Source organism: Panulirus ornatus, chromosome 72, assembly GCF_036320965.1.
Source record: "Panulirus ornatus isolate Po-2019 chromosome 72, ASM3632096v1, whole genome shotgun sequence".
Lineage (NCBI taxonomy): Eukaryota > Metazoa > Arthropoda > Malacostraca > Decapoda > Palinuridae > Panulirus > Panulirus ornatus.
In genome coordinates, this window is record NC_092295.1 from 3,352,875 (window position 1) to 3,497,053 (window position 144,179).

Sequence of the window (144,179 nt, forward strand, 5' to 3'; positions counted from 1 at the left end):
TTTTCTGTATATGTCACTAAATGCTGACCTCTTATCATTTAAAATGAGAAATCTTAAGTATTTTTAACTAAAAACCTAACAAGTGTGTGAGGAGATGCTACATCATTCTTTCTTTTTCTTTCATACATGTTTCAAGCATTAGTGAGGCAGAGCCAGAAACAGACGAAGAAATGCCACATTGTCTCACATCCATTCTCTAGCTATCATGTAATGCACCAAAACACCAGTCCACAATCATGGTGTAGAGCACTACCCTATGATGTGTGTGAAGCAATGAAATGGTTCAACAACTAAATAAAAACTCACCTCCTGCAAAAGATTTATTTCTTTTGAAATGGGTCTTGGATGTTCTGACATATCAACTGTTGCTTCTGCATCTACCAATGGAGGTTTCAAAAACTCTGGAGGTGGAGAATTACATGAACTCGGTGACAGACTTTGGGAATGAATACTACATGATGAACTTTCAGACATATAGCCGCAAGAAGGACTATGGGATCTTCGGCTCCGAGAATGTGAGCGATGAGTGTGTGATTGATTCTTTGGACAGCTCCTTGATCGTCCATGTGATGAAGATCCATGTGAACTGAAAAAAATTAGACGTTCATATATATATTTGTACTTATATGCAAGTTTCATTAAACAGCCTGAAAATCCTTTTCTTTCTGTTAAACTTGCTCACTGTTTCCTGCATTAATGAGGTAGCAGCAGGAAAGGCTGAAAAAGGTCTCATTCGCTCATATTATTCTCTAGCTGTCACATGTAGAGCATAGAAACCATAGCCTGGAAATAATTATTTTAATTAGTTATCAGTGTTTCTCTTCTAAAGCACTTTTTTCTTTTAAGTGTCTAAATGGAGCCCAATGAGGTTTCTATTGGATTTACCAATGTTTTGCAGGTAAGTGGGAAATGTACAAGAAAAAGAGTCAGAAGGTCAAGAGGGAAATGCAGGAGTTGAAACAAAGAGCAAATGAGAGCTGGGGTGAGTGATTATCAACAAGCTTTTCAAAGAATAAGAAAATATCATATAAAGAGGTGAAGAGTGCAAGAAAAACATGAGCACAAATGAGAACATCAGTGAAGTGGGCAAATGGGAAAGTGGTAACATGCAGAGATGAAATGCAGAGAAGTAAGTACTGGCATTCTGTCCACAACATACAATCTCTACTTGTCATACGTAACACTTGACAACACTTGACTCATGCAGCTCATTCTTCATCACTAGATTTTCCTGTGGTGAGCACTATGCACTAGCCCTGCCTTTTGACAAATTGGTATAAGCAGTAGGTAGGAGCATTCGATAGAAGTAGTCATTAGAAACATTAGGTAGGAGCCTCTGCAAACACTGTGCCCTTTGCCAGTAGCCTGTTAAGGGTGAGGTACTAAAGGCTAAGAAGCAGCACTGGAGTTTAGTTGAGACTGCTGCTGTGGCCACCCCTTCAAGAGAGTTCCAGTTGGGACAGGTGTCAGAGATACAGAGAGATAAATATTTGAGTGGATGGGTCTTTCTTCCTGGTGCTACCTCGCTGGTGTTGGAAATGGTGATCAAGTATAATATTATATATAGCACATATACATTCAAGGAGTGCAAGCATTCACCGGAGACTGACAAAAGCCCCGAAATAATTACTTCATATCAATACTTCAATAAATCTATTTATTACATTCATTAACATACATTGTTTATCTCAATTGTCAATTCCTGGCTTTCCTGTTCAGACATACTGCAGTGAGAATCTTTTACCCACATATGTACATCTATATTATTACATAACGGCAAGAATCCCTTCTGCAGCCCCAAGACTGCACTACAATCAACAGCAGGAAAGGAATGGTTTCCTATGGAGAGACAGGTTCATTCCTGAGATTTTACTCCAATGATACATCCTTTCTATAGGTGACTTTTCACTGAGCATAACTACAACCAGGTGAAGTCAGGAACTACCAGTACATTTATAAATACACATACCTTTAGTTATCAATGGCAAAAGTACATCACTTACCTGGAATATCCAGATGTATCACCAACCATGTACGGTAGCAGCTGCTTTGCTGGAAAGTAACAAACTTTTAAAATCAAACATGAAGTGGAAAAAGGTAAGGTTCTAAGTCTAATAATGACAATATGACATATCTTTAAAATCATGATGCATGATATTGTGGATTATTCAAGATATGGAATCTATCCGTGATAAAATCTTTCTTCCATACTTTTTCACAGCTTCCAGTATTAGTGAGATAGTGCCAGAAACAGATGAAGAAAAGACTTCATTTTCTCACATACAATCTCTAGCTGTCATGTGTAATGCACCAAAACCACAGCTCACTATCCAAAGCCAGGTCCCACAGACCTTTCCATAATTTCCCCTACCTGCTTCATATACCTGGTTCAGCCCATTACTCCCTGTATGCCACACTGGTCTAATTCACTCTATCTCATCTGCGTATTTCACCCACCTACATGTTCGGACCTCGAGCACTGAAAATCTTATTCACTCCATCCTTCCTTCTTCAATTTGGTGTTCCCCTTCTTGTCCCTTCCACTTTCAACATTTATGTCCTTTTTGTCAATCTCTCCTCACTCTTTCACTCCAAATGTCCAAACCATTACAGCACACCCTCTTCAGCTCTCTCAACCATACTCCTCTTATTACAACTCCCTCTTACCCTATTATCATTTACTTGATCAACCCTTCTCACATCAACAGGTGTCCTTAAATATTTAATTTCCAACACATTCCCCCTCTTCCACACATTCTCATCTATGGCCATCTAACACCATCAGGACTACTATACCTACAAACACTCATTTTCACCTCCCCAGATTGTGATCTCTTTTTTCATGCATTTCTCAATGCTTCGAGAACCTTTTCCCCCTTACCCTATACCTTATCTTAGCTTCTGGGGTTCAATTCACTGCCATGTCCACTTCCAGGTATCTGTAACGCTTTACTTCCTCCAAGTCTTCTTTTTTCAAACTCACATACCAACTAAACTGTAACTTTGCACTACTTAACCTGAGGACTGCTTTTATCTATATTTACATTAAACTTTCTCCTTTCACACACTCTCTCATACTCATACACTTTTTCACACAGTTTCTCACTCGAATCAGCCACCAGCAAACAACGAATGACTTACTTCTTAGGTCCCCTCATACCCAAAAGTCTTCATACCTACCCTTCTCTTTAGAAAGAAGTAATAGGTAGGAACATTTTGGCAGAATTATTAGGTAGAAACATTAGGGAGAAGCAGTAGCTAGGAGTATTAGACAGAAGTAGTCATTAGGAACATTAGATTGAAGCCTCTGCAACACTGTGCTAGACTTGCCCTCTGCCAGTAGCCTGTTAAGGGTAAGGCCCTAAAGGCTAAAAAGCAGCACTGGAATTCTTTAGTTATGGAGACTCTGTTGCCATGGCCACCTCTATGAGGGAGTTCCAATTGGAACAGGCATCAGAGATACTGATAGACAGTTTGATCAAGTAATAAAAGGGAAAGAAAGAAGCGTGGTAATAAAAAAAATGTGGTTGATAAAGCTGGAGAGGGTGTGCTGAAATGGTTTGGACATATAGAGGAGAGGTTGAAAAAGAGGATACATGCATCAGAAGCGGAGGGAACAAGGGGAAGGGGAAGACCAAATTGGAGATGGAAGGATGCAGTGAAGATTTTGAGTGGCTGAGGCCTGAGCATGCAGGAGGCATGCATGGTACAGAGTAAATTGGAATGATGTGGTATACTAGGGTCAATGTGCTCTCAATGGACTGAACCAGGACATGTGAAGTGGCTGGATAAACTATGGAAATGTGTATGGGGCCTGGCTGTGAAGAGGAAGCAGTGGTTTAGGTACAATGCACATGACAGGAAATGGCTGATCAAGGAAAAGCCAGTTGACAGCAGCAAGCCAAGTTGTATATTTCTATTTGCATTCATGATTCCTACGAAATGAGCTCCAAGCAGCAGGTAGAAGGGGCAGTGACATCAGCCACATGGTAGATGATGACATGGTAGGCCTGTTAAACAAGTGAGTGGCTCCAAATATCTCAGGCTCATTCACAAAGAGTAAGCAAAGGCTGGTGCCACCTTACTAAATTATGAGGGTAGGATGACTCTGACCCATATATTCCCAGGGAATATATCTCAAGCTAGCCAGGCAGGCCACAGACCTGGGAAATTCTTATTACCATCCTCATACAATTATATAAGGATATTGAGATTGCTATAATTCCAACAAAACAGTTGGAGCCTAATTACTACTTGCATTTTCAGCCTTCACAGGGTTAACCCAACATAGCAAAGAATGGACTCATGAAATCACATAAATATGACAACAGCAAACCAAGCTTGACATGATATCAGCTATCAAACACTCCTACGATCCCATTTTGTTGTTCACAGAGGCACCATCAATATTTTTCTTTTACAACCCTCTCATTTTCTTTCAAGTTCCATTCAGTATATAAGTGGTCCCATTTATGAATGATCTCTTATTCAATTTTGTTCCATTCATTTTGAGATCTAACCTTTTTAGCTTCTACTGGAATTCTTGACTTAAAATTCACTTGACTATTAAAATGCTATTACATTCAGGTAACAGTTACTACATGACCTCCATGTAATACTGGCCAGCATCACTTACTGAAATCAACAATCGGTGAATGGATTTTTCCTTCATACTCTTCATACTGTTGTGCTGTTTTATCAAACTCAGCAAGTTGTTTGTTAACATATCCAAACTTTACGTCCTGTAAAATGGAGATATAATCACTGAGACACTTCATAAATAATCATGAAGTACCAGAATTTAAGATAAATTCCACAGTATGGCTATTTAATACTTGTATAGCCCAAAGGTGAGGTGCCTGAGGACTGGTAAAATACAGACTGTGCTCATATATAAAAGCAAAGAGGACAAGTGCAAATGCTTGAATTACATGTAAACAAGTCTGTTGAGTGTATAAGCAATGCCCAACAATGAGGTAGGTGTAAGGTGGGTCCATGGCAATTATAATGATGCAAATCAGTTTACCCCACCTAAAATAGTGTTGGTGTCTACCAATTTAGTTGACACCCTCTACGGAGAGATGTGGCAACATTGCTGTGCCAGCATACTACATGAGACCACCTGTGCAGCAGTGTAGATGTTGCAGGAGACAGGAATACCTTGTTGTGTTCTCTTATGTCCTGGATTTCTGTTGTAATTTTCCATGGTCATACCTCTACCACCTACTATGGTTAGGAATATTTTCCTTCCAAGTGATGAAACAGCTTCTGTAATTACACTTTACAAGGGAAATAAGCCACTTAAGGAAATTTCTAATATCACCAGTGTGAACTAGAGACCGTTACAATGATGGGTGAAGAAATTTGATAATAGTGGCATTACCAACATATCACTGAGCAGTCTAGGGTTTTTCCTTTTAATTCTTTTGAACTCAAGCATATATCTGCATCCACTTGACACTTAAGAACATTCAGAGACTGTGGAGATGCTTTTCTGGCCTTCCCAGGCCGTTTCACATGGCTCAGTGCAGTGGCGCCGCTGCTTTCATCAAATTTCTTCACCCATCATTATAATGATCTCAAGCTCACACTGGCAATATTGGAAATTTCCTGAAGTGGCTTATTACCACATAAAATTCAACTACAGAACTATTTTGCTACTTGTAAGGAGAGTATTTCCAACCATGATTGGTATTAGAGGTACGAAAAGGGTAAATCAATGAAGATTCATGAAAAAAAAGGAAACATAAGGCAATTCCCATCTCCTACAGCAGCTCACTTGAGGGCGCCAACTTCATTGGTAGACATGAACACTCCTTTAGGTGGGGTTAAGTGATTTGCATAAATATATTTGCCATGGACCCCCCTCATACCTACTGCATTGTCAGGTACTGTATGTATGTAACTAACTACCCTAGGAAATGGCAATAAAGTGAGAAAAAAAAATTGAGAAAAAGAGAGAAAAAATCTGGAGAAAGTGGAATGCTTTTGATGCCTAGGAGTAGATAAAACAGCAAGTGGAACAATAAGAGCTGAAGTGAGCTGTATGATGGGTGTAAGGAGAATTGATTGAACAAGAAATGATAGGGTAAGAAAGAGGTGCAGTAATAAAAGTGTATGTGGAACAGCTGAAGAAGTGCTCAAATAATCTGGACATAAGCAGAGGATGAGGGAGTAAAGGATGAATAAGAGAGCATAAGTCAGAAATAGAAGGAACAGGAAAAAGTGTGAAATCAAGGGGGAGGTGGATGAATGGAGTCAAAGATGCTTTTGATGCTTGAGGACTAAACATGCAGGAGGGTGTAAAGTATACAAGGTTTTATATAAAACAGATTGGAACAATGTAGTTTACAGGAAATAATGTGCTGCCAGTGGGTTGAACCACAGCATATGAAGCATTTGGGGGAAACCATGGAAAGGTCTCTGGTGCCTGGTTGTAGATAGGGGGCTTGGTTTCAGTGCATTATACATGAAAGCTAAAGAGTGGAAGTGAGAAAATGAGGCCATTTCTCCATCTGTTCCTAGCGCTACCTTGCTAATGTGGGAATTGGCGAACATGTATGAAAAAAATCATACTTGTTCACTGCTTCTGTGTTAACAAGGTAGCAACATGAAGAGACAAAGAAACAGCATCGTTCACTCACATCCACTCTCCAGCCATCACGTGAAATGCTCTAAAACCACGACTTCCTGTCCACAATCAGGCCCCTACGACCTTTCCATGGTTTCTTCTAGCTGCTACATACAGCCCACTTCAGTCAACTGAAAACACATTGCCCATTGTATACCGCATGTTTATAATATATAATGGGAAAATTCTCTCCCAATACTTCATAGAAACCAATGTTTATAATCTATTTCATTTCCATTCCTAATCAAATATTTAACTATTCTCATGAAATTATTTTTTTTTTGGATAACTTACAACTGTGTCAAAATTGCCTATTCTTCCCAAATAAATCATATCCTACCATGTATTTCCTGGTGTGTGCCTTGGAGATTAGGTGCGTGAACATTCTGGAAGATCGAATGCGTGTTACACTACTGTCTTGCTGACAAAGCTGGCAGGTGAAGGTCTCTTGTCCATTTACCACTTCCTTATAAACAAACTGCACACCTGCATCCATTTGGAATAATAAAAAAAAAAAAATTCTATGTAAGATGACTTAAATGTTATCAACTTGCATACTCAGCTTTCAGGAGACTATCAACATGAAAACAACCAACAAACACTACACAGCAAAATAGCCAACACAAAATGTCCATCATACATTATCCTAATGCCTTGCCACAAATTTCTCCCATTAACCCAAGTACACCATCAACACATGTTAGGAATATTTCATTACCATTGGTCCTGCAGAACAGTGGAGAAAAATAAAGAATAAAGAAGTTTAACAGCAATTTACTGAAAACAGGTAATCTTTACTATATTAAGATATAAGATATAAAGATGTAAAGAAGCAAAAATCTTTGAAAACTGATACAAAAAAAGTTATTCTTATCTAAACAAAAACTATGCATTATAAGGACAATACTGGAGGTATCCATTCTCCAGTCCATTAACTTTCTGCTGACTGATGGAGAGTTTTCCTGCATTACCATCAGCTGTAGGCCATTTATCCCCACACTAACACTATCCATGGGTATACCAGACCTAAACATCATAAAACACAAAAAGAGGAATAGGAGCACGGAGAGACTCACCCAGCCTCAGCGATGTCTGAACAGGAACTTAAGGTAGAAGGACCCATGTGGTTATACACAGATGAGAAACCTATTGAACAAATGAACTTCGAGAAGCATCAGGTCTAACAGAATCAAAAGATACTGTTCTAGGGTAAATGAAATCTCATACAGGCAATCCTCTATGTCAAACATACTATCATAACAAACTGGAATGACAGTAATCAAAACTGTAAGCCCAGATGAAATATATCTGAGGACAATGAAATAGGTGAAGAATTAAACCCCTGACTGCTCTTTCCAATAGGTCACTTGTTCTGGGGAAAGTTCTGGAGGAATGGAAGTCTGCTAATTTCCACCCACATTAATGAAAGATGTGTGGATCAGGTGTTTGCTTTGAAGAATGTATGTGAGAAATACTTAGAAAAGCAAATGGATTTGTATGTAGCATTTATGGATCTGGAGAAGGCATATGATAGAGTTGATAGAGATGCTCTGTGGAAGGTATTAAGAATATATGGTGTGGGAGGAAAGTTGTTAGAAGCAGTGAAAAGTTTTTATCGAGGATGTAAGGCATGTGTACGTGTAGGAAGAGAGGAAAGTGATTAGTTCTCAGTGAATGTAGGTTTGCGGCAGGGGTGTGTGATGTCTCCATGGTTGTTTAATTTGTTTATGGATGGGGTTGTTAGGGAGGTAAATGCAAGAGTTTTGGAAAGAGGGGCAAGTATGAAGTCTGTTGGGGATGAGAGAGCTTGGGAAGTGAGTCAGTTGTTGTTCGCTGATGATACAGCGCTGGTGGCTGATTCATGTGAGAAACTGCAGAAGCTGGTGACTGAGTTTGGTAAAGTGTGTGGAAGAAGAAAGTTAAGAGTAAATGTGAATAAGAGCAAGGTTATTAGGTACAGTAGGGTTGAGGGTCAAGTCAATTGGGAGGTGAGTTTGAATGGAGAAAAACTGGAGGAAGTGAAGTGTTTTAGATATCTGGGAGTGGATCTGGTGGCGGATGGAACCATGGAAGCGGAAGTGGATCATAGGGTGGGGGAGGGGGCGAAAATTCTGGGGGCCTTGAAGAATGTGTGGAAGTCGAGAACATTATCTCGGAAAGCAAAAATGGGTATGTTTGAAGGAATAGTGGTTCCAACAATGTTGTATGGTTGCGAGGCGTGGGCTATGGATAGAGTTGTGCGCAGGAGGATGGATGTGCTGGAAATGAGATGTTTGAGGACAATGTGTGGTGTGAGGTGGTTTGATCGAGTGAGTAACGTAAGGGTAAGAGAGATGTGTGGAAATAAAAAGAGCGTGGTTGAGAGAGCAGAAGAGGGTGTTTTGAAGTGGTTTGGGCACATGGAGAGAATGAGTGAGGAAAGATTGACCAAGAGGATATATGTGTCGGAGGTGGAGGGAACGAGGAGAAGAGGGAGACCAAATTGGAGGTGGAAAGATGGAGTGAAAAAGATTTTGTGTGATCGGGGCCTGAATATGCAGGAGGGTGAAAGGAGGGCAAGGAATAGAGTGAATTGGAGCGATGTGGTATACCGGGGTTGACGTGCTGTCTGTGGATTGAATCAAGGCATGTGAAGCATAATGAAAAAGAGCAATTGATATCATACATCAGATTTATAAAATCATTCAATAAGTTCCATATCAAATGCTACTAACTAGCATGATTTTTTTATGACTGCTCATGTCTGACGAATCTGCTTGATTTATCATAGAATATAACATGCATAATGAAAAAGAGCAATTGATATCATACATCAGATCTATAAAATCATTCAATAAGTTCCATATCAAATGCTACTAACAAAAGTTATGCCACATGGTATATATAGGGTTGTGCTTCAGTGGTTAGAATGAATATTTGTTTTAGAAAAAATAAAAATCTACTATGCAATGGTACATATGTTCCCTCTCCTACTCTGAAAGTTTTATGCTGTGTATGCTGTTTTCATTGACAATATCATCCCATATCTAACTGTCAAGAGCAACTCTAAAATCTACAATTTAATTGTGCTGATAATGAACAACATTGCATGTAGTGCTGAAAGCTACCTCAAAAGCAATCTGTCAGTGACCACTTGTACCAAACTTTTTAAATTCAACACTTTTAACAAGATCCTCCTCTGTAGCTAGAACAATTCTATGATGTTCTCATCATGATCAAGTTTCTCAAATAAGTGGATAAGGGTAACATCATGCAAACTGAGGAAGAGGCAGCACTCAGAGCTACTGGAAAGTCCTTGATGCTGGTGCGTTAAAACATCCACAATTTTCTGCTAACTGAACATATAGTCTTTTGTATACCTTTGGCATTTTTGTAGGTGTCTAAACTAGTCTTCCTGTTATTTTCTTTCAAAGCTTATCTTACATTCAAACACAAATGAAGTCATTATTACTCATGGCTAAGACATTTTTCATCATTGGATTAACATGATCTTTAAAACAAGCAAAATACCATTTTCTACTTTACTTCCCCTACAGAGTGTACCTGGAATTACAAACTCAACAAAATCTCTGTTCTTGATATCTGACCAGTATTCAGAAATACTGAGGAGCCTTCCTAAACCTCATAGAACGAAAAGTTGAATAATCTATTACTGGACTAAACAAAGTATTCCTGTTGGCACGTAAATAAAGAAAATTAAAAGCCTTACCAAGTATGGTATGTGAAGAAGAATCAATCTCCTCCTCAAGTGAACCTTCTGTAAAGACTCCTCGTGGCTCATTATGAGGTCGACGTTGTATGATGCCAGTAAGGTCTGGGTCCTTTGGATTTAGAATTCTTTGTCGAATCTACCAAAAAAGTTTAAGACACGATATAATTTTTCATTTGTTTTTAGTGACCCAAAAAACTGGCCGCCTCCCCCATATATTCTTAAAGGTGATACACAGCTTAAGGTTTATTGTGGATACAAGCATATGATGCTCTCAGGGTAAAATCATCATATTTTGGGTCATCAGGATTGGTGTTTCTACAGCTGAGAGCTCCAGCAAATCTTAAGAGACGGATGTTCTATCTTTACTCTTCCTGACTGCCACCTTATTTTTGTAGTTTCGATTATGGGCACTGTATTTCTTCCAACCATGCTTCAAGATGGTTGGTTCTTTCCTTTCTAAGCAGGAGAAAGCCCAAATTCTCACTTGGAAGCAAGAAAATGTGGGAACACGAGATTTACAGGTTCACTGGGTGCTCATAACATACAATCAGGTGGTTAAATCCTGCCAATGCCTTGCCTCAATCAGAAAATCAAGACCCTATGGACCCAAAATAATGGACCTAGAATCCTTCAGGAATGTTGCCAGTTCTATGCCCACACATCTTCAGATAGAAATAAAAGCCAAAGGAAAAATGACAAAGTACTACAATGTGTGACAATGCCTTTGAAAAAATATGGGGAGGCAGACAAGGCTTTCCATGGACACTATACATTATTGGGTACATAAACTATAAAAAGTAAGAGAGAACTGAGCCATGACCACCTAGTATATAACAGCACATTATGGTTGAGGTCACCATTAGTGTTATAAGAATCTTAAGCTATAAATGCAAAGGAAAGGAAAAGGGTGGATGTACTGAATGAGATGATCAAGTAAGTAATGGCGGGTAAAAGAGAGGAATAGCAATAAGAGAGGATGGCTGATATAGCTGAAGAGGGTGTGCTGAAATAATTTGGACATATGGAAAGAAAGAGTGATGTGTGGTTGACAAAGAAGATATATGTCAGAAGATTTTGAGTAACTGGAGTCTAGACAAGCAAGAGGGAGAAAGGTGTGCACATGATAGAATGAAACAAAGGGATGTGGTATGCAGGAGGTGGCATGCTGTCCGTAGACTGATCTAGGGCACCTGAAGAAGCCAGACAAAACCATGGAAAAGGTCTGTGGGACCTGGTTGTGGATAGGGAGCCATGGTTTCGGTATATTACACATGACAGCTCATGTATGGATGTAAGCAAATGTGGTCTTTCTTCGTCTGTTTTCTGATGCTACTGCTGATGCAAGACACGGCAATCAGGTGAGGGAAAAGAAGCGAATGTATATGTTTTTTCTTTTCCTTCATGCATTTGTGCTGTTTCCTGTGGGCTGAGGTGACATCAGGAAAGGATGAAAGTGAGCAAGTATGAATATCTACATGTGTATGTACATGTACATGTATGGAGGATCATGACTGTGAACATCACATCATCACTTCCCCAATCATAAATATCAAATCCTGAAAGATGAAAAAAACCTGTTTCAAGCAAAAGAACTCTTGGAGTTTCAGATGCAATAAGTGAAGTGCATCTGGATAAGGAATTCATGTTCATACAGATTTAGATGGTATAATAGGAAAATTCTTCATAACACAATGTTACTAGTAATCAATTAGTAAGAGTGTATTTCCTTAATATTCCTCTTGAGCCTTTCAAACTCGCTCTATAACTTGTAAGCTGCTGTTTAATATGTATCATTTTGACAATCTACCTATATATCTACCGAGGTCTCTGACACCCATTCCTTGTCAAGTGGCATCACCAAATATTACAAAATATTCAGTAATCAAAGCCTCTCTCCCCTTCCAGGGGCATATGAACTCACCATAGTAAGACATCTGGTTCATCTTTTTATCTACAAATATAGCTCACACTCTTGTGTACGTCCTTCCTGCTGATTCTGTGTGGTGTGCCATACTTTTTTGGTATGTGTGTGTGTGTGTGTGTGTGTGTGTGTGTGTGTGTGTGTGTGTGTGTGTGTGTGTGTGTGTCGTGTGATTCTCACTTGCCTTTTATCTTACCCTTCTGAGCAGTTTATTATCTCCCTATGTTTTCTTGTGTAGACTGCCATTCCAGCTTACCTTCATGTGTGGTCCGCTATTTTCGTGAGCGATGAAAGGGTCAAAGTACGTCAAGTCCTTGGAGCAGATCTGGAAAAAAATATGGTCTGAACCAGGGCATGTGAAACAAGGGGAGATTGTATAATTGTGGACAGGATGCTAACAGTCTTTATCATTCAGTATATAAATCTGTACAACAAACATGTCAAGATTTGGACATTAAAATTTCAAGTCAAGAGAAAAAAACCTGTTATTGATGTTAAACATACAAAAAAAATGTCACAATTCATATCAGTTTCGTATGGTTCTTTGACTTCCTACTGGGATGCAGTTTTATATCTTACACTCAAATTATTCTCTGGCCTGCTACTTTAACCTTTTTCATGGTGGTGAAACCAGCCAAAGCATTCTGTCATTAAGGAGGCACCAGGCATTTTCTATCGGTGATATTTCAATTTTGAACAATAACAAGGACGACCACTGCAACATTTTAGCTACGTCATAAAACTGTAGATAAATAACCAAACTGTTTAAGTTCTTGTTATCTTAGTAAAATTTTTGACTCGTGCAAAGCTATGGGTATTCCTCTGAACAAATACTGGGAGACAATACAACTTGCTCATAATTTTTCCAGAATTAACTGAATAACATTAACATATTATGCAATATGGTTACATGAACATACCTGACAACGGATAACAAGACGAGTAACATTCTGGTTATCCAGGTACTCAACTTCATAGCGATTTCCTTGAACTGAGTTGAACAATACATCTGGTGATAAACAGAATGATTAAAAGGATCATAAATATATGTCTGATATCAAATAACATTCTGTTTTTATACCTGTTTGTCATCTCCCACAGACAAAAGAATAGCCCAGTTTACTCACATTCAATGTATAATGCACTAAAACCATAGCCTCCTATCCACAGATAAGCCCAACAGACCTTGACTTCTCTTTTTTTTATTAATACATAATCACCATTTCTCACATTAGCAAGGTAGCCTTAAGAACAGAGGACTGAGCCTTAAAGGGAATATCCTCACTTGGCCCCCTTTTCTGTTCCTTCTTGTGGAAAATTAAAAACGAGAATGAATGAGAGGCTAAGATAGTTGGATATATAATGAAATTAAATGGACGAGGGATAGTGAAAATGATGATACTTTAGTAAAACTGATGGCATGAAGGAAGACACAACCAAGAGGAAAATGGAAACATTTATTGAATGAAGTCCTGAAGACATGGAGTATTTCCATTCAGCCCAATAAAAAATAATCACAGACCATGTGCAGTGGAGGCATACTGTGCATAAGCATAAATAAATAAATGCAAGTGTAACCTGACCACACATCTCTTGTGTAAAATGAGGAAAGTTAAAGAAAAAACTGAAAATGTGTATTTACATAAAAAAACTAACTCATTCTTACCGATGACTTCTTGCAGAGTGTAAAAATTATCAAAAGTATCATCAACTGTCCAGAAGTCCTTGTAACGAATATGTTTTTCCATTATCTCTTCTGCTTCTACCTGCAAATAGTGAAAATATTCCAAACCTTCTGTATATTTTTGTAAGAATATATTAAAATTAACTATGTAATAGCAAGAATAATGCAGTACTAAAGATATATGGGTCAGAGGTGGAGGGGACAAAAAGAAGCGGGAAACCAAATTGGAGGTGGAAGGCTGGAGTGAAAAAGATTTTCAGTGAACAGGGCCTCAACATGCAGGAGGGTAAAAGGCATGCACAGAATAGAGTGAACTGGAATGATGTGGTATAATGGGGTTGACGTGTTGTCAACGGACTGATCCATGGTTTACTCTGGAAGTTTCACATGCTCTAGTTGAGTCCGTTGACTGCATGTCGACCCCAGTATACCACACAACCTTCCAGTTCACTCTATCCCTTGCATGCCTTTCATCCTCCTGCATATTCAGGCCCTGGATCGCTGAAAATCAAAAATTTTTTGCTTCATTCTTCCACCTCCAATTAGGTCAACCTATACTCTTTGTTCCCTCAACTTCTGACACACATATCCTCTTTGATAACATTCTACAAGATCATCTGAATCACCCAAGGTATGTGGCAGACTATCTGTATGCTAAGGGTTTTCTATAACAATAACAATAGTAACTTACTCGCTTCATACTCCTTTTACTAACATGATGTCTTCCTGGAGCCATTATTCAATCTGAAAAAGATGAATAATTTTACTTCCTAAGGTACCTTCAGTTCCACACAATGGTTTTAACAGCTAGAGCTTACCACGAGTTTAGTAATACATAGAGCAACCAAAAGTTTTATGTGATACTTCAATCTTGAGTTTAGTAATACATAGAGCAACCAAAAGTTTTATGTGATACTTCAATCTTAAGTTTTGAATAAGAGAACATAATAATACTAGAAACTTGGTTAAACTATGTCACATTAAAGAACAGTCATTCATTGACACATGCATAAAGAAAAGAACAATATAAGACCAAAAACAGCTTCACAAACTGATAATTATCTTAAATAAAATTTTTTTGCACTAATAGTAGCAAGCGTCTCAACAAACTCGCTTCAAAACAGTGATACAGATATAAGATATACTCTATGGTGCATATATCATAGAGCAATCCTTTATAAACACTGCATATAAAAAAATGTAAGATAATAAAGACGCAACAAAAGTTAATAAATCATCGACAGCATTTAGGGACTACCAGCAGTATGCATCAAAAACAAACTTTAATGGTGATGCTGTTATGGGATTTACTTTCCCTTTTTCATATTTTCACAGTTCCCTACGTTTGAGAGGTGACACTGTCATGTAATGCACTAAAATTATTTCCTTAAAAGAATGATGACACTAGATATAGCATCACAAAATGCTGCTATCATAGGCATTCGCTTCCTAAAATCATAAGAAATTGTTCTAACAGATTATTTGGAATCATCTGGGTGTTCATTATAAACTAAACTGTTACATTATTATAATCATTACTAAATTTTTCCCTAGGGGCAAAAGGGATTCACAAATTGATGTGGCATGTGCACCAATGTGGCATTGTAATGATTTAAGAAAAAAATCGTAAATTTTTACCCCCCCACAATATATGAGTACATCACATGCACAAAATGACCGCATATAAAAAATCAAAACATTTTATAACTAACTGGGAAAAGTAAGTCAAATTTCAATGGCTACTAACCCACTTTTCCACTATTATCATAAGGCATCTACACGTAAACTGAAGTGTTATGCTACAGCCTAATTAAGTATATCAGCTTACTTATTGTATATATAACCTTTACATGAATTTCTTTCATTTTGTAACATGAAACAGAAATCTGAAGATCTTATTTTGGTCCACATTATGATCAACCTTTCGCAAGTAAAATACGTCATTTAAAGCAATAAAGATTTTTTATATCAAGGAAAATGTAGAATAAATCAATACAACAGGATGCCATACAGTTGTAAAACATATGACCCGACAAGCATTCACCTTGAAATCAAAGTTATACCAGAAATATACCAATATTATATTCGTCAAGGAAAATGTATGGCGAAAGCGGAAAATCTCACGTCACATCCAACATCAACCTTAAATTCACTTCAAGTTCAGTAAATTCAGCCATCAGCTCCGCTGGGAAGCTGTATTCATAATGTGTACTTAATTCTTTTAATCAGAAGCCATCATAACTATACACAGGAGATGAGGACAATGTAGCCGACATATTTCAAAATGTGAAACTAAACATTAATATAAGTCCCTCTGCCCCTGGGTGAAGTCTATAGTCTTAATAAGTTCTCTTAATGATTAATAATTACCTTTACTATTAATCTTATCGATTTTCTTAATCAGTCAAGCCATAACTGGATCGTTGATCTATTACTCGTATGATCTAGTCAGTCGTCCACATCAGCCTCCCTAAGTCAGGTATTATGTACACTAATAACACTTTAATATAAATTCATATCATACATATATGGTGGCCTATAAACTAAAACTTTACTAAAAGTCAAAATAATTTCCATTAAACTTGAAAATCCTGAACTTTTGAGGTAAGTGAAGGAGACTATGAAGACCTAACCCAAGTTCACAATGATATTTTACACAAAAATATTCAGTTTCCATTTAACAATGGACGTCACTAGGACATGATATACATTCATCTTCCACATGACACTCATGCACAAGAGTAACACTTGACGAAATGACATTTAGTAATGAAATAACGAGACAAACCTGGTGGAGTGGTTTGTTTACGTCTGACCGCCGAGCTGGTCCACCTGATGATGATAACCAGACCAGAAACACCTGAGCGAGCCTCCCGCCCTCACCAACGACACAGGCGCCCCTGGCGGTCTGATGCCCAACTATAATCCTAAGTCGTCTATAGATAAGTTTAGGTATGTATGTATGTATGTATGTATGTATGTATCTATTTATCTATCTATCTAATCTATATATATATATATATATATATATATATATATATATATATATATATATATATATATATATATATTAAGTATAAATATGTACATGTGTATATATGAATGCCTATATATAGACATTATGTACACTAATAACACTTTAATATATATATAGGTATTATGTACACTAATAACACTTTAATATAGATTCATATCATACATCTGAAGCGGGGGTTAGCGATGCTCTTTCCAGTGTGGCGGGGTAGCAACAGGAAAGGATGTGGGCAGGCAAGTGTGAATGTGTAAGTGTGTATATATTTATGTCTCTATTATGTATATATTAATATGTATATGTACGTATATCTGCGTATATGGGCGTTTGTATACATGTGTATGAGTGGATGTTTCCAAGTGCTACCTCGCTGTCGCGGGAAACAGCGATTGTGTTTTGTATGTGTGTGTGTGTGTGTGTGTGTGTGTCTTTATCATTATGTATTTATCATACTTAACTGCCGTCTCCCGCGTTGGCGAGGTAGCGCAAGGAAACACCAGGAATGGCCTAATCCACCCACATACACATGTATATACATAAACGCCCACACACGCACATGTACATACATATACATTTCAACGTATACATAGACAGACATATACATATATAAACATGTACATATTCATACTTGCTGCCTTCATTAGGGCTTCAGCTGCCCGTGCTGTCTTAAATAACATAAAAAGAAAAACAAAATGTTCTTTGCTCTCTTCTTACTCTGCTGCATGAGGGAACCCACCCTATTATTCCTACTTGTTGACCTATCTTTTCAGTCAACCTCAAATGGGGTTCAAGCTTTCTTGCAGTTCCAGAACAAATTTACTCATCCTTCTCTTTGATCTATGCTGAAGCTGAAACTGCCACAGAAGTGTAGACGATTGGTGATGCATGAACCCCTTTCTCTACAGCCATTTTGTTTCTTAGAATGTTTTTCTTTACAAGTAGTCATTCAATTGCTCTCTTATTATTTATGCCAGTATTTTATATACTGCATTTGTTAGAGAGTGGCATGTAGTTCAATGCAGTTTCCAATTCCCCCTTCTTAAATAAAGGAACATTTGCCCTCTACCACTTCTTTGGGACTGCACCTTCCATTAATGACTCATTGAACAACATTTCTATGATCTAGCAAGTGCCTTTTATAAATCTTTTCAGCACATATGGGAAGACCTCATCAGAACCATGGGCTTTACATGGTCAGGTTGTTTTCACAGTCTAATCATGTCACTCCTGTTAACATATGTTCCAAGACTTCCTCCCCTTACCACCATAGTAATGTTGGTGCATTGTTATACTCTACTGGTAAAACACTTTTGAACTTACTCAACTTCACATATTTCTTTGTCATCCTCAAGAATTTTTCTCACGTCCCTTTGCATGATTAGTTGTTCTTACACCAATAGTTTGTTTCTGATGAATTTGTGTAAAAGTTTTGGATTGACTTTTGCATTTTTTTTTTTCAAATTCTTTCTGCTTCTCCTTCCTTATGTTACAGTACCCATTCCTTGCTCTCCTGGATAATTTATATATTGACTGGCTGCAGTGTCTTTTATATCTATGATATGGTCCTGTGTTGAAGACTTTGGAGTTTAGTTAGTTATATATATGACTAAAGAATTCAAATCATATTTGTGAAACATGACTTTTTATTTCACAAACCAGGATAACGCCTTTGGAAAATTTAATAATTTTGTCTCTATTTATCATTTAGAACACTCAGCAGTCAATGTGTTTACAGGCTTTTACTGTCTTCTATCAACCCAATAGGGAAATAAAAGAATCTAAGATTATTTACAAGTATATTTGATAATCATCATTCATTCAATAAATAATACAGCATAGGCTTATCATTTATTGCCAGTGATATAACAATTTGAGAAATGAAATTTCAAAAGAAAGGCATATAATAATGACCATATAAAAAAATGATCATTTCAGATACAAAACTGTCTTTGAAAGTTAAATCAGTAATAGTGCATACTTGTATGATACAAGGAATATTTGAAAGACATGAGCAATTATCATCCTTGTACAAGTCATATAACATTAGTTTAACAACGTTTTATGTTTAAAATGTTATATACATAACATATCAAAGATCAGACTTAGAAATGACGGACAGGATTTGAAGAAAACTGGACATATACATTACAACAAGTATTGTTATCATAGTTTGGTAAAGAGGATACACTAAAATTGACTGAAAGTCTGAAAGGATAAATTGACAGATCATGACTTGATAAGAGAATCTAAAATATTTGGGAGGGTTAGACAAAGATGACAGGAATGATTACTGATACATAAGCCGTCGAAAAGTAAGAGCTTACTGCTTCACTAAAGGTTATGATTTATTAGAATATGATTCCACAGTAGTGGCAAAATTTGAAGCAAAAACAACTTAGTAGAAACAATCTACCCAGCCTTCCCTTTTGTCTAAGACATAGCTCACTTCCTATTACAAAGCAAAGGGACCTGTTACACATGAACTCCTTTTCCTAAAACAGTACAGTTTCTCACTTAGGTAATTTCTGCTTTGTTGAAAGTAATCCATTTGCTTTTTAGTAATACCTTCCAGAACCTTACACAACATCCTCGTTAGTGAGGAGGTTCTTGGTCTCCTTCCTTAAAGATAGTATAATGTTTGCCTTTTTCCATTCCCTTGAGACTCTGTCTCTCTCTGGTGATACTCTGAACATTACTTCACATGGTTGTAGTTTATTAAGACATCTTCAATATGTATGGTGAAATATCATCAGATATGAGCCTTGTAAGGGTCTAGTCTTTTCAATATTGTTAACATCATTAAAAGATCTATCAATGATATCCAGAATATTTCCCTTTTCCATCTCTCTGGTGATAAGGCTACTATGTCCTTCTCTGTGAAAACTCTTTAGAACTTGTTATATAGTTACTCATCCTCCACAATTTTTCCCTATGAATCCCTTAGCCTAATTAGCACTTTCTTATCTGACAAATGACTCCTGCTGAATTTATGGAAAAGTTTTGGATTTTCTCCTGTTTTGTTCGTAATATTTTTTTTCAGAGTTTCTTTGTTCCTTCTTTATCATCCTGCCATATTCATTCTTTGCTCTCATACTTTGCAAAAGCCAGCTGTGTGTGTGATTACTATTTGTGTGTTATAGGGGTACAGGCAACACAAGTGTAACCCCATCTCTTTAACTTTGTATATATTTACCATGTCTTGCTACAGTCTATGCACACACACCCTCTCTTTCCCTTAACTATACCTGTGTGTGTGTGTGAACATAAGGATGTATGTGAGTGAACTGAAAGGCTGTATGCACTTTATCTATCCCATAGAAGATGATATGAATTTTAAGATACAGAGATAAACAGAATTAACCAATTCTTGAACAAAATGAGATTCAGGGGTGACGTGTTGTTGTTGTAGCCATAGCTGTGCTTATTTACAAAGCTCCTGACCCTTAGGTATATGGCAACATCTACAAGTCATTCCCAGAGATCTACTATAGAGGACTTACTTAAGAGCTGATGGAGTTGGATGAAGGTAGGGCTACAGGGCTACTGGCTATTAAATGTAATTTGGTGTGAGGGGTTATTTGGCAGTACAGGAAGAGCTGGAGAAGGATGCCTTCAAATGATGTTTTTGTCATTCACAGCAAAGAAATATGCCTTCTAATACAAGAGGTACAAATGACACTCATCCTCTCATGTCTTCAACATATGTTAGACCATGATGAAGGTATAAATGGCCTACTCCGTGGGGATAGGTGACAACTATAAAAATTCTTATATGGCTCTACTGTCATACATGATAACACTTCAAGATGAGTTGGAAAAACATAACCAAGCAGCATACAAATAGACTGATAAATAAGCAAGTGAAGTACAGTGGTTGAAAATGTTTCTATAGTCAAACAGTGATTCAATGTAGAACAATGGAAACAGATTACGGATCTAATGAGGAGAATACGACAAACATAAAATCACAAGCATGAATGACACTTACATCAGATAAGGAAAACAACAATAAGTATTCCCCTTAAAGATATAAAGCAAAAATCACAAATAGGTGTATTCCCCTTACATATACAAAGCAAAAATCACAAGTAGCTAATAATCATTTCCTATTTTTAGTATATATATTCTGATCAACAAAACACTAGCACTTGCAGTTTCTATCACAGTGTAAGAAAATATTTTAGAAAAAGCTTAAAAATTTGTACATTAATAAGGCTGAAATGTTGCATGTTGTATCAATACTGCAACCAGACTTTAAGCACCATATATCACAAATTTGACAAAATGGTGAGTTTTGAAGGCTGTAAAATTGTTTCTCTCCAAGGTGGTGTCCTGGGAGCTTTGACAGAATCTCAAAGTTTTCTGAGGGTTAGAACCTCTAAACCAATGCCTTTTGGTTGGGTAAGTGCTTCCCACCTTTCATTAACCACCTATGAAGTAGCTATAGCCTAAAGCTTGGTCTAGGTCTGTTCTTCTGCCATTAAGTAGCCTTCATTTGGCAATGACAATATCCTTCTGGCTGACTCAGTGGTCATGCTGCTTGCATTATACTTCCTGGATTACGGATAGCACCATGCTGGGGGGTACCACTGGTTTTCAAAAAACTAAGAAAAGGTAAGGTAGGGGACAGCAAAATGGAAAATTACTTGCAGGACACAGTACTGGAGGCAAACAGTTTTTCATTCTTCAAAACTCATCTTTCTCTCCAGGGTCTGTTTGTTCCACAAGCTTGAAAAGCAAACCAACATCCCTGCTGTATTCCACTTATTACATTCGACCATTCTGATACTTGACCATTAATTACCCTTCTATAACCACTCAACCAATCTTTTAGCTATTGAAGTATATTCCCATCTAAACAATATGACTTAACATTTGCAAGTAATCTTTGATGTAGGTGTTTATCTAATGCTTTCAGAAAATCTAAATATATGATATCAAGCATTTTACTTTCATCATTAAAGTTGATTATGTCATAACAGAAATTAAGCATATTTGTCAAACATGAAGGATCTAATTGAAAACAATGCTGAGAATCAGTGATTACAAGATGACCCTTTAAACAATTTACAATCTTGTTTCAAATGATAGTTTCCTTAAGTTTATCAACTAAGGACCTTAATCTAATTGTGTAATAACCAGACAGTTTACCAACTATGGAACTTGATTACCATTACTGAATACCAATGTTACATTTAGCAGAATTCCAATCCTCTGGAGATTTTCTTAAAGCAAGCAACTTTTTTAAACCAGCAGTAAAGGGCTTAACTATATCACTTTGGGCTTCTTTCATTGTCCTCAAATAATGCTTATTTGGGCCTGCCATTTTCTTTACTTCCATTCCATCTAATGATAATAGTTTATCTTGAACAAATGTCAAAATGTTGTAGAATGATATCCTGTCCTAACAGTGGGACTGGATTTGGGACAATCAGTAATACATGCAAAGAGAGAGACAACAACTTGCGATCATTGCCATCATTTCATTATCTTGAACCACCAAGTTCATTCTTCCATTATTAATGGACTAATTGACTAGAAAATGACTCTCTTGCTTCCAAGCATATTATTCATTAAGGATTCTTCTACTGTTTTCAGCAATACCTGGTATATGCTTCAAACTAATATTTACTTTGATGTATATTCTATAGTTTTTCATGATAAATCTAAGAAGCTTCATGATTCTTTCCGATCTCTTTGCACTTCTTGTGGGTTATTTTCTTTAGAGAGGAGGAAAATGCCACCTTCCATCAAAGTAAGTGGTAAAACTTTAAAGAATATATTAATAAATATACAGAATACTTACAACTAGTTCACTTTACATATGTACTCAACACCTTAAGCAAATTAGAGAGAATATGCATCTATGGTAAAAGCTACAAAAAGGGAAGATGTCTGTGTTGTCTGAGATCTGAGAATTATAAGGCAGGCAGCATGACCAGTGTGTCAACCAGAGATAATGACATCACCAAAGAATGGAGGTCACTACCTGGCTAAGACCCAGACAGACCTGCAGGCCACACTCACTAATTAGGTGTGAGACATTTAGCTCACCAGAAGGCAGAAGGTTAGATGTTTCTAACCTCAGGATCTCAAAGATTCTTGTACAGCTTATACGACAAACTGGCCTTATAAAAGACAAAAGTACAGTCTTTAAAATCTGTACACCTTTAAGATGTGATAACTCTGAATAATATTCTTTACAACCAGAGAACCTTTAAATTACAATGCTACTATATTTGATATGATTACTGTAATAAAATGAGGCTGTGCTGCACAAAGTTTGTTGAGGAAATATTCCACAAAGAATATACTGCAAAATTTGTGACAATGGGTGTCAGAATTATTTCTGGTATGTTATCAAATAGAGATGTAAAAACACTATTTTGGATAATCCTTTAGTTTTGAGAATACATCAAAATCATACAGATATAACCAAACAAACAATTCTAAGTACAAAATCATGAGTTTTTTTTCATTTTGGTTACCACTTTAAGTGTAGGACTTAACATGAAATAATGTATGACGTGAGCCTCAAGGAATGTGTTTATCACTTAACTGTGTATGGATTTAGGAAGAGAATATCATGAGATTTTGTACACACAGCTTACTAAAACTGACAAATTCAATGCAAGCTTTCTACAAGCAGATGGCACGAAAAGCATGAAAAAGATAATTGCAATTTCAATGCATTGATACATAATATATATCTTAGATAATCCTAAGAGATTTCGAACACACACACCAATAAAACTGACAAATTTCATGCATGCCTTCTACAAGCATAAGGCAAGAAAAGAACACAAAAGATAGATATGATTACCAATGCACTGACGCATAACAATGTCTTAGATAATCCTATGAGTTGTGGATGACAGACTGGGCTGAATGTAAGCCAATCTCCTACATAGCCAGACTTTCAAATTGTAAGAAATATAACAATTATCATAAAAGGACTGTCATGAATCCTCTATTTGTGAGACCTTGAAAGTTACAAGCTTGCCAGTGGTTTCAATTCTCATAATGCAGCAATATTATCATACAATCATTTCGAACAGGAGTTTGTTGCATATGCATCAGACACGATGTAACTCTGACACAGGCATATTCAAAGTCTGTTCTAAATGACAAATATGTATCTGGCCGTGGTACTCTTGCCGTTTTATGAGGCAAATGTTAATTTGGTGAGACCAATTTCTTTTTTATATTCAACAGCATCTCTTAATTTTCTATATCTCTTGAAATATTCAGTATATTCATCTAATTACCTATATCATAAATGTAATTCAACATTGTATTATTCAACAATCATCCTAGTATAGTTTGTATTATACTAATAAAAATTATATATATATATATAAAGAGTAAGTAACGTAAGGGTAAGAGAGATGTGTGGAAATAAAAAGAGCGTGGTTGAGAGAGCAGAAGAGGGTGTTTTGAAATGGTTTGGGCACATGGAGAGAATGAGTGAGGAAAGATTGACCAAGAGGATATATGTGTCGGTGGTGGAGGGAACGAGGAGAAGAGGGAGACCAAATTGGAGGTGGAAAGATGGAGTGAAAAAGATTTTGTGTGATCGGGGCCTGAACATGCAGGAGGGTGAAAGGAGGGCTAGGAATAGAGTGAATTGGAGCGATGTGGTATACCGGGGTTGACGTGCTGTCAGTGGATTGAATCGGGGCATGTGAAGCGTCTGGGGTAAACCATGGAAAGCTGTGTAGGTATGTATATTTGCGTGTGTGGACGTATGTATATACATGTGTATGGGGGTGGGTTGGGCCATTTCTTTCGTCTGTTTCCTTGCGCTACCTCGCAAACGCGGGAGACAGCGAAAAAAAAAAAATATATATATATATATATATAAAGTATTCAATAATCTTTTGAAATATGCATGTGAAATGCTTATGTAATAAAAAGCAAACTGTCATTATAAAAGCTTTTTTTGAACTCTTTTGAGAATTATTACCTTTTAATAACATAGTTTTTAAAAGAGGAATATCGTGCAATTCAAAACACCCCAACTAGATGAGAAAAACTCAATAAAGACCCTACACAAAGGAAGTTTTGGCATTTTACGGCATGTTTATATTCAAAGCAAAGGACTAGCTAAAACTTTCTCATTGTAGTAATTCTCAGACTACATTCAGTAAAAATCGACCAACCAGATGTTTTCTGAATCTAACTTAAAAAGGACGAATAGAAAAAGGGCTGTTTTTTCGTAACCATTACCTGGAAGACCCCATGACATATAAAAATTATGTGCTGTCTTACTGAAACAAAATTGTCAGGAAATGTTTAACTGTAGATTGTATGAAAAAAAATATAAAATCACTATTACAGTCTTTATGAGAATTAAATGCACTTGAAGAAAACATGTCTTATCAAGTAAGGGCACACACTACAATCTATGTGCTTAATGGAATCTAATGGTCATTAAAATACAAGTTGACAACCCTTGCTGGGGTGGTGAGGGAGGTAAATGCAAGAGTCTTGGAGAGAGAGGTGCGAGTCTGTAGTCTGTGGATGACAAGAGGGCCTCGGAAGTGTCATTTGTCATTTGTCGATGATACAGCTCTTGCAGCAGATTCGAGTGAGAAACTGCAGAAGTGGGTGACTGAGTCTCGAAGTGTGTGTAGGAGAAAGGTGGGAGTGAATGCAAATAAAAGCAAAGTTATTAGGTGGTTCAGTAGGGTTGAGGAAAAAGTTAGTAGGGATGAAAGTAAGATGCAGAAAAATTGGAGGAAGTGAAGTGTTTTAGACATCTTGGAGTGGACATGGCAGTCAATGGAACCATTGAGGCAGAAGTGAGTCATAAGGTGGGGGAGGGGACAAGGCTCTGGGAGCAATGAAGAATATGTGGAGAGAGTAAGTTATCTGAGAGGGTTAACATGAGTATGCTTGAGGGATTAATAGTCCCAACAATTTGTATGGTTGCAAGGGATGGGCTATAGAGAGAGTTGTGCAGAGGGTGAATGTGTTGGGAAAGGTTCAAAGCCAGCAAGTGAACATACTAAGTGAAAATAAGGGTATTATGAGGATGAGATTGTAATGACAAAGATATGGTAAACACAAAATGATTATAATTCAATGAAGATAAGGATATTCTGAAAATGAGGGTGTAGTAAAGAGGAGAATAATGAACACAAAATAAACCTTGCTTATTGAAGATAAAAAGTATCATGAACATGAGGGCGTAGTGAACACAAAATGAATCTAGTCAAGTGAAGATTAGGGTACTGTGAAGAGTGCATTTAACATTATATGAATCCAGCTTAGTAAATATAAAGTACTGTGAACACAGTGGAGTATAATTAACCTTAGTGAACTTAATTTTGTAAAGATAAAGTTACAGTGATGATGAAGGTGTAGCAGAGAAACGTATAGTGAACACAAAATGATTAAAACTAGGTTTAAGGCTTGCCTGTAGTTGGCCCAGCTTAGTTAAAGATATGGGTACTGTGAAGACAATATAAAATGTAAGATAAGAATGTTGCGAAGATAAGGGGTAGTAGAGATGAAGGTGTAGTAAAGATAAACGTAAAGTAAATGAGTTTGTAGTGAACATGGATGTGCAATGATGATAAGAGTTGGGTGAAGATAATGTAGTGAAGTTGAGGATATACTGAAGTAGTAGTTTAGTTAAGATGATGGTGTAATAAAGATGGTCTTTTTTACCCTGACCCCTAGAATGATCCAAACTGGGTTCAAGGCCAACCAAAGAAGCAAATAATAATAACTAATAATAATAATAATTATAAAAAAAAAATACATGACACTTCAATGCCTATTATCTAAGCTTCAGAGTAACAAGGCATAATAATATTAAAACATGACTAACAATGATAATAATAAGCATAACTTATGTTACAATAATATATATATAAATATCTTTTCTTTTTTCTTTCATACTATTCGCCATTTCCCGCGTTAGCGAGGTAGCGTTAAGAACAGAGGACTGGGCCTTTGGGGGAATATCCTCACTTGGCCCCCTTCTCTGTTCCTTCTTTTGGAAAATTAAAAAAACGAGAGGGGAGGATTTGCAGCCCCCATGCTCCCTCCCCTTTTAGTTGCCTTCTACGTCAAGCAGGGAATACGTGGGAAGTATTCTTTCTCCTCTCTCTCTCTCTCTCTCTCTCTCTCTCTCTATATATATATATATATATATATATATATATATATATGTTCACTACTGAGTTTGGTAAAGTGTGTGGAAGAAGAAAGTTAAGAGTAAATGTGAATAAGAGCAAGGTTATTAGGTACAGTAGGGTTGAGGGTCAAGTCAATTGGGAGGTAAGTTTGAATGGAGCAAAATTGGAGGAAGTAAAGTGTTTTAGATATCTGGGAGTGGATATGGCAGCGGATGGAACCATGGAAGCGGAAGTGGATCATAGGGTGGGGAAGGGGGCGAAAATCCTGGGAGCCTTGAAGAATGTGTGGAAGTCGAGAACATTATCTCGGAAAGCAAAAATGGGTATGTTTGAAGGAATAGTGGTTCCAACAATGTTGTATGGTTGCGAGACGTGGGCTATGGATAGATTTGTGCGCGGGAGGATGGATGTGCTGGAAATGAGATGTTTGAGGACAATGTGTGGTGTGAGGTGGTTTGATTGAGTAAGTAACGTAAGGGTAAGAGAGATGTGTGGAAATAAAAAGAGCGTGGTTGAGAGAGCAGAAGAGGGTGTTTTAAAATGGTTTAGGCACATGGAGAGAATGAGGAGGAAAGATTGACCAAGAGGATATATGTGTCGGAGGTGGAGGGAACGAGGAGAAGTGGGAGACCAAATTGGAGGTGGAAAGATGGAGTGAAAAAGATTTTGTGTGATCAGGGCCTGAACACGCAGGAGGGTGAAAGGAGGGCGAGGAATAGAGTGAATTGGATCGATGTGGTATACCGGGGTTGACGTGCTGTCAGTGGATTGAATCAGGGCATGTGAAGCGTCTGGGGTAAACCATGGAAAGCTGTGTAGGTATGTATATTTGCGTGTGTGGACGTATGTATATACATGTGTATGGGTGTGGGTTGGGCCATTTCTTTCGTCTGTTTCCTTGCGCTACCTCACAAACGCGGGAGACAGCGACAAAGCAAAAAAAATAAATAAAAATATATATATATATATATATATATATATATATGTATATATATATATATATATATATATATATATATATATATATATATATATATATATATATATATTCATACTTTTATAAATAACTGGCTTAGCAAAAAAATCTTGCACAAGTTTAAAGTATCTTACAATGTAAAATGGCATTCTGAAAATATTACAGTATAACATGGTAGCACAGTATACTCCATGATGTAAATAGTGATAAAGTCATGTGGTAATCAGACAACATGTACACACACTCCCACTGTTTCATGTGAAGACGAGTTTCTAAATATGTAATTTTTTTGCATACAAGCATACGTCTGTTAACCATAATTTGTTTCTTCAGAAGTCAGCCACTTGCACTATAACACTAAAGCACAAGCTCTATCATTAAGACTTAAGTAACTACCATGCTCTATAATCATAAAAGAAGCAGGAAGGTCATAGGGTGAACTGATAACTTTACATGCATATTAATTTCCATTAAGGTAAACAATTACAATAACTGACCTCATGTGAATTCTGAATGTTTCAAATGCAAATTTATACTAATAATAAGAATGTCACTACACCACAGGAGCATTTTCTCATAAGTAGCTAATATTTTGATAGATAAAAACAAAATGTGGTATTTCTTAAAATAAAGTCAGTAACCTAAAACTTGAATTATATAGAATATATAATGAGACATGCTACATCTAAACTGCCTATCTAAAGCACTAGGAGCATTAATATTTCATTCTGTTATATGAGGGGGATTGTAAAATACATCTTGAAGATTACAGTTTTTACATAAATTCATCATATTAGGCCTAAATTTGTATGATATGATTACACAGTACATTTGGACAGGTATACATATTTCCAAAAAATTGAGTTCACAGTGTAACAAAACTATGAAACGTGTATGACAAAACAGACACTGCACAAAACGAAATAAAATACTATTCAAGTAATGAACATATTACAGAAAATATCAACAAATACTGAAAAGACAATAACACCTTTATCATACTTCAGTAACGATAATGAAAACTGCCATGTCATATACGAATCTACAACTTAAGTAATATCTCAATCTTGGCCAATTTCTTTTCTTTCAAAGTTGTGAAATGAAACAAATCAAATAACAAAATACTTTACAACAAGGGAAATGTAAAGTGTATACAACAGATACTTAAGAATAAACGGAAACAATGAAGTATGTGAAACGTCTTAAGTAGTACATATCAATTCAACTTTTAAAAATTTTCCACATCTCGTTACATAAAGAAATATATAGACACAGTGCATAAACTACCTGATCTATCCTAAGTTTACTCTACATAACCTAACCTTCCCTCTTTACAGCAGCCTAGTTTGTAAACCATCCACCCCCAAGCCTAACAGACCATTCCGCATGACTGGAATCGGATGCACTGCAGGAGTTAGTATGATTATAGGGCACAGATTCCTCACTAAGCTTAAATAGTTGGGAAGGCAGATACGGTGGGGGATTGAAAAAGGAATCTGAATTTGAATTTAAAAGTACCCAATTCAGCCAAAAACCATGAGTCTCAGAAGTGTAGCAGTTGATACTATGAATTACCCATGTAACAGGCCCAGGTTTGATTTCCAGATGGGGTTGCTAGCTTACAGCCAAACCAGAATTACCTCCCCTCTGTGGCTGGTTGATGAAAAAGTTTAAACTTTAATCCTTATATGCATATGAATTCTTTTACAGATTTTTGTGTTTGGTTGATGATGTGACATATTAATATGCAAAGTAAAGTGTTTAGAGCTACAGATATTTCCAAAGAGCAAGCCAGGGTGGAATGATCTCTGACAACATGCAATGTAAATGTTTTAAATATGAGGATGGAGTGGAGATAGTTGTACAGTTAAATATAACAGACAGAAAAAAGACTTTGTTAATTTCAAGTAATGTGCTATCAAATATAGAGTAAAGGAAATATATAGAAAAAATTCTCTTACTTAAGTTAGTGCATGACTAAGAGGCTGCACTTACAGTACCCCTGATTCATTGCACAAAAAGAATGCTGCTCAAGAAAGCAAAAACATTTTTGTTACATAGGTGAAGTGGCCAGATGTTCTGCTATATTTACAATACAAGTAATATAATCAGTTGCACATTTTTTTTTTTGGCAACCCACTGTCTCTGACTAAAATATGAAAAAACTGTATAAAACTGCAGAAAATTGCAAAGATGTAAAACCCACTGCCGTTCTTCATTTTCAGTCACTGTTACATACGCTCTCTACTTTCTTTGAAGTTCTTAATACACATGCAAATCAAGCTTTCTATCAAAAGGATGCTTCACTAATATATAAGAACCAACAGATTCCATCATGTCAAATGAGTGTCAATTTCACATAATTCTTTTATAAAATCAAACAGAGATGACCTAAGGATATACAGTATGTCTCATCATTCTGTCAAAGCAAACTAGACTCATTTAACAAAACATAACCTTATCCCAAACTTAAATTCATCACCAAATATATGAAATTCATGCAACTCTGTATCATCTTATCCTTTGACATGCCTGAACAATTTTCTACCTTCATCCACAACTATGCTACACAAAAAGCTGTTTTGGTGATGATGCCCACTAAAAAGGTAAGGCCAAATCTGAGTTGATCAGCCTGTGGAAATTCCTTCTCTGTCTCATAACTCCTAGAAAGCCTTGATAAGCATTTTTCCATGTTAAACTGCACAAAGGATGGGCCCTAATGTCATGGTGGGTGAAGAGGATGAAATACTGTTGGATAAACACTATTTCAAGAGTAAAAAGATAATTTTGACCCCTTTCATCAAAAGTTTTCTGATGCTCAGTGAGACCTGTACAGAGGTGAAAGAAATTTTTGTCCTCTGCAAGCCTCACTAGACTCAGCCTTCTACATTTAACAACCAACCTCCCACATCTAACTTCTATCCATTCATATTCTGTAACCAACCATGTACATTCTTTGATCAGCTTTCCATACCCTGAAGTTTGCTATCAAATGCACTGAAATTACAGCCTTCACTTTTATAGGAAAAGAAAGGTTATCAGTTAGGAAGAAAGTTATCAATGTAACCAATATCCAATTCTAATTACTAATTAGAAGGACGTGACTGCAATGACTTCAGTGTAGAAAATGTTAAAATCTTGGTATATTTCCAATATGCTTATGCATTATTAGATGCACTGTCCACATACATATGTGACTAAAGGTAATATATTTTGCCATATAGTGAAAAAATACATGATTACAAGTAAAATATTCTGTAGCATATACTGATTAAACTTAAAACATATATAATACAAGAGTGTAAAACCACAAGTGTTATTACCACCAAGGTTTGCCTTTATGCATTCTCCAACACAACTCTATTAAAACACACATACTAGCCACTGAATACAGACATACAAATCAGCAATATCAAATTCTTCAAGCAACCTAGCATGGTAAGAATACTCAAGCTTGTTCCACATTCAAAGGCTGATCATGCCAAATCTGATTCTCTGACATAATCAGGTACATGTATATACTCAGTGTCAACAAAACAACCTATGCTTATTAATTGTTGTATGCATTTTATAGAAAAGAAATTATTCAATATATATGTTGCCAGTAACCAAAGTAACCTTGAAAGTAGCTCTCAGAAGTATCTTTTTTGAGGCTGAGTGATTATTCAATTCTCTGAAGGAAGAGTGGTTCTTGAAATTAGGGCTACTGCATCATTGTTAATTTTCTACCAACTTTTGATATTATCACTGATAGTACCTGGGGTATTCTAATAAAAAAAGGCTAATCCACGCGAATACTGGAAATGTTGCAACCTAAAAGGAATCTCTCCCCATTTAATATTATGCTAAGGCTTTAATATATATATATTTTTTTCATACACATTCGTCATTTCCCGCATTAGCAAGGTAGCACCAAGAACAGAGGACTGAGCCTTAGAGGGAATATCGCCACTTGGCCCCCTTCTCTGTTCCTTCTTTTGGAAGATCAAAAAATGGAAGGGGAGGATTTCCAACCCCCGCTCCCTCCCCTTTTAATCACCTTCTATCACACGCAGGGAATACGTGGGAAATATTCCCAGCATGTTGCAAAAGGTGACCAAAAAGGGGAGGGAATGGGAGGCTGGAAATCCTCCCCTCCAGTTTTTACTCTTCCAAAAGAAAAAACCGAAAAGGGGGCTAAGTGAGGATTTTTCCTCTCAGGCTCAGTCCTCTGTTCTTAACGCTACCTCGCTAATTCAGAAAATGGCAAATACTTATGAAAAAATAAAAGTATATATAAACACACACAAACATACATATACATGTGTGTGTGTGTGTGTGTGTATTTATTTCTACATATAAACATAAGCTCAGTAAACTTAATTTTATTCAATATAATAAGTATGCAATAAATGTTAATGTCTCACTTGAATTTAAAGAATCCTTAAGTAACTACTCTCAATACTTGTTTCTAAGCACCATAATAAAGAAAGCAATACAAAATTAACCTCTCCACAATGCTATCTACTGCTGGTAAGAGATCACATATCTTTGGTTGCCCATGCATGAAGTAATATGAGAAAAGTAACTTCTGTTCTTTTACCCACTAGTGGTTCATCTGTTTTTACGTTTAGTTGGTCTGTGGCATATTCTCAAGTTTTACACAACCTTTCGAAAACTGCTTCCACCTAATATTCAATAATTTGTTTCTCCTACAGCTCTACCTTTAACTGTGTTTCCAGCTTTCTATATAATTTTCCTATGTGTGCATCTGGTAAAGTAGCCCTCATTCTTCTTATATACTCTTTTTAACATAAGCAACTGGTACATTCAAATGAAAGCTAAACCACTAAGCAGATGCATGCAACAAATGCTCTGAGATATGCTGCTCAATCTTTGACATGTGAAGGTTCTAGGCTTCAACAAGTGCAGTGTTTGGGGATAATTATGGATGAACCAATTTGCACTCTTGAATGAGGGAATGGGTGTACAGCACATGATATAAATATGTAAATAATATTCAAACTTTAATCAATTATCACCTTAAATACTAAGAAGCTAACAAATGCAAATATCATACACTTTATTCTTATATTAATAAATATAAGATGAATGCATTTTCTATACTAGAGGCAGCAAGTGTATCACAGCAAATCTGAAAATCCTCCAGGTCATGGCAGGTATGTTTCAAAAGTTTGTTTCACACCCTGAGATACTGACTGTAATAACTATAACTAAAGGACTTGCGGGTATGATAAATGCTTCCCTTCCCTAAAGCATGGATAAACAACCCTTTATACTCTCACTCTCAAGTTCATTGTCTTCAACTGTGTCAATGCGAATATCTAATGATCTGAAAACCTATGGATTAATATAACAGTGAAAGTGTATTCAAGTTAGTATCACTACGTATTTACAATCTTGGCTTGTAGATTACTACCGCGAGTAGAATTATATTTGTCCTTTGGTGAACTTTCCATAGATTGTGTATCCCTGCAAACTTATAATTCAGATTTGCAAACATTCCTTTCTCTTCCTAACTGAATGTTATGCCAAACAATAGATGTATTATTTTGTGATCAATACATGCTCTCCTACATAATAGGGATTTATTTCAATCACAGATTTGCAAAGAACAAACATTGTCTGATGAAATTATAGCCAAATTTCTCTTAAAGATTTTCTGTCATAACTAATTGCACCCTTGTGTTATGTTTCATGGCCCACAGCATGATAAAGGAAAGAAAAATTTTGAATGGATAATTCAATCATCAATTCTAGAAATCATCCTGTTTGCAAGATCAAGCTTTTCAGCCTTGTAAGCATGGCATCCAGGTCAAACAGTTAAGAGGCTGTGTGTACTGTCATTTATAATGGCAATGACTGCAAATCCTATCAAAATAATGAATCCCTTCTATGCAAATCCTATCAGAATAATGAATCCCTTCTATCCTATCAAGTCTGTGACCTCAAGTTATCTGTTACAAAAAGTTACAAATTGAAAGACAGGCACGTATAAACATTTTCTATCTAATTGAGATTTGTGATCCTATTCCCATTTACAGTAAAGTGACATTGTGCACATAACCGATCTGTGTAAAGCCAAATGACAAATAGTTTTTGCAGAAATGAGGTCCCCAGCTAATTGCCTCAGGTTAGTAAAAAAAAAAAAAAAAAAAAAAAAAAAAAAAAAAAAAAAAAGAAGTTTGTACACCTTAAGGAATTCATAAAAAAAAAATTCCAAATCTGAAGAGCGAGTCCAATACTTGACCTAGCTCTCTCAAAACTGGGAAATTTCCATCTTGTCAAGACTTTGATCCACTTGTAATTATCATCGATTCACCTTCTTGATCATTGTCAACAATCAGCAGTCTAACTGCTTTATGAATTAGACATTTAGAAAAAGTTTTATATACCTAATATGATGAATAAGAAAGTAGAAGTTATATTACAGATCTGAAGCAGGATCAAGCTTAAAATATAAATCTGCCAATGTTACTAACGGCAGGTTGCTCCAGATAGCTAAACTGACAACCTTTGAAATGCATCCCACTCATGGAAACCAAACGGCTTTCATGTGCAAGGTCAGGTAACTTGGGCTTATGAAAGATAACTGCTCATTTCACAAGGTGAATGATCCACATCATAATTTTCCTTCAGATGTCATTTAGATGAACAGTGAAATTCAACCCATAAGGGCATTTAGTCATAACAGAGTGTTTAGTGAAGATGAGATACTAAGAGCAAACTTCAATAGGACTACTCAGGGATACAGCCACACCAAGATTCAAGTCTCTATGACTGATGCTTGTACGAACACATCAAAGGTTGATGGACAACAGCCTGATGAACATTTGAAGGGTTTAAGGATACAGATCAGCTAAATAAATAACAATTATGCCAATACTTCTAAATTTTCAGTAGGATGTAGGGCACCGGCTTGTTCAGATTCAAGATTACAATGGGAGTACAGGTCACAGTAAATGGGACAGTGGTTACTTACAACTCCACCCCAACCCCAGCCACAAGGAATAGCCAAGTGATTCAGTCCCTGTCGCACAACTCCCCAGTTACCTGCGATACAAAAACACAAAATCATTAGTAAATCCATCACATGAGAATAAAAAAAAGAAATCTAGGATAGGAAGAACAATGGAAGACTATTTTTTTACACAAACAACAGAAGAGGTTCAAGCATTCAAAAATGGCCTCTTCTGACGTACCTCTAGCCCTATTCTTTTCATGGTCCGTCTCTTTGCACTGTACCTTCAGCTATACTACCTTAAATAACCTTCACCATTCTATCACTTACCATATGTTCATTTTAAAGTTTTCTGTCCATGTATCTTTATCAAATTCTTCGTGTCACACACATATGGAATGTCTTCATTCTGTCTATCCTCCTATTCCAAACACCAAACCAGAAATTCTTAACATGCTTTTTTGCCCTGCTTTTTGTAATGACTTCTGATAACTGGTGATGCATCCCTTGAAAAACTGCTTACTATCATCATCATCCAGCTGATTTAGAAACCTGAAGGGTGTTATCAGGTCCATCCTCTCTCTACTCAACGATGGAAGGTTTTATAATCCTCAGCCTCAAATTATAGCCCCGTTCAGATGGCAGATTTGTAGCCCTTAGCCTCTCATTATAGCTCATTCCTCTCAATTCAGGTACCATCCTAACTGCTCTTCTTTGTACACTCTCAATCAGATATGTTAGAAGTGAATAGCTTGAGGACATTGTATTGCGTTGAGGGTATATCAAGTAAGTTATGGATAAGTGAGACGTGGTCATAAGAAAAGAGTGTGCTGAAATGGCCTGGACACATGGAAAGAATAAGTGAGGAGGGACTGATAAAGAGGATAAACATATCAGAAGCAGAAGGAACAAGGAGAAGGGGAAGCTGAAGATGGTGCACCTACATACCTCACATGTGCACACATTTTCTAGCTTCCAGGTGAGAATTTGGGCTTTCTACTCTTTAGACAGGTAAGAGCCAACAATCTTAAGGAACATATGGAAAATATACAGTGCCCAGAAGCACAATTCCCACAGTGAAGTGGCAGCCTGGACGAGTAAATAAAATTTTCTTTTCCTCTCCATAGCCTGAGGCACACTGAAGCATATTGCTGGTGCTCACACCATTAGACACAGTAGTGTGAGAGACCAGATATATGATGATTTCACCCTGAAAGCATCATACGTTTGTACCTATGATAAACCTTAGCTGTATATCACCTTCGAAAATATATGGGGGCTGGACAATGTTTTTTGCTAACACCATAGTTGTCTTCTATATGCATTTAACATAAAGGTGGTTTCATTTGCTGTAAATCTGTCTACATCATCAACTAAATCAGATGGCTTACTACATGATAGGTTGGCAGGTGGCAAGACTGCAGAGAAGATGTTGCAAAACTGAAAGTACCATGTACATTCCTGTATACTATCTGCAAAACTGAAAGTACCTTGTACACTCCTGTATACAGCGGGTACAGGTACAGATGCACTAAGAAGTCATAACTTTTCACCATTAGAATATATCACTTTTGAGTCCTAATCTGAGGAGATAAAATGTCTTGAGACTATATGCACTCAAAAGCTATTCATATTCAACAAGCACAGGGCCCTAAGACTTAATTAATCTGATTACTTAAGAGGACCTGACAATGAGGTAAGCATACACTGGGCAAAGTAAAATTCTTTGAAACAACTTCCTATTCTAATTCATGAAATCTACAGCCCTATTCAGTGATGATACATATAAAGTAAAAAAGCATATGATTCCTTATCATTCTACATTCTTTCTCAATTACTGATACTTATCATTATTGCTCTACATCTCTACAGCACTGATTCAAGAGTGAATCCCTTCATATGATTCATTATTCACTAGCTTGCATGGCTAGTGTCATTCAGTTACTCACTTGCAAGCTCCCATTCATTCTTGAACTCCTTTCCAGTTATTTTTTTTCAGTCTCGAGCATTATGGTATACACTAACCTGTATAAACTGTTCTGGTATAAGGATTCAACCATATGTTGTCACAACAAGACCCCTCACCATTCTTGGCAGCTACACTAGTAAAATCATCAGCTGGCACAATGCTGCTATAAGATGCTTCTCTTAATACATCAAAAGCTGAAACATAAGTATATATAGATCATTAATGTACATACAGGTTATAAGTTCTTTTGGTGTGCAATTAATATTTTTAGCCCACATTGTGCACAATGAATATAAGCACCATTACTTTTTTTTTTTTTTTTACAGATTAAGACTTAACCATTCCTAGTTCAGGAAAAAACATTACTATACTTACCTTACCAGCCATTCTTAAGTAAGGGTATTGAAAACACATTTCTTACCAGATGGGCCAATCCTAGGCTTGGTTGGTCTGGGCAAGTCCCTATTATAGGCATGTGATACCCACTCTGGTCACTAGCAGGTTACTGAGCCCTCAAGGCAGCTCCAATGACTCATCCTTTGGCCTACAATCTATGACCAGCCAACAAAGACCACAATGTATGCAGATTTCAGCTTAAAATCAAGTTTCTATACTGATGATATTGCACCCTTCTATCAACAGCAGACTGATGTTCACAACACAGAAAGGGTTATAGTTCACGAAGTATATGTATGTATATATGTATGCCCTTTGACTAAACGTATATATATTTTTTTCATACATGCTCGCCATTTCCCACATGAGTGAGGTAGAATTGAGAATAAATGACTGAGCCTTAGAAGGAAAATTCTCATTTGGGTATTTGCTCTGTTCCCTTTTTTGGAAAGTAACAAAGTAAGCGAGGATTTCCAGCCACCCACTCCCGCCATTCTTAGCTGCCCTCTACGACATGCAGGGAACATGTGAGCACCATTCTTTCTCCCCTATCCCCAGGGATATTCATATACATACAGATCTATATATCATTCTCAATGATAGGACTAGATTGCATGAATCATTTCTTCACTATTACTTTCTTAAGAGTTCCAAGAATCATTTTCCCTTTAAAAATTCAATGTATATCAAACAATTTTTTTCTAACTACTTAATATATAACCTAAATGGTTAATTTCTGATCCTTCAATTGCGTGAAATTTCAAATTCTATATCAATAACTCGCTGAGCCCTACATCTATTGTCTGAAGTACTTGCAAGACATTTATCAGTTACTACTATCCAGGGGCATAAGTATACATACAAATAATTATCTAATAAACTGGGTAATCTCCAATTTAACAACTCACCAGCATCATCTGGGTGCATGCCAAAGTCTCCAAAGAGAATGACATTCTTCTCACTTATCAATTTTTCTTTCAATGCGGTAACTAGAGGTGCAAGCTGAGATGTCTCTGTGATCGATCTTGTTTCTTCTGTTTTATTTGGTTCATCGCCTGCTGTGTCATCATTGGTACTTCTAGTTTTTATCTTATTTCTCTTATTTCTATTTTCAAGATGCATTGCATTAATGTGAAGACTCACCACAACAAAGTCAAATTCATAGCTCTGTAAGATAAAGTTAAGGAACACACTGAAAACCCTTGCAACATATGTGAAAATGGCAAATCTATGTATATTTGTGTGTGGGAGGATTTTTTTTCTTTTTAAAGGTGTTACCATTTTGGAAACATTTTTCCTTCCACATATGTTAATATGCATAAGCATATATGGAAGGAAAATATGCTTTCGGATATAACATGTTGACAGTATTTTGCTGAGTGGACCTGATTAGGTGTAAGGAAGAGTGGTAATGGGAGAGCGGTGGCATGGTTGAGACATCCACTTGGGGAGAAGTTAGGCTTCAGGCGAGATGTGTGGACCAAGTGTTTGCTTAGAAGAAACTAGTGCAAGAAATAATTGGAGACAGAGTGCGTGAACAGTAAGTGGCATTTATAGATCTGAAGAAAGTTTATGACTGGGCTGAGAAAAGAGGCTTTATGGAGGGCACAACAATATATGGACTAAATGTAAAGTTACTAATTGCAGCGAGTTTTCACTGGGAAAATATGGCATGTGTCCAAGTAGGAAGGGAAGATGGTGAATGGTTTGCAATAAAGGTGGGGTCTGTCTCTCAAATTTGTACTGTTTGTTCCTATGGTTGTTTCATCTGTTCGCAGACAAGGTGATAAGGAAGGTTAATGCAGGGGTTTTAGAATGAATGATGGGTCGGTATGTTGAGGGTGGGGAGGCAATAGTCAGATGCTGTTTGACTATGATATGGATTTGTTGCCAGACTCCAGAAGCTGATGACAGATTAAAAGAGTGTAATAGGAGATAGCTGAGTTTACATAAACAAAAGTATATCTATGAGTAGTAGAGGGTGGGGGAGATGAGATACAGGTTGGTTTGAGTATCAGTCTGAAAGGGGAGGACCTGGAGGAAGTGGGGTGCTTTAGGTATACTGAAGATAATGTAGCAGCAGATAGAAAAAATCAGGTATGAAATAAGGTGCAAGGTTGAAAAGGGGCTGGATGCATAATAGAGAATGTGGATGAAGTGATCAATGTCATTTAGGAAAATTGATAGTAGTCCTATCAGCACTGTAGGTATACGAGTCTTGGGTCTTGAATGTAATTCCAATCTTAGGTCAGGTTGTCTATTGCAACTCCTCTTATATCTAAAACAGGAGAATCATACAACAGAAGTAACAAATTGGTTCTAGGGGCAAAGAAATCCACTTGAGATATAACTCCCATAAAGAGGATCTAACCGAATCCCACAGTCTCTATCAAATTCTCTATGGGCATGTGTCTGACCTCAATATGGCATCTGCAATATAACTTAGTTCAATATATCTTATTATACATTACTTGATTGCTGTTTACCATGCCAGTGAGGTAAAGCCAGGAAACAAGACAAAGAAAGACCCAACCACTCATATACACACATATACATACACGTGCATAAATGTACATATCAACATATAAATTTTTTTTTTTTTTTTTTTATACTTTGTCGCTGTCTCCCGCGTTTGCGAGGTAGCGCAAGGAAACAGACGAAAGAAATGGCCCAACCCCCCCCCCATACACATGTACATACACACGTCCACACACGCAAATATACATACCTACACAGCTTTCCATGGTTTACCCCAGACGCTTCACATGCCTTGATTCAATCCACTGACAGCACGTCAAACCCTGTATACCACATCGCTCCAATTCACTCTATTCCTTGCCCTCCTTTCACCCTCCTGCATGTTCAGGCCCCGATCACACAAAATCTTTTTCACTCCATCTTTCCACCTCCAATTTGGTCTCCCTCTTCTCCTCGTTCCCTCCACCTCCGACACATATATCCTCTTGGTCAATCTTTCCTCACTCATTCTCTCCATGTGCCCAAACCATTTCAAAACACCCTCTTCTGCTCTCTCAACCACGCTCTTTTTATTTCCACACATCTCTCTTACCCTTACGTTACTTACTCGATCAAACCACCTCACACCACACATTGTCCTCAAACATCTCATTTCCAGCACATCCATCCTCCTGCGCACAACTCTATCCATAGCCCACGCCTCGCAACCATACAACATTGTTGGAACCACTATTCCTTCAAACATACCCATTTTTGCTTTCCGAGATAATGTTCTCGACTTCCACACATTTTTCAAGGCTCCCAAAATTTTCGCCCCCTCCCCCACCCTATGATCCACTTCCGCTTCCATGGTTCCATCCGCTGACAGATCCACTCCCAGATATCTAAAACACTTCACTTCCTCCAGTTTTTCTCCATTCAAACTCACCTCCCAATTGACTTGACCCTCAACCCTACTGTACCTAATAACCTTGCTCTTATTCACATTTACTCTTAACTTGTGAATAAGAGCAAGGTTATAAATACACATAAATATACATATCTTGTGGAGGCTAAGGTGAAGATTAGTATGGGTTTTCAGAAAAGAGGAGTGAATGTTGGGGTGAAGAAGGTGGTGAGAGTAAGTGAGCTTGGGAAGGAGACCTGTGTGGGGAAGTACCAGGAGAGACTGTGTACAGAATGGAAAAAGGTGAGAACAATGGAAGTAAGGGGAGTGGGGGAGGAATGGGATGTATTTAGGGAATCAGTGATGGATTGCGCAAAAGATGCTTGTGGCATGAGAAGAGTGGGAGGTGGGCTGTTTAGAAAGGGTAGTGAGTGGTGGGATGATGAAGTAAGAGTATTAGTGAAAGAGAAGAGAGAGGCATTTGGACGATTTTTGCAGGGAAAAAATGCAATTGAGTGGGAGAAGTATAAAAGAAAGAGACAGGAGGTCAAGAGAAAGGTGCAAGAGGTGAAAAAAAGGGCAAATGAGAGTTGGGGTGAGAGACTATCAGTAAATTTTAGGGAGAATAAAAAGATGTTCTGGAAGGAGGTAAATAGGGTGCGTAAGACAAGGGAGCAAATGGGAACTTCAGTGAAGGGCGTAAATGGGGAGGTGATAACAAGTAGCGGTGATGTGAGAAGGAGATGGAATGAGTATTTTGAAGGTTTGTTGAATGTGTCTGATGACAGAGTGGCAGATATAGGGTGTTTTGGTCGAGGTGGTGTGCAAAGTGAGAGGGTTAGGGAAAATGATTTGGTAAACAGAGAAGAGGTAGTAAAAGCTTTGCGGAAGATGAAAGCCGGCAAGGCAGCAGGTTTGGATGGTATTGCAGTGGAATTTATTAAGAAAGGGGGTGACTGTATTGTTGACTGGTTGGTAAGGTTATTTAATGTATGTATGACTCATGGTGAGGTGCCTGAGGATTGGCGGAATGCGTGCGTAGTGCCATTGTACAAAGGCAAAGGGGATAAGAGTGAGTGCTCAAATTACAGAGGTATAAGTTTGTTGAGTATTCCTGGGAAATTATATGGGAGGGTATTGATTGAGAGGGTGAAGGCATGTACAGAGCATCAGATTGGGGAAGAGCAGTGCGGTTTCAGAAGTGGTAGAGGATGTGTGGACCAGGTGTTTGCTTTGAAGAATGTATGTGAGAAATACTTAGAAAAGCAAATGGATTTGTATGTAGCATTTATGGATCTGGAGAAGGCATATGATAGAGTTGATAGAGATGCTCTGTGGAAGGTATTAAGAATATATGGTGTGGGAGGCAAGTTGTTAGAAGCAGTGAAAAGTTTTTATCGAGGATGTAAGGCATGTGTACGTGTAGGAAGAGAGGAAAGTGATTGGTTCTCAGTGAATGTAGGTTTGCGGCAGGGGTGTGTGATGTCTCCATGGTTGTTTAATTTGTTTATGGATGGGGTTGTAAGGGAGGTAAATGCAAGAGTCCTGGAAAGAGGGGCAAGTATGAAGTCTGTTGGGGATGAGAGAGCTTGGGAAGTGAGTCAGTTGTTGTTCGCTGATGATACAGCGCTGGTGGCTGATTCATGTGAGAAACTGCAGAAGCTGGTGACTGAGTTTGGTAAAGTGTGTGGAAGAAGAAAGTTGAGAGTAAATGTGAATAAGAGCAAGGTTATTAGGTACAGTAGGGGTGAGGGTCAAGTCAATTGGGAGGTGAGTTTGAATGGAGAAAAACTGGAGGAAGTGAAGTGTTTTAGATATCTGGGAGTGGATCTGTCAGCGGATGGAACCATGGAAGCGGAAGTGGATCATAGGGTGGGGGAGGGGGCGAAAATTTTGGGAGCCTTGAAAAATGTGTGGAAGTCGAGAACATTATCTCGGAAAGCAAAAATGGGTATGTTTGAGGGAATAGTGGTTCCAACAATGTTGTATGGTTGCGAGGCGTGGGCTATGGATAGAGATGTGCGCAGGAGGATGGATGTGCTGGAAATGAGATGTTTGAGGACAATGTGTGGTGTGAGGTGGTTTGATCGAGTAAGTAACGTAAGGGTAAGAGAGATGTGTGGAAATAAAAAGAGCGTGGTTGAGAGAGCAGAAGAGGGTGTTTTGAAATGGTTTGGGCACATGGAGAGAATGAGTGAGGAGAGATTGACCAAGAGGATATATGTGTCGGAGGTGGAGGGAACGAGGAGAAGAGGGAGACCAAATTGGAGGTGGAAAGATGGAGTGAAAAGGATTTTGTGTGATCGGGGCCTGAACATGCAGGAGGGTGAAAGGAGGGCAAGAAATAGAGTGAATTGGAGTCATGTGGTATACAGGGGTTGACGTGCTGTCAGTGGATTGAAGCAAGGCATGTGAAGCGTCTGGGGTAAACCATGGAAGGCTGTGTAGGTATGTATAATTGCGTGTGTGGACGTGTGTATGTACATGTGTATGGGGGGGGGGGGTTGGGCCATTTCTTTCGTCTGTTTCCTTGCGCTACCTCGCAAACGCGGGAGACAGCGACAAAGTATAAAAAAAAAAAAAAAAAAAAAAAAAAAAAAAAATATACATATATACAGATGTACATTTTCTTACTTGCTCACATTCATCCATTCCTGGGGCCACCCCACCCCACAGGAAATAGCATCGCTAACCCCTGCGTCAGTGGGGTACTGCCAGGAAACATACGAAGAAAGGCCACATGTGCTCACACTCATTCTCTAGCTGTCACATGTAATTCACTGAAACAACAGCTCCCTATCCACATCCACGCCCCAGAGACCTTTCCATGGTTTACTGGATATTTCACATGCCTTGGTTCAGTCCACTGACAGCTATATAATATCAAATCTATGAAATTAGGGCTCCATGAGTGTAGGACTGTCTCGCTGCACTGTCCAATTAAATACTAAATGATTAACAATACTGTTTTATACATACTGAAATGAGGAGTCATCCTTCATAGAATAACTCACCTTAAAGTATCCAAGGTATGGTTTCTTGGTAGAGGATTTACATGTCTTGCTGTTGTTATTACCATGGACATCCAGCAGAGTTGCAGAAGAGAGGTGAAGACCATGGCTCACATTATACATGAAGGCAGCATATTCAGCACCCTGTAAAGTAATGGGCACTGATATGATGAGTTACAAATCTGTACATCTATATGACTAATAAAATGAATTCCTTGGTATTGTGGAGGTTATACTAAATAGGGTCGCAGATGCAGAAATCAGAACATATCATCTTTTACTAAAACTTACTTTTTGTTAGGGTAGGGAAGAAATGGCACATCTACAGTAGCCTCTTGCACCAAGGATGTTCAATACAGTTTAGGACAAATCACTAAACTTTAAAGAGCAGCCAATTTGAGAAGCAAAATCTCAAAAACTTTTATCAAAGGATAAAGATATATCTGAGTGCTGGCATTCTAATCTAAGGTCATACCACTGACTCCCACTGCCTCCTCCTTGAAAATCTGAGAAACACGAGTTGGTATTTGTGGCAGAGAGATCCATCTTAAGGTTTAATCTGAAAGACAGGATCCAACTGAAAATGGTTATTTCCACTCTCAACTCAGACAACACAGTCCTTGACCTGAAAGGACATCTGCCCAAACACTAAGTCCTGAGAAGGAAAAAGTGCTTGAATAATCTGTTTCCTCAAGGATAATAAAGCAAGAGTATGATCTCTAATTGTTCCAAGAGGCAGAAATCTCTATTTTTAAAACATTGTACAACTGTGGTGCAGTCAGTTATGAACTGTTGTGAATCAGAAACTTGACATCTTAGCCTAGTTTCAAATTGTTTAGAAAAAGCAGCAGCTAAGGAACAAACACTTCTGAATTCTAACACCTATCAGTGGGTCCACGAGGGTTCTCTAAGCCAAGGGTCTCTCTAAATTTTCCTTGTTGGACCACAATTCTTGAGTTCTGCTAAGAAATATTTCTCTATACACTTCTTTTGTTCACCAACTTGGCTGCTGGAAGGCTACATTAACCTGTTCAGGAGCACTAGTTAGTCCAGATCAAAGAGAAATTCTGATAAGGAAAAATCAATATTTCTCTGCATTTAGGATGAAATCTGCTTTCTGGATACATTAATGACCATACAACTTTGCCTGGCACACTGAAACTGCTATTATCAGACACAACCAATTTTAACGGTGAAGAAAGGTGAAACTCACATGGTAAAAGGTTGGTGCTACAGTCTGTCAAAAATGCATAACTCTAAACTGGCAAATTTCTCTGCCTACCTAAAAAGTCAAGAATATCCTCATCATAGGACAAATCAAAATATACCAAAATAAAAACTTCTTTGCAATCCAGACTTACTGTCCATACGTCTTTCTCAAGAATACAGCAGACAGTTTTCATTAACATCATTCTGAATCTTTGTTGTCTGGGTTTACTACACACTGCCTGCTCGAGGTTACATAAGTTAAAAGTCACCTTTGGCAAGGTTGTATCACTGTGAGTATTTCATTTAAGAACTTTTCACTCCAAAGGAATCTACATTTCCCTAATATGGGAGGTAGCACAGATTGGGCTGCAATAGCCTTAAGAAAGAACATGGGTAACACTAGGACTGTCTCATAAAAATTGGTTCAAGGGTAAATGTGAACGAATAACTGTTTTGTGTGCCTGTTTAAATGAAAGACCAGGAAAAATTCTTTTCTCCTTTGAACAACTCTATCATCACAGAAGGTACATATATAATCAGGAACCAGTACTCAAGGTGCGAGGATGGATAAATAAAAGCACATGCTTCTCTATAGAATATGAGGAGGATGGGAGTCACAAGGAAGAGTCCACCGAGGCACCTTATTTTTTTAGGTGTAAACCAAGGAATATAAAGTATCTGGGGTACATCATGTCAAGGACTGTGAGGCCTAGTTGTAGATGGGGAGCTGTGGCTTCAGTGCATTACACATGACAGCTAGAGAATGGATGTGTGCAAATAAGGCTTTCCTTCGTATGTTCTTGACACTACCTTACTGACAGGAAATGGCAATCAAGGATGAAAAATAATTTGGTTTGCAATCTATATTCTATATATGAGAAAATGAGAATTCAGGCAAAATTCATTCTTAGCTTTCAAAAATGGCTAACTATAATCATACCTGGTGCATATGACCTGCAGGTTCTTCTGACACCTGCCATCTCCACTCTCCCTTAGGGCCTCCCCATTCACGCACACGCCTTAAGCTGCTCTGATTTAGTTCAGAGCATATCTGCAGAAATAATAAAGCACTGATAATTTTCTCACTGAATTATATGAAATCATTTGTAGAATTGGAGTAGCTAATCATAAGAACAAGTTTTCAGGATCAAAACAAGATCCCTCTCAAGCAAGATTGGACCAGAAAAAAGTGGAAGAAGTGAGGTGTCAGCAAAAGTCTTTCTACCCCTACCACATTAATCACTGACTCTCTGATCGTTTCCACCATCACAAACAGCCTAATTAGGCTGGTACTATTGGCAAATGGGAACTCCTACGGCATCATTGGTAAAGTGGAGGGAAAAAGGACACTACACTGTATTTGTGTGAGAAAAAGAGATGCTCTCATACTTCCTTTAGGTAAGAGAGCTTTGCCCCATGAATCACATAATTGCAACAATTCCTGACTAAGGTGAAAGCTTTGTGGGAAATGAAGGATAAGCAGGTATTTGAAGACTGAAATGCTTATTTCTTTTTCCAATCTGGCTGAAAAAACTGGAGTGAGTAAGCATAAGATGGGTTAGAGACAGTATTAAGGGAAAAGGTATACATGTAATTATGAAAGTACATCCAACAAAAAACCAACCTTATATTTTTGTGTCAGACTATATGACACAATGGATGAATGGTTTTGACAAATATTTTAGGGTCTTGCTTACAATTGGTAGCCCTGCTTTCCTTATGAATACTTCAGCTAGCTTCACTATCATGAAGTTATCATACTTTCCATGCAACATCTTTTTAATTAATATGTTCATCTTACCTTTTCCAGAACATCCTTACTGCCAACCTCCTGAATGGCCAAAAGGCTAAATCCATTTTCCAATATAGTCCGACACACAACCTCCAGCACCCCAGGGTTACAGATCTGCAAAATATTGTAAGTTCATGCATGATATTGTTTGTATGAAGGATTCAAACCAAAACACATATCATGTAAACTGACTTTATTCACATTCAGTGCAAATTATATTTCATACCTATCCTTTCTTACACATATCTTAACCCTTTAATTTTTTTTTGCATGCGCTAAGTTTGAATGTAATAATATTAGTCACGCTCTTACCTTACAGCCTATAATCATTTAATGTCTTGTATGGCTTACATGTTAGGCAACTTCAGCAGTGAAGTTTAAAGCCAAAACTCAAAAATTTGAGGATGGACAGCTAAAGCACCAAACAGTAAAAAGACCCAATTTAAAGTATACTCTGCACAAAACCAAGTAAAACAATTAATGAAAATTCAACTCATGACACCTTTCAACAATGATAGTTAAAGAAAATATAAAAGATTCCTCAGAGGAAAGCATTTTCCCACATCTACTCAAATGGATGATGACTAACCTTGTCCTTAGTTAGCTGCTGTAAATTCCAAGTAGCAATCCTGATTGCAGGCTGACCATGGTGATAACCATTAAATACTTCTCTAATAATGGGTCGCTCCGACCTAAAAATCAATATAAATTGAAACCTTTTTAAATCATTTCATTTTTTTATTGTCAAGTCCTTGAAAACCTGTGAAAAAAGATATTTACCCAGAGGGTTGTCTATCAGTTATGGGCAAGGTATGCTCAGGACCTCAGGCTAAATATTTTACTGCTATAACACATTATCATTAATGTTGAGTTAGTTATGGGGATGTGTGAAAGAGCTTATGTAAGCTATAGAATGATGTAGGTGAAAACGAAAGTGGATTGCACGAGTTGGGTGATTTACTTGTGCTTAAGCACCTGGACACAAGAAGCATGACAATGAGAGGCATGTGTTTTGGCAGCAGCTGAGTGTGTGTCAGCAGTTTTGATGCAAGAGACTGGGTGCTAAAGATGTGTGATTTATATGTGAAGGTAAGTAATGTGACAGTTGGTGGTATAATTGTGGAGGTGTGGGATTTACAGTAAGGTGAGTGGAAATGCTGATCAGCTTGCTAAGTTGTAAAAGAATTACTGATTGGGAATATACCTAGTAAAAAAAAAAGGACAAACAAGTATACGTGAGTGAGTACGAAAGATCGTGAGCAAGCATTACTGCATTACATACCAATTGATAGGTATGCAAAAGACTCTTGGATGAGAGGCATATGATTTGGCAGCAGCTGAGTGAGTGTGTCAGCAGTTTTGATACGAGATACTGGGCACTAATGAACTGTGATTTATATGCCTAAATGAGTAATGTGGCAGTTGGTGGTATAATTGCAGATGTATGAAATGCTAATTAGCTTAAGTTGTGTGTGTAGAAAAAGAGCTATTGACTGGGAATAACTTGTTAAATAAGGACAAACAAGTATACGTGAGCGAGTACAAAATATGGTAAGGAGGCATTACTTCGTTACACACCAACTGATAGGCAAGCAAGAGAGAGAGGCTTGATATGAATGTGTTAAGAGGAGCAGCTTGTGTGATATCTAATCACTGCCTGATGGAGGAAAGGGTGAAGACTTGCAGAGGTTTTCAAAAAAGAGGAAATAATATGGGTGAGAAGAGGGTGGTGAAAATAAGTGAGCTAGGAAGAGAACATTGTGAAGAAATACCATGAGCGATTGAGAGAAGATGTAGGTAGTAGTTGGTAAACAGCCACCAACTAAGGAGGTATATTACCAGTCCTACTTGCCTGGGTATTGGAAGGGTAAGTGACAGCTGTATAATGAACCAGCACTTCTGTGGTTATCAGGATGCACTCCCCACTTCCCTGTCCAATGTAGCAGTCTTTTCTGTTATGCCTCACCTGCACTTGGACTACTGGCATTTTGTCCATAAATATATATTATCTCCTTATCACACATAACACTTGACAATACTTAACTCACGCAGCTCATTCGTCACAAATCTAGACTTTCTTGAAGTGGGTGTTATGTGTTAGAACTACCTTTTGGCAAAATGATTGGTGATATAGACAGAAGTAATAGGTAGGAACAATAGGCATTAATATCAGGTAGAACATTAAATATAAGTAGTAGGTAGGAACATTTAGCTGAGAGGCACAGGTAGAAATAGTAGAATGGAACATTAGGTAATAACATTATGTAGACACGAGAAGTCGGTAAGAACTTTAGGTTAGAGCTTCTGGAAACACTGCATTAGAGCTGCCCTTTGCTAGTGGCCAATTAAAGGTGAGGCACTAAAAAATAAGAAGTAGCAATGGAGTTCACCAGTTATGGAGACTAAAAAAAAAAGCCAGGAAACATACAAGAAAAGGCCACATCCACTCACTCATTCTCTTGCTGTCATGTGTATTACACCAAAACTACACGGTTCACCCCAAATGCTTTACATGCCCTGGTTCAGTCCACTGACAGCACGTAGACCCCAGTATACCACATCATTCCAATTCACTCTATTCTGTGCAAGCCTTTCATCCTCCTGCATGCTCAGGCCCTAATCACTCAATATCTTTTTCACTCCAAAAGAAGGAACAAAGAAACTAGCCAAGTGAGGAGTTTTTTCTCAAGGCTCAGTCATCAGTGCCTGGCACTTTCCTACTCGCATGGGAAATTGGTAACATGTATGAAAGAAAAGAGTTTGTGATAATGTTTAATGACTACTAATATGAAGTCGTAATGGCAAAACATAACAACGATGGGTATAACACTGCACGTATTGACTGCTAATTTTAAGCTTTACTTGAACTATTCTGTTGTGCAGTGGGAAGAGACATACAACTCGCAGTTACATCAACATATAAGAAAATAATACATCGCAAATTTACAGAAATAATAACTAGGTCAATAATATCTTTGCTACATCAATGGAGAAGAATAAAAATATTTATACAAATAGAAGGGCAGTTAATGAAGAAAGGAAGGTAAGATCTTAAACTAACCTTAAAGACAAAAGCTCAAATATATCAGCACTGAAATCAACAGATATTCTTGGATCTGCTGTATCTTTGGGATCTAGAATCAGTCTTCCTGGGGAATTTCCATCATTGTTCAAAGGAGCAGAATGAGTTCGTCGATGACCTACAATGAAAAACATAATCAAAACCAATAATAAAAATAAATTTCAAACAACTTCTCTGAGAAAAATATTCTGAAGACAAACAAAAAGAAATTCAATCTGAATTCCATACTGTGAATATAAGAGTTTGATAACTGTACCACTCTGATCTCTACTTCATAATGAATACCAAAGGAACTTCACATGAATCAGAATCTAATTATAACGCATCATAATGAATACCAAAGGAACTTCACATGTATCAGAATCTAATTATAACGCAACAAAAAGCAAACATCTGGAGTCCTGACCATTAGGTCCTGTCCCCCTGCCTACTAGAACTACTATCAATGAGCTTTATTAATGATCAATCTATTTTTCTAAATGCAACTGCAAGTAGTGTTAGATAACAGCATGGTAGTGCAGACGGTATATATATCCCAGTCTTTGTAATGCACAGTGTTAAAAAAAAAGTTAGAATGCTCGTTCTCCATCAGAATTACTTTCGGTATGGAAAATTTTAGGTTTCACAAATATGGTACCTGAATTCAATTCAAGCTAACAACCAAGGAGGTATATCATAAGTAATCTGCCTGGGTACCTTCCTGTAATTATCTATTTGTATGGTAGGGGGACAGAGTTCTACACTCACAGTGCCATATCTCATGAACTTTCTGTGCCATCAAGTAGCTTTTTAAACTTGTAAACTGCCAAAATCTGCTGTCTCGGTGATTAGCTTATTCCAACCATCCACTAACACTAAACCAATACTTTTCAGCATCCTTCCCAATAATTTTTTTTTACCCAGCTTTTTGTTGAGCATGTGTATGAGAAGGGAAAAAGGAGGGTTAGTCATTCCAAGTGAAGTAGGGTCTTTGGCAGGGGTGAGTGAAAATCCACGTCCGAGAGTAGAATATAAGCTACAGTATGTGGAAGAATACTTGAAAGAAATGTCATTACTTAAATGATGAAGATTCTCCATTAACTATGATGGAATTAAACCAATCAATGCACCTTTAACTTATAAACTCAGTAATATACACACACAGAAATCCAAACCCACATCAGGAAGAATAACTAGCTGTAAATCAATAGCTGTAAGTAAATGAGAGCAAGGAATGAAACATGGATGAGCATAAGTATCAAAACTGATCATAATCAACTGAAAAAAACCCTACCTGGAATTTTCACGTCAAGGTTGCGTTGATAAACCCTGCTATAGCTTGCAACTGAGATGACATCACTTATGGGTGGTGAGGCAGGTGGAACATTATTCACTGTCAAATACACCTTGAGAATACTTAGGACACGAGCAGAGATTCCTCTTACTTTCACCAGCTCTTCAATACTCTTGAATGGGCCTTTTCTTTCTCTGAGATAAGGAAAAGTATGATACATACCTTCTGTAAAATAACTAGAAGGCCATTTATGTAAATAATGTACTATGTTAATGTACATACTGTATACATACATGTACCTCACTCATTCTCTCCAAATGCCAATATCCCTACAGAAAAACCATGATCAAGGGTCAATCATTCCTAAGCAGCTGATGACTATTCAGAATACTCTGAAGCAAAGTTGACTTCTTACAGCATTGACAGGAACACTAAAATACATTCATCAACATGGCAGTGATGGAGGTTGTGAGTAAATAAGGCAATTTCTTCATTTGTTCCTGGTGTTACTTCACTGCTGCAGAATCAGCCAAGCCCAAACTGAACTCAGCTCCATATCTGGACAATAATGGTCTTGCTTGGCCTTACTTAGTGTATTTAGTCTACATTCCAACCTCATTTTATATTGTTCTGAGTTTTTCCTCAACTGTAAGTTTTTCTATATTTCTGTTTCCATATGTTGTATTTAGATTGAATTACCTACCATGGCAAGAGTAATTTTAGTCACTAAAATTCAAAAACCCTAGATAAGCTGATTCTTTTTTCAAAAATTAGTTTCAAACCCAAGAAGGGATTATTAGCTCTGAGCAAATATAATGTAAACTTACCTGTACTCTACAATATTTGCTGCCATTTCTTGATTCATACCACGGACATTCATAAGTTCAAAGATAGAAGCAGCATTGACATTGATGGCATGTACTGGTGATCCGCGTAAGCTACGCCCACTATGAGACTGAGAATGTGAACGCTGGGATCTTCCTGATTCACAGCTCGGAAGGGAGTCGACACTTTGTGTGCGAGAAGAGGAACGACTGGAATTGTATTTCTTCATAAATTTGCATCCTATCTATACTCAAAACAACACTGCCATAACAAGTAATGTTAAGCAGAAGAAATAGTAGTCAAGAATATAGCTATGAAAGTTAGATAACAGAATGAAATGTTGAACAAACATATGAACCCAAAGCAATCCCAACATGGCTTTTCTTGCAATACAGAAAAGAAGCCAAAGAATAATCACCAACATACAAAATGACAACGCATCCCTTTACATTCCAAAAATTTCTTACATTCTAAAGGAAGTTACTTAATGATGATGATGAGTCTGTGATTTTATCAAAATACAATAAGGTAAGACAAAAAAGTAAAGGAATAACTATGAAGAAGTTCATCTCTGGAAATGATCATACTAATATGATCATGAAAATGAAATAATCATACCATAGGACATTGGAAAATTTGAGAAGTAATTACTATTAAATCAAAATGATTTTTGTTAAACATCACAAAAAGTACGTTATGTGAAATTTGTCACAACAATTATATTACGTGAACCTCATCAAAACAAATGTGCTGTGTGAAACTTGTGAAAACAAGTGTGTTATGTGAATCTCATCACAAGGAACTTATTCTGTAGCAAGCGACTTATTCAAAACAAAAGTCAGGAGTTTACATCTATTTTTTGTCTTTTTCTTTGTCCCTGGAGAAACTTTCTTGGGTGCCCTTTCATTTACTTTCATTGTTTTGTGCTGATGGCATATCTTCAACTCTTAGGGCAATATGCTGTCTCTCTTAATGAAACATTTCTTAAGAAAACAGGAAATATTAAATCTAAATTTAATGTCTGAAACAGGTGTTGCAAGCAAGCTTTGTTCAGCTCTACCAAAGGTTTTGTAAACAGCAAAAAGTTATTTGAATACTTACCTAGGGGATCTTTTCTTCACAGTTATGTCACATTTAAATGTCTGTAGTTTAGCAGCTCCAACACCAGATACAAGTGCCAAGTCTTCCACACGACGGAAACCCCCAATAGCTGTGCGATATTCAACTATGTTTCTTGCAACTGTACGTGTTACTCCCGGTAGAGTCATCAATTCCTCCTCAGCAGCAATATTGATGTTCAACAAATTCAGCTGTTAATAAAAATTGGCAATGAACTGAGAAAAAGTTTGTTATTAAGCTGGAAACACTCACTCACCTGATCCTCAGGTAGTTTATTTTTTTAATTTTAACCAAGACTGCATAGACAACCAAATGCCCTAATCAAGACCATTTCATTATACTTTATATTAAGGGTTCCCAGAGTTGTCATTGCAGACCCCCAGGAGTTGATGGAACTGTGCAGGGGGTCAATTGTGGTCAATAAAAATCCAGAACAAAAAGTGTATCCCTAAAAGTTTAAACGATTAATCGTATATAAAAAGTGAAGGAAAAACAGAACATGTTTCTTTTATTCATGTATTAGGATGGAAAATCATGACCAAATAATTATGATGAGAATAAAGGACATGTCTGGAAAGAGATCACTGAGTCATGTCCTAAAGCAGATGGCCATTAAGATTCAAGACTCATCCATAAACAAATTAAACAACCCTCATATAATGTGAAAATCCTTTATGGTACCTTACTCTGAATCCTAAAAGAATTTTTAAGAAATCCTAAATGAATCTTTAAGAAAGTGTTTGGTGGCAGGCTGCATCATCATTGAAAGAGGATGTGTATGCTGTAATAAAAGAAACTGCAACTATCCAAATATTCATATTCCCTATCTTATATGACCAGCAATGAAAACTTTTCAGCAGCACACTTTGTCAGGATTCACCTAGAGACTAGACTTACACGATTCATAATACAGTATTTTCCCTGCTTTTGTTTATCATCTAATAAGCTGTCTTCTTTTCAATGGCAAGAATCTATATACTACAGAATCTGCTTTGAGAAAGTGCAGAAATTCAAGTATTTACCTTGGCATCATAATCAAGCATGTTAAATGCAGCAGACAAATCTTTAGCTTTACGTCCTCTACTAAATTTGTTGCTAACCCAGGAGGAACTTGAAGAACGTCGACGAAATAACTTGCGACTAGATGATTTCTGTGTGTCTCTCTCTGGTTGTGACTGATAATCTCCATTTTCAGTTGCTATAATGAAGCAGTTCATTAACTACAAAGAAGTTTATCTTTATTCTTTTAAGCTAGAATAACACTAATATCATTATAAGAATCTCAGAATGCCAAAGTTTGAGCAACTCTAATCAAAGGACAACAACATTTAGAAATATCTGCTAGAGTTCATAAAGTTGGTTTAACAATAGTAAATCTTTACCATTTGATATTTGATACTATACATCTCTTTTAGCTGTTCTCAAACCATAGTTTTCCCTTCCCTTTCTTACCTATATGCTCATCAACACCGTCACTGATGGGAGGAGGCAGTTCCCCACTTGTGCACTGGCCCATCCTGCCTCTAATGGAGTCTTTCTTTTTCTACCATTGGCATATATAAGGAACAAAGAAAAGTCAACTGCTTCCTTTTTTCAGAAACTGGGGAAAAGAAATATAAGTCCATATCAGCTTCATACTAATATGGAATTAAGAAGCACAGTATTCATAATGCACTGTATGAAATAATATGTGAACCTTTACAAGGACCATTTGAATACAAATGCTTCTTATAGTATTGTAATATCGCTTTTCTGTTTGGTTTTTGCAGTCCTTTAACATCTAATTTTCAGCACAGAGGCTATCATTAAATTCTACTTCTTGATATTAAAAAACCATAACTGGAGAGGCAAAGATTTTTACCGAGTATGCTCTCCCATTTTGGGTGGTTCTAGCTCTGTATCCTTTCTTGACAGAGTTGAGTTGAAAGCGGTCTGACTCATAAACTGTCACAGGATAACTTCCAAACTTGACCCCCTTGCCTTAAGCTGCTATGTTTGTTCACTTTCCCTTTTCTATTGGTATTACTTTGGGTTTTGATCCCAAGAGCTGGCTGCTTGTGTGCCCCCACCTTTAGCTGGACCACGCAATACTCAGCAAGCTGCTGCATTACATGACTACTGTGTGACCACTGGCAACCCAAGGATGGGATGCTTTGGTACCTGCTTTTTTCCCTACATGTCAAAGTTTTGGAACCCTCTACCTTGTCGTATCTTTCCTAACACTTATGACCTGGCACATTTCAAAAGATAAGTCATTCATGTCCTCAAAAATTCATAAATACCTTCTCTTGTCTTTTCTTTTTCTGCTTCATAATTCTTTCTTTGTTTCAATTAAGACCCAGCCTAGATGTGGACTCATGTCTGTGGCTGGAGCCTTAAACATAAAAATAAAGTTAATATATTCAACCATATCCTCCATCCATGTCTAATGTACTAGAATGAAGAAAGACTTCTGAACTATTGGAGTACCTCACAATTCTCTATATTACACACTAATACCATTCATCAGACAAACCCAGTATCTCTCTCAAAACCTCCACCCTGACACATAAGATGCCTCCATTACATTCAACAATCAATCCCACAGCATACTTCTAACATCTATCAGTTTACTAAATGCATTTAACCAATTCTCAAGTCTACCTTTTCACCATTCTTCTTGCGTCTACCTTTTCACCAATGTAATTACCTGTTTGTACTGATGGAGAGTTTTACACTTGCAGGGCTCCATTTCTAGTACCTATCTATCTCTATCTTTGAAGCCTGGTGTGGCCACAGCAAGAGTCTTCACTTATCCCTATTCTTACATGCCTCACATACATCATTCCACCACCATTTCTCTCCCTCCAGTACTCTTCCACTTTATTTCATGTCACAGATGGTCTTCCTCTCCCACTAAGCCCTTAATTGTACTATTATACACTCTCCCTGTAAACTACCTGTCTTGCATTCTTTCCATATGTTTAATATGGTTATAGGCCCCCATGGTAATCTCAAACATTGTCAACTATTAAATAATAAATCTCCAGTAAGCACTACTTAGCAATAATAATGCAACGACAGTATTCTTGTATTCTCTTGTATCCGTAATGTCTCTTTTCTTTTTTTTTAACCCCTATATATATATATATATATATATATATATATATATATATGTTCCCTGGGGATAGGGGAGAAAGAATACTTCCCACGTATTCCCTGCGTGTCATAGAAGGCGACTAAAAGGGAAGGGAACGGGGGGCTGGAAATCCTCCCCTCTCGTTTTTTTTTTTTTTTTTTCCAAAAGAAGGAACAGAGAAGAGGGCCAGGTGAGGATATTCCCTCAAAGGCCCAGTCCTCTGTTCTTAACGCTACCTCGCTATCGCGGGAAATAGTGAATAGTATGAAAAAAAAAAATATATATATATATATATATATTTTTTTTTTTTTTTTTTTTTTTATACTTTGTCGCTGTCTCCCGCGTTTGCGAGGTAGCGCAAGGAAACAGACGAAAGAAATGGCCCCCCCCCATACACATGTACATACACACGTCCACACACGCAAATATACATACCTACACAGCTTTCCATGGTTTACCCCAGACGCTTCACATGCCTTGCTTCAATCCACTGACAGCACGTCAACCCCTGTATACCACATGACTCCAATTCACTCTATTTCTTGCCCTCCTTTCACCCTCCTGCATGTTCAGGCCCCGATCACACAAAATCCTTTTCACTCCATCTTTCCACCTCCAATTTGGTCTCCCTCTTCTCCTCGTTCCCTCCACCTCCGACACATATATCCTCTTGGTCAATCTCTCCTCACTCATTCTCTCCATGTGCCCAAACCATTTCAAAACACCCTCTTCTGCTCTCTCAACCACGCTCTTTTTATTTCCACACATCTCTCTTACCCTTACGTTACTTACTCGATCAAACCACCTCACACCACACATTGTCCTCAAACATCTCATTTCCAGCACATCCATCCTCCTGCGCACATCTCTATCCATAGCCCACGCCTCGCAACCATACAACATTGTTGGAACCACTATTCCCTCAAACATACCCATTTTTGCTTTCCGAGATAATGTTCTCGACTTCCACACATTTTTCAAGGCTCCCAAAATTTTCGCCCCCTCCCCCACCCTATGATCCACTTCCGCTTCCATGGTTCCATCCGCTGACAGATCCACTCCCAGATATCTAAAACACTTCACTTCCTCCAGTTTTTCTCCATTCAAACTCACCTCCCAATTGACTTGACCCTCACCCCTACTGTACCTAATAACCTTGCTCTTATTCACATTTACTCTCAACTTTCTTCTTCCACACACTTTACCAAACTCAGTCACCAGCTTCTGCAGTTTCTCACATGAATCAGCCACCAGCGCCGTATCATCAGCGAACAACAACTGACTCACTTCCCAAGCTCTCTCATACACAAACACAAAAGTTGGAAAATTTTGGTTCAGGTATCAACATCTACACCAAATCTGTAATATTTCCATCTCTAGTCCCAGGAAGGCATCTCAACACATGTCCTGTGAAGGTATTCAGTACCCATGTATACCCTTCCCACACCCCAACCCAGAACTCTGCCTTGGAACTCTGAGTGGTGAAGTTACCCAAGCATTCTATGTATACAATTGGAGTGGTTGAAGGGTTAATGTTTTTTGTGATATTACAATAAGAAAAGATAAAATTATATTTTACTAGAATGGGATGGTTCTTTTCCTTTTCCATTGTAGGCTCCATTCAAGGGCAAAAATCCACATCATGGCTGGGCCTTAATTGAAATATAGCAAGGATTATGAAAGGAAAATAGAACAGACAAGGGAAAGCATTTACAAAATTTTGGAGAAAGTGAAAAACTTGATTTTCAAAATGTGCCAGGTAATAGTTATTGGGAAAGGCATTTGAAGGTAAGAGTGTTCCAAAGCTTTGAGGTGCGGTGAAAGAAACTTTATCAAAAGAGCCTACCTACTGGCATATACTTATTTCCATTCATTACTTGCATCTTAAGCAAAACTTAATTTAATTAAGAATCAAAGAAGAATCTTAACGTAGGACATGTTGGAGGATACAGGACTGATATCAACTCACCTGTTATTAGGATAACCCAAATATCTGGAATAGCAGAAACTGTGAAAATTCTTGATTGCAAGGAGGAATGTGTTAATCCATGTTCCAAGTCCATTTGGTGGGCTTTCTATCATCCTTCCATTTTCAGTTTAAACATTTTTTGGAGTACCTGTTAGAAACAAGCTATTGAATAAAAGCATGCTTGATCCCACTGAAATAATTAAGTCTGTTTATCAAAATGTTCCATGAACCAACTGAAAAGTCAGACAATAATAAGATAGTGACTATCAGACCACACTATGGAAAATGATGCTGGTTGCTGATCCTCAACGGATTCTGATAACCTCTAAACCACCAATGGATAGTAGCATCTGCTGCATGACACCTCATCCCAGCAGGGATTACATTTGCCAAGTCCAAAATAAAATAAACATTAGAGGTATGCAAGATAGCAATGTATCCTGTTTCACTGTTGTTAGATGACAAAAAAAGAGAAAACAAAATCATCTCAAAACATATTATAATCTAAGCCTAACAACGAATCTGTTGGTACACTTTCTTAATTAGGAAACTATTTACTAAAACATTTACAGGTTAACCTCACTCAAAATGCAGTCGTGTATTGATTACCTTATGCCTCAGTTTTAGTTACTAATTACCTGTGAACAATGTCATCCAAATCAAAAACTTAAATAAGTGTTACGTAACACTGAATGTGGACTTGATGAAACAGCAACACTCTGGTCATATAATCACTTTGCAGTACTAAGATTAAAGTGTACAAGATTTAAAGAAGATTGCAGCAATCGAAGTATATCCAACACACAAGGGAAAAGTATGCTGTGAAGCTGGAAAAGAGGTAATTGTGATGTGTGTGCATACTGTACACATTTCTCAATGATCTTCAAATGTTTTTGACTACTACATATATTTCCGAGATCCTCTTTGCTAATAATCACTAAATATTTCTAAACTCCACAGTCAATCACAATTGCAGTTACAATACCTTATGAGCCACATTAAAAATTTAATGTGGCTGCTTCTGATCTTATAGCTCAAAGTCTGACTTGTGAACTGAGAGGTTTTCAAACATATTTTGTAATCAGGAAGAGGAGAGTTATTTTGTAAGCTTGAATTGGAACATAATTATTTGTTTTGTGTAACAGAATAAGTTACTGCTGGTGTTGATAAATTTTCCCCCGTATGTTATGGCATGTCAAAAGTATGTAGGAATTAATGAGAATAGTTATGGGAACATTATAAAAATCAATTATGGGCTTGCAAACCTGTAACTCTTCAGATGACTTACAATGTTATTGGTATTGCAAGAACTTAAAAAATATTTTATATTGACAATCTATTGACTTAAATGTTTTGTGGTGAACAACTCTATTGCTCTTGATTAATTATTTGACCTTGACACCAGTTCATAATGACCTCACTATAGGTATAGATACTGGTAATGTACAGGTTAATATATGGCCAGAGACAAATTCCATGACTGAAAATCACTTGACCTATGACCTGCAAACAAAGTCACAATACCGACATTTCAATTCATGAGACACCTTCGTATATAGTATGCACATATTCTATATATCTCGCTGTGATATCTTCAATAGTAAGAATCACAGTCTGCAAAAATATTCCTTAAAAGTTAAAAGTACAATTATACGAGGTTGGCCTTAAAAGCCAAGGTTACAGTGTGGGAAAGTGTAGATGAGATGCACAGAGATATGGCTCAGATGTGATTGCATGACAGGAAGATGAAGCACAAGAAGCTCTACAAAAATCAATGTCTTCCTTTGGGGCAAGGAAAACATCTTAATAAAAAGAGGAGCAGATCTTGCAAAATATACAAAGGTCCCATTTGAAAATTTGTTACTTAAATGCCAAGAGTCATAGTCTTATATCCTGCACTGCCATGAATATCCTTTAACATTCCTTCCATATGATACTAAAATGCCTACACTTACTGTGGAAGTGGTAATGGGGAGACAGTGAACACATATGAACATATTTTCCCAGCTGGTGAAATACAAATCAAATAGTACTTTACAGTGATATAAGCAAGGTATGCATAATAAGTACACAAATACCTCAAATTAAGGTGAAATACTTTATAATCAAAAAAGAATTTTTAGATATAAAGAGTATATAAAAAATTTTGTTTTTCCAGTGTCAAAAATCAAAGCAAAGTGTCTTAAGCTGATAAATTGTACCTCATTCTAAGATGTTAATCTGAAATGTCGCACCTCTCGGCATTGTAACTTGTGCCTCCTGGTACTTGGTACTTTAAAAGAATTTTAATATGCTAAAATATCCCCATATTACTATATAAATACAATTAAACCTTAACCATTCAATATATCAATTCTTTGATTAAAAAGAGGGTTCCATTTCTAGGTAGCTTCCCTTTGATCAATTTTGCATAGAGTGATCCACATTTTCCCACTAACTTTCACCATATAATTGGAGACACAAACTGTCTTCATTGATAGCTTGATTTGAAAGTAAAAGTGCATTATAAAGTTTGGATGTTGTTTTGTTTACATTTTGTGAAATCTATGCTCAATGAAGCCTGGATATTGTTGCAACAATTTGATTTTTCCATGTTTGTTAAAGTTGTCTTAACTTTGTGATTTTCTTGATTTTCTAAAGTATATTGGATCATATTTCATAATTCTGACTTTCCATATCTTTAAAGTGCTGTATACCAGTCTTCCTTAAATTGAGGAATATGTGTACTGTGCACTGTATTGCCAAAAACAATGATAAAGATATCTATTGAGCATTGCCATACAGCACTTTACTTACCAGAAGTTGTGAAGGAAATACTGTAAAGGGCATAGTAGAAGGTCTAAGCAATATCTCTTTGGCTTTATAGCACTACATTCTACTTAGAATTTACTTTCTATCTACATTATATTGGAAAAAGTAACATTTACACCTGCACATTTGCTTTCAATTATAAAAAAGACTATCGGAGTGCAGTGCTCCAGTGCTCCATTATCTAACGGCAGTATATATCATTATACCTTACAGTAGCTATGCAGATCACATTAACAGACTGAACCACACTCAATTCACATCATCAGCTTACTTTGCATATGGAAATCTTCATCTTAAGACAGTGGGGAAGGCCATGATTTCACTGCTGGTCACAGGATGTGGAAGGGTAGCTGCTACTCTTCGAGGGTTGGTTGCATGACATATCAGACTTGTTACAAAACATGGAAGGCTTCTCATAATGTGCATTAAAGACTGGTCACAAGAGGTGGAAGTTGGGTCACAAGGCATGGGGGGATAACCAAGATCTGGAAGGCTGTGGATCCACTGATGGAGATATCAAAGACTGGTATATATGGAAAAATACAGATGTCTTTTGTTGCTTCCCTACCTCAACTAAATAAACTTAATAACTTCATTCTCTGAGTATAAAATTCTCATGAAAGTTCTCTATTTAACTGTTTGTTTACCCACAGCAATTACCATGTCATGTAACCCAGATCTATGACCAACTACATTTTACACAGTACATCATGCTGATCCATCTTTTCCATTCCTTCTTCCTGCATTGTCAAGTAGGCTATTTGTTCTGCGATCTGGTCATTCTGCAAATAGTGGTCGGGCTGTAGTCCTCACGATGCAGACACTCCACCTCCTTCAGAGGAATACTTACAATTAACTGCTAATTCATGATACACCCAAAGGTAAATCAACAACACCCACAACCACATGACCACTTATACTAAATAGAGACACTATTGATTTACTATGTTCCACTGCATTTAGTATATACAGTATAAAGTACTATAACTATAAAGATCCTTATTGTGATGAATTGCATTCACCTAACTGCAATAGTTTCTTGTTTGGATGGACATCTCCATCTCCAGATGATGATTAGAAAGAACATGATCTGACTGCAACTCATGGCAGGTCATATTTTTGGTAGTCTGATTATGGAATGCAGCAGGCTGGTCACAAGATATGGATGACTGGTCAAATTTGAATAACTTGACACAGCACTCTGATGGCTGGTCATAAAACATGGAAAGATGGTCATATGATGTATAAGATGATGACTTCAATGATGATGAAAGCATAGGTTGACAAAACATAGGGATATCTTTTTTCCTTTCTGATCATGGCTAACTAAGCCCTAGTGAACTCTGTAGATTTTCTTTGCTTAACATATCACTTGGCTTATGTGATATTTCATTAGAATGGCCAACAGTATAAAGGGGCCTAAGAATATAGTGGATCACTAACTCAAATAGTGATCTACAGTTCCCTTGGCTGTTTCTCTGGTGAAGTTTGGTATGCTGTCTCTCACTAAAGAAATTTGTCCATAAAAAGTCAACCATTTGCTTTCAATTATACCTTTTCCACACTCGTTAGTGAGACAGGTCTGTAATTCAATGTCTGTTCCTGGTCTCCATTTTTATATATAGGTATGAAATTTGCCCTTTTGCATTCCCTTAGCACTATGCCTCTCCCTGCTCTTGAACAGTAATTCAAGCTGTTTCTCAAGAGTATCTACATACCTCTTTTGCAAACATAATGAAATTTCTTCCAGACCACGAGCTTTGTTTGGGTCTATTTCTTTTAACACTATTAATATCTTTTCCAGATATCCTGATGACTTCCACAATCTCCTCCCCATTCCATCTCACTAGTGTGAAGGTTACAATGTCTTCCACAGTAAAAACACTTTTTAACTGCTGCCACCCATGTACCGATTCATTCACCTCTCCTTTTTTCTTTTCAATTTGTTCATGCTGTTATTTACGTAAATCATGAACAACAGAATGTCAAGATATGCAATGCAAGAAAGTGCTATGTATTATAATGCATAAATGATGATAAATAATGATATAAAGCATTTTTGACGCGTTTATGAGTTGGAAACATGGCACTGCTGTGTTCATTTCAATCCGGCACTTTCATTAATGTACATGCACTTTACAATTTGTTCATTGTCATGTATGTGCTATGTATCATGGTGCATAAATAGATATATAAAATCATAATTTACAGGTACTATGCTTTTGACACATGCTTAAGATTTATTATCATGGTGCTGGTTTGGTGTCCCTTTAAGCCCACCTAACAAATGTTTTTGCCAATTACCATTAGTTCATCAGTATGAGTAAAGATTAAGAAAGCTGATACACTTGAGGGAGTTAATGGTATCACCCGTTCAACATCTCACTAGGTTTTCCTTTCCAACCTTCAAGATTCACATTTTGAAAAAGTTTAACATATGTATTCCTTTTGATTTCAAAGAATGTAAAAACAATGACTTTAATAGATATATTGTCCACTACTTTCGCTAATAATGTACAAAACGTTTCCAGACATTATAGCAAAAAGAGCTAAAAAAATTCAGGAGTAAGGCCTTAGCACCAACTGAGCATGTTTATAATTTCTTTTTTTACCTCCATCAAAAACTGAATTTGATTCTTTGCATCTATGCACTGAGGACAGCATGGTGGGAAGCTGCATAACCATGCCATGCACTGGCAACATCACACAATTTGCACTGCCAGCGCACTGATGTTTATGGAGTTCCAAACATAAGCCCATTAAAAAAAAAAAGATCGTGCATGTTATTAAAAAAAAATGGCATAAAACAAATGTGTAAATCAAGAAGGCCTTGTAATATGTTTTCCTCAAATGGTAAATCAATGTGATTCACTGATAATTTCTACTTAACAGCAAAACTAAAAAAAAAAGAAAATTAAAATTAACAGCCGCCACATCAGCCAGATGCTGTACTGTCCAGGTCAAGTGGAATTTGGCAATTCTACCTTATATCATCTTTGACAAACTTCTCCTGCCTCATTTTGGTTAGCTTTCAAAGCTGGAGGAGTCACTGTCCAAAAAATTATTTAGCACATGATTCGAAGACAGATAACCATCATTATCATATGACTTGGGATCACCTGCATCTGCATCTCAATTTTCTTAAAAACATATGAAAATGTGCTATCATTAGCATGGCTGGAGAAAAGACTGATTTTGGGGAGACATTATTGCGCACTACCACCACCCAGACCCAGGCTCAGTGCAAGACCATGTAAAAGCATCACTCAGCTCACATAAATGTCCGTCTGGAGATATTAAGGGTTTAGTACAGTATTATAAAAGAGTTTTTGTCTAAAACAATGAAGCCATGACCTAATGTATACCAAGCAATTGTTAATAAATCCTAAGGAGCTAAACCCACAAAAGTGACAGCGAAAGCAGGTTCATGAAAGTTAATACCCGAGCAAACCCCTATCATCCACTCCTGAATTATACTAAAACATCTGATGGTTAGGTTAGAAGTTCAGTTTGTTTGAATATGAACAGCAACATGACTACTTTACTCTGGAAGACAAGTCCACTAACATAACAATCAGCAAACTGTGTAAATAATGGGCTTATAATTTGTCTTAATAAATATGCAAAAGTTTATTTGGCTGTACCTCATCACAGTGTCCTGCTTTTGTTCATATTAACTCTCAACCTTCTCCTTTCATACACTCCCCATACTCTGGCTACTTCTGGAGTCTCCCAGCAGAGCCATGTCATCTGCAAACAGCAAGGAGTTCACCTGAGGTGCAGCAGGGTGGTGAAACAGGGATATTTATGTAAATTTGAATAGGGAAGGACTTGAAGAGAGTAGAATACTTTAGGTACTTAGGAGAGGATGCCGAGGTGGATGGAACTCTACACGATTGTTATAGGATAGGATTTTAAGGTAGGACCTTTAACAACTAGAATTTTAAGTCTCCACAAAGTGTGTAAATCTTTGATTTAAAAGGAAATCAACAGTTTTGAGTTTAAGGAATTAAAATATATGAATATCTGCCAACTAAAACAGGTGGTGGTCTACAGTATCCCAAAGTAATTTGTGAATGTCCCCACACTATGTTGATGCATTCCACTGAATGCTGCCATACATCGTAATTTACATGTGAATCCGACTAAATCCAAATTTTGTTAAGCGAGTTTAGATGTCAATAAGTATTGGGATTGTCTTACCGTATAATGGAATCTGTCCCGTACACACTAAATTCACTCATCGCTTACCTTTCAAACCAAATGATGTATGGCACTGTCCAGTCAAGTACAACTTTTTATGGATGATATTTATCTATCAATAGTACTCGTGTGTCATCTGTAGCACTCGCACAGGTATTATTCATATATCTAATGGCATTCTATATAATTTTATCAAATTTCACCTCTTCCTCACAACCTTACCAGTAGCGACTTATCTAATATCAGAAGATATGTAATGACAGAGAAAATGGATAATCCCACTCAATTTCTAACGGCAACAAAAGTTCTATACGAGTAGAACAGAGATTATAAAGCTATAAAAATGTTTTTCCAAAAAGATAAATTACCTGCATCCCTCCAGAGTATTGTCCACACATCCCCCAACCCCCAAACCATTTTCTGAGATGCCATTCCATACATACAGTAACATTGTATGAGTTCAGTATATTACATGGTCAGTTTCATGATGATGATTAACTCTTGCCTTTAGCATTGGAGCAAGCAAATGATTAATGAGATGTAGACAATTTTCTTTTCCTTTACATATCATGTAAAATTTACAGCTGTGGCCTTTAACATTATACTTTTACTCTCGTTATCCTTATCAAAGATATCACCTTAATATGGCTCATGGTAACATAACCACCTCAATCACTAGCAGGTGAGACCTACACAGAATAAAGCCTTAGAGAAATTAAAAATCCAACTGCCTCTGGAAGTGACACGAGGTGAAGACAATGTGTGATGATGATGACCAGTGTTGACCCTGAGATCTGTCACTTTAATAACCTAACTCTTAATTAATACCTAATGGCCCAATCTTGGTGGGAGATGGGCTATTTTCCCCTCCCTTATTGATAACATTTTCCATCATCTTAAACAAGTGATGATAGTCTTGTGTCAAAGGCTAATCTAACAACTTAGAAAGTTATCAATGTTTTCACCTGGGTTTGCTTGTTTTGCTGAAGACATTCATAATTGTAATATATTTATATAGGAAAATTATAAAAAAGTATGATAATCGACTTATAATCAAGTGTAAAAGCAGCTCATAAAAATTTGATTTTGATACTAGTCCCATTTACCATTGGAGTTGTGTTATAAGATGATTTATCTATAATTGATTTTCTTCATATGAAAATGCTATCATATGTTCATCGTTTTCTTGCAATATAGAATTCGAAGACAATTAATGATAAAAACCACCAAAACTAAAATCTATTATGTAGTTCTCAAGAAAATCCATATTATCTACAAGGATTCATGACATTATGAATGCTAGAAGCCTCGTTTGGTGCGTTCTTCTTCATTTTCAAAATCTATCATATTCAAATACTTTTGCGGTAAATACTTATTCTTTTACTATCACATAGATACTGAAAGATACTCTTGATGATTCAAGAGTTGAACCAAGGTAGTTAAAGGAAGGAAGAAGGTTTAAAAGATACTTTCTTTAACAAGGGGATGAGGATTTCTTAAACTAAAAGAATAAGCCTAAGTAATTCATATATAACATTTATAATAAATATAACCAAAGTGATAAGTAAAATTATAACAAGGTGACCAATCGCGTCTTATTACTCTCACCCCTACGAACCATAACAAATGGTCGTTAGGCTGGTTTAATCACCAGCTAAATGTCCGCAAATATCATTAGCTATTAGCTCTTTTCTGCGGTTATTCTTTCATACAACAGTGGCTGGATAATCTTCATTTTGAGAGCAAATTTATCAAATATAACGGTTATATATTAGCTCCGGTATAGATCCAGTACTAGTCATGAATTTGCGTGGTGTAGCGATCAGCGTCGCTGATCATGGCTGGGTTCGATTCCTCCACCACCTCCATATCAGCCTTTAACGTCTTATAAATTCTCTATCACATCTTTCTAACTCTCCCTATGGCCGCCATGAGAGATATTTAAGAATATCATCCACGTTTCATATATAATTTCGGTTCCTGATATCGTGTTCTGAATTTTATTCCTTCTTTTATACGACCTTGTAACCCGTCGGGTCAGGAAGACATAGACCTAATGAACTCTAAAGACTTTAAAATTCTTTAATTAGTTTCTTATACAAACTACTTTTGTCAGCAGCGATGGCTAGGATTAGTTCTGCTGTAGGAGGAGAGATAATGTATTGCTGTAGTCTCGTTAGAGATGGCCAATACAGCAGTTAGTCCTCTGGGCAAAAATGGTCATTTGATGTCCGTTAATTTCCTTACAAGACCTACAAGAAAGACGAATATTCGATTTAATTCTACTTTGCTTTATTTATGAATTCGTAATTAAAGCTGTTTGTGCTTGTTCTCCCAGTTTAACCTTCTCTATGGCCATGTTCTCATTCAAACAGCTGGAGACACTCTGGTATCCAATACAAAACTGCCACCCAAAAGTCGTGGTGTGCTGAACAAGCAGTTATACAATAACCATCAATTTGATTGTTGGGTAGTTATGTGTCCCCCTTTTATAAACAAATGGTTTTTCTCCAGCGCGCTTGGGAAGTGCATGTACGTAGATGTAAAAAAAAATATTGCATAAATAAGAGTATGCAGAAATAGGGCAAGTCATAATATATCTATATTAGCAAACAAAAACATGGGATTTATTATTTTAAAATATATGTTTAAGTGTTGCGTGTATTAGGCTGGCGGGCAAGCAAAACCTAATGGAAACCTAATGGACGCCAGGCACACAACAGCTGTGGTCTGTCTTCAGATACTGCGCATGGCTGCACTAATACGGCAAACATTCCTGGACACTGATCATGGAGGAAAAGGTTTTTGGTGTTCTACGAAATGATAAATTGTACCTCAAAGGAAAGGACGTCTCTTATTATCCATCCATTCTCATATAAACACGCCATTTTTAAGACAGTAAATCACCCTCCCCCATTTTCTTTCGTCGAATGGGTCACCCTAAACTCTCGTCTCTATGTTAACATTCAACTCGGTTATTTTAGCAGGTCACTAAGCGACCGGCAGAAGGACCTGGTCAGGACTCCTGTATCCATCATCAAACAAACAAACACGAGTATTTATATAATCATTTCTTATCAACATACAAACTTCACTAATTCAGTACTTGTTGCTAACATGAACAACCTGACATGACTCACTGATTCTCTGATAACGTAGCACATTTCAGCAACTCACTGGCTGATGCTGAAGTACAAACGTGAGTTAAATTAACTCACTCGTTTCTACTTGGTATATTTAACCTTCAGTAACTTATGATTTCAGACGACACAATTATCAGTAACTTGTATAGTTTGTTTCAGTCACACTGCTTGCTACCTACACACACACACACACACTTCAGGAACCTCACAGCTGAAATACACAACTTTACAACCATTTCTGACTTGCTGATCCTCCAAAGTGACTTTGTTGTCACAAGAGATTATAAAGATACATGTTTACCTCCTTCCTGGAAGCACTCACTGGTTGTGAGCCATTATATTACACTAACATGATAATTTATCAGATCACAACACACCAAACAAGTCAGTCAGTTCCTTATTAAACGATAAATACAACTCAGAAGTAAGTGTTCTCATCACTTGTATACTATAACTTATCAGTTTGTCTTATCATGTCTTATCTTATCTCCTCAACACCAGTCAATGTGAACCACATTCACCCCGGCTCAACACTCCTCCTCCGCCAACATATTCTTTATCATCTCAAAATTGTTGTTATATATATATATATATATATATATATATATATATATATATATATATATATATATATATATATCGTGACAAGGAAGAATAGTTCCCACCTTCAACCATGACTCCCACCATGGCCTCCACCACCTCCAACCATGGTTTCCACCTCCCACCACCTCCAACCATGGCTCCCACCACCTCCAACCATGGTTTCCACCTCCAACCATGGTTTCCACCTCCAACCATGGCTCCCACCACCTCCAACCATGGTTTCCACCTCCAACCATGACTCCCACCACCTCCAATCATGGTTTCCACCTCCAACCATGACTCCCACCACCTCCAACCATGGTTTCCACCTCCAACCATGGTTTCCACCTCCAACCATGACTCCCACCACCTCCAACCATGGTTTCCACCTCCAACCATGACTCCCACCACCTCCAACCATGGTTTCCACCTCCAACCATGGTTTCCACCTCCAACCATGACTCCCACCACCTCCAACCATGGTTTCCACCTCCAACCATGGTTTCCACCTCCAACCATGACTCCCACCACCTCCAACCATGGTTTCCACCTCCAACCATGGCCTCCACCACCTCCAATCATGGTGAACAAGCCACCACTTGTCTCATTATGATGGCCGAGCCAGAGAATGTGCGAGCTACGTTATCAGTTCACGGTCCAAGTTTTCATGTCTCTCTTTTAATGATCTACATTTATTTATGAAATAGGTAAACTACAAATAAATAGGTAAAAGAGGCAATGGAAATCATATTAAAAGTATTTCAACTACCATGTTACTGTGTGTGGGAGAATATACCTCAAAATGTTAGGTTGTAAATGTTGAGGAAAAATCATGTCATTCATAAGGAAAAGATAAACTGTCAGGAGACGTAATATCAAAGCAGATATACCACACACATATATATATACTCGAGTAGAGTCTCATTTTAAAGCCAAAATTTTAAGTAAATAAATTAAAGTCGACTATAGATGGGGAGTCATTTTGTTTAAGTTGAAATTCATGTATGAATGGAAGGCTTATGATGATGAACGTGTGAAATACAATAACCTTATTATTAAGTTTTTGTGGAAGAAGCTGTGGTATTCATCGTTCCACATCTAAGTACAAAATAATTAATTCCTAAATCTTGTGTACTAATCATATCTCGCCTGATATTGTGTGTTGCTTAATTGCCTTGTTTAGTTTGAAGAAAAGACTTAAATTGATCATCAGGGAAACACTATTCCCATCCACTCGGTTTCCACTGACATATATTTCACCATTTCAAAATCAAAGTGTAGCCACTTGTTACTCCTCTCCTGTGTTAGCACATTTTGATTTTCAGTTAATGCTTAAGCTATGCAGAAATCTCTCGTCTCTTAATATGGTTAGTTAAGCTTTAAGCCTAACAACAGTCAGGGTTCATTATATAGAAAACCGTCAGCGTAATTTACATCCCACAATTGAAATATGTTTCCACCATTTTCTTCAAGTGTTGAAGATAATTGTAGGATGACCACGTCCACACCCAAGTGTACATGTGACACATGGCGGCTCTTCAATACAAAATGTTCACCTACCTTAGATTCTCTTTCTGGTGAACAGTTCTCACTCTGCTCTACATCTTCTGTCACTCGTAGTTTGAAGTTGTATGTAGTTGTTGAGTCCATGTTGTGGAGAGGATGGGTTCAGCACGTCTACACTACAACCAGATACTGTGTGTAATGACCCTTGACCCGTGCAGGTCACTCCTGTGTGAGCAGGTCATCCACACACACACACACACACACAGTTGCCACTTTCTAAATTTTCCCGTTTGAAGTTTTAAGTTGAGTATTTCTCTTTCCCTTAAATTGTTTTCTACAATACCGTAGGTAAAACAGTTTACTGTATAAGTATATATATATTGTGCAAACTCCACAGAAAAAAAAGGAAATGAAATTAAAAATGTACAAAGAAAAATGTTGTCTGCTGTTAGGGCGAGCTGGTTCCAACTGGATCCTGCCACTTATCAAATTTCTAACTATATATGACCTTAATTACTGTTGTTTACCTGACGGAGGTAATATGAAGTAGAAAAATACTAGTAAATGTGAGTCATTGGAAGGGAATAAGTAAGAAAGATGCCGTTGGGGCTATATTTCAGTAGAGACGAGACAGAGTACCAGCTATCTGGTCTTTTCTAACATGAATAACGTTAACATCAGAACTGGTAATTACTCATTCTTAGGTCATGTCTGGTCGGGTGTATTTTATCGTTGGTTATATTTCTAGGTTTGACTTCCCTACAAGCGATTTAGTCTTAATGTTGTGTATTGGTGGTATAATTACTTTCCACTGGTAAGCTATTCCATATTTGGTTTCTTACGTAATTTCAAACAGTAATACTTGCAAATTAGGGGTACCGTAACATTGTGTTATATACAAACTTGTCATATTTGTGGAAAATAAGACAATAAGAGTATAAACAATATAAGAATATGCTAATATTTAAGGTTGTTGAGAAATAGCCGATACAAAGTTATAGCCACCATGACCAGAGTTCTGCCGTATTAGGTAGACGCTGTCTTCCTTCATATTCATGAGGTCTAGTTTGGTGAGACAGAGGTACATGAAATTTGTAGATGAGAATAACCAGCGACTGGAAGTAAATTTGCCGATGGTGCAAAAATAGGTGCTGTCATTGACTCATAAAATTTCAGTATAGTTGCAGAGGGACTTAACAATACATTATCAGAATGGGAGGGTATATGGAAAATGGAATTCAACATAGATAGATGCATAACACTAAGTGTGAGTAAAGACAGGAACACTACTGGTAAAACAGAATGCAATAGAAACTTAAGATACTGGTGAGCAAGGATCTTAAGCCGCGGCAACAATGTATTAGTGTGTAATAAGGTTAACAGAATACAAGGCTTTATTAATAGGACCGTCAGCAATAAAACTCCTAGAGTATTATTGCAACTTTATCTTGCATAAGCGAGCTCACACTTGGATTATGCAGTACAGTTTTGGGCTCCATGTTATGCAGTTGATTGATATAGGATGTTTGAGTACAAAGGTAAATGACAAAAATGATTCCTGGAATTAGAAACCTCACTTGAGAAGGTTAAAAAGACTGAATTTACACTCACTTAAGAGGAGGAGGGCTAGAGGGGATATGATTTTTTTAAATGGGTTGAAGGCATTAGTAAAGTTCTTTGAATGGCACCATTGGAGAGGACAAGAAATAATGGATTTAAATTAGAAAGAAATAGCAGATGTCATAAAGTACAGTAGTGGAAGCCAGGTCTTTAGGTAGCTTTGATTGAAGGTTGGATGTGTTTACGGGTTCAGACAGTTGGTTGTAGGGTGAAGACTCAGGACCTGCCTAGCATGGGCTAACAGGCCTCTTCCAGTGTCCTTACACTTTGTAATATTTCCAAGTCAGAAGGGCAGTGGTCCCCTGGGTGGCTGCTGTCTTCAACCTGCTGATGTGAGACTGATGCACGATATGTCGTCTTCTCTTCCGAAGGCTATACAAGTGACTCACCCAACCACAGTGTAAAAGTGTCATTTCATCTTTTTTATATATAAAAAGTTTTATATACTTCAAGTTGTATCTGCTTGTTACTTCTCATCAGTCCTTAATCTACTTCTCATCAGTCCTTAATCAATGGTTATTTCCAAGGACAAAGATATAGACGTTTTTGTAAAAGGAAAGAGAGCAGTACTTATATCGAGATTGTAAGTGTCAGGTCATATTAGAATAATACTTCGATGGCCAGTCTGCCATAGTGTGTACCTTATGTCTGGATTATACTTTGAATTTTGTTATCATTTTCAATATATTATTTGTTGACTGTATCCCTACATTCACTGCACTTCCTTCTGGCTTTCAGTTACCTTCCTCTCATACACTACCATCCATTTCCTCTTGATTCATCTTCTTGCCTGCCAACACTTTTACCTCTCCATTCTTCCTCACATCAAACCTGTGAAATGGTCAGTCTTTGAAAAATCCTCTCACAACTCTAGTATGTAGCATGGCCTTTCTCAATCTTTCATCCATTGCCACATTATCAAATCAAAAGCCTTTTACTCTTCCATCATACCTTCTCCCTGTATATCTATGAATCATCTTGTGCTGAAAGAAGGTGGTTTCTATGAATAAACCTCCTTCAGCACAAATATCCTTAAGACAACTTCCATTCTCATTTCCTCAAAGCACTCACCATTTACCATCTATCACCAATTTCATTACATCCCACTTTCACATTCATATCATCCAATACGACCACGTTTCTCTCATTCTCAAAACCATTTGTAGGGTCATTCAAATTTCTCCAGAAAAGCATCATTTCACCCCTACCTTGTACAGTCTTCATATTTACAGGTGCATTTTCACATAACAGCAAGTAGTGCCACACACTAACCGAAGCAATCTCATATGTATTCCATTCTCTTTCTCCTTGCTCCCTACTTGTCACAAAATTGCTGTAACTCAATAAGACTGTTCATCATTTTTCTATGAACAATTAGCAGCATGAACACATCTTTGCACAAAATATATAAAGGAACTAAAAAATGAGGTTAATCACTTTCTAGTTGCTTTCACTGGGAACTGGTGCACCTTTTCATGTTTATTCATGAATTGTTTGTTATCACACTCAATATCTGATGAACAAGCATTAAAACTACCGCATATGAGGCGATATAACTTTTGAGGATAACATCCGACACAATCCCGTGTTACCACAGTTTTAATCATGATGGAAAAAATAAAAATAAATAACTTCAACATTGACTTACGATTCAGATCTTTTTATTAATCAACCAGGTTTTGCTCTTCATAAACTTTGCTATAAATATTAGTCTTCAGGTCCTTTCAACATAAAATATTTTTAATATAATTAACAAATATGCTATGCAAATTTTACAAGATATATCTATATGTGGTTAGTAAATCATGTCCATTACCTGTTTATTTAAGAAATTTACAAATATCTGTACAAGTACACAAATACAACTGACTTCTCTCCAAGGTCATTTTAACTTTGAACACCTACCAATCTCAGAGAGAGAGAATATCAGCAGGAATTTTATTGGTTCATACACAGTGAAAGTACAGTAAAAACCTCTCATTAAATGACACCCCTTTAAATTTAAACCCAAGGTCAGGCACTTGGGTAATATGGGAGTGGCAGGAAAGAAAGGAATGACTCTCGGTTACTGACTTATTATATTACAGAGGCATTTGGAACACAGCAGGCACTATCATCCTCACTAACAAATTCCTGTAAATAACAATAATATACAATCTTATAAATTGAATAATATACAGTATAGAAAAATTCAAATCCTTTTCAGCCCACCATAAAAATAGGAATATCATGCATTGTGAGCAAGATGTTGGTCTCCTCTATGCACTTGTCTCACTGTAACAGCGGTCTGCAACTGGCACATTTGAGGTGTGGGCTGTTCAGATTTATCTTTGACTGCATCATGTCTTAAGGCAGTAAGGGAGAAGACTCCCAGGCTGTAAGTGCCAGGGGTAGTGATGAGAACACGTACAAGAACTTTACTATGCCCCCAAGGTACTAGGGACACCTTTCGTATAGTTCCTCCAACATACAGCAGCTGAGTACTAGCCTGCGGGGAGTACACGTGGTTGCTCACACTCCCATTGCTGAAAGAATCATTATGTACACTTTAGATTCACTGTATTAAACACAACTACTTTCTCCCCTTAACTCACTCTCACTACTACACGCTCACTACCATACTCTCTCTCTCACACAAAACATGAATTGCAAGAGTACAAAACTAAATCTTTTCTTGAAAATCAGGCACATGAGTTCTTCAGCAACAGTATATGAAATCCCTTTTGTTCTTTCATAAACTGAAACTATCTGTCCTGTCCCTTTTAGCCAAAAAGCTACCCGACATAATTCAAATATCTTTTACAGTATTTGGGGGATGTGGAGTCATGATCATGAAAAGGAATTCTATTAAATGAATGACATTGTCTACATACTATAAACAATACTTAAATATCTTACCTGCTAGGACAACTATCTGAGCAGAGACTAAGGAATGTAGTAAGATGGCAAGCACTGCAGTTGTGGAGGAGGAGCTCAAACTCAAGGCTGCATAATCTGCATAAGAATTGCAATTATCAGCCTATAATCTGAGACATCGGAGATCTAAAAAGCTATTCATGTTAAATACAATACTTCCAATGATTGAAATGTGACAGCCAACTGGAACTGTAAGTTTCTTCAATTGTTTCCTGTATTTAACAAGAACAATGTTCTTATATCACCGTAATGTTACAAAATATTTTATGTTTCTTCTCCAGTTATGCTCTCCTCTCCTATGACATCAAATATTAAAGTAATTCCTCTTTTTTTTATATTCCCCTCATCTCTAACCTGTTTCATGTCTCAAGGATATGAATGACTGAAACTGTGAGAACAATAAGCAAATTATAGTCTCAAGAGCTAAATTCTCACCCATACACCCTTAAGTAGCCTTCTTCAATTACAATCTCAACAGCTACCTTCAAAGTTTTAAAAATACTTCATGACCTCAAACTTATTTTTATATGGATATAAATAAAAATCCAACATTTAAAAATTGTACAAATAAAACCCAACAACAAAATTGTACAGTTACAACATTAATGATATATAGCAATTCAGGCCAGGTAAAAGTCAAGTTAATGATATAATACAGGACAAGAAATGATTTCATACCAATCATCATTGTTGGTGCAGTCATTAACATGCATGTCATGCATACAAAGTTACCCCAAAGGAAACATGTTAATGACCAAAGTGATAAGGGGGAACATTTATTATACAATTATTTTAGCAGGATTATATAAAAGGATGGAAGTCCACTCCCATCTTGGCCTTGTTTATAAGGAAGAAATTACATAATTGCACCCAATTTTCTCTTTATGTAATCCTAAGGTAACTGATGACAATCAAAAAGCTTATTTCCAAAGAAAAGACACAATTACTATTCTCCCCACTCATGCCAGCCAATCTTTCATACATTAATTTTTCTTGTGGGTAGTATACTATTTCTAATTAGAATTTATATTGCTCACACCTACTGCTGTGCCTGTGTTCATACACAAAGCTCGTCAATGAAAGAATATCTTCAATAACCTACCCATCAGTGTCAGCTACTCTCCATCACTCACTGTTAGTGTGCACATATGCTATTCATCACCAGCAATGCTGAATTTCTTTAATAATAATAATAATAAAAAAAATACTTTGAAAAATGGCAAGAAGCAAGAAACATTTCCCCTTCTAATCAGGAGATGTAAGATGTGTCAATCATTTAAGTAGACCCTACAACCAATATGACCATTTCAAAGTTAAATATTAGGGGGGAGAATAAAAGAACAAAGACAGTTGTTTCTCACTAATGTGGACAATTCTTTATGACAGAAAGGGCCAGCTTATACCAGACCTCAAAATGATGCTAGAGAAAGGGTCACCTTATACCAGACCTCAAAATGATGCTAGACCATCTTTTACAGCATCATAATAATAATACTTTATCACAATCATTATCAACACTTCAGGATGGAATGTACATTGGTAAATTTCAATTCTTTCACACACTATTTTCTCAGGCATAGACAGATACACATGGGTGATGTCCTGTAAATGGATTGAACCAGGGCATATGATGACATTGAGGGAAACCAAGGAAAAGGTCTGTGGGACCTGGATGTGGTTACGACATCTGTGACTTTAGTGCATCACACATGACATCGTATGAATGTGAAAGGATAAAGTCTTTTCCTCACCTGTTCCTGGTGCTACCTCACTAACACAGGAACTGATGAATGAGTATGAAAAACTATTTACTCACCTGTTTGCCACAAAATCATGCTCCATGGAATCAGGGAAATGAGCAGAGACTTTGACTAAGTGTTTCTGCTTGGACGGTGGTGGAAGAGGAGACTGTAGTAGTTGAGGAGAGGTTTCTGGAATGATTCTAACAGGAGGTTTTTCCTCTTCTCCAGCCTGGCTTAGAGGGGAGCACGGGATCACTACAGTGTTACCAAGACTCTGCATATTAATACTATGTTGGCCCCATATTTCATGCCCACCTCGTTCTCCCTGTTATAAGAAATAGAAAAAAATATCACGTAAAGATTGCAAAACATAAAACAGGTACATCAACTTGAATATAACAAAAAATACTTTATGCAATTTGTATATCACGGCCATCTTAATCAATTTATTCATACTGTACTTTTATCTCAGTTGATCTAGTGATACACTGGCACACCTTACAATCCAATTCTCTCCCAACAGACATACACCCAGATGAAAGTACACTCCTTAAACATTTTTGAGTGACAATTTCCTGTCTGTATTCTGAACATCACTCATCTGTACACCACTACAAATACAGATTCAACATATCACAGGCTCAAGATGTAACTTTTATTATGAAGGCAATGACTATTTACTCCTTACTGTCCTGTGCTCATCTCATGTAGTCAAACCCATCACCACACTTCTTGATGTGTGGTCATACCCAGTAGATGTGACCAGCCTCCTATGCACTGTGGGAGCTCAACTGAAGGGGCTCCTTCAGCACGAAAGTAGATAAGTAAATATAAATACATTTTTAGGACATAACTGGACTATGCCTACATGTGGTTGTGCCTACAGTGAAAAGACACTATTACTGATGTTATGTCATCATCACTGGATAAAAAAAAAAGTAAAAAAAAAGTAAAATATCATAAAACAAGAACTCATTCAAACGGAGTGCCCATGATGTAACTACCACAATGACAACATTTACAGTTCAATGCCATGCACTCTTCACTATTGCACACATATATCACTAACTTTATGACCTATGGTCCTGCCTGGTGAACAAAAGCTGACTTCCTGAGTGCTACAGGAGCCTTATTAAGACAAATGGGAATCTTACAGCAAAGGAGCAAGTAAAAGTGTAAACATATGTATATGTGATTGCCACCCCCCCCAAAAGAAAAGCCACATCCATTCACACTCAGTCTCCAGCTGTCATGTGTAATGCACCATTACCACAGCTCCCTATCCACATCCAGGCCCCAAAGACCTTTCAATGGTTTACCAGATGTTTCACATGCCTTGGATCAGTCTACTGACAGCATGTTGATCCCAGTACACCACATCATTGCAGTTCACTCTATTCTGGGAATGCCTTTCACCCTCCTGTATGTTCAGGCCCCAATCACTCAAAATCTTTTCCACTCCATCCCTGGGGGTAATACTAATCCACTCTCCTCCACAAAGCCTTATCTACAATCATGCCTCTACCAAATAACATTGTTGGGACTACTATTCCTTTAAACATTCCCATTATTGCCCAACCAGATAATTTTCTTTCTCCACACATTCTTCAGCACTTCCAGAGACTTCGTTCCCTCCCTACCCTATGACTCACTTCTGCCTCCTGGTTCCTTTCACTGCCATGTCCACTTCCAGGTATCTAAAACATTCAAAGGTAAGCCACACATAAAATCGAATGGTGTTTTGTGAAACTGCTTACATAATCATTATCTATTACTCAGTGCATTAGGATTACTGTCTATTAAAGTGCAGAGGTGTGTTGTTATCATAAAATGACACACATACATACATGCATGAATTACATAACCTAAGCATGTTGGTGGTTGGGCACTGAGGTGGTGACATAATCTGTTAAGTCTGCAGTGATAACACAGATAATGCATCATCAGAGAGCAAGCAAACTTTAAGAGTCTGTACCATATCAAATATGGTACATTTGATTTTTCTTTTTCTACTTTTCTTGGTATTTCCTAATAAATGATAATTCTTTTTAAATCTCCTGAGAAACCCTCTTAATGGGACATCCCTAATTTTGGGGGGCTTTGTAGTTTAAGGGTTACAGAAGGAGCAAAGTACACTTTGGCACCAAACATGCACTACACTCTTTATAAAAAAAAAAAAAAAAAAAAAAAAAAAAAAAAAAAAAAAAAAAACCTGAATTACCAATGCCAAAAGCAGCACAAAACACCAAGAACAGGATTTTTCAACAATAAACATCAGCTTCTTAGACATTACCTTCCATAAAAGTGTGACAACCATGTCTAAAGTGTTTGCATCATTTATATGTTTTGCATCTTGCTGGGCTCGAGTCGGTGGTGCAGGAATATGATCTGCAGTTGGGTTTGGAGGAGGTGGGTCAGCAAGAAGGTGTAGCAGACTTATGCGTTCTCTCAGTGAAAATCGCCACCATGACTTGAGTGGAACCTTGGAAAAGACAAGCCTTCTCATTACAATTTTTTTTTTCTTTTTTAGAGAAAGCTGCCACATAAACACCAACATAAAACTGCATTTTGCTGTAAATCATTTTAATAAACATGATTACACTTTAAAATATCCAGTCTGGTATTTCAAACTTCACCAACTCCCATAATCTGGCATTTGCAAGGGTACTGTTGCTCAGTGAAATGGTGCTTGCATGCCAAATTCACTGCTGTCTTGATGCAACCAATGCATAGCCACATTCCACTATCGCTCCATGGAGAACTATTATCTATCCACATATCTGACACCAGTTTCCTCAAGGAAATTCCCATCAAGAAGGTGGTCATGGCAGAAGTCTCCACTTATCCCTGTCCTTCTAAGCCTCTCTTGCATGCATCATTTGATTTCATGTGTTCTATCATCATTTCTCTCCATTCAGTACTCTTCCAGTCTATTTCCCCAAGTCACAGGAGGTATTCCACAAATAAAAACCTTTTTAATTATACTATCATACACTCTCCTTGTAAAATACTCCATGTCTTGCTCCCAAGCATGAGGGGAGTTGTGATTATTCTGCAAGCACATCCAAACTAGCTCACACAATGGATGAAATGTAAAACCTTCCTCTTGTCTCTCTTGTGGGAAAAACCTAACTGAAAAAAAAAAGATGACATTCATGTTTACTAACCCTACATCTCAACTGGGCCAGATGCCACTCCCAGAGGTTTGGCATGTAATAACCTAATGCTACCTAGTCTTTTTGAATTTTGAGGCTGGGTACAATTTTTAATCAAGAAAGTGATTTAAAGAACAATACAGATTATCATCCAACCCCAGGACTTTTACAAGTATTTTGCAGCTCCAAGGCTGCACTCTATTCAGGAGCAGGGAGATACTCCTCTGGAGTGGGAAGGTCCTTGACAAGAATTTGCTCTTTTCTAGTCAATGACAATAATAAAGCCTTCTTGAAGCGACCTTTCTCATAGAATAACCACAACTAGGTGAAGTGCAGTACCATAAGAGTAAACATAAAGTATTTGAAATTTCCAATTATTCAAAATAATTAAATTTCTGTTTTACCAAATTCATTCTCTGAAATGAACATGAGTGATAAGACAATTTTATTATTTTACACTCTTTTACCCAAGTGCCTGCAGGTAAACTTACTTGGTAACTGCCAAAAAGAAGCTGTGAGAAGATAAGCCCTCTATTTTCCGAATTCTGATACTGAATGCACTTCACACACAGATGACATGACTCTCCTGATCTCAGCACTTGACCTTTATGAAAAGAGTAAGGAGTGTTATACTTTTGCAAAATGCCAATTATAAAAATAGTCTATTAGAGGCTCTGAAACCGATATATTTATATAAATATATATATACAGCTGGACAAGCCAATTTTGTCAGAGGCCACTAACCCTTTTCCCTTTCTACTTACACACTTACTCTGCCAATAAAGAAATGCTACATTCAGTAACTTTTCATCTACCCTATGTACTTGTAGCATCTCATTCTCCGACACATCATACACACTCTTTGTCAACCTCTCTCTATGTCCAAACCATGTCTCCACACCCTTTCCAGCTTTCTCATACATACCCTTCTCACTATATCACCTCTCTCCTAACCAATCACTTCTTATTTAATCAACCCTCCTCACACCACATATTGTTTCACCTCAGAAAACAGCATCAAGAACAAAGGAACAACAACCTTTTTTGCTCACAAGCTGTTCTTCCCTTGGCAACTCATAGATACTCCTCTTACTACTACACCTCTCTCTCTCAAACTATCATTCCTTATTCAATCAACTCTAACCACAGCACATTTTGTCCACAAGATAATTCATTTCCAGTACATGCATCCAATTCTTTATGTCTTTGACTATAGCCTATGCCTCCCATCTGTACAGAAACTACAAATTTCTGGCACATTCATCCAGTTCTTTTTATCTTTGTCTACGATCTATACCTCGCATCCATACAACACTATGGAACTACAATATCATCAAACATTATATTAATATTATTATACTCTGTCACTGCCTCTCACGTTAGTGAGGTAGCGCAAAGAAACAGACGAAAGAATGGCCCAACACACCCACATACACATGTATATACATACATGCCCATATACATACCTATACATTTCAATGTATACATACATATACAATACAGACATATATATATATACATATATACATATTCATACTTGCTGCCTTTATTTATTCCTGTCGCCAAGCCGCCACACATGAAATAGCACCCCCACCTTGAGGTAGCTTACACACAATGACCTCAGTATTCAGTCACAGGTGATACACGTAAAGAAAAGTGTCCCTAGTCATATACATATGCAATCATTAAGATGACAACAGGTAGAGTTTATGTGCTCCTGGTACCATATCATGAGTAAAAATGACAATGTAAGAGACCTGAAGTATCATCCAGAATCTGAAAAAAAAAAAAAAAAAAAAAAAAAGATAATCCTCAGACTGTTAATAAGTAACATCCTCTGGCAATGGATTCTGATGACATGTTCATCAGAAGGTCATCAATAGCAATAGCCTCTACCTGTGACCTTACTATCAGGTGGCATATAAAGCACATTCAAAGCAACAGGAGCTTTCAAGATTCTGGATGAAGTACTGGCTACACTGTTAATATTTTCTGACAAGCTTTACTAAAAATGGTCTAGGTACCTTCACATTGACTTACTTGGAATATGATTTTGTTGCAAGCCTCAAAAGAAAAATATGATTTCTTCAGTACAGAGGTCTTCTTAAGAAACAAAAGTTAATATGTAGACATAAACAATGAACAGAGTTATGAACAAAGAAATCTGGTCAATACATATGAATGAAAAGTCTAATAGCGTGTATAAGTAAAGGGTAGTTCAGGTGATATGCACAAGACCATGGCTATACCTAAAATGAGAAAAACCTTACAAGGCTGGGATAAGGCTGCTAAAATCACCTATGCAGGTGTATGGATGCGAAATAATAGGTGAATGGATGCCAAATATGTAATATTCTTTGTCTCTTGTCACTTACATTATTTCCTCCAAAACTAACCTTGCAAATTGCAGTGAGGTACAACAGCCCACTTTTTACTGTTGCCACTCAATCCAACAACAGTATAAGAACCACAGCTGCTGTCTATCTGCAAATAAAGAGGGTAAGCACATATAGATTTTTTTTTTTCACTTTTTTAACAAGTCAATGGGCCTTTTTCCTATGCATTCAAATGTGTGCGACCAGCCTAACTCATGGCCCCAAGTTGATCTGGGTAGGGTAGAAGGCGACTAAAAGGGGAGGGAACAGGGGGCTGGAAATCTTCCCCCCCCCTTTTTTTTTTTTATTTTTCCAAAAGAAGGAACAGAGAAGGGGGCCAGGTGAGGATACTCCCTCAAAGGCTCAATCCTCTGTTTTTAATGCTACCTCGCTAACACGGGAAATGGCGAATAGTATGAAAACAAGAAAGAAAAGTTTACTAAAATCCCTTTTCAGTTTGGGTTGTTGCTTACCCCTCCCCACAGACAACCCCACATAAATAAGAAGTGACAGCTGGAATAAAGCACTGACTCCTGCTTTATGAAGCTTAAAGTACACTTGACTGTGAGAACAAATTTAAAGGTAAACAGCAATGAGATGTTGCTCTTCAGGTTTAATTGATCTGTTATCAACAAACAGGGCCAACAAAACTTGTAATATCTTGAAGAAATGTTAATTTTGTTGTGGAACTGAGCAATGGAAGCACTGATGCAGATTAAATTAATCATGTGGATGAAGATAATGAGGTAGGGTCCCAATGTGCCATCATCAGAGATTGGTCATATCCTTTTGCATGTTTGTTACAGGAGAGTTTCCTATATGCTATTGTCTCTCAAAACAATGCAATAGGTTAGAGAGAGAGAGAGAGAGAGAGAGAGAGAGAGAGAGAGAGAGAGAGAGAGAGAGAGAGAGAGAGAGAGAGAGAGAGAGAATCAGGAGGAGGAGAAAAAGTTTTCTCTGTATGGATACCTGCACATGATACATGATGATTAGACAACATCCCAGTTAATGGAGCAATTAAAAGATGCATAACAACCAGAGTAAAACAAAATATCAGGGCATATAAAACTTGTCCCTGGGGACGGGAGAAAGAATACTTCCCACGTATTCACAGAGTGTCGGCAAAGGTGACTAAAAGGGGTGGGAGCAGGGACCTGGAAATCCCCTCCCACCCTTGTTTTACTTTTCCAAAAGAAGGAACAGAGAAGGGGGTCAAGTGACAATATTCCCTTTAAGGTTCAGTCCTCTGTTTTTAACACTACCTCGCTAATGCAGGAAATGGTGAATATGAATGAAAAAAGAACAAATACAAGTACAAACATTCCCTGGTAAACTCTTTAGATGCTATATATCATAACAGCTTATATCAATTCCCAAATCTTCTATGTTACCACAAACAATAGCTTTTTCAAAATATTTCAATCACAAGAATGATTCTGCAACCACAGCCTATAAATGCTTGGTGGCAGGGAGCAACAATATTCTTATTCACTTAAGATGTGCAATGACTGCTACTCACTAGCTCTGCCTTTTGTCAAATTCTCATAATAGGTAATTGCAAGTAGGTAAAGCTGCCTTTCTATACAAACCTAATGATCCTGACCAATTGTAGTGTTCATCTCCAGCCTTGCCGTATGGGCATCATTGCTAATCGGACTCACACATGCCCATCTTATCTCTACACATCTAGTCCCCTCATACACTCTGAGCACCTTGACCTTTACCCTTCAACTTCTACCATCACTCACTGTACTCTATTCTTACCTCAGAGCTGTTGAGCGCTTCTATAACAAGATTAGAAGTGTAGCTGTATATTCCATTGTTTTCTTGCTGATGCCCAATAGATTCCTGAAGGTTCTGACTTACTCTAGATGTCACCTTCAAACTCAGGCTCCTTTCTACATAAATACTGCTGAAGTGTCGCAAAAGTCGATACCTGAAATTTTTAAGCCCTGTTTAAGACTAAAATGCTGACAGCACTGAAAAAAAAAAAACTAACTAAATGACTCAGAGGGTCTAACTTATGTCAACATGAAAGCTGTGCTAAGGCTGGAAAGGTTAATACTGAATGCAGTCCAAAGTTTGTACAGCGTCCATAAAAACCAGTCTGCTCCCTATACATTTTAGATGGCTAAGGTTTATTTTGAGTACAGGCACATGAAATGCTCATGGTAAAATCATTGTACATCCACCTCTAGCTATCCTGAAAGGAAGTCCTTTCTTTACTCTTCCAGGCACCCCATTTCATTTTGGGAATTTCACTTCTGAGCACTGTCTGAGGAAGAGAAACCCGTAATTCTTGCCTGGAAGCAAGAAAAAGTGATTTCAAATGAAATTTGTAGGTGCACAAGGACCTCAGAACACACGATCAGATGGCTGCTACCTGTAAGGCCTCATCAGTGCTTCACTTTAGTCAGAAGAGATCCTGTAGAACCAAAGAAATTAGAAAGAAAGCCTTAGGAACCTCGCAAGGTGAAAGGAGACTTGACAAAGTACTAAATCTAAAGTGTGACATCACCTTTCCAAATTTAGGATAGGTGGGCAAGGTTTCTTGGGGACACTGAAATTTTGGCTATTGATGATTGACTTGATTAACTTTGCAAAGCAACAACACAATAAGCACTTCCAGCCTAAACTTTCTAGACAAACAATAACCAACATGGAGAAGAGATGTACAAGGTGACAGAAAACAAATGCACATAAAAAAATTCTGACAAAGTGCATCCCTACCAAATCCCTTATGTCCACCAACTATAACTGTGAATCAAAGGACATATGCAGGTGTTTTACACAATCATAATAAAGAAAAAATGCTTATAAATCCTTCATTTAAATCTTGAGTTATGCACATACCTGCTCTTTCCTGATGAAGATGGAGTTTCATAGTAGAAAAGCAGTTCCACATCAAATGCCCCTGGTGACATGGGTGCATGTAACCATAGTTTTGCCTGTATCGTCTCACCAGGATTTAATACACCATTCTGTAATGTTAATGTCTCGGTTCTACAAGTGATCTTGCCATCTACTGTCTCAGATTCTGAGAGGGCAATTATATTTTCACTTGACAATGGCACTTCTTTTATTTCCATGTACACATGATTAGGGTCGGACACAGCCAGCTTGAGCACATTTATTGGGCATGGTCCAATATTTGTTATCAATGCATCTCTACAACAGAGTTCACCACAACTGAGAATTTGAGGCAAATCATGAAAGGTCACACTTAACCTCGACATTGGTGGCACAACAGTTATTTCTAATCTTTTATCACTTGCATACACGACACTGCACTTTTCTGTGGAGGTATTATTCAGTCTTGGTCCCTTAACTTCAATGATCTGTTGACCTTCAATAATCACAACTGTTGCTGACCCTGAATGGGTCCCTGAGTTTATGTCAGGTGTAAGGGAAAGTTTATACGTAATCCCTTTTATCAATAATTTACCTATACATACGGGATTCAACTCTAATCTAACCCTTTCCTGAGCACCAGCAGCAAGAGTGAACTCAGAGCAAGAAGAGTCCAAAACAGGAGTATCAGAAGCTCCAAGATTACTGGTTGGTTCAAAAGTAAAAAATAATCGGACATGACTGATCGTTAAACTTACTGCTAGAGGATTATTCATAACCACTTCAACTAACACAGGTTCATTCACTGGTACAACAGGACTCTGTGTATTTGGAGTGTCACTAGTGAGCAGCTGCAAGTTTGGGCGAAATACCATAGTGGAGACATGACTTGCCCCAACCAATTCTCGCTCTAGAGCAAACCATCGGTCATTAATTGATGAATCAGTGTCTAATGATACATGAGATGCTGCGGTCCATTCACAGTTTGTTGGAGGATCCTGAGGAGCTCCCAGCAAGACCCTAGTCCCCTGGGAGTCGATCAAGGGAAGTGGAAGACAAGGGAGACCAGTTGATGAATCCCATTCTTGCTGCACATACTGATGGAAAGTATTGATAAACTCTCTAACATATGTCATCTGCTGAGATGGGGACTGCTGACTTGATGCATCCTGCTTTAGTCTCTGATCCACCAAACAGTTGTAAGCTTCCAAGCCTTCAGTAAGCTGCTTGAGGTGGTGCGCCTGCTTGCCCAAGGTAAAGTGAATGTGGTCTTCTGCAAGGACCCAACCTCTGGTAGCATAAACCTGTAAAGAACTATTATCATATACACTTCCCTTACTACAAGCCCCATTTAAAATATAATCATCTTCAAAACTGAGAGATATTAAGACAAAACCAGTTTTGATTATGTTCTAATGTATGACATTATGCTGAAAAACATTTCATATAAGTCCTTTATCATTAAGATGACTAACAATTAAGAAATGCAATTATTTTCAAAACATATTTGTTTCAAAAGTGATTTAACAAAATCAATAGACTATGGCAATTCTGACCATAATTGTTCAACGAAAGTGGTTAAACTAATCATTCACAGAGAGCAAACATTATCAGATCTTTATATTAACTGTTTTCTTTCGTATCTCATCACCACTTCCCATGGAAGTGCCAGGAAGTTGAGAATAAAAAGGTTCAATTGCTTGCATCCATTCTCCAGCAAATATCAACAACTTCAGAGGGGATAAAAAAAAAAAAAAAGAGGAACACATGGGAATACTAAAGATGGAGGCAAATGGACAAGCGAAAAAAGAAAAAGATGAGGTGAATGATAACAGGGTGTCCTTCTAAGACACAAAGTTGATATGAGGGTAGTATTCACTTTCCTATCCTCAGGAATAAATGAAAAGGAGCTCAAGTTACTACAGGAGTACTCCCTGGCATATGCAAGATGAGTGGTACTTTTAGAAGCGTTTCTATCACAAACAAATCTGATTTCTATGGGTTTTCATGACTAATTATAGCTTCAAAAATCACTGGAAATTGAGGGTGTAAATTTTTTAAAGGCATTCATAACATTTCCACACAGACAGACCAATGTATGGAAAAATTCAGACAGTAGTACCATTTACAATACATGTGATGCCGCTACCAGCATCTATGGTTTTATTTTCTACCTCACAGTTGAGGCAGCTGATTCAAGGATTTTATCTATAAATGCATTAAGTACAGAAGAAAAAAAAAAAAAAAAAAAAAAAAAAAAAAAAAAAAAAGCCAGCTTGTATATGAAATGGCCACAGCAAATGGGTTCAAAACAGTCTACAGATGGGAACTAGTTCAAAAACTTAATTAATCTATTATAAGACAGAACATATTTAGGTTTAATTTCTGTGCATATCATAACCTTTCTATCATCTTTTTTATACTGTACTTAACTTCTTTCCAATTTAGAGGTAATGCATGGACCAAACGAGCAATGGCCTTGTACACACGCATCCAATCTATATCCAATGCATGAAAACCAGAGACTACAATCCTCAGCAGACCCCTTGTGACCACTCTATGGCTTACATTGAACACTTCATATGCCTTAGTTCAGCCCATTAATAGCACCTCACCCCATACACTTCCGTTAAACTATCTTTCCTGACAGGTGGGCTACCCTTAGAACTTAATATTTTAATAACTTATGCTATGAATATGAAAGCAAGAAAAAATAAAGCCCGTACAGAAAATAGGTCCAATTTAATCTAGTTTCAATGGAAGCAATAAACACAGAAATTTCTATGGCTAAACAAAAATTCTGGTAATCATAATACAATGGAAAAATTCACCTCTTACCTGAAATGCCTGTTTATATGCTCGTAATGAATGGGATCGCTGCCCAGCTTTACTGAACCTATGTCCAGCTAGAGTCATGTGGAAGGCATATTTTCTTGGCAGTGGTCTCTGAGAATTGATAAAGCAGTGAGCTGCTTGTTCTAACATAAGGGCAGACAGTAAGTCACTCTCTTCTGATGTTAGCTTGATAAACATCATGGCAGCTTCACCATATTCTCCACAATGCTTCAGCACCTCTGAGCTAAGTAATGTTGCTCGTATGGCAAAATTATAAACCTGATGAAAAACTGAGGGCATTATTTCCTTTCTAAACATGAAAAAAATCATTAAAATCTATATTATAAATTAGAAGTGTTACTGTCAACAAAGACATGCTATCAAACCTTTAGTTAATTCTCTGTCATAAAAGATTATAAAAAGGTGATCAAGTGTAAGAAAACAAGATAAATATAAAATATACATTTTGCCTTTATCGTCAAAATGCAGTTGAGTTTTTCTTCAAGGGCAAGATAATGTAACATAAAGAGTATTATGACTAAAGTACATGGTTAAGTGTACATCATTTCTACATCCTTGCACCTAACCTATCTATCTAGTGATGCCTGTTCCCTTTGGGAAATGCCTTAAGGGGGTGGCCACAGCAACAGTCTCCATAAATTGAACTCCAATGCAGCTTCTTAGCCTTTTGTGGCTCACAATTAACAAGTCACTTGCTAAAGGCAACACTAATGCATTGTTTTCAGAAGTTCCTACCTAATGTTCCGCTTCTACGTAATGTGTCTACTTAATTTTCCAACCTACTACTAATGTTTCTTCCCACTACTTTTACTAAATGTTTTCTACCTCTCCAACGTTCCTGCCTACTACTTCAATCTATTGTTGTCAGGTGTTGAGTGTTACAAAAAGAGATAGTATGTTTGTGGACAAAATACCACCAGTCCACATGTAAATGAGGCAGACAGAAAAGACAGCTACCTGTTCCAGTCGGGGCTTGTCATTGTCAACCACTGATCTGTTGGCTCAGTAAGCAGCCATCACCAAACCTAATAATACCTAGGCAGGTTTTACCAGTAATATACCTCCCTGGTAAGTGGCAGCCTACTAATCACTATCTACATCTAACCTACAACAACCACATCAAGCTCTATCAAAATCAGTTGTAACTCTATTATGAGAAAAAAATGGTAGCATAATGTTATCATATTACAGTTTATCATAACTGAACATGATTTAAGCCTTATGTCAGATTTTGTATCTCATTTCCTCCCTCTCTCCTTCCCCCTTTCAATATCCCCCTCTCTGCATGAGGTGTGTATTATGAACTAGTCTTACCTCATGCTAAGATTTTGTCAAAGGTACTTGTGAGCACTATCAACTATAACTACTTTCTTCTTTGTATATGTGCAGTTTTTCTGTTGTATAAGTACGAGATCATTATGTTTATACAACTTTTACAATGGCAAGAACTCATAAACTTACCTTGCAAACAGTGAGGTAGGTCTGCAAACTGTTTTCTAAGTAACGTTTGGGATAATCTGAGCTGTTCTGCATGAAAGCAGCAAGAGCAGCCATTTCCTGTGCACCAGCAAAATACAACCATGCTTGATCACTCTTGAAGTCATTCTTTGCTGTGTGATAGAAACTATATGCAATTTCATAGAGACCAAACATGAAGCACAAGTCTGCAAGCCTTCTTGTTTGAAGTTCAGTAGCTTCGGGACTGTAAATAACAGAGTTGGTGGCACTGCCTGGGCTCTTGTTCCCAACTAGCCAACGTCGCGTGGCACTTAAGAGAGACTTGGACCGTGATCTGTTTGTCACCACCTCATTCAAATATCTTATCTGCCTCTCAACATGAGGAATCAGGGATCTTACACAAAATTCATGAATGAAGATACGTATACGGTCAACATCAGATGATGTCAAGCAGCCACCATGATGATGACCTGAACTAGTTGGTAAACTAGGTCTATTAACCATTACAGGCACATCAGCCGATATCTCTACTCCAGGCAAAATATCAAATGTTCCATTTTTTTCATCTATTGGAGGTATTGATGGAGATAAAGGATGTATTGGCTCACAACAGTCAGTAGTATCCCCTTCAGTAACTCGAGATGGAAGACCACTAACATCCTCACGTGGAGTCCCAGTACCACTACTGGCCTCTGAACTACTACCACCACTGCTGCAAATGTAATCATATATCATTAGGCAAATCGTTAACTTTAGAGACAAATAAACATACAATGCTACCTACGTGTTACTGAACATCCATGACTTATGCTATCCCTACATTCATTGAATGTGGGTTATTGAATTACACAGCACTTGCACTGATGCCACATGATAAATGATCATGATGACAAGTGTATAATGTAAAAAATGCTTAAGTGTTCATACCACACAATCAGCATCAATCATGAATTACGTAAAATGATACACCTTTAGATTTCTCTTTAAAAGAGAAACATGTCAGTCACCTGAACTAATAGCTCTATTTGGAACCAAATGCATTCAAGAGAAAAATCTTAAAAGCCAGATTTGTTCAAACATGCAGACAAAATACATAAGTCTCAGAAATAGTTAAAAAACAGAAAATGTTCGAGAGATGGGGTCTCACACATGAAAAACTCCCTCCCCACATGGTACAATTTAAGAGAATAATACCCTTTAATTAAATAAATCATGGAATAATGGATTATGATACCCTGTATTCAATACAAGAGACTTCAATGTAATGAGAGTTCCATTTTCACAGTTTTCTAATCCATGATCTTCAAATCTTTAAAAAAAAAAAAAAAAAAAAAAAAAAAAAAAAAAAAAAATCTTTGAAGCAACTGAAACTTTTAAGATTAGACAACCAAATCAAAACTCTTTATCAAATATGCAGGTTTTGAAAACAGAAAAACTTTTCCCTCCAAGGCAGCATCCCATGATATTCCCCAGAATATCCTAAAAAAAAAAAAAAAAAAAAAAAAAAAAAAAAAAAAAAAGCTTCCAATCCTCAGCGCTTCTGATGAGAAAGCACTGGCTCTCCCTTTCCCAATCCATTGCCAAGCATCCAACCAAGGCAGCAAATGTTCACTCATTTCAGGCCCACCTTCAGCTACCTAGAGACCCCCACAAATATGACACCATTGACCTACTCACTCCTGGCTGCCCAGCAACTCATAATTTCCAGTTCATTGGTGTCAATCAAAACAAGTCATAGTTCATGAACAGAAAGTTTTTCAGAGTGGGATGGGAAGGCATTATAGGGCAAGATAACTAGGACAAAAAAGTTCACTGGTCACTGTCTCAGTTTAAAAAAAAAAAAAAAAAAAAAAAAAAAAAAAAAAAAAAATTCATTTTTCTAAACCAACATATCTCTAGAGCCTCTGACATCTACCTTGCAAGCAAGAAAGCATACCCATATGAAAAATTACAACTTCAGAAGAAAATGTTCATGTTTGACTTACCCAATAAGCAAAAATAAATACCTTCAATGGAGATTCGAGGTCCTGTGAAATCTGTTTCTCCTAAAAGAAAAATACCTTAAGAACTACACATGATAGATCCACAATGTCTAATAATGCTGAGAGGAGTCCCTAAGTTCAAGGATGCACAGAGAAATAGGACCCTTGATAATCTATGATTAAGTCCAAAAGATTTTTAAGTGATTTAACTGGGCAATTAAGACTGGATGCTCTTTAACTGTAATTTTCTGAGAAGATACCACTAGGCATATTCCTAATTTCAACAGTTTTTGTTGTTTTGAAACCAGACAAACACAATTCCAACCTGCACCCTCCCATTACCTTAAGTGGCCAATCATTCCCACTCAAAATACCAACTATCCAAGGCTTTCCATACAACATACATGACATTCATTCCCTGCACCACAAACATCAACACAAGAACAAAATACTCTTTAAAGACCCTTAAAAAATAAACATTAACGGCCATCACATCTGTGAAATGAAAACCCTCTCCCACCTCAGTATGACTGGCATTTAGTTCTTTGTAATAGTACTAAAAACTATGTATATCTGATTACTTACGGATCACAAGATGCCCGTTGAATGAGGAACTGACTCCAAGGATCTGGTAGGTGCACATCTGTTTGGTCAATGTGACGAGAATTGATCTGCAACAAATGACAGTTGCTACTTCCATATGAGGTTGTCATCTGTTCAAAGATCTGTTCTGACCTGGGAAATTAAAAAAAAAAATGTATATACATATATATATATATATATATATATATATATATATATATATATATATATATATATAATATATTTAGTTCATAAATATGATCCAATAGAGGCAAAGCAAGATCAAATGTATGTTTGACTATCTAGCTATATTTCTGATGCACATTCCCTCCGGAAGCTCCCATCAAAGGGGAGATATGCAAAAGAGGCTTCATGTATCCCTGTACTCACATGCCTCTCTTGCATACACCATTCCATGCATTCTTCCACTATTTCTCTACCTCTGCCCTATTTGCCCATGTCACAGGTGGTCTTCCACTCACACTGACCCATTAAATTGTACCATCATACACACTCCTTGTAAACTCCCAGTCTTGCATTCTTTTCAATTCCCAAACCACCTCAAAGTATTACATTTCACCCATTCTACCTACCACTCTAGCGATTCACCCCCTTTGCATTCCCTGCCATACCACATCTCTCATACATCCTTTCTTTATGTGATCCATTCCAATGAATTGGACTCTGACTTAATGAGAACAGAAAGAGTCAGATATCTGCATTTCCTCCTTTATTACTTACTTTGTAAGCATTTCCTACTTTACTACTTACTTTACGCACTTCCTACTTTACTATTACTTTTGTAAATGTTTCTTACTTTACTACTTACTTTGTAAGATCTCCAGCAGTAACATCATGGATGAGGAGATAGAATTTGAGAATATTGGGAGAAAACCACTTAGGGAAACGGGCTGGTGTCTGATGTAGCTGCTGGTGTAGGTACTGAGAAAGTCGAGTGAGTTGGTCCACTGGATTATCACTAGTTGATGCTACTACCTGTGAATAATAATAATAATTAGATATAAACAACAGATATGACTGCAATCTCACCATGGGAAAAGTACATCACTAATCATTATAATTATCTAATTGCTTTTGACTAGATGTTGAGAAAAATATAATTTTCATGCACATATGGAAATCACTCAATTGTGCATTTTTACATCGTTTCGTTTTCTACACAAAAATTCAGGGCACCTGTTTTCTACACTTACAGCAACAGTGCAATGTATACTTCTCTTGATGCCCTTTTCAGCTTTAAGTTTCCTTAATGCAGTACAACTATTACCATCCTAGCATAAAAAATTCAAATATTTGCTAGAGAATTTATTTTACCACTATAGCCATCAAGGAAAGATACCCTTTAGGAAAAAATTTAATGAGGAATAATCTCACAAAAACATTACTTCTAACAGCTTGTGAAAAAGTGACTTGTGCTTGGTCTTGGCATTTTCATATTTTGCATTTTCTATTTCATTATATCTTCAGCTTCCATTAAACAAGGGTAAACTTCTCTTGACCAAATGTTTATCATTCTTAAAAATAATTTCTACAGTCACTTCACGGATGATCTCTGAAAATTTTTTCAGTGAAACAAATACATTCATAATGGTCACCATGGATATTGTATAAAATAATTTTTTCATCCTGCTTGCACTTAAAGTTTACATAACCAAAAAATTTATTAAGTCTAATACTTAAAAGAGTGATGGCTTGGGACATACTGGCAGGCCAATACCAAATGGAAAATAATAACAACTTAAAAATTCCAAGTGGAGTGGCATCTCTAAAGAAAGTAATCAATGCCGACTGACTGAGCCAAGGAACATAAGAAGTCAGGGTAAGCCAGGGAACAGCCTGTGTGGCTTGGCTGTGAATAGTAAGTCAAGTTTTGGTTCATTATACATGACAACTAAAAAGTGAATGAGTGCAACTGATGCTAATGTTGACCTTTTCCTGAAGTACCTCAGGGAAGAAAAAACTGTTTGAAAAAGAGTATATCAACATTATCATCAATATGATTAGCATATTGTGTGTGTGTATATATATATATATATATATATATATATATATATATATATATATATACTGGCATTATCATCATCCATGAATATATCAACTATCAAAAGAAATAAAGTCATTTCATACTTATGCTACAGTGTACCAGATATGCATACTTACCACAATGCATGCAATATAATGCTTAGTAAATTCATGGTCTGAAGGATACTGAACTTGAAGAAATGTATCACGCCAAGCCTCAAACCATGGAGTTGTTGGTTGTAACTCTAACTCAAGTGCTTCACGAGTTCCAGATGCACCCACTGTCCTAAATGGAAGTATAGTACCTCTTATTAATACCAAACCTTGCGAGAACATTATTCAATTGTATAACCCAAGAACCTTTTTATGAGGCTCCTTCAACTTCAAGTAGCAAGGAAAAGATAGAATCCTTTGGAGTGGTAAGTTTTTCGGCAAGACTGTACTCCTTTTAGTCCACTGGCAATGATACAATCTTGCCAAAGGTGACAGTGTAACCATGTGCAGGCAGATTCCAGTAATACCAAAACAGTAATATAGTGGCATTTGTCATTTTACACCATTATTACCATGGTAATGGAATATAAAGTAAGCTTATAACTATTTACCAATAAATACTTGAATATATAAGAAAGAAAACTTCCCATGCATTCCCTTTATGTCATGGGAGGTGACTAAAGAGGGCAGGAGCAGAAGGCTGGAAACCCTCCCCTCCAATGCATTTTTTCCTAAAAGATAGAAGAAAAGGAGGAGCCAAGCAAGGAGTACCCATCCTCCTCAAATGCTCATCTGGGGTGTCTGAATATGTGTGGATGTAACCAAGTTGAGAAGAAAGAAGAGATAAGTAGCATGTCTGAGAGGAAACTGAATTTTCCAGCCCTGAGCAAAACAAAGCCAAAGTGGAGAAGAGGAGAAAGGTTTAGTATTGTCTGAAGGGTAAAGTCAAGGGTTAGTGTATGAGCAAAAGCTAAGGAAGGGGTAGCACTGCTGGAGGAGTTGTAGGATTGTGTGACAGTATGTACAGAAGCGAGCCCTGGACTGATGGGGGTAAAAATGAAAGGGGATTCATGAACACTTCTCACAAATATCATATAGTATCACTTAGCTTGTCATTATTACATTAATGAATTACCTAAACACAGAAAAGACAAATAAATCACTATGTGGGTGGCAGAAGTCAGCTGACTGAGTCACTGTTTATGCAGAGGGTTTCAGCCAACCACTGCTTTAGGGGGCAGCACCTATAGGGCCCCGAAGCCATTTCCTAGTTGGAGGAGGGTATGCATACCATGCATGATGTACAACCTGTTTTTTTGACATCTGTGAACTCAAGTCCCATTTCATAGTAAAGGTGAATGCTGGATATTGCAACTCTAGTCATTATTCATGGTCAAAGGTTTAATTCCACATGGATCACATTGCCAGCCTCCTGCTTATCCATCATCCTTAAGAGTTCCTGTATTTCAAGACAACTAAACCTGTGACATGTACATGATAACCCATTATGTTACAATACCTGGTAACTGGCCGATCCCAGGCTGTTGTGCTCACCACCTCACTCAAGAGTTTTTTGCCAAGGGTGGGCTGAGGTGGCCGCCGATTCATGTCTTCAAACACCACACGAAGATTTCGAACAGGCACAGTGTTGCCAGATGGATCAGCAATGCGTACTAAGAACAAAATAATTTTGTATTTATATATATGTATAAAAATCAAATTTAGAATTCCTATATTCATGGTCTTTACGCTTTTAATAATAATGGACCACCATTGTGTAAGGCCAACCCTGTATTCAAAATCCATGAAACTTGACTTGATCCTAGAATAAAAATGGCATGCAAGAGATCTGCAAGGGTAATCTTTCAAATCAACTTATGATGTAACTCCTTTACCACACAATTCATCCTGATACGAGAAGATCAGAAAGGTGAAATACTTCATTCAAATCAACTGTACTCATTCATTTTGTATTCTAAGAGCAAATATGAGAAAACACTTCTCTGTATAGCAAGGTAGCTGTGGACAAATGGAAAAAGCTTAGAGAGGAAAATTAAAGCAATTCTTTTCGCAAAATTTTACTTTATAAACACTACAGATACAACATACAGATCTAGACAAAATGAATATCAATGGACTCCATGCACTTAGTAGCAGTAATTCAGATGGATGTTTAATCATCCGAAACATTCCTCTTTCAACAATTAGTGGTACAGGGGAGGGCTATAAAGATCAAAAGAAAATGTAGAAATAACATAAAAGTATGTGAAATACTCATAGAAATTAACAGTATCTATGAAACCTCACCTAACTTCCCTTAGAGAGTGAGATTTATTTGAATTTTCAATATGTACCAGCCACATTCGTGACTGATCATCTTGCCGCACTCTGACTGAACATTTATTAACTGCCGATGAAATGCTACAACTACCCCCTTTGGGCTGGCTGATATATTGTAACCAAATAAATAATTTTATCACCTTTAGAGTTACTTATGAATGTATAAATGAGAATGATGTACTTCTCAACAGTTTCATGCATTCTTTTTTTATTGATTAATATACAACTGTATATACCACAACTTGTATCCATTGCATCAGTCTATCATCATTTCCATCACACTGTTCTTAAGACTATTCATTACTAATACTAATCATAGACATTTCTTCATGCACATTCTCTATTCCTATATTTCTCAATTATCATTTGTCCATCTTGAGTGAATAAAAAATTATGCAAAGGGCATTGTCCTGCACCATATTTATGTCTTTTCCCATAAAAAAGTCTAACAAACTTATAATTACAGCGAGCGAAAAAATGAAAACAATGTGATGGAAACTACAGACTGATGCCACACAATCAAGGTGTTTAATACACAAAAAGAATGCATGAAAGTGACAAATAGTACATAAAATTCAGTAATACAGTTGTGGAAATGGTTATGAAGGTGATAAACATTAATCATGTAGATAAAGTTCCATATCTAATCATGACATATGCACCAGTCCATAAGAGTACTTGTAAAATGCAGTGGTACAGCTGGGTACAGCTGTAGCACACGAATTGACAGACTAAATTCTATGTATGAATGATTAATGACTTTAAAGTTAGTGCTCAAGTTGCTCAAACCAAAACATTTACAAAAATTCAGATTTCTCACCCAAGCCCAATACACATACATCAATATATTCACTGTGATACATTTTAATGACTATTTTCATTGTTACTGTACTAGCTCAGCTCTTTCGTAGATGTGGTATATCAAACATTGAGTAAAATAAAAATTGTATCAAAATAAAGAAAACACCAAAGAGTATAAATAATTCCAATTGAATAGTTGACATTACTTTATCAGCAACAATAACCAAATATGTTTAGAAGCCAAGTACAGTCCTATGGATGTTTTATGAGGCTATGTGGTCAAGGGAGAACAAAATCATAAATCTAAGATTCAACAAAACTTTTCCACCTTGAAATATAATCAAACAAGAATACAAAACATATTCTGAATATATTTTACACCAATCAGATATGATTATTTCTATCTCTTAGGACAAGATAAAAAGAACATTGTAAAGATGTCATCCATATGGAATATAGCATATTGACTAAGTTGAATTAATGAGAAGGAAAGCAACCACGATGTCATCATCACTCAATGACAGTCATTAAATATATGGCTGGGTTGAGATCACTCATTTGTAAATTTCTTTTTTGTATGTTTCAAGTACTAAAGTAAATAATCAAATAATCTAAAGCAAAGTACATGCTTGATTAATGCCAAAATGGATTAAATACAAAAAAAAGATACATGGGCTATGAATGAGTGTGTGTGGAGGAGGGTGGATGTGCTGGGAGTTAAATGTTTGAGGACAGTATATGGTGTGAGGCAGTTTGCTTAAGTAAGAAATAAGATGGCAAGATAGAAGTGTGGTAACAAAAACAATGCGGTTGACAGTTGAAGAATGTGTTGAAATGGTTTGCACACGGAGAGAATGAGCAATGAGAGATTGTCAAAGAGGACATGAGCAATGAGAGATTGTCAAAAGGACTCGAGGGTCAGAAGTGGATGGAACAAGGAGAATAGGAAGACCCTATTGGAGATGAAAGGATGGAGGGAAAATGATTGTGTGTGATCAAAACCTGAACATGCAAGAAGGTGAATGGCGTGCACAGGGGAGAATGAACTGGAAGGAAGTGGTTTGCAGGGATTGATGTGCTGTCATAGGACTGAACCAGGGAATATGAAGCAGCAAAGGGGGAAATTGTGGAAAGGTCTGTGATGCTTGGTTGTGGATAGGCAGCTGTGGTTTTGGCCCACTGAACATGGTAACTTGAGAACGGATGCGAGAAAATATGGAGTTTCCTTCATCTGCTCTTGGCACAACCTAGCTAATGTGGGAAACTAAAATTAAGAATGTTGGCTGCAATAATATATATATATATATATATATATATATATATATATATATATATATATAGCAATTAAACAAATCCTATGTTGCTGGAATTGCATGCTCACATAACATGCAGAGCTACTTGCTGCTAGGAGGAATAAATGAGGTTTTCATTATGTTAAAACTTGATCTTCACAAATGTCAAACTTGTCTTTACAAAAATGAATCCCACAGTATACCCATGATATACTATTTAAGTTTTATATATTATAATAAAAAGTAAGGTAGACCGGCCCTCCACAGGTTATTACTACATAATAATGAACTTAATAAAGCACAAGATGTCATTTCCTTGAGCTAATTTTACTGTAAAACTAAATTTTTGACTTTACCCCCATTCATTTCTGTGTAGGCTGGGCACCATTCCAACATCAAATAAATATCTTTCCAAATCCATTACAAAAGTTATCATAACGAATTATCTAGAGTGTATTACAGGAGGATAATCTTGGCTCCATGTAAGGAGACGTGTTAAAGAAGATGCTGGAGGGTATCCATCATAAGGGGGCAACCGACACCACGATGATGACACACCTCAACACATGACCAGCTATATATGTACCTACGTCATCACTCTACATACCACACTACCTACACATTCGTGTACATATTCTTAACTTTACTTACTCTCATTATTAAGTCTACAGAAAGGCTGAATGAGCTCCACGAATCGTAAATTATTCTTCAGGCACAGATTATCTGCATCCTCACTACACAATATCGCCACTTGTGGAGCAAAGGAATTTTGAATATACTCGTGAGGAGTTAGTTTGCATTGCGCCATCTTCAGAGTGAGTGATGGAGATCATTGGCTGGGGTTAGGGGTCGCCAATGTCAGTCAAAATCCTCCACTTTACAGTCTTGTCACAACCTAACCTCACGTCAACACCCGCTGGCCTTCGCCCTTGTAAACAGATGATCCGAGTGTCATGGCGTCTATAGAAACAGATGATCGCAATGTCATGGCGTCTATGAAAACAAATGACGGTCGGCCAACCCCGTCTTAACAACCTTCTCTTCGTTTAATAAAGTTAATGTGGTGAGCGCGTTATGAGCAGTGGGAGGTGGTTTATTGATGAGAGAATAAGTTGTGAAAGCTGAATAAAATCAAATTGGACAGGGTGAATGATAATGAAACACTTCTTAAGGAAGGGAATGACCGATTACGATTATCAATGTATGGACGGATCATGGCGAACTGCTTGAGCATTGGCGGAATAAATGTTTAATAAAACTATATATAAAGGCAATGGGGGTCAAAGGAGACTGTTTGAGTTAAGAGGTAATTTAGTTTTCTGTACGGTGGTGGCATACTCAAGAGAATCGGACGGGAGGAACAATGTGGTTTCAAGAGTGGCAGATGATGCGTGGATCACGCGATTAACTTAGAACGCGAAAAAAAGTTCGATGTGGCATTTAAGGATCTCGAGAACGCATAAGACAGAATTGATAAAGATGCCTTATGGAAGGTCTCGAGAATATGTGGTGAGAGAGGAAGGCAGCCACTGCATTTTTTTTTTTTTTTTTTCTATCCTGGTATTACCACATCGTGCGAGTAGGAAGAGAGAAGAGTAAGTGGTTCCTAGATAAGGTTGGTGTGTGGCAGGAGTGTGTAATGTCACCATAGCTTTTAATTTTTTCACAACTAATAACTGATCGGACTTTTTAAATGGCACATGCAGAAAATAATGGGCCTTAGCCTTTAGCTTTTGAGGCCGGTCATTTTGTATAATACGCATTAAACATTCATGAAATAATGAAAAACTGGACTTTTAAATACTTCACAGGAAATATACCGAACGACCTTTTGTGTTCATTACTATTACAAAAATAACTGCATATTTCCTTACTGTACATCACTCTTTCAAGTCAATGAAGTCCAGGTTTTATATACTTTTAAGACTCAGTGCTTAGAGACGATACTACATAACGTTTTCTTACATTGTGAAACAAAGATAATTTACTACGACTTTACAGTAGAGAAAACAATCATTAGTATCATGGCTTAAAACAACTGTTCGCTCATACTGAGGTAAATATGTACTTCAGGGAAAGTACAAGATGGAGAGAGATCCGAGTCCTTCATTTAGAAGCAATGTTGTTGTTTCTCTCGTTAAGTATTTATGTAATAAACAATTTCGTCTGAATAACGTAAGTTAAGGCTCCATCACCTTCTCCATATCCCCCCAACATGACGCATCTGGGCCTCCATGTCGACCGTAGGGTCAACCATTAACACGGTAATGGTTAATCCATACATGATTATAAACGTTTGCAGAGATAATAAAGTAAATATCTCAGTGGACACACCGCTCAGTCCACTTGAAACATGAAATAAATATATATGAATCTTTAAGGATGGTTTCATATGGAAAAATATATAAAGAGTTTTAAACCTGGTTCAAGCGAGAGCGCATCACTCAATAGTGAGCACAACAATGTCTATTTTCTATCTTTATTTTGACGCGTCTCGCCAAGCAGCATCTCGTTCCTTTCAAGAGCACCGATCCTAATAGCTCCTGATGCCCCATCCCTTATTCCATAGGTCTCGGTCACTTCTGACGTAGATAAAGTTTATTGTCTAGTTTTCTTTGCAAGACCCGATAAGGAGGAGGGAGGGGCCTTTCAATGGCAGGTCCAAGAGGTATATATGTATATACTGAGAGAGAGCACTTACCAGGCTTATGGTGATGTCTGATGATTGCGCAATTGGCCGCTAGATGACACTACGGGGCATGCGAACCGTCTGTATGTCCCCTATCAAATTTTACCTGATATGTGGAATGGGTGCTTCAGTAGTCATGGTATGTTGTCACAAAAGACAAATTAAGATAATTGTGGCAGTTAATGATATATGACAAAGGTTCTTTTACAAGAAATTCATTGTTTTTAAGATATCTCGATCATAGTTTTCTTCATTTTCAAACTTGTTCACCAGATGGCGGGCGAATCGTACGTCTCGAAGAAATACCACAAACTCTCATTTCCTTCCTACACATTTCTTGGGCGGGTCGCTTACACCACGGCCCGTCGAGATGATTTTTTTTTCCACTGGGATCCCATGGCACTTACCGAGGCTGACTACGACCGCAGTTTACATAATGGTGGTGTGTCTGTATATCGAGGGGGAGGGGAAACAAGCTGTGTGTGTAAGTCTTGAATGAGGGCGAGGAGGAGGGAGGGTGGCTCACATGATAAGTGAATACATTTAGATATTCTGTGGCGTCTGACAGTGTAGGAAAAAAGGTGTGCACTGCCAGTAGACTTAGGATTTACAATGTAAATGAGCCATGCGACAGAAATGAGTTACTAGGAGAAAATTTACAAAAAAAAAAAAAAGGGGGGGGGCCTATGCGATATCACCTCCACAAAGATAGGCTACACTATTTTGGGGTGAAAAGAGAAAAAGAAGTGTCTAATTTTGTAAGGAAGCTCATGTTTTACTTTGGCATTAACAGATACGTCCAAATATTCTGACAGGTTACATCAGCACTCTGAGCATTAAACAAGACTAGCTATAAAATAGCAAGAGCAACAGAAAATCTACTTTAAATTTAGCAACTGCGAAATGTGTCTGGCTCTTGAAATTATCCTTTTTCCCCCTACATTCCGATGTAAGATTTCTGAAATTATGATGGTATAAAGGAAGTTTAATTCAATTTTTTGTGAAAATGTGTATCATAATAGCATGCATGAAAAATTGTGCATATTGTTCTACACGTTAATGTTATTTCAGTACAAAAACATCTGACAAATATACCTAACACTCAAGATACAAGAACTCAAGGCACGTGGTTTCCTGTACCATATATCTAAATGTATTCACTTATCATCAACATTGTGCCTCCATAATGATGATGATACAGTTAAGTGGGAAAGCAAACACGAGAAATTTTTTCTCTATCTTATACCAAGAGTGATGTCAAACCAGCATTGAATGAAGCAATAATGGGACTTTTGTCCACAAGTGTACTTTTTCAACTCCATATAGAGAGATATAATGTTCACTGCAAAATACATACAGAGAATAACAAAGTATGGAATGAAAATCATACAAACATAGCATGAATCCAGCACTGGTGAGAAGGAATGATACAATTATGAGTAAAAATCAGTTTTGATATTTATTTGATAAGAAATTGTAAGCTGTTATATTTGACAAACTTATTATCAAAAGGACTCTATCAATCTTAGTTAAGTTCTTGAGACTTGAGAAAAAATCCATGATTATATTCATTCATTTTTTCATCACAGTTGTTTCAACACACCTTTAACCAGCATACGCTCTTGCAAATAAAAGCACCATACTATAAAAGGTATCGACATTCTAAAGTTACAAATGTCTGATGGAAGATTTACTGCAGCAACGAGCACCACAAATGTAGAGTTATGCCTTTCTGATGGTGCTGTTCTGATATTAGACCAGTTATGTTAATAAGGCAACAACACAGGTCTGAGTATAGTCGGATAAAGTTTCATTTCTTGCCTTTTGCAGCCAATTCCAAACCTCTGATATACTTTCGAGGTATATGGTAAGTCTCTGTAAATAAAAGATATCAAATTATCAGCATAAGAATTTCAGTGTAACGTCAAATTTCATTATATGTACATTATTATATAACCTAACGAGATTTGTGGGGGAAAAAATCCCACAACACTCTCTTATCAACAGTTTGTTCAATTCATTCTAAACTACACCTCACTTGCCTGGTCTTCCACAAACACACACAAGGAGCAATCTGCACAAAATAGAGTATTCAGAACAATCACTGGCTGCCTAGAGATCACAAGCGCAAAACACCTACACAATGAAACCAAGTTCCTCCCAATACAATACACTCAGCATGCAATTCTAAGCAACAGCACTAGACCCCTCTAACCAAATCCACTCCAATACTAACCATCAACCCATAATAATAATAATAACAAAAACATTTACTCAGATCCCCTGCCCCCCTAACACATATAACAATGTCAAAACACACTTTAATTGATGCTATGTTACTCATACTCAGCCAACATACCTTTTATGCATCATTGTAACTAAACACTGTACACTGAGCAGCATACAACAGGACCTAACGCTACTTCTCAAAAAAGGCTAATATTCAACCATTTTTAATGTGTAAACCCAAGCTGAGTGTTTTCACCAAGATTCATCCCCTGACACCCCATTACTGGACTTAACCAAGTTCCAGTGGATTTATGCAGCAATTTTAGTTTCAGCTAACAACGTGGAACTCATCTGATACTGTTATGGAGTTTTACGCAGACCTCAAAACTTACCAAGAAAACAAATGCATGTCCCACAATTATAAACTATGAGGAAATGAGTTTCTGTACTTGCGTGATGTTTGTATATCATTCTTGGAGATGCAACTTTGACAAAAACCCTTGAATAAATTAAGTATATATATATATATATATATATATCAAATTACAATGGTAAGAAGAGATAGACAACCGCAAACTAAAAATACTAAAGTCTTACATAATTCCTGTACACTGTTAACCACAACCTCTTGAAAATACAATACAAATTTCTTTCACAATATCTTTTTTCATCCTTCCCTGTCCATATGCACTTCTACCCTCTTCAAACAATTATAAACTCATTTCCCACCCTTATATACCTAAACCCTCTGACAAACAGAAACGTGGTCTTAACATGTCCTGCTTACCAATTAGAAGCCTCCCAACAAAGGCAACCTGATTTCCTTGGATGAGTACTTGGGTTGTCCCTTGAGGTTTGTGTTCTGCAGGTCCCACACTAGTACTTGCTGCAACTCCAACCTGGATTTGATGTGCAAACTCTGCCTCGTCAATGCCATAAAGGCTGGCATTATACACTAATGTCACCTGAAAAGCAAGATTGGCTTTATCTGTGATAGCACCAATGTTACTTCAGATATATATATATATATATATTTACAATGCACTTTGTGCTGCTTTAGAAGTGGAACATAAAATAATTATAGGCCTCTTTCCTTAAATGTTAACTTACTATTTACTAAAGTGTAAAATGAAAGCTTTCAAATCTGGTAATTCAAGTGAATATTGCCATATGGATTATAGAACTAGCTACAGTTCAAGAGAGGGGAGATCGAGCAAAAGGTCTCACCAACTACATGCATCGTCCAGTGGAGTTCAACAGTTATGGAGACTCTTTTGCCATGGCTACCCCTTTGAGGGAGTTCCCAAAGGGAATGGGCATTACTGATATAGATAGACATATAATTAGAACTACATCTTAACTGACTAGGGTCTTGTACATATATTTCAATGGACTATGGATATCAAAAAGAAACTGACCTAGTTAAAGGATTTATTGAAATTCTAAACATTACATAATTGTAATTAGCTAACCAACCTTCTTATTGCCACTTCTCTTAGCCACTGCTAACTCTATGGGCTCCAGCTTGCCCTTTCTGATAACTGGGACAGAACCATGCCTTGTGATCTTTACTGCAGGTGCCATTCTACCCAGCATGCGGGAAAAAATTTCATCCCAACGAAGAGTTTCCTTATAACCTTCTTTTCTGTTGACAACAGCTTCATGCAAAAGACGGTCAACATTAACTATTCTGTAAAGTAATAGAAAAAATCAATTTAGTTATTATCAAACCTGTTCACATATCTTAAATTCTATCCAACTTACATGCAAATTTGGCCAAGAATATGAAAGAGAACCACTGATGAACCCATCCATACCTTAAAAAGCCACAAACATTTTTCCTATCAGTAATTTATGCATCTATCTTCCTTGCTATTTATCAACCATATGGCTGGAATGCTCAAACCAAATAAAGCATTGCTGTTCAGTAAAAATGCAACAAACGTCAATGATGTACAAAAAATAGTTTTCACACACTCCATTGTTGGCTAAAACTATCCTGTTAGAATTAGAAAATGGTCTCAGGAACCCTTACAGTTTTACTTTTAACCCATGGACCCAAACAAAAAAATACTAATTCACTTCACACTCTCTTACCAACCGTGCACTATTTATAAAACTGTATATTAATCTTTAGCTGTGTTTGAACCACAATTCTTGTACATTAATTTTTACCTGCGTTTGAACCATTAATCATATAAGTTATGAATGTCATGAATGCAACCACCAACCGGTGGATATCACCATTTACCTACAACAAAGTAAAGGTCCCAACCAAAATAATGACCCACGCACTCTTGCCACCCACACAGTGATCCATTCATTATTTTCCTAATGTTTTCACCATAATTTAGATACGTACAAAGTATCACTTTTAAAATTATCAAAATGTCCTTTTTTTACAGTACAAATAAAGTAAAGATGTTACCAAAGAAAGCAGGTACAATACTGTGCTCGTACTCACCAAAACTACCCATGTTTATCCAATATGGTGCTAGTACAAAATCTGAGTAAGAAACTACGGAAGCTGGGAGTGCGTGTGAATGAAGAAAGTTTAGTGAGTAAATGTGAATAAAAGCAAGGTTATCAGGTTTAGCAGTGAAAAGCAAGAATGTTTTTGGAGTGTGACTTTGAATGAAGAAAATTTGAGGGAAGCACAGTGTTTTAAGATATCTGGGAGTGGATATGGCAGCAAATGGAACTATGGGGCTCAACTGGCCATATGGTGGGTACAGGGACAATGATCTTAGGCACACTGAGGAATATGTGGAAGGAAGGTCACTGTCTTTTAGGGCAAATGTCAGTGCAGGTATGGATGCAAGGTATGTATGTTAGACAAAAATGTAAAGAATAGGGCGAATGGGGGATAATTAAGTGTTTGAATACAATATGCGCTGAGAGGAGGGTTGATCGAATAAGAGAATGGATGTGAGAGGAGGCTTTTCTTCATCTGTTCCTGATGCTACTTTGCTACCATGGGAAATGACAATAAAGCAAGGAAAAAATACACACAAACATATTTTCTTTAAACTTGATCATTGTTTCCTGCATTAGTAAGGTAGTGCTAGGAACAGACACAGAAAGGCCACATCCACTTACACCCATTTTCTCACCATCCACTTTCAAGATCCCTTCATTCACACTCATGCCCCAACTACCTGTCTCTTTCCATTGCTAATATCTCTTTCTTTCACACACTCCAAAAATCAAGACACCAACTTCTGTAGTTCATTCAAATCTATCACCAGAACCATTTGATCAGCAAACAACTGACCCCTCCCCACTTCCACAAGCGATGCTAGAAATGAATTTTGAGGAAGATACATTATGGGCTGAAAAAATGATTGCTATAGCTTCAGGGATTTTCAAAATAGGAATTAGACAAGCTGCTGTGCTTTGAGTTTAAGCCCCTCATTAAAATGCTTATATTAAGCTACCCTTCACCATTATTTTTCAACATACACTACTGGAAACTATCCTCCCCAAATACCTTTCAAAACAGTGCTATCGCAAAGATCCTAAATAGTGTACCACAGTTCCTGTCATGAAAATTTCTAAAATATTCTTGCTGCAACAAATTTCTCTTCTAGACTTGGGTGATCTCAGTACACTGAAGGCAGTCAAAAAATCATACAATTTCATATCCTAATTTAAGGAAGTTTTCCATATAATGGCTTCATAAGTATGAAATGTGTCTACAGGTATATCACTCAGAAGTAAATATAAAATCTGCAATACATATCTCACCCTTGGGGAAAAAAATCCTAATCATAACACTCTAGTTCATTAACTTTTGATACTTTCGGTAGGAATACTCGAGAAATTAGGGTAATGATCTTTACAGTTCACTGTGTGAGAAAGGAAGAGAAAGAGGTGGAGAAAAGGAAGGAAACTTACTTTTGGCCTTCTTTTTGTAGACTATTCCTTTTGATGTAGTCTGTAACTATATTTCTCACTTCAGCCGTAGATAAGACTTCACCTTTACTGCATAAAAAGGGTTTTAGTAACAAATTATAAATGATTCTCTCTTAAAATACATGGGTTAAATAATAGCACAATGTCTTCAAGGTAAGAGTGGGCAAAGTCCCCATATCAGAGTCAAAATGCTCTATCAATAAGAATGTCTAGATATGCATATACTTCTTTCAAACCTAACCTTAGGTCATTTTCTGTTATGCACTGGGACACATAGGCTAATTCTTTGAGGCTCTGCCCAAAAGTCTTACTTTATCCAGAAGTATACACTGTTATCATTTTCTTATTTATACTTAATTGCCGTTTCCTGCATCAGCGAGGTGGTGCCAGGAAACAGAAGAAGGGCCCATCCACTCATACACACACACACAGACCTTTCCATGGTTTACCCCAAATGTTTCACATGTGCTGGTTCAGTCCACTGATAGCATGTCAACCCCAGTATACCACATCGTTCCAATTCACTCTATTCCTTGTGCACCTCTCACCCTCCTGTATGTTCAGCCCCTGATTGCTCAAAACCTCTAATTTTTCTCCAGAAACTATGGGAGCCCCATGAAAGGGATCCTGGAGTTCCATAAGCCTTGAAGCTATGGGAACCCCATGAGAGGGATCCTGGGGTTGCATAATCATCGAATTGAGTGGCTGCACAAATGGCTACCTACACTCTTTATGGATTATCTAAGTAATTTTATTTACATCCTGCATGAGGAAAACATGCATGCTGCTACAGCTGGTAGAATTTTGAGCACATGAGTCTCTTAAGAGCCTGCACAATGAATGGATAAAATACGTCATTAACTTTGCATTATAATATCAATACACACCAGAGACCATTAGCCTTGAAGAACTGAAGTGTATCTCCTGAAACCTGATGAACTTCCTCTATGAGTGGAGGAATGAATGTCTGGCCACCATCCTTTTTGTTGATAACTGGTTTGATGGTTGTTTCCTCCTACAAAAATACACAATATACTCTGTTAGCTTTTTATAGGAATTCTTAGTACTTGCATGCCTTAAGCACCTTAGTGAGGAAGTATTAGGGAAAGACAATTCACTCTTCAAAGTAAAGTCTCACTTGGTTCCTCCTCCTTCAATCAGATACAGTTAAAAACTAAACTTATTTTTCTATCATATGATCCATACACTAGTAAAGTGTATACCCTTGTACATGTATTTTTCCCCTTAGACTAGTTTATCCTTAGTTCTTCCAAAAACTCTGGTTCACTTACAATTCCAAATATCATTCTTATCTTTAATACCTTTAAATATTTTACCAGATCAAAAAATATAGAACACATTTACATGCAAATGTAATTATCTGTTTGTGTTAAAAATTCACAAGCGGTTATGAGTATGTCATATAAAAGCACAATCTAACTACAGCTGCATGATTTTCAGTTGATGGTTGGCCGAGGGTATAAACTTCATACAAATTCACCATTTCATGCATTAGTGAGGTAGCATTAAGAGCAAGAAGACTGAGCCTTTGAGGTAATATCCTCAACTTGTGGGTAGTGAGTGTTGGTCTGGATAGTCTTTCTCTTTCTTTATACAGGCTGTCATATATTTCCAAAATTACATAGTTATCAAAAAATATTTTTCAATTTACATTATTTTTCGAGTTTACATATAAAAGGATTCTAGAAACAGGTTAGGAATGATGTCAAAACCCAAAGCCATCTCAACATACAATTCTTAAGCTTATTTTCTATTAGATACTAATCATATTTAGACCTTTCACTCAACCCCCATCCTCATTACTTTACATTTGCTTGCAATATATTTCATCAACCATACATCAAACCAAATTTGGAATCTGTTTACTTTTAATTTCCCCCTTGACATTTACATCATCTGCAAACATATTCAGGTACAAGACCATACCTTTTGGCAAGTACTTCATATAGATCGAGAAAAGTTCCTGCTTACTTTCAACTTCTCCCAAGACATTTGCATCATCTGCAAACATATTCAGGTATGAGTCCATACCTTTTGGCAACTACTTCATATAGATCAAGAAGAGTAATGTTATCTGAACAGAACCTGCAGCACTCTGCTGTTGACCTCCACCAAACTGGAGAAGGCTTGACTGACATGTTCTTTGTTACCTTCCACTAAGATAATCTTCCATTCATCAGAAGTCTTCCCTTTACTCCTGCCATGTGATACGGAGGTAGTGTCAAAGGCCTCCTTGCAGTACAGATACAAACAATGCACCTAGCTTTCTCTTTTGTTTAAGTAAATGCTCACTTTCTTGTAGAAATCTAAGAGATTTGTTACATACAACCTTCTATCCCTAAAACAGTGTTGTCCTTCACTTAGGTAATTTCTCCTCTGTAGTCATCTATTTGCTTTCAGGTTATCTTTTCCAATACTTTACAAACCATACTCATCAGGGAGACTTGTCTGTAATTCAGTTCCTCTTCTGGTCTCCTGTGAAGTTTCAGTAAAATTGAGAAATCTCATTTTTTATTTTCTCATTTTGTTTGGTTTCCTTATTTTTACAAAATGGTTGCAACTAATGAAAATTGAAAATTATTGACAAAAATGTGAACACACTTTTTTCCTTTATGATGCTCATCATAACGAACACCCTTTTTCCTTAATGATGTTCATCGTAACAAAGGCACGAGGTTAAATGTAGAATCTTTCTTTTACACTTCAATCATCACATACCTCCATTAAAGCATCAGACTCTAACTCTAACATAAAACCTTCAAAATATTAATCATACTGGTTTGGATATACAACTCATGAAACAGCTGCCTTCTGCATACTTTTAATATGGATTAAAAGAATAAGGGTAATCTCCTCGTACAATTAGGAGTTTACATAAAAAAGATTTTTTTTTTCATACTATTCGCCATTTCCCGCATTAGCGAGGTAGCGTTAAGAACAGAGGACTGGGCCTTTGAGGAATAACCTCACCTGGCCCCCTTCTCTGTTCCTTCTTTTGGAAAATTAAAAAAAAATGAGAGGGGAGGATTTCCAGCCCCCCGCTCCCTTCCCTTTTAGTCGCCTTCTACAACACGCAGGGAATACGTGGGAAGTATTCTTTCTCCCCTATCCCAGGGATATATATATATATATATATATATGTATACGCACATATACATATATATATATATATTATATAAAAGAAAACAATAGACATTAAAGGAAAACAACTGATATCTGAGAAACAACAATTGAAGAATATTGTAGATATATGGTTGTGTGACATGCCAGTGAATGGGTTGCAACAGATATGTGATAGCGAATGCCATATTGATTAGATAAATGCTTATTTCATATTTCTTCATGCATGAAATGAACATAAATTTGGGCTTATTCAACACTAACCTTGTCAACAATAAAGGACTTGATATCTTCATGTTCCCAGTTTACAGCTGTTATATTTTCTATGCCTTTAGGGAACTCCTTTACCTGAATTAATTCCTTCTTTGCCAAGGCATTTAAAAACTGTAAAGTAAAAAAAAAAGTCCTTTAAATCTGGAGGAACTTATCATTGCTCATCAAATGAGAAAAAAAATCTTAAAATTACAAATAATCATATAAGAAACAAGCATTCCTCATATATGATCTGTACTTTATCCTATACATGTAGGGTGCATTTTGGGAGAAAAACCTGGATGCTTCAGCTCTAATTAAGATAAGCCCAAAGGGAACAGCAAAACAAGACTTGGTCATGTCCTAGGGGTAAAATCTTGGGTTAGTGTGAGGAATGGATCAATGGATGCAGTTACATTCCTTCTGAAGAATGTGTGAAAGAGTGCAAAAGAGTCCTATACTGATGTGGAGTGAAAATGAAGGTGATTACAAAATGTGGGTTACTGTTAATGTGAATATACTTGGTAATGAGAGGAGTGAGGAGGATAGGTGAGTGTTTTGAGAGGAGTCAGGTGACTGCATCTAGAAATTTGATCCAAGAGATAGTCATAGGAATGTCGGATTTTAATGCAAGAGTGGGTGACATGGCAACTGTGGGTTGAGGGGGGGGTGTTACCCAGCATGACTTGAAAAAAAGTGTTGCAAAAGCAAAACCCAAAATGACATTTGTTGACTGCAAGGTGTAGATATAGCAACATGCTCAAAGTTTCTTGCCTGAGGTACTGACTGATAGAAAAATTGTGACAGTATTAAGAAATGACAGCACATGAAACTGACGCCAGCTAATGAGTCAACTGCTTCAAATTTGAGAATATGGGTCAGGAGCCATCAAAACTAATATTAGAGGAAACAAAAGATTTGACATAATTTGCTCACATCTACTTACTAGCTGTCATATATCATGCATGGAAACCCAATTCAGCCAATCCACATCCTAGCCCCATAGACCTTTCCATGGCTTCCCTGACCACTTTAAACACCCTGGTCCAGCCTACTGACAGCATATTGCCCCCTGTACACTATACTGCTCTCATTCACTATATCTGATGCATGCCCACATCCTCCCAAATGTTCAGGCCCTCATCACTCAAAGCAACTTTCACTGCATCCTTCTATTTTGTCCTCAGTTTCTCCCTTCTCCTTATCTTCTCTTAAGCAAGATACCTTAGATAATTTCTTGTATGATGATTTCTTGATATCCAGAGAGGTTCCATCTGGGCAAGCAGGAACCATATGTAAACGGTAAAAATTGCTTGTGAGAATGGGAAGTTCTATCTTCTTTCCAGAAGTCTTCCATGCCTTCAGGAAACAGTGAAACAGAAGCTTATCCATGACTTCTGGCCCTGTTAATGATGAAAAGTTGTTTAAAAGGCTAAAACTGGCTATAACAACTGTTTTGTTTAAAGAACATTTCATATAACATCCACATGCAAGGTAGGCATAGGAAGGAAAGAGGGTGTGTAGCTCAAATAATTTTAGGCTTATGGGAAGAAAATAATACAAAAGATAACAAGTATGCAATCTATATATATTTTTTCATACATATCTGTCATTTCCAGCAATAGTAAACAAAGAATCGACAAAGAAATTAGCAAAGCAAAGAATCAACAAAGAAATGACCTTATGCACCAAAACCCCCTCTCCTCAACAAGGCCACTCTTTTTGTGGTTTCCCCTGACCGATTCATATCCTTGGGTTCACCCCAATAACAGAATGGCTTCCTCTGTAAGCAAAGTTACTCCACTTTAACTCTTGCATGCCTCACAACCTCCTGCATATTATAAAAAAAACTCCTTAGTTATTCCTTTTCCTCGTTCTCTCCACTTCTGACATGTAAACCCTCTGAAGTCATTCTCTCCTTACATCCAAACCATTACTTATTCTATCAACCCTTAAAGATTCAACTTCCAACATTTCTACTATCTTCACTTCTGCTAATGCCTTGCATCTATACAGTTCTGACAGGACTAATATAACATTAAACTTACCCATCTTTGCCTTTAGAAACAATGACCTCTTTCCACACATTCCTCAATGTGCCTTGGACCTTTCGAGGAAGGTGGAAGTGCTGGAAATGAAAGGAAATGAAATGCTTGAGAGCACTCTTTCTCCATTCAAACACACACTCCAACTAACCTGTCGCTCTACCCTGCTAAACCTAATAACTTTGCTTTTATTCATAATTACTCTCAACATCCTTCTATCACACATTCTTCCAAACTCAGTCACCAACTTCTATAGTTTCTCTCTCAAATCTGCCACCAATGCTATCACTGGTGACCAACAACTGACTCACTTCCCTGTCCCTCATCCTCAACATAATGGAAAAAAATCAATTGGAATACTAAAAACAAACTTCACATAATCTTTTATTAAATGTAAGCCGAGATGGCATGGGCAACTGAGGCCCTAATCAAGGTCATCCCATTAATATTTATTTATTTATTTTACTTTGTTGCTGTCTCCTGCATTAACGAGGTAGGGCAAGGAAACAGAGGAAAGAATGACCCATCCACTCATACACATACATATACATACGTGCATATTCATACTTGCTTGCCTTCAAGCCATTCTTGCTGCCACCCCGCCTAAAGAAAACATATTGCTGCCCCCCACTTCAGCGAGTTAGCACCAGGAAAACAGACAAAAAAGGCCACATTCGTTCGCACTCAATCTCTAGCTGTCATGTGTAATGCAACAAAACCACAGCTCCATAGACCTTTCCATGGTTTACCACAGATTTTTCACATGTCCTGGTTCAGTCTATTGACAGAACGTTAACCCCAGTATACTACATCGTTCAAATTCACTCTATTCCTTGCATGCCTCTCACCCTCCTCTATGTTCAGACCCCAATCAACTCAAAATCTTTTACACTCCATCCTTCTCCTTGTTCCTTCTACCTCTGACACATATATCCTCTTTGGCAACCTTCCCTTACTCTTCTCTCCATCTGTCCAAACCACTTTCAAACACCCTCTTCTGCTCTCTCAACCACACTCTTTTTATCACCACACATCTCTTATTACCCTTTCATTACTAGCCTGAGCCAGGTACCCATTTTACCAACCTATCCCACAAGGGGCGGATGAACAGCTGGGTTAACTGGACCGCCTGCCATGACCAGGATTCGAACCTATGTGCTTGTCCTTGGGCAGCCAGTGAATGCATCAGCATCACTGTCAGGAACCCTAACCACTATCATAAAAGTAACCAAATACTGTATGGTGCTCAAACTTACCAGTTGGTTGAGGTTTATCCTTCTGCAATGTAGAGGCTTCCAGACTGCTGTTGGAGTCATCTGCCTGACTGTTTCTCAAGTCCACTTCTTGCAGAGCATCTGTCACTTGGACGAGAGGAATCTCATCTTTTGTTTCACATCTACTTGTTTCACTATCATTAATTACTCCATCTCCATTTGCTTCATCATCTTGTGCCACCTCTGTATCATTGTTGCTTACTGAAATTTGATGCTCATTAAATCCTATAACCCAAATATCCACAAAATAAAAGTTTAATTAGCATCAACACTTATTTTTCACCAATGACAATAACATCAGCCACCTGACTTATGCAAAGCCAGCAAGAAGCATGCTTTTACCTGACTGAACAGCTTGGGTGGTTAAGAGTTTGCTATCTAGACAAGATTTACAATCAAACCCATAGATTTATAGTCAGCAATACTGGCCATTACACCAACATTCAACAATTACCAAAATGCTATCAAAACTTGCCAATAATGTATCATCTCAATCATCACGTATGTGTCTAGCAATGCTCTTACTTCTTGTCACTCTGAATTTGCATTCTAAAGACCATGGCAGGTGTCATGAGAAACCCTTAAGTGTGGTTGATGTCATTAGTACTTGATGAAAAAAAAATCTCTAAACTAAATGATTCCAAATACCTTTCTCAAAGAAAAAAAGAAAAAATACAAAAGTCTGCAACTGATGTGCACAAATGTAAGCAATAACAGAGTTAAAAGTAACAATCTGCCTTGGGTACTAGAAAAAAAAAAAAGGACACGGATAAAAAATCTACAAAAACTGAGACATTGACACACGGAGCTTTTTGGTACCCAGCTTAATATCTCTATCTATTTATATATCTGGCACTTGTTCCAATCTGGAACTCCCTTAAAGGGGTGGCAGGGACAAAACTAGTGAACTCCAGTGCAGTGTTTGCAGAGGCTCCCACCAAAGGTCCCTGATGACTACTTTTCCCTCATGCTCCTGCCTAAACGTTCCTTGACTACTTCTTTGATCTATTGCTCTTACCATTTTGCCATAAGGCATGGCTAGTGTACAGTACTAACCACAGGAAAATATAGAGGTAAGATGAATGAGCTATGCAAAATAAGTGTTGTCAAACGTTATGTATGACAAGAAGACGCTACATGTTTGTTAAGAGAATACCAGTAGTCCATGTGTGGGTGAGGCAGAAAGAAAAGACAGCTACCTGGGTCAGGGGACTGTAACTAGACCATGAAACTGCTGGCTCCGTATGCAGCTGTAACTAACCCTTCTAGTAGAAAGGCAGGAAGTACTGGTAATATACCTCCCTGGTCATATAGGCTGCCTTCCAACTACTACCTACCAGCTCCAAAATAAAGAAAAATAATTATTGTAATGGTTTTATCAAGTGTCAAATTTACAGGCTCACTTCCAATCATGAAATTTAACTTGACATGCTTTGAAGTCCTTTACATATTAAATTCACAAAATTAAAACTGACCCAAATGTACTTGAGCATCTAACATAATGTCAGGGGGTCCCAGACTTGGCGGTGGAGTTCTCGAGCCCATTTCCCACAACTGGTCTCTGTATACGTGTAAGATGCTAACACCTTTCCCACGCTTTCCAGCCATGTACATATCCATGGAACTATGCGCAGTAATGCCAACAGCATGAGGAGCCTTGTTATCTGCAGTATTGATGGCCACGTGGAAACCTTTCTCGAACTTGCCATATGAGTAGGGGTTCATCTGCATGGTATATGAAAGAAAAAATTAGACTCCTCGTCAACAACTGGGAAAAAGGAAAGACTTTTTCAAAGGTAGACACCTATCCATAACCAAATCATTAATGGATATTCTTTTTCATTTCAACCAGTGCAAATCTCAGAAAATTCTAACATTACATATCTAACATAAAAACTGGAAGTATTTGGCGAGGCATACCACATGATGGCTTAAGATAAGCACATACATCACACCCAAGGCAAATCATAGGACACCTATGATAAGCAAAATGGAAGAGGCAGGACATAATATAAACTAACAGATTGTCCTGACAGGATGCTGACTGGTAGAAAGGTCACAGAAATAGGTAGTTGGGGAAAGAAGCTTTACAGAAAATCTTTTCACAGCTCATGGGATAACAAACTCTGCAGAAATTTGATACAGTTTGTAAACATATATAGGTCAGTTATCATGAACAAAAGCAACCTACATTCACCATGCAAATCATGCCTGGGCCCCTACCATGGCCCATAAAAGGTTAAGCCTATGACTTTTTATTTACAATGTGTATTTCAGAGCAAGTCAATCTGCCACGTTGAAACTCTATAACTCTGCTCAAAAAATTTTTTCTCACATGAGAGGCTGCCATCTCATAAAAAGGTTACTAATATTCCTTCACTCTCCTCAAAGCTTACCTCCCCTTTGGTTATAATTCCAGGCAACATGAGATCTGCTCCACCTCCTAAAATATCAATGACAGGAGTATGTGTTGTAAAGGTGTGCAAGAGATGTGGATGCCTCCACAGCAAGTATACAGTTGGGTAGATGTCCTTCTCCTTCTCAAGCGTAAAGAATAATGGGTCTCTCTGAACCTGTGAATAAACATGTCTATGTTTAAGCAAACAATATCTTCATGAAAGCTATAGCTATTCCTGCACATTAAAGTAAAGAAATTCTAACTCATCTGCATGAGCTAAATAAGATTATCAACACATTCCGTCAATCACGTTTGTTAAAGACAAACAGAGTAGTAATATACAAGGGCAATCTATGAAGAATGTTTCCAATCCAAGATCTTAAGAGTTTTGGTCTGAGTAAAATATTCAATCCCTTCAGATAAAGAACATTCATAAAATCTATCTAATGATTAAATCTTATGAAACTGATAAGCTTAAAGAATGATAATCTAATCTCAAAAATTTCATGTTACCCACTCAACATTTGTAAAATTCATCTAAAACTGAATTCATTACCTGGTAGACGTTGACAGATTCTCCTTTGTAGCAGTACATTCGCACAAAAATAACATCCTCTTTGTTAGGTATAACTGATGCCAAATCTTCTACAGTTAAGGATGGATATGCTTGAGACAATTCAGCTCTTAGTTTTTTCCTGAAAAAAAAAAGAAAAAAGAAAAGAAAAAAGGTGACTGAAAACTAAACTTTTAGGAGATGAATTAATATACTCTAAAGGCCAAATTAGTGTTGGGATATGTAATGTGACCCAATCAAACACACAAAACTTTTATAATCTGTAAGTTTGCTTAGTGTAACTGCTAAGTTGTAAGTAATAGTAGTGATTGAGAGGGTGGTGGCATGCATAGAGCATCAAATTTGGGATAAACATTCATTCTCTAGATGTCATGTATAATGCACCTAACCACAGCTCCCTATCTACTACCTGGCCCCTATCTCTGGGGATAGGAGAGAAAGATTATTGTGTGTTGCAGAAAGTGAATTAGGGATTGAGCGGGCTTTGGAATCCTCCCCCCTATATTTCTTTCCAAGAGGGTGAATGAAGGAAAGAGCAGAATGAGAATCTTTTTTTCCTGTAAGGCTCATTCATCAGTTCTGGAAATTACCTCGCTCATGCAGAAAACAGCAAACAAATGTGAGAAAAAACAAGTATATACAAGGTGATAAAACGTTTCTAAGACTTAGCCATTATTCTAAGGAAAAGGTTACATGCAACATTCTTATAAACAATCCCCTTCAGAGTGATCTCCCTCTGATAATATGCAAGTGTCTGAACATTTCTGCCACTTTTGTAGCAATACTGGAATATATATATATATTCTTTTTTTTCTTTCAAATTATTCGCCATTTCCCGCATTAGTGAGGTAGCGTTAAGAACAGAGGACTGGGCCTTTGAGGGAATACCCCCACCCAGCCCAATTCTCTGTTCCTTCTTTTGGAAAATTAAAAAAAAAAACCGAGAGGGGAGGATTTCCAGCCCTCCCCCCTCCCCTTTAGGTCCCCTTCTACGACATGCAGGGAATACGTGGGAAGTATTCTTAATCCCCTATCCCCAGGGATTATATATATATATATATATCCCTGGGGTTATATATGGATTTGTATGTAGCATTTATGGATCTGGAGAAGGCATATGATAGAGTTGATAGAGATGCTCTGTGGAAGGTATTAAGAATATATGGTGTGGGAGGCAAGTTGTTAGAAGCAGTGAAAAGTTTTTATCGAGGATGTAAGGCATGTGTATGTGTAGGAAGAGAGGAAAGTGATTGGTTCTCAGTGAATGTAGGTTTGCGGCAGGGGTGTGTGATGTCTCCATGGTTGTTTAATTTGTTTATGGATGGGGTTGTTAGGGAGGTGAATGCAAGAGTTTTGGAAAGAGGGGCAAGTATGAAGTCTGTTGGGGATGAGAGAGCTTGGGAAGTGAGTCAGTTGTTGTTCGCTGATGATACAGCGCTGGTGGCTGATTCATGTGAGAAACTGCAGAAGCTGGTGACTGAGTTTGGTAAAGTGTGTGAAAGAAGAAAGTTAAGAGTAAATGTGAATAAGAGCAAGGTTATTAGGTACAGTAGGGTTGAGGGTCAAGTCAATTGGGAGGTGAGTTTGAATGGAGAAAAACTGGAGGAAGTGAAGTGTTTTAGATATCTGGGAGTGGATCTGGCAGCGGATGGAACCATGGAAGCGGAAGTGGATCATAGGGTGGGGGAGGGGGCGAAAATTCTGGGAGCCTTGAAGAATGCGTGGAAGTCGAGAACATTATCTCGGAAAGCAAAAATGGGTATGTTTGAAGGAATAGTGGTTCCAACAATGTTGTATGGTTGCGAGGCGTGGGCTATGGATAGAGTTGTGCGCAGGAGGATGGATGTGCTGGAAATGAGATGTTTGAGGACAATGTGTGGTGTGAGGTGGTTTGATCGAGTAAGTAACGTAAGGGTAAGAGAGATGTGTGGAAATAAAAAGAGCATGGTTGAGAGAGCAGAAGAGGGTGTTTTGAAATGGTTCAGGCACATGGAGAGAATGAGTGAGGAAAGATTGACCAAGAGAATATATGTGTCGGAGGTGGAGGGAACGAGGAGAAGAGGGAGACCAAACAGGAGGTGGAAAGATGGAGTGAAAAAGATTTTGTGTGATCGGGGCCTGAACATGCAGGAGGGTGAAAGGAGGGCAAGGAATAGAGTGAATTGGAGCGATGTGGTATACCGGGGTTGACGTGCTGTCAGTGGATTGAATCAAGGCATGTGAAGCGTCTGGGGTAAACCATGGAAAGGTGTGTAGGTATGTATATTTGCGTGTGTGGACGTATGTATATACATGTGTATGGGGGTGGGTTGGGCCATTTCTTTAGTCTGTTTCCTTGCGCTTCCTCGCAAACGCGGGAGACAAAAAAAAAAAAAAAAAAAAAAAAAAAAAAAAAAAAAAAAAAAAAAAAAACCCTGGGGATAGGGGAGAAAGAATACTACTTCCCATGTATTCCCTGCGTGTCATAGAAGACGACTAAAAGGGAAGGGGGGGGGGGGGGGCCTGGAAATCCCCCTTTTTTTTTTTTCTTCAAAAGGAAGGAACAGAGAAGGGGGCTGGATGAGGATGTTTCCTCAGAGGCCCAGTCCTCTGTTCTTAACGCTACCTCGCTGACGCGGGAAATGGCGAATAGTATGAAAAGATATTTATATATATATATACCAGGGGATAGGGGAGAAAGAATATTGATCATGAATTCTCTGTGTGTCGTAGAAAGTGACTAAAAGGAGTGGGAGTGAAGGGCTGGAAAGCCTTCCCTCCAGTTTTACTTTTCAAAAAGAAAGAACGGATGAGTGGGCTGAGTGAGGATTTTTCCCTCTATGGCTCAGTCATCTGTTCTCAACGCTGTCTTGCTAATGTGGGAAATTGTGAATATGTATGGGGAGGGGAATATATATAAAGACAGGGCACTGTATGACCCAAAAATTCTTACCTATCTGACCCCTTCAACTGTGTTTGCGATTTGATTCGGAAAGGCTTGATAAACATCTGAAACGAGAAATAATGCAACATTTCAGTTCTACATGCAAATGTTTAAAAATGGCAAATCATAATTATCTATTCAGTTACAGTGCATTTTCAACAATAATCCAGACTGATGTTATTCTACACATTTACAAAAACAATCTATAATCAATGACAAGCCAAAGCACATCTTTCCCTATGATACTACCATATCTCTCTGCCAATGTATATACGTGAAAGAGTCCTGATGTTACTCCTGCAGCCTGAGGTGGCAGTACTACCAGTAGCAGGAAAATGCAGACTCCTATGCAATGAATAATTCTTTGAAGATATTGTATTACCAATGATACAACCTCACCAATGATGACTGTTCACTTCCAGTGTAGTCTTGAGCAAATGAAGTCCAGTAAAACGTGTGTGTGTATATCAAATATGTATATACACACACACACACTTATGATTTTGCTATAGTGCTCAAGTAAATGGGAAATTTTCCACTGGAGGAGAGTGGCCATCAGCAGCTACCTTTGAGGCATCATCAAGACAAACAACAATGCCTGTGTATGACATAGTACAAAAACTTCAAAACAAAGATGGGGGTTCAAAACAAGTCCTCAAGCATCCACAATTATTTGAAGGCTCCTTGTGCCTACAACGATGGCCTTTGACTGGGGCTGACACAAGTAGTGTTCGAGGCGTTACAAAATCACTACCCAAGCTACTTGTGTGTGGGGAAGTGGCCAAGGTGACACCTAGTGGCCACACAGTATAAGTATGCAGACAACAGTGCTTATGTGATGACTGTCAATTCCTAATGTGGCAGTTACCATACAATAACTACCACCACTTAAGAGATCAGACAAGACTTGACTGCAATGGAGGTTAAATTTACCTCAGTGCTCAATATTCTACCCAAGATATACCAGTCACACCCATGACAGCATCAGTAAAGCAAATGCTGCAACAAGTCAATAAAGAGACAAGAGAACAAGCAGCTATGTGAACCCCAGTAGCAGACCAATTAAATATGGGTATATTCCTATAGCTTTCTAGGACAAATTATGTTTCAGAAGAGGAGGATGAAAGGGAATGTGGGGAACCAAGAAGAAGAGGGATGGATGCAGTGAAAGAGGCTTTGGATTATCAGAGCCTGAACAAACAAGAAGGTGCAAGGTGTGCATGAGATTAAGCAAATTGGAACAATTTGGTACAATGGGAGCAATGTTCAGTCACTGGATTGAACCAAGGCATATGAAGTGGTCAAAGGAAACAAAGAAAAGGACTGTGGGGCTTAGCTGTGAAGAAAAAGCCCAAGTTGCAGTGCACTACACATGAGAGTGGATGTTAACACATGAGGTCATTGTCCACCTGTTCCTTGTATTTCCCCACTAAGTAGAAAATGAACAAATGCATGAAAATAATTTCAATGACCAGGTGACATTTTCATGGGTTCTGTTAATTTCTACATGCACATACCTTCGTTGTACAATAATCAATCATAAATAATCTCTGATTACTATTCAGTATCGTTCAGTTAATAAGGATTTAATGCTCATACTCATGCTCCACAAGTTACTGAATTCACTATACACTACAGTAGTACTGTAGAAGACAATCACTTAGCAATGAGAGCTAAATAATGATGTGGACTTAATCAACACTTTCATTTCATCCCTATCTGTTATTGTAAATAAAATTACAAGTGACCCAGTGGTGATGAGGCATCCTTGCATTACAAACATGTTGAATGAAGCATCCTTGCATTACACACATGTTGAATGAGGCATCCTTGCATTACAAACATGCAGGAGGAGGCATCCTTGCGTTACACGATGTAGAAGGAGGCATCCTTGCGTTACACGATGTAGGAGGCATCCTTGCATTACACACATGTTGAATGAGGCATCCTTGCATTACAAACATGTAGGAGGAAGCATCCTTGCATTACACACATGTAGGAGGAGGCATCCTTGCATTACACACATGTAGGAGGAGGCATCCTTGCATTACACACGTTGAATGAGGCATCCTTGCATTACACACATGTAGGAGGAAGCATCCTTGCATTACACACATGTAGGAGGCATCCTTGCATTACACACATGTAGGAGGAGGCATCCTTGTATTACACATGTTGAATGAGGCATCCTTGTATTACACATGTTGAATGAGGCATCCTTGCATTACAAACATGTAGGAGGAGGCATCCTTGCATTACACACATGTTGAATGAGGCATCCTTGCATTACACACATGTTGAATGAGGCATCCTTGCATTACACACATGCTGGGTGAGGCATCCTTGCATTACAAACATGTTGAATGAGGCATCCTTGCATTACACACGTCGCATGAGGCATCCTTGCATTACACACATGTCGAATGAGGCATCCTTGCATTACACACATGTTGAATGAGGCATCCTTGCATTACACACATGTTGAATGAGGCATCCTTGCATTACACACATGTTGAATGAGGCATCCTTGCATTACACACATGTTGAATGAGGCATCCTTGCATTACACACATGTTGAATGGGGCATCCTTACATTGTACACACATGTTGACTATGATATGTACTACGAGTTTTGAAGTACCCACAACGGGTTATTGTAAATACTAATAAACTATCCTAGTCTCCCTATTTACATTCCTCTCACACATGTTTAATTGCTTCCATGTTCTGCAATATGTACATGCCAGGCCAGCTACACACCTCAGCAGGGACCTACACCAATACATCACAGCTTCCACACGTTGTTACCATCATTTCCACTTCATACAGCTAATGAACATGATTAATAAACATCTGGATTCATAGAATTTCTTATTAAATGCCTCTGTTGCATATCACACGGGAGAAAACTGCCATAAAGTGATGTAAAGCAAGACTTACAATGACTGTGGTCCTTCACTGGTGTTCCTCACCTCAGTTGTTTTGGCTGGAGCGACCACATCTGCCACAGTTCATGTACATTGGACTGATTTTCAAAATCATATCTTACTTCATTTTTTTTTTAAAGAAAATACAAAACATCACTAATATCAAACGTAAAATTATGATAACACTTCAAGGTAAAGAAATTAATAAGCATGAAGAAAGTTGAATACATTAATGCCTGAACAACATTACTTACGATAATACACACAAGATCCCTTTAAACTGTTACTTCATCACTTGAAAGACGTATATGAAACCTTTTTTCCCCCATACTTGTTTGCAGCTAACCTGTGTAAGCGAGTGAGGTAGCGCCGGGAACAGGTGGTGGGGAACAGGATTGTTTGTTCACATCCACTCTTAAGTTGTCATGTACTGAAATCAGACCCCTTATCTACAGCCCAACACACACACACATTATTTCTTCTCACCAGCCTTATATGCCTTGGTTCAGCCTACTGTAAGGAAACTTTCTATGTTTAAAATGCCGAAATAAGATGTTCATTATGTATATAATTCCTAACAGCTCCCTTAAACGTACTTGTTTTCTTCTAACACATCAAAACAGAAATGGAACTGAGCTGTTGGTGTTAGGAGGGCTCAAAATGCAATTTACTAACCTTGCAGAATGCCAAATTCAAAGAAGATTTACCTGGAACTTCTTGCTACGCCACTGAAGTCATATTCTTTATTTCTTACATTTCGTTGGTGACGCAACCCCGTAGCTACTCTGCCTGTGTAAATATACCAACCACATAGCTTACATTCTCTTTCACGCACGTCTTCCACCCTCCTGTATGTACAGGTCATGATAACTCGGATTCTCTTTCCTCCCACCTGTCTCTCAGTCTGCCCTTCCCAGATCTCATAACCTTACTTTTATTTAGACAATTCTCAACATCCTCCATTTTCACACACACTGCCAGACTTTCAACTGACGCAGATACAACCTCACAAAAAATGACTTTTCACTCGGGGTTTAATGTCAGAAAGAAACAGTTAGAGAATATCTTTATACATTTTTCTTTCTTTATCATCCACAGCCAAGCCCAAAAGACCCTCGCTTGCTTCACATGCCCTGGGTTCGTCCACTGGAAGCACGTCGCCCCCTGTATACTACATCTCTCCAATTCATTCTTTCTTGTGCATGTCTTTCGTCCTCATGCATGCATTAAGAAGACACCCAGCACTTACTACACTACTCTGCTGCTCGCTGCACACAGACGAACACATACGACCACTTTATGACTGCAGTCTCGACCAATGGGATGTGTGGCCAGCTTGCCTGAGTGCTGCTGGAGCCTCGTAAATAAAGGCAGAAAGAACAGAAGGAAGGAAGGATAAACATGTCTTCAAAGGCCTATGTTAAAGTATGATGTTTGTGGCTGCATTCTATAAATTGGATTAAAACCTGTTCACCGTCGAATCATTTGTCAATCATGAGGAATAAGTTAACTGTCTAGTTGTCGTATTATTTCTTACGTTGCTTTGTATGGCCTTTAAATCACCGAGGATAAAGGCATCACAATCATAAATTCCCCTTTTTCTCAACAATCTATTCACTTCTGGATCATTTATTTCATTGAGCCAAGTTGTAGTTCTGTGCTAAAAGGAAAAATAATGTACGTTCATGTAGGATGTAGAGGGATACAATTAACTGTAATCATACGGCCAATCCAGTCATCAAAAAGGCTCAATTTTTGAAGGATAATCTACTTTTCATGCCGGGAAGCGGGATTTCCACCTGGGACGGACGTGTCTCCTGCAGGATACATACAATGACACAATGATGTTAATAAGGACGTTCAACTATTCACAAAGTCTTTAAATCTAGTTCCCAACTAGCACTGACAACCCCTCCGAGTTACACCCACCCCAACACCGAACCATAATATTAAAAAGTCTTTATTTTGTAAGATTAATGTAAAGCTCAAATCAATCCATTGTTTTACGTGCACATGACATGAATTATTCTAAAGACTTTCTGCATAGCAGACATCATATTCGAAATCTCAACTTTAAATTACAAATCTATTTCGGCTGTTAAGAGAAAGTATGCCCATTGAGTTGAAAATCCAGTTTAATGGTCGATAAACTAAACATATTACCATAAAATGAGATGAAAATTGTAAACATCTTTCGTGAGCAGACACGCCCACTCCGGAAAGGTTGGCAATCCTGTTGCCTATTGATCTCGCGCGGGCTGTACGAATGTGCATCCGGGACCCACACAAATGTTGGCTAATGGAATGCAACAAATATTTGCTATACTATTCTCCGTCTCATAACACTATCGACAGCATAAATCATACGTACGAACCCATAGGTTCGTCGAGGTAGACTTAGACTTTAATGAATCATTCACAGCCATTATGAATGGAGAGTAATTTGCCATTAACGTGTGACATCGTACATCGGCCACTCTGAGGACCACAAACCACGCCGGCGCTAGTGTTTGTTTACATCAGGCAAGGTGTGGGTGTGTAAGTCAGCTTATTCCAGGATTTTATCAGAGAGAACCAATCTGGCGGACATTCTTTCGTTATAGCCAACATCAACGACTAGCTTGGACCCTCCAGACGCCCTACACACACACAATGACAGGTAAATGTGGCTTCTTTGTCAAGGTTTGCTACCTACCCTACTACTTCTGGCGGGAATGTCAGTGTGGTATTTAAATACCAGTCTGATATTCTCTTGTTATGTTATGGGCTAACCGACCTTAAGAGCACTCAAAAAACTGGATGATACTAAACTGCAATGAGTTAAAGCTCTTGTCTTTAAATTAGATATGTAGAATATACGGAATTTATTCTATGAATGTCCTCAAGCAGCTTTCGATATGACGGTACCACTAACAAAAGACAAAGTAAGTTTAACTGTAGTGCAGATGTATCTACCTTGTACGGCAGCTGGTGGGAGGTGAACATGTGTATAACTCTCTGCTCCACAGGGAAATGTTCTTCGTAAATAACTTAACATTTCCTGAGAGATCTTAAGGTCTCAAATGTTTTACTTTAAAGAGAGTGTTTTCTCGTAATGCTAACTCGACGAATCCAATGATCCAACTAACTCAAGTAATGCCTCAAATGTGTACCAATAAAAAGATAGAGAAGTCATATATAGCAGTATTCTAGAGCAACCTAACCCTGACTGAAGTATTCATATTTAATTCAACACAGGTTAAAACTACAATCAAGCTATTAATGTCTATTCCCAGACACTAACACAAGGATGTCTGCTTGAGAAAAATCTTTAATGTCATAAGTTAGAGGTAGACCATATTTTAAGTACTATGATATAAATGTAAAGTAATTCAATATTTCTTCCAATCAAAGCTTTAAAAAAACTTTTGTATTTCTGTAAAGTTAAGCTTTCATTAATCAGCCAATATTTACCTTTCCTACAAACCTAAAATGCCCTTATAATCTTGCCATATTCCTTTATCCTTTCATCATCATCATCATACATTCATACTCATCCTAAAAGTCTGTTGGGGGAGAAAAAAATCGTCTATTCCATGAAAATATGCAAGTCAGGAGGAAGTACGTCAAACTGGAACCAGATCTGAATCCACACAAGGTTAATTATGACAGCCACAAGCAGGGGAGCAACAGATGGCCCTACAATATGACAGCGGAGTCAAACTGTGACAGATGGACGCTGAGAAAAAAACTACATTCTATTATCGGGTCACAGAAAACCGGACACACAAGTCTAAATCAAATATCCAAGTGTTTGACGTAACCCCTATGGATCAGGTCAAAGGTCGTCCGTCATTAACACAGCCAAGAACTGTACCGTTGCCTGAATGGATCGTCGTACCATCGTGGTCGTGAAGGAAGGATCTGTTTTCTTACACCTGGAAAATAATCAGATTTCATCAACAACAGAAGATTACCACACCAATCAACGTCTAGTATCAACACACAACACTACAGTCAAGGAAAATTAAGATCTTCAACATCGTCATTAAACAGAAGCGTACAAATTTTGGTATCGAACGGAGAGATTATTAGATCTTATAATCCAAAAACCTGGAAGTTCCTTGAATACTCTCGTAAATGTTTACTGGAAGTCGTACCTTTTGACTTCATCAGACTGTGGCTTTGATGAACAATATTTTGGAAGGCCACTGGCAGGTGGATACTACTTTTTCTTAAGCCTCTCAATAATGTTGATGGCTTATCTTATCATAAGTATAAGGTTATGGAAGACGAAGCCACTGGGAATGAGTAGGAAGGATGCCGTCACTTGTTGCAATGCTCCATGGACGACAATTCATGGAACAGAGAGACAACTGAAGTCTATCCTATTCAATTCCAGGGCACCTGGTTAGGCCACGTCTGACACTAAACAAACATTAATGGCAGCCAACATTTCTGTTTTACATATCAATGTTTCAGCAAAACCACGTCTGACACGATCGGATAAGGCAGATGGTAGACTTAACATTTTCTTTTTTTTATGGCTAAGCACTCAACTGAAAATAAATGGTTGCCTGGCCTACCTTTACATGAATTGCATGAATGCACTATCTATTTTTCATCTGTCTGCTACCTAATGAAAGGATAAAAGACATTTTTAAAAACATTTGCATAACATTTCTGCTGGCGAGGAAAGATAATGATATCTGATTACATCAGGGGGGTTTGGTGATTACTGCTCTAACTGTTGTCTAAGTCAACCACTTGATGACGTCTACATATGAATCACTTTCTCAACACCAAACTATTACTCACTTCTCTCTGCCATGGCAGGCTGGCCTTCGACTCAAGCTGGCCACAACCGAACCAAAGGTCGTATGCTGAAGGTGTTGATATAAATAACATCTTAAATCAGTAATGGGTACGTAAGGAGGACGTGTTTCATACTGGGTGCTCTGTGTGTGCCCTAACTTCTCATGTTCGTTCGGAGTTAACTGGAAAATAAAAAACTATGCAATAAATAAATAAAAAACTATGCAATAAAATGGGAAATCTCGAGTCCTTCCGAAATCACAGACTTTCTTTGTGCCATCTTATTTTACAGATTACTTTACGTATCATATTGAGGAAAGTTTTCACAGTCTTAACATTCCTCTACTAAACTTTCGTCATATAGAAAAAAGTTAATTAACTTGAGTTAAGCTAAGTTCAGATACAATAAAGAACCCAACCTCTAACTTATTCTACGAAAATAAATGCATTTCTATATTTTCTTTCAAAAAGGAGAAATTTATGATTGCAACTTCTGTGTTTTTCTAAAAAAAAAAAAAAAAAAATCCAGAGTCGTGTACCCCTCAAAATAAGGCAGTAAAAGAAAAGGCTATAATTTTCATCCATCTACATCAGTTGACAGAAGTAGAAAACGAGACGACAATCAACTCCACATTGACCAACATATTTTCTTGTGGGTTTGACTTGCACAGTTCAGCATACGAATCAAGTGCTGGCTAAGCAACGTGAGTGACGACTTCTGTCGAGTTGAAGCGTTCATAAAATAAAGCTTACTTTGCTACATACATTCAGCTAACAGTACATAAATAAGAAATAATCAATAATAATAATAATAATAAATGGGTACCCAAAGGTTGATTACTTACGACTCGATTTTATATCCATATTTCACGGACGATGAGCAAGACTGGTCTGGCGCCAACTTGATCATGAAGCTAAAGAACAATTACAAGCGACAGTAATTCAAAATCCAGTTGTAACAAGCTGGTTATATGTTATTAGAGTCAAGATGGGTGAGGCACAGAAGGTGAATTGGGGTGTAAGTTGGAGGAGAAGTGTTCCAGATCTATGGGAAAGGAGATGACAGCGAGTGGAGCCATGGAAAGGGAAGAGTCACAGGGCGGGTGAGGGACACCCATTCCAGGACGAGGGGCACCCATTCCAGGACGAGGGGAACCCGTTCCAGGACGAGGGCCACCCGTTCCAGGACGAGGGGAACCCGTTCCAGGACGAGGGGAACCCATTCCAGGTGCAGTGAAAATGTGAGGAAAGAAAGGTCGTGGGCTGTGCTGGCTGGAAAGGGCGGGCGGAGGGGCGTGAACTATACTCTGGAAGTAGGGATGGGGGCGTGGTTTGTGCTGGGTAGCGGGTGACGGGGGCGTGGTCTGAGTAAGGCTCTTGTGTGTGTGTGTGTGTGTGTGTGTGTGTGTGTGTGTGGCTGGGTCTCGTGGTAAGGGAGTCGGTTAGGTGGGTCAGGTGTTGTGGCTGCTGGATGTCTTAGTTGCCACTCTGTTGAGTGTAGCGCTCCACACCGTCTGTCAGCAGGTGTGGTGGTGGAGGCCAACGTCAGCTTGAGGCTGACTGTGTCTGTGTGTAGTGTATGAGAACGTGCTGACGGCTGACATCAGCACAGCTGACACTTTTCTGGGTCTTACTGTGTCCACGATTTGCGTCACAGATTTAATCTGAAAAAAATAGTAGAAACCAGTGAAATTATGATCTGAAATGGAATCAATATTTATCAAAGTTATTACTGTAACTTATCAAGTCGGAATCTATTACGAGCCATTAGTTCACTGATCCTAAAACTAGTAGAAACCAGAAAAAATATTTAGATAAAACAATGAAAGTGAGTTAAGAAAGACATTTATATTTCCTAACTGAAAATAATGATACTAGAGGTGCTTACACAACTGAAAATAATGAAATTTGAAGACCATCATCTTGAAACCTTGTAGAAACCAGTGAAATTTTGATAGGGAATGAAATCAATATTTGAAACCTTGTAGAAACCAGTGAAATTTTGATAGGGAATAAAATCAACATTTGAAACCTTGTAGAAACCAGTGAAATTTTGATAGGGAATGAAATCAATATTTGAAACCTTGTAGAAACCAGTGAAATTTTGATAGAGAATGAAATCAATATTTATCAAAGTTATTACTGTAATTCATAAATTCGGAATCTATTACGAGCCATTAGTTCACTGATCCTAAAACTAGTAGAAACCAGAAAAAGTATCTAGAAAAAAAATGAAGTGAGAAAGATGATAATTTACATTTAGTAGGTGAAAATAATGAAACTTAAAGCATCTACAAGTAAACCTTTTGTGTTTTAGTAAAGTGTTATGTGTTTTAGTGAAGTGTTGTGAGCAGCCATCTGATGCCATCTTTCAAAACAAATATTTTTTTTCCCATAAAAAAAAAACATAGAATGTGGGTTGGAAACCACGATCAAGTCATTAAAAAGTCTTCGTTAAGTTCCAACAAAAAAATGTGAAGAATTATGATCTTAATTGTTCCCACAACCATTTCAGGTTAACCATACAACTTTTCTAAATGAGACTCCAAACCTCCAGACATATAAAGTTATTTATGAAAATGTTGTTCACATTAACATAAGCCATTACTATTTCATCACATGGAAGTCAACATCACTTAAATAACAACCACTTAACACAAGACTTTATGATAATGAAGTAATCAAAGTCTCTGGTTTTCACATTCTCTTCCTACTAACTTTTTCCCTGTTTTCTTTGATATTGTTTAAATCAAGTGGAATGATTTTCTCTTCTGCTTTTAAATACACACGTACAGATATCTTAAGTCTGCCTTTGTCTAAGGTATCTTTAACTTTCTAGTCAAAATCCTTTACTTTCTATATTACTTTCTATGTAACTATCTTTTACTTCTATTTTCTGTAAGATCTCGCTGTCCTGTGAAGACCTTGTCTCTTATATAGAAAAGAGACAAGGTCTATAATTCTATGCAAACATCTTTTCAAAACACTTTTCCTACGTAAATGGCATACAATTCAAGAAAAACGCGGAAAATGTTTCAAAAAGTATGAAAATAATTACGTGTGTGTGTGTGTGTGTGTGTGTGTGTGTGTGTGTGTGTGTGTGTGTGTGTAGCGTTAATGGATGGCCTTGTTTACGACCTAAGGAGACCATACCGTCTCAGCTAACATTAAAAAACTACAACAGATACATACATACATACATATACGTAAAGGAAAGAAAATTCTGGTTGATGTCAGAAAAGTTAAGTGATAAATACTTACAATACTTACTTTCAAGATTACTGAAGTTAAAGAGGCGTTTCTAAGTAGAAGAAAAACGAAGATAAAAACGAAAGTTAACATTGTAGATAAACAGAACCAAACATTGTGTGTAGCGACCATGAACTGGTCATTCATTATTAATATGTTCAACACTCAACTTCGCCTCTAGCAGAACTGTATATATATATATATTCAATACTTACTTTCTAACATCTTCCCAGGACTTACCAACTAACACAGCTTATCCTTCTGTTCTCCGAGGTTTCACACTGTTCTTACAATCATCGCCCCAGTGGCTGTAAAGTTTGCAGGTTTTCAATATGTTATGAACCACACGGTTTCGACTCTCATCCCAGTCAACACGTGTGAGATATCCTCACACGTCTGTGGCGGGTAGATAGTGATAACCATCACCCTAATACAGTGTGTGGTGACTGTGGTCCAACGCCACCACACTGTCAAACCACCACATTCCTCCAACATGTAGTCAGGTGCATCTCTCCACACACACACACACACACACACTGTCGCCCTTACCTTGGCAAGTGCACACACAAACACACTCGCCCTTACCTTGGCAAGTACACACACACACACACACACTGTCGCCCTTACCTTGGCAAGTACACACACACACACTGTCGCCCTTACCATGGCACACACACACACTCGCCCTTACCTTGGCAAGTGCACACACACACACACACTGTCCCCCTTACCTTGGCAAGTGCACACACACTGTCCCCCTTACCTTGGCAAGTGCACACACACACACACTGTCGTCCTTACCTTGGCAAGTGCACACACACACACACACTCGCCCTTACCTTGGCAAGTGCACACACACACACACACACTGTCCCCCTTACCTTGGCAAGTGCACACACACACACACACTGTCCCCCTTACCTTGGCAAGTGCACACACACACACACTGTCGTCCTTACCTTGGCAAGTGCACACACACACACACACACACTCGCCCTTACCTTGGCAAGTGCACACACACACACACACTGTCGCCCTTACCTTGGCAAGTGCACACACACACACACACACAACACACATTGTCCCCCTTACCTTGGCAAGTGCACACACACACAACACACACTGTTCCCCTTACCTTGGCAAGTGCACACACACACACACACACAACACACATTGTCCCCCTTACCTTGGCAAGTGCACACACACACACACACACACAACACACATTGTCCCCCTTACCTTGGCAAGTGCACACACACACACACTGTTCCCCTTACCTTGGCAAGTGCACACACACAATGAATATAATCACCGGCTGAACAATTCATTGTATAACCATTATTCACTTGCAAGAACTTGCTGAAACACATTCATCAATGAGTCTTCATACATTCATCCTCTGAGTGCGTCACTCCCCCACACGACTCTTAAAACACTTTCTCGTTTACATGTCCAACTTTTACATCTGTTCCTCGTATACTTAATACCACAGACCTTCCCATACCAAGGAGAACCTCCCCATCCCTCTACCATATATGTAGGGGGTCTGTATAACCTCTTTAAGTGTCGGTCGCCATATATGTACACCACACTCCCACGTCGGATCCACCAACACTCACTTAGCAAGCCACCTTCCCTCCTCCTCCCTCCCTCCCTCCCATTTCTACACAGATCTTCCGTCACGGGTCAGCTGGAGGATCTGCCTTTGTGGCGTGTTAAGATGCTCTTATCTTCGTCCGTCCTACAAAATGAGCTTCACAAAAAAATAAGTTATAGATAAGAGTTACCCTCTCACACCCCTGTTGTCTGATACTGTTCTAATCAACAATTTTTCCCGTACCTAACACAACATTACTGTCTCTCACACTGAAGGTTCTCACTCTCGTAATTAGGCACTTAACAAAGAGTCATCCCAGTAACGAAACATAGATTTATCATCCTTCAAAGTTTCTATTTGGCAGACTTTAAAAAAGTTATAAACGTTTCTAACAAGTTTATCTTTCAACGTTTCTGGGTGACCGTTCGTCAAACACCGTTTCCCTAACTTTTAAATATGAAAATTACCAGACATCACTGGTGTAGCGAGTGTATCTAAAGACATTAATATCAATTCTCCAGCAGCTTTCCATGATCTATCCTTCAACTTTCTATGATCTACTACTCTTCTCCAACCTTCTATCTATCTATCCTCAAATTTACTAGTCTCTCTCTTCTACACCGACCAACTTGCTCTCGGAACTCTTTAAATGTATTTCCTTCCCCAGTGTTTAAGCTCGTTATCAATGCTTACAATACTCAACCCTCTTTGTCCTCCGCCCTGACTTACCTCCCTCCACTCCAACAGCAAACTCCTTTACTCTACAACTTAGTAACCAACTTGCCTGCACTTAGCAACCCTCCCTCTCCCTTAACTACTGCCTCTGCTCTAACCAGCCACCCTGCCCGTCCTTAATAACCCTAACTCTACCTTCAGAAGCATTTTACGACTCTTGGCCTCTCTACCGTGCCATATCTGCTCGCTGGAAAAAAAAAAATATTTCCCCAGAGAATGAAACAATCTTATTCATTGTCTCTTGAGAAAGAACGAGGCGATAAGGGTATATGGGGCTGAGACAAGTGAGAGAGAGAGAGAGAGAGAGAGAGAGAGAGAGAGAGAGAGAGAGAGAGAGAGAGAGAGAGAGAGAGAGAATGGGATGGTTAGGGAAGACTGTGAGGAAGGGTTAGGGACGTGGGAAAGTCAGGGGGGAAAGGTTAGTGGAAAAGCCTTCCCGTGGAGGGTTGGGAAGGAGGACTAAGAGAAAAAAGGCAGAGGATGATACAGAATATATCATAAGCTTCACCAAGTTCATTTTTCATCACATTCCTGCACTAAACGCCGACCTCATTCTATATTCAACTGAGGAGTTACGATTTAGCTTTCGCGTTGTTCTCGCGGAGAAAAAAGAAGAAAAATCGTTTTACAAAAAGCAAGAATATAAATGAAGAGGGAAATCTTAAGACGTTGTATTTAGTGGTAGAAATGAACCCTCTGTTAAGGCATAACAAGATGGATGGTGTGAGGGAGGTGACTGCAATATCCCAGACTGTGCCTAGACATCTTGGTGCCGCCTCTTGTATTATCACACGTTTGTTCCTAGTGAAGGGAACAGGTCAAAGATTCATGCCTAGGCCCCTGCGCATCCTGACCGTCTTTCTCTCAAGTCTGATCGATTTGATGGCCACCGTGGAATTATTTAGTTCACTTCCTCTTCTCACCTTCTCCCCCCTAAAGGTTATTACTGTTTATACGCATTATTTAACAATCTACATTAACAATGAGTTATACCATAAGATCAAAGACACAAAAATTAATCCTTTCCAACTGAAATCGCTTTAATACATTCCATGAAAATAGTTTTTCATGTTACCGGAACAAAACTTTGGACTATAAATATGCACGACTTCCTGTAATCATGTCGAACGTCTCGCTGGAAGGTAAAGCCAAGGAGTTAAGAGTAATTCAGTCTGTCATGGTGACCCATCAAAGTTCGCTTTTTAATTTTCCGTCAACGTTCCTTAGTCCAGAGCCTTCACAACGCGATACGATGTATCTTCACACATCTACCTTTATCTCTCTCCCGCGACAATGTATCGGTGATCCAATCAAAAAAAGCTACACACACATCAACAAGCACACGAGCGTTTCAAACGTGACCAGAAGCCTAACACCTGAGAGTCCATTTGGGACTACTGTGTCTTAGAGCATTTGATAAACAACCTACTGACAAAGAAGGTGTAAGATGGTGCCGATCATAACTCCCCATGGCATGAAGCCAGTACTTCCTTAACCCTACATTAACAGACTTGATTAATACCTAGTTTGTTTTCAGGAAAACAAAGTTATAACTTCAGCAATCTCGTCAAGTTTGAGGATAATCATCGTCAGTGTACACTTGTGTGTCAGTTCGTTCTGGTTTCAACAAATCAAGGTTGTGTGATGGAACCCAGGAAAGACCGGGTCACGGAGGAAGGTCCAGGACCCTCCACCTCTGGGTCAGCACCACAGGGGATACACCAGCCCCCACCACCAAGGATGCTACTACAAGTGTTGCCGACCACATATCCTAAGCCACCAAATGAAGATCTCCCGGGCCCTTGTGGGATCTTCCAGACCCCCATGGCTAGTTTCCAGAGGCCGTCTGGAAGCAGCCGCTCTCTGGGAGCCGGAGTTATCCAGGTGCAAGGGCCAGGGCACCATCATCACCCTGGGGTACCTGCTCGGTTCCTTCCGAGATCCTTACCTCAATACGGGATTGGCCAAGGGACCGTGGCAGGTTCAAGGATCTCTCCAGGAAACACCTTCAGGCAGCCATCAGATTTGGCCACGATGACCACGACTCATGGCGGCTCAGCGACAAACTTGGGGTCTTATGGGTCTGGCAGTGATACGAGGGCTGCGACAGGGCCTTCCTCAGCACCCACGTCACCCAGACCCTCACCACACCGCCAGCGCCCGCAACCCTTCCATGAACGGACGCATGCGCAGACCCAGACCAGCTTCCACAGCTCGGCATCTTCCTCACTCTCCAACAACCAGACGCCACCCCTCACCCAATCTACAACCTTCTCCCCAGAACCATAAATCACAACTCACGTATCACAAGAATAATCACAACTCCCTCATCCCGACCACTTCATTACCATCACTTCCCAAGGCGACTCTTGCTACAACACAAGCCTCCCCAAAGTCCCCTACAGGTCGCAGACTTTCCCGTAAACAAACTCTCTTTAATTATGATATACTAAAGAATGCCTTCTGTCTCTCCTGCCCGCCTGTGGGACTTGGCTTTACTTCCTCCGTGGCCGCCAAATACCACCACCACCACCACAACACCGCCTCAGATGACAACGAGGTAAGTGTCGAATGCCTTTGGTCCTGTTCACGTGATGGTGGTCAATATAGACGAGGGGATGTTACCTTCGCTGGCATCTTGGCACTAATCAGTTTAGTATCAATGCTCCTTTAAAACTGTTCAAACATTAATGTTTCATTTAGAACCGATTCTGTAAAAGACAAATGACGTGGTCAAACTCACAAGTCATATCACAAATCTTTTAAACACATTTTCAAGTATTGTTACACACTTCGAAAGGAACACAGGATCATCTGGAAAAATCCAGTCAAAAGTGCAAAAGAATCATTTGCTTTTTACCTACATTACAGACACACACCACCGAGTTCTGTAATATGACAATACGGTTACTAAATCCTGTAATGACTGGGCTACATAACCTGTTGGCAGAATGAGGTGGTTAAATCTAGTCTCACGTCTTAAATAACGTACTGTAGGGGACAGTGTTCGTGTCAATGTGTGTGATGATTTGATCGTGTTCTTACTGCATGTGTGTAAAGTGTGTATCTTGGGTGAGTGTTTTCTTGTGTTGTGCTGATGATAGTTTAATGTTGTGTACTGTTGTTGATGTCAATGCCAATGTTTTGTGTTACCTGTTTCTTTAGAAAAACTGCTGGCCTATTATAATCTATATACAATCAAGATGAAAAATGCATGTGGCTGGACACTATCGCTAAGTCAGTTGTATTCGTTCATGTATTACTTGTTGGGTTTAACGACCAGCGACCTATAATTAAGGTCATTAGGTCTGCAACCCTGTTTGATTTTGGACTGTGTCAAGTCCCTACATCATATCAATAAGTCCTATCTAGTTCTATAGGGGGGAAAAATACTAGAAGGTAAGTTCAGTGGTTATTGTGTGAACGTGGCAGCAACCACCACCCAGTGACACCACCTCCACTACTACATCTGCCAGAAGAACTGAGAAAAAGATTGGGTAGATTTAGAGATAGTCCTTCACCCTAACATAGAACACATATATAAATAATAACATAGTAACACTGGTAACTCGTCAGCTGGACACCATAACAGACCCAGCTCCAAGCAGTACCAGCCTCGATCCTGGCCAGCAGCACACTGAGCAAACTGCTTCGCCCACCACACAACCAGAGCACAGCCACGTCTCGAAGCCTGTTCCGGCACAGAGTCGAACCAACGAACCATCTTTTTTATCTTGATTATTTCCTGTTCTTTGAGAGATAAACAATTGGTTAATTTGTGTTCTTATCGTCACAGTTCATATAGTGTTGTAGGTGGGTGCTGTAAGGTTGTAGGTGGGTACTGTAAGTGCTGTAAGGTTGTAGGTGGGTGCTTAAAGGTGATGTAAGATTGTAGGTGGGTGCTGTAAGGTTGTAGGTGGGTGCTGTAGGTGCTGTAAGGTTGTAGGTGGGTGCTTAAAGGTGATGTAAGATTGTAGGTGGGTGCTGTAAGGTTGTAGGTGGGTGCTGTAAGTGATGTAAGGTTGTAGGTGGGTGCTGTAGGTGACGTAAGGTTGTAGGTGGGTGCTGTAGGTAACGTAAGGTTGTAGGTGGGAGCTGTAGATGTAAGGTTGTAGGTGGGTGCTGTAAGGTTGTAGGTGGGTGCTGTAAGGTTGTAGGTGGGAGCTGTAGGTGAGGTAAGGCTGTAGGTGGGAGTTGTAGGTGACGTAAGGTTGTAGGTGGGAGCTGTAGGTGACGTAAGGTTGTAGGTGGGTGCTGTAGGTGACGTAAGGTTGTAGGTGGAAGCTGTAGATGTAAGGTTGTAGGTGGGTGCTGTAGGTGACGTAAGGTTGTAGGTGGGTGCTGTAGGTAACGTAAGGTTGTAGGTGGGAGCTGTAGATGTAAGGTTGTAGGTGGGTGCTGTAAGGTTGTAGGTGGGAGCTGTAGGTGAGGTAAGGTTGTAGGTGGGAGTTGTAGGTGACGTAAGGTTGTAGGTGGGCGCTGTAGGTGACGTAAGGTTGTAGATGGGTGCTGTAGGTAACGTAAGGTTGTAGGTGGAAGCTGCAGATGTAAGGTTGTAGGTGGGTGCTGTAAGGTTGTAGATGGGAGCTGTAGGTGACGTAAGGTTGTAGGTGGGAGTTGTAGGTGACGTAAGGTTGTAGATGGGAGTTGTAGGTGACGTAAGGTTGTAGGTGGGTGCTGTAGGTGACGTAAGGTTGTAGGTGGGAGCTGTAGGTGACGTAAGGTTGTAGGTGGGAGCTGTAGGTGACGTAAGGTTGTAGGTGGGTGCTGTAGGTGACGTAAGGTTGTAGGTGGGAGTTGTAGGTGCCAATTAAGGCGTTAACAGGATAGGATAGCAAAGATTCCTTCCTTCCTATTCTTCCAGCATGAAGACGTCCACTCCACTACTTGTACCGTGTATTCTCCTATGTATAAAAAAGTAACACGTTAAGTATTCAGTATCAATGTATACTTGTATGTGTACAGCATTAGTATATACAAATATGCTTCTGGTATGAGTAGCAGAGTTTTATAGATGTGCAGTTAAAGCTTGGTCATGTAATTAGTTACTTTATATAATTACTTTATATAAATCTATAAACACAACAATTATGAGACGAAGATTAAGGTAAGTGTATGATAAACATTGATAAATAAGAGTTTAATCTAGCAGTCAGTGCTGGTGAAGTGACAGGTATTCATAAGGCATGATAACAACAAGTGTTTATGGTAATATAATTATATAAGATAAAAGTAACTAACCATACACAATTTGTGCTATACTCTAATCATGTCTCTATAATTGTGGCCAAGAATCGTGTGTGTGTGTGTGTGTGTGTGTATATATATATAATATATATATATATATATATATATATATATATATATATATATATATATATATATATATATATATATATATATACATTCGCCATTTCCCGCATTGGCGAGGTAGCGTTAAGAACAGAAGACTGGGCCTTTGAGGGAATATCCTCACCTGGCCTCCTTCTCTGTTCCTTCTTTGGGAAAAAAAAAAAAAAAAAAAAAAGAGGGAAGGATTTCCAGCCCCCCGCTCCCTTCCCTTTTAGTCGCCTTCTACGACACGCAGGGAATACGTGGGAAGTATTCTTTCTCCCCTATCCCCAGGGAAATATATATATATATATATATATATATATATATATATATATATATATATATATATATATATATATATATAATGGGAAACGGAGTATGTGAAACAGTTATATCAAAACTCACTGACGTTCGGTCACGACGTCATGCGCGGCCAGCCTGCGCACCAAACGACCGTGTCTCGTTTTCTTTGCTACGCCCACACCTATCTCATTCTTTCTAGTAACTCGATCTCATGACACAGTTGTGTCAGTGAAACCTGATGATGTCTCACCACCACACGCTGTTCCGGATAAAAACATTAACAGATGTTCTACACATGTTTACACACAAGATTCTTGTAGTTGAAGAAAACATTTTGATGGGACACTTTTGGGGATGCCCAGAGAAGACCCCAAGCTGGAAATGTGAATAAGATAATGTCAAAACCAAATATGCTAAAAGTCTTTTTGAAGATGTGATACACAAGACGTGTCACTTCTACGACAAAGCACATCTCAGATGTGTGTGTTTTCGACTACAACTGTCATGAGCCAAAAACCCCAACGTAAAAGAATACACAGACCACACAAAGTAAATTTATGTGGCCTCAAATCTATCCTGAACACATGAAGATGCTTGTTTAAAAGATGCCTCGGCTGGTGGATCTGCTTGACACTACATGTCTAACGAGCAAGGATAATTCACAAGTGTATGATGAGCAGACTACCTGGGTTATGTGTGTGTGTGTGTGTGTGTGTGTGTGTGTGTGGTCACTTAGATGTGACAGCGGAGCGAGATAGCAGCGAGGACAAGGACGAGATAATTGGTCATAGTAATGACGGGAGTGAAAACAAAACTGGAAAGAGAGAGAGAGAGAGAGAGAGAGAGAGAGAGAGAGAGAGAGAGAGAGAGAGAGCGAGGAATACGAGGGAAGGAGGGAGGACAGACGAGATTATAACAGGAGAGAGAGAGAGAGAGAGAGAGAGAGAGAGAGAGAGAGAGAGACTCGGGTGTGTGTGTGTGGAGTGCGTGCTTGGTGTGTACAAGGAAACACTTCAGTCTCCCAAGGAGGTAAGTGTACTTGAGTGTACTCAATACATCCTCCCTCCCAAATCCTGGAGGCGTGGCCCCGGCCAGACCAGCTCATGGTTGGAATATTACGTCAACATGTTACATTCAACCATACCAGAAGAACACCAGAAACCACACCATGAAAACTCGAAAAAAAACCACGACGACCCGATGCAAACATTAGAAACCAGTAGCCTTGCGAGAGAGAGGTATTAACCAGAATTTCATGTTAGAAACCAATGCCAGAAAACTACTGAAAAAAAACATGGTCATTGCGTAGAACATTACAACCACAACCACTTCACGAGAACGTGAGTAAACATACTTCACAACACCTCTACAACACACACAGCACCTGGATGTGGGGGTCGATGACAAGTTGTCAAAGTGATCATAATTTTCATTCTTGAATTCATACCATTAGCGTAGAATTCTTGTAATTAGTGTAACTTGTGGGCAAGTGGGTGTGTGTGTGTGTGTGTGTCACATCTTACCAATTCACAATTTCGTATCACCAAAGTACGCCATCTTTCCAATCCCTTCCCCTAACGAACTAGTCTCTTGAGCAAAGATTTCTAACCTATACTTGTAACTCGAGTTAACTTGGCTACTACATGAAATATTCTTTTTTTCCTACCGATCACCCTTGGGCCTTAAGCAAGAGAGAACAATGTTGCCCCTGGCTCGCACACCAAGGATTGAACCGGGTGCATCACCTCCAAATATTGATTTACGGTGTTGGCCAGAGATAAACAGATGGGAACTGGGGGGTTGGGTTCCCCTCACTCGCCTGCTGGCTCTGTGTCACTCCACTGCACGAGGTTGACTTGAAAAAAATTTACAAAAAGATAGATTTTCAATTTACAAATCGTTGCTTTATCATTCTAGAAAATCTAACTCTCCTTCCTATTTTCACATTGTTTTGTATAATACTTAATATATGCTTGTTATGGCGAATATTTAAGTACATAATAAGGTTCATTAATCTAACCAAAGCACAAGGCACACTTGTATAGGACGACTCTAGCCAAGACACAAGGCACACTTGTATGGGACGAATCTAACCAAGACACACTTGTATGGGACGAATCTAACCATGACACGCTTGTATGGGACGAATCTAACCAAGACACACTTGTATGGGACGAATCTAACCAAGACACACTTGTAATGGACGAACTTAAGTGTCAACAATGACAAACAAACAAACAACATCATGGCACACGGCCTGGATGCCTACATGATCGCATATAAAGTAAAACTTGGCGATATTTAAAACATCTTAACGCTGCCATTCCAGTGTGTCTGTGTACAGAGCAAACGAGGAGAGGTGATGGCATACCAAGGGGTGGGCGTTTTCAAGTGGCTGTTCAAGCACAGACGGATAGATGATTCATAAGTGAATAGAGGAGTGAAGAAGCAAGCAGGAGTCTGTGTTGACTCTCTCTTGTTTGTAACTTTTACCTGTGAAGAATCGTAAGTGGAATTCCATCCAACCTCCTCACCTACATTCTCTCTCTATCTATAGGTAATGAGGTGTATAACAATGACAACTTTCACTACGACTGATAAATGGATAGATAGTTGAAGATGTATACATATATTTCAACAAATTTGAGGATCGTGATGTACGGTCCCTAAGAGTTGAAATCTATACGCTGAAGAATGATGAGAAACACGTGATCAGGAAATCAGAAGGAAGAGTGCGACAGAAGGGAAAATGCATGGACGGCAGCAGAACAATTTAAGTAAATATTCTCGATAAAAAACTTGACAAACAAGAGGAAACATGAATCTTTACACTTGGAAGTACTCCTTGCAACATATCAAAAATATACCATACACTTACTTTCAAGATCCCGAACTAGAAACATAAATACAAGATGTAGCCACTGAAAACAAGACTTTAACATATGGTTAAGAGTAAGATTAGACAAACCCAGGGTAATCTAATCTTGCAAGGTGTGTGGCTACGGAAAATATAACCACTGTCAGGCTAGAAGGACAAGCGGTGAGCGATACGCGCCAGCTAGCCCTGCCTCAGGCAAAATCTGTCATATGTAGACACACACACACACACACACCACTTGTTTACATCAACTTCCAGCAGCTGTAAATTTTACGTTATTTACCTTGGAAACAGAAGCTCCTGGGATATGATCAATATATCTAAGTATATAAGATGTACATCAAAACAAACATACATACACATGGACGTGAGCAGCCATGTCCATAACAACGCCGCAAGCACACAGGAAAGAGACGAGGTGAAGAAGTGGCAGCGATCCTGATAGACTTCACGAAACATTACATCAACAAGGGTGATAGACGGTAGCAGGGGCTGGGCTGGCCTGGGCCTGGGCCGGGGGATAGCACACTCTGTGTAGCAGCAGAGGCAGGTCCTCTTAGTGCACTGCTGACAGTGGTGGAGAGAGGTAGTGTGTGTGGGCCCCGCTCTCACGGCCAGAACGCTCGCTTAACCAAACCCACGTCCAAGACGAATCATTTTATTACTTGTATCTATACATGTACTTTAAACTCAACATTAACGCTGAATTAAATGTCTTTAATTTTTTTTTCTCCCAATGACATGAACTGAAACAATGTGATAATCTTGAGAGAATTATGACGAAGAAAAAAATAATTGATTCTTTCAAGGAACTCGAATCCCGGCCGTGAGGGGTTGGTTATCTGTCCTTGATGGGGAAGTCCTTTTCAAACTTCACTTTGATGACGCTTTAGAAAAAAAGTCCTTCTAACTTCACAATGATGAAGCTTTAGTAAACAAGCCTTTAGAACATTCTTTATCAAACATTGACATAACTTATTTACCTCAGTGCCACCCACTTGGAAGCCTTACACTCAGGGAAAATGAAATATAAAGACTGATTCAACAAGGATACAGACAGGTGTCCTAAATCTTGAGGCGTCAGCGAACGTGGGTGTTGCTTGTTGTGTTGTGATAAGGTGTAAACAGACCTCTAAGTGTTGCCTGTGGTGGTGGTGGTGTACCAAGGCGTGGTACACGGACCTGCCTGGACATACTGCAGCCACGTGGAATAACAAAAGCAACTTGCGATATTAAGTAGCAAGATCGAGAAAACGCAAGGGACCAAAGGCAACGCCATGAAGGACCTCACCTTCCCCAAGCTCCTCCCCAGCACCGACCATCTCCAGGTAGGTACTAAGCACACCACAAGCACATGCATCCTCTTGCCTCTCTCCGGGGTATGGTGGAATTCCTCTACGAAATCTTTGGGGATGAAGTTTCCAGAGTTTTGATGACGTGTGTGGTGGACATCCATCATCACTAAGTCCCAAAGACGATTCTTCTCATATGGATCATGGGGTCGAGTCCCCTCAAGAAGGCCTTAGGGTTGACAGCCTTCTCCGGAGATCCCAAGAGTCCTGAAGTATATTTGCAGTGATGAAATATGTTTCATCACTTCTGAAGCTGTCTCAAGAGTCCTGAAGTATATTTGCAGTGATGAAATATGTTTCATCACTTCTGAAGCTGTCTCAAGAGTCCTGAAGTATATTTGCAGATGAAATATGTTTCATCACTTCTGAAGTTGTCTCAAGAGTCCTGAAGTATATTTGCAGTGATGAAATGTTTCATCATTTCTGAAGTTGTCTCAAGAGTCCTGAAGTATATTTGTAGTGATGAAATGTTTCATCATTTCTGAAGTTGTCTCAAGAGTCCTGAAGTATATTTGCAGTGATGAAATGTTTCATCATTTCTGAAGTTATCTCAAGAGTCCTGAAGTATATTTGTAGTAATGAAATATGTTTCATCACTTCTGAAGTTGTCCCAAGAGTCCTGAAGTATATTTGCAGTGATGAAATATGTTTCATCATTTCTGAAGTTGTCTCAAGAGTCCTGAAGTATATTTGTAGTGATGAAATATGTTTCATCTCTTCTGAAGTTGTCTCAAGAGTCCTGAAGTATATTTGCAGTGATGAAATATGTTTCATCACTTCTGAAGCTGTCTCAAGAGTCCTGAAGTATATTTGTAGTGATGAAATATGTTTCATCTCTTCTGAAGCTGTCTCAAGAGTCCTGAAGTATATTTGTAGTGATGAAATATGTTTCATCATTTCTGAAGTTGTCTGAAGAGTAGATTTGGTCGAGTTCAAACTTCCGTCTCAAGAGCCAGAGGCAAACTTCGTCATACATGTCCGGAAGCAGGTTCGACTCGGTGTTCCGGGACGGACTCATTCCAGGGTTCGAAGGGTCGTTCGTCTTGTCGAGTGCTCGGGTATATATACTCAGTCTTACAGTGCAGACATATAAACTCCTCTCAATGAATTCATTGTGGAGCTCGTATC

The 144,179-nt window shown here is 38.0% G+C and overlaps 5 protein-coding genes across 12 annotated transcripts in view; 1 reads left to right on the plus strand and 4 right to left on the minus strand.

Annotated features, from left to right (window-relative positions):
- Positions 1 to 16,832, minus strand: part of LOC139748106 (uncharacterized) — a 21,342-nt gene extending 4,510 nt beyond the window's left edge. The window contains exons 1-10 of one of the 2 annotated variants that reach the window (XM_071660742.1): positions 16,737 to 16,832; positions 14,640 to 14,692; positions 13,931 to 14,030; positions 13,185 to 13,273; positions 12,521 to 12,589; positions 10,341 to 10,479; positions 6,972 to 7,117; positions 4,637 to 4,742; positions 2,004 to 2,052; positions 307 to 586 (exon numbers count right to left, since the gene is read on the minus strand). In XM_071660742.1, the coding sequence (XP_071516843.1) occupies positions 307 to 586; positions 2,004 to 2,052; positions 4,637 to 4,742; positions 6,972 to 7,117; positions 10,341 to 10,479; positions 12,521 to 12,589; positions 13,185 to 13,273; positions 13,931 to 14,030; positions 14,640 to 14,684 (1,023 nt within the window). In that variant the 5' untranslated portion in view covers positions 14,685 to 14,692; positions 16,737 to 16,832. Of the gene's footprint in view, positions 1 to 306; positions 587 to 2,003; positions 2,053 to 4,636; positions 4,743 to 6,971; positions 7,118 to 10,340; positions 10,480 to 12,520; positions 12,590 to 13,184; positions 13,274 to 13,930; positions 14,031 to 14,639; positions 14,693 to 16,318; positions 16,361 to 16,736 lie in introns of those variants that run through there. The other variant, XM_071660743.1, reaches the window with a different exon arrangement.
- Positions 16,833 to 30,174: 13,342 nt separating this feature from the next.
- On the minus strand, positions 30,175 to 70,658 carry LOC139748028 (endonuclease/exonuclease/phosphatase family domain-containing protein 1-like). Of its 4 annotated transcripts, none has more exons than XM_071660578.1 (17): positions 70,491 to 70,658; positions 64,647 to 64,752; positions 61,274 to 61,834; positions 58,192 to 58,339; positions 54,557 to 54,704; positions 54,127 to 54,302; positions 53,087 to 53,295; positions 51,988 to 52,170; positions 51,161 to 51,354; positions 49,867 to 50,005; positions 47,395 to 47,497; positions 46,815 to 46,919; positions 45,954 to 46,064; positions 43,808 to 43,948; positions 38,338 to 38,596; positions 37,090 to 37,227; positions 30,175 to 35,156 (listed from the first exon to the last, which is right to left on the minus strand). In XM_071660578.1, exons 5-17 carry the CDS (start codon positions 54,618 to 54,620, stop codon positions 34,978 to 34,980), a joined length of 2,001 nt encoding a protein of 666 aa, XP_071516679.1. In that variant the 5' UTR covers positions 54,621 to 54,704; positions 58,192 to 58,339; positions 61,274 to 61,834; positions 64,647 to 64,752; positions 70,491 to 70,658; the 3' UTR covers positions 30,175 to 34,977. The 4 variants fall into 4 exon arrangements, with proteins under 4 accessions (XP_071516679.1, XP_071516676.1, XP_071516677.1 ...); XM_071660575.1 differs by having other exon boundaries at positions 51,988 to 52,194; XM_071660576.1 differs by lacking the exon at positions 61,274 to 61,834 and having other exon boundaries at positions 51,988 to 52,194.
- A 3,030-nt stretch (positions 70,659 to 73,688) lies between these two features.
- On the minus strand, positions 73,689 to 99,383 carry l(3)76BDm (trafficking protein particle complex subunit 8 homolog l(3)76BDm). Of its 2 annotated transcripts, XM_071660735.1 has the most exons (15): positions 99,094 to 99,383; positions 95,529 to 95,682; positions 94,154 to 94,301; positions 92,802 to 92,968; positions 91,976 to 92,125; positions 89,412 to 90,120; positions 87,933 to 88,208; positions 85,098 to 86,398; positions 84,009 to 84,180; positions 82,266 to 82,353; positions 80,361 to 80,473; positions 79,008 to 79,196; positions 76,789 to 77,039; positions 74,955 to 75,050; positions 73,689 to 74,581 (listed from the first exon to the last, which is right to left on the minus strand). In XM_071660735.1, the coding sequence occupies exons 1-15, from the start codon at positions 99,248 to 99,250 to the stop codon at positions 74,284 to 74,286; spliced, it is 4,269 nt and encodes a 1,422-aa protein (XP_071516836.1). In that variant the 5' UTR covers positions 99,251 to 99,383; the 3' UTR covers positions 73,689 to 74,283. The 2 variants fall into 2 exon arrangements, with proteins under 2 accessions (XP_071516836.1, XP_071516837.1); XM_071660736.1 differs by lacking the exon at positions 79,008 to 79,196.
- A 3,194-nt stretch (positions 99,384 to 102,577) lies between these two features.
- On the minus strand, positions 102,578 to 122,915 carry eIF2D (eukaryotic translation initiation factor 2D). Of its 3 annotated transcripts, none has more exons than XM_071660739.1 (13): positions 122,823 to 122,915; positions 119,892 to 119,947; positions 116,942 to 117,080; positions 116,384 to 116,560; positions 115,463 to 115,712; positions 113,970 to 114,170; positions 111,893 to 112,071; positions 110,681 to 110,800; positions 108,163 to 108,290; positions 107,258 to 107,344; positions 104,837 to 105,050; positions 104,148 to 104,325; positions 102,578 to 103,006 (listed from the first exon to the last, which is right to left on the minus strand). In XM_071660739.1, exons 2-13 carry the CDS (start codon positions 119,945 to 119,947, stop codon positions 102,942 to 102,944), a joined length of 1,794 nt encoding a protein of 597 aa, XP_071516840.1. In that variant the 5' UTR covers positions 122,823 to 122,915; the 3' UTR covers positions 102,578 to 102,941. The 3 variants fall into 3 exon arrangements, with proteins under 3 accessions (XP_071516840.1, XP_071516838.1, XP_071516839.1); XM_071660737.1 differs by having other exon boundaries at positions 113,970 to 114,188; XM_071660738.1 differs by lacking the exon at positions 122,823 to 122,915 and adding an exon at positions 122,643 to 122,661 and having other exon boundaries at positions 113,970 to 114,188.
- A 19,342-nt stretch (positions 122,916 to 142,257) lies between these two features.
- The window catches only part of Septin4 (septin 4), a 96,992-nt gene continuing 95,070 nt past the window's right edge, over positions 142,258 to 144,179 (plus strand). The window contains exon 1 of the mRNA XM_071660782.1: positions 142,258 to 143,027. Within this exon, the coding sequence (XP_071516883.1) occupies positions 142,977 to 143,027 (51 nt within the window). The 5' untranslated portion in view covers positions 142,258 to 142,976. The remainder of the gene's footprint in view (positions 143,028 to 144,179) is intronic.

Coding starts and splice junctions, on each gene's coding strand:
- LOC139748028 (XM_071660577.1), bottom strand. CDS start 54,620: ATGGGCCAGTGCACAAGTGGGGAACTGCCTCCTCCCATCAGTGACGGT. Junction 53,296..54,126: donor TGCTTGATTATGATGCCAAG/GTAAATACTTGA, acceptor TTTTATTAACAG/CTGAATTTGTTGAACATCAA. Junction 35,157..37,089: donor TACCAGAACAGTTTATACAG/GTTAGTGTATAC, acceptor TTTGTATCGCAG/GTAACTGGGGAGTTGTGCGA.
- eIF2D (XM_071660737.1), bottom strand. CDS start 119,947: ATGTTTATCAAGCCTTTCCGAATCAAATCGCAAACACAGTTGAAGGGG. Junction 115,713..116,383: donor GAATTATAACCAAAGGGGAG/GTAAGCTTTGAG, acceptor TATACCATGCAG/ATGAACCCCTACTCATATGG. Junction 103,007..104,147: donor TGTTGGGAGGCTTCTAATTG/GTAAGCAGGACA, acceptor TTTTATTTACAG/AGACTTACCATATACCTCGA.